Here is a 144,179-nt window from a genome sequence, read left to right as displayed (position 1 = left end):
CTTCAGCACTACTGATATCCATGCTTTCATTCCGTAATCCAAAAGCAACTCGCAAATTCCACATCACTTCAAAATAAGAAAATTATCCCATGCAATTAAACAAGAAAACCATTTTCTTTGCTGTTGTTTTCTAGCCAAAACAGACTGAGAGATCAGGAATTTTAAATAATAGCAATTTAGGTGCTTTGTTGCTGCTAAGACCAACTGGATGCTTTTAATGTAAAAATAATCTCAGAGGACATTTTCCATCAAAATGGATCAATGAATAAATTTCTCAGTACAGTCCACAGTATCACCTAACTTTCATGTCTTTTGAATAGCTACTTGAACAATTCTCCCAAGGGCAGACATTTGAAATCAGAATAAAGCCTTGGCTTGGTAGAGCATTCTATTGTTTAAATGAAAAGTGATTTGATGATGGGATCAAGATGTATAGCATATTAACTTGGGTTCAGTATAAGGTTATAATATAACTCAATATTTCAATCTTTTTTCATGAATTTTGTTTATGAAACATAACATAACATATATAACAAACTATGTTAAAGAAAGAATCTGTCACCAAGTGTAAAACTGATGTTAGATGTAATAATGGAAGAAGTTAATTAATATATCAAATCTATGTCTTCATTTCAGGCTAAAAATTCATCTATGGAGATTCACCCTACCTTTAACAGAACTTGTACAAAATTATGCATTTTTGAGTGCATTCTTAAGTACTTACTAATTCTTTCAATAATGTTTATTGGTTATTCAGAATGGTACAAAATGTTGTTATGATATTGAACAAAGTAGATATGACTGTCAAGGAGCTTATGTTTTTATAGATGAAATAAATGTTAAAGACATTCATTCATATAAATAAATATATCATTCTGATCTAAGATAAATTTAGTTAAGGTCAAGAACATCACAGAGTACCTTACAAATATATACAGTTTCATATGTACTTAAAAAATTAATGGACAGATATTTGGCACAGATTAAATTGCTGCTTGAGACACCTGCATCCCATATAGGAATGACTGGTCTATTTCTGAGCTATCTGCCTGTTAATACACATGCCTGGAAGCAGAAAATGATGGCTTAAGATCTTGGGTTCCAGACACCTATGTGGGGGATCTGAATGAGTTCTTTGCTCCAGATTTCCTTCTGGCTGATCCTTACTGCTGAGGATATTTGGAGAGTAAATTGGGGAATGACAGATCTCACACTCTTTTTTCCCTTTGTCTATTTGTTTTCTTAAATGCAGTGAAAAAAAAAACAAAAATAAAAATAAATTTTAAAAAATTCAGAAACCTTTTAAATAAATAAAGCATGTTTTGTAAAATATGCATATTACAAAGGAGCCCGAGATAGATAGACTGGGTAGAAGTCTGGAGAAGGGAAAGTTTATGAACAAAAATGTTATTTGTGGTGAAACAACATTGGTAGGCCTTACCTGGGTAAGGGACAAGGGTATAAGAGTATTTTATGTAAAGGAAGCAACATGTATAATCAAACATGGCAGGAAAGAATGCTATGTTAATGGTTCTGACCTCAGGCTGCAGTAATGGGAGTGTGTTGTGTGAGGGGAACTGTGCTCAAGAAAGGCTCGGGAAAGGGCCACACCAGACAGCACCCTGTGGGTCATACAAAATTAAAATTTTGATCTTGTCTAATGGAGATGAGCCACTGATGACATTTTTTTTTGCAAGATTTATTTATTTATTTATTTATTTTTAGAAAGGCAGACATACAGAGAGGAGGAGAGGGAGAAAGGAAGATCCTCTGTCCGCGGACTCACTCCCCAAGTGGCCACAAAAGTTGGAGCTGAGCCCATCCTAAAACGGGAGCCAGGAAGTTCTTCTGGGTCTCCCATGCAGGTGCTGGATGAGAAATGGGACAGCCGGGATTAGAACCAGTGCCCATATGGGATCCCAGCGGATGTGAGGCGAGGACTTTAACTGCTAGGCTACTGCGCCGGGCCTTACTGATGACTTTCAAACATATTGTTGGTATGTTCAGGCTTGTATTTTGTAGTAACAAAAACAGCTAGAAGGATTCACAGTAGAAACAAAGAGATCAGTTAGAAGATTATTTAGGTTGACCAAGGGAAAAATAAAGTTAGGTTAGCTCAGAGCCTGAGAGTAGATGAAAGATCGATTCAAAATATTCAGGAAGCTACAATGTGCAAACTTGGAAATGAATCGGAAATGTGTGGCAAAAAAAGAATATTTGGAGTGACACTAAGCCTTTTGACTAGGACAGCAAAATGCCAATAATATGGACATTCTGAAGACTTCTGGATAAAACACTTCCATTAAGAAAGCATCAAGGTTGATTTGGAAATACTTACAATCTGTAAATCCACTCTATGTTATAACTAAAACATGAGTTATAAATTCCATGCATTGCAATTTGAATTGCATTCTTTTAGGTTCAAATGGTTCACTATTACTGAATTATTCATTCATAAATCATATCAATTACTTCATATGAAACAACCTTTATATCTGACTACCTGCCTGCCTGCCTGCCTGCCTTGTCTCTCTCCATTCTCTGTTTCTCTGGTTTTCCCTTTGTCTCCCCTCTCTCTGTATGTACAATCTTTGCTATATTTTCTCTATTCATTCATATCTCTTTGTATATTTATAATGAACATGTTCTCTATTATGACAATAAGACTTTTCATAATCCCTTTATTAGAGACAATGTATTATGCTAGACACAAGGGATAAAATATTCACAAGAATACATTTACTATACTCAAGGAGTTAAAAATCTAACAGGACACACTTGAAAGCAAACACTAAGAAATATTTCAATACATCTGTGATAAACAGTGTAAAGAAAATGCATAGGGTTCTAAGAGAGCTATGATGAGCATATTTGGCTTGATGAGTAAATACAGTGAATAGCGGTACATGGTGAAGTAGCCATAGTTGTCTGAATTTTGTTATCTGGAGATGGAACAAGATTTAATACCATCTTTGAAACAGGCCTTGAAATGAAAAAATATATATTATCATATCTTCCTTTTTTCAAGAATGATTAATTACAAATGTGGACAAAAGCTAGGAGGTTTAAACTATGTTTGGCAATTGCTGAGATCTATCATATTTAGCTGTCATAAATCCCTGAACAGTCACATAATTCAAGTGCTTGCATTTAGTGGAATTTGGAGATTTGCACTTTGAGTGTATTGTATTGTGCATGTAGACATTTAAAATCATAACATTGCTCAATTGAATAAACTAAAACCTTTTAGATTTCTTTAAAATCTACTTTATCCATTCCTTCACATATAATTGTTTTGTGTCATTTGCTAGCTTACATAGAGTTTCTGTAAGGATGCTTTGCTTTTGATGTAAGTGGGAAGACAGTAACTAAGAAACAGGAAATCAGAAAAGCTGTTCAATATGTCTCTAAACTTATCAGCACTTGCCCCTTAATGTCACATCTGTGTTGTGTGGTTTGCAAGCACTCAATAAAGCCATCTCTAGTGTTCTCCCAAGCTGAAGCCATTGCAAACTAGTCTCCACACGTCAGTCACATCTGAACTCAGAAAGGATCTTTTGTCTCAACTGGGGAGGATAAAAGACACACAAATCCACAGGCAACTACTACAATACCCTTGATGACCCTATTATAGACTCCGACTTAAACCCCAAGGGGTTGGAGGCAAGAGACAGGAATGCTTGAATATCTGTGGATCACAGAGGAATTAAAGTACGAGAAATGGGGATTGTTGAGTTAAATCAAGTAAGAAGGCAGGGACAAGCTCAGAAGCGTTATGCAGAACCATCTTGCCCTAATACGTTTGTTCCAGGAATGTATAAATGATGTATGGTGCAAAAGTCAGTATCTCAGGGCCTGGTGCAATTGCCTGGTGGTTAAATCCTCCTCCTTTGGGCCCGGCATGGCCTAGCAGCTGGGGTCCTCGCCCTGAACGCGCCAGGGTCCCATATGGGCTCCAATTCTAATCCCGGCAGCTCCACTTCCCATCCAGCTCTCTGCTTGTGGCCTGGGAAGGCAGTCAAGGAAGGCCCAAGGCTTTGGGACCCTGCACCCGTGTGGGAGTCCTCGAGGATGTTCCTGGTTCCTGGCTTCGGATCAGCACAGCACCAGCCATTGCGCTCACTTGGGGAGTGAATCATCGGACGGAAGATCTTCCTCTCTGTCTCTCCTCTTCTCTGTATATCTCACTTTGCAATAAAAATAAATAAATAATTAAAAAAATAAATCCTTCTCCTTTAACACCCAGGATCCCATATGGACACCAGTTTTAATCCCGGCTACTCTACATTCTTTCCAGCTTCCTGCTTGTGGCCTGGGAAAACAGTTGAGGATTGCCCAAAGTCTTGTGACCCTGAACCCACGAGGGAGACCCAAAAGAAGCTCCTGGCTCCTGGTTTTAGATAAATTCAGCCCTGGCTGTCATGGCTACTTGGGGAGTGAATCAGTAGATGGAAGATTTTTCTTTTTGTCTCTCCTTCACTCTGTAAATCTGCCCTTCCAATTAAAAAAAAAGGAATGAATCATTCTTTTTAAAGAATGCATATGCTTTTTTTCAAGTCACTACCTTAATCTAGCCTCTGTTACTATGTTTGAATAGCACAGACTGAAAAATACATACAAATAGACTTGAATGATGTCATGGCGCTGGAGGCTGGGTCGCCCAGGGTGGAGTGGCCAGGACTACATCTAGCGAGTGTCTTCTTGTTGGACGGGACTCTGTGCAAAATCCAAATGCACCACCTGATAAAAGATGTATATTTCAGAGACAGAACCAAATTAGTTTTTATAGCAGATTCAATTTTGAAACAACATGCTGGTTCATTAATTCGCTAACCACTTAATGGATTATTATATTAATGAGGTAGAATCCTCATGACATAATCATCTCCTAAATATTCCACCTGGTTTTGTTTCTCGGTATTGCACCAACAAGCTGAATTTCACCATGAGTTTTGACGGAGACAAACTGCATCCAAACTATAGGAGTAGCCAATGAGGGGCCCAAATTACCATCTTAGCCCCAGTTCTGACTGCTGCAGACACATTCTCTAGTTGTGCCTGCTTTTTAAATGTTGGCTCTGTGGGCCTCATTGCAGTTTATTTATTTATTTTTTTTTTTAGTGTCCTTGGAGTACAAATTAGTGCCAACGTTTTTCTTAATTACAGCACCTACTGGCCTGAGCCATTTCTTTGTCCATTGATCCTATAGCTCCATTGCCCACTTTGCCTCCACAGTCCTGAACCACCTGTTCAGTTTGGGCTTGCTTGCAAATCGCAATTGGCTACAGATCCACAGATCCGGCACTGGACACTCCAAGGGAGGAAAGAAACGTACACATATTTCGGAAGTCAAGGGGAAAGAAAAAAGACAAAGAATTAAATTTTTTATTCCAATTTTGATTACTGTGCTGCTGTTTCCTTGAATGCAATCTGCTGTGGAACTAAAACTTGCAGCCAGAGCCAGCCGTAGGTCTTTGTGTGTAACAGACTTAATTTCCCAGGCAGAGATGGAATAACACTGTCTTAGGGAAGGAATCTTGTTCATTTTATGCTATGTACTTGTCTCACAGCCCTGAAACATTCCCTGCTCTGTTAATAATTCTCCTTGCAGTCATTTGAAGAGAATAAGATGATACCAGGCAAATATCTTGAATTATATGTGGAGTACTTCCTTCTCTGTTGCTAATCTGCTCTTTTTTCCCCACAGTTGTTTGTAAAGTTGTGAATAGATAACTGACTGAATTTCTGGCATAGCCTTTGAATTTCATTATAGATTTAAAAAAAAAACTTGTTGAACTTTACATGTATGAACATAAAATCCCTTAAATGACAATTCTTTTTCCATAGACAGCAGTGATTTTTCAGAGAAGCTACCCAATTCTAAGATATTAAAAACTTTGTTAACATTCCATGAAAATACTCAGTTCTTCAAATTGCACTACAGCATTTGACTATACAAATACAAATGCCAAGGACAAGGACAGTTGAGATGAAGCAAGAATGAAAAGAACCACAGTGCTTCTCTAGACAGCCTGGTATCAGATATCGTTAATACAGATGCTTTGTAATGCATTGTCATGAGGTTCAAAAGCACCAGTATTCCAAATTTTTCATTCACATTTTTTTTCAAGAAGGGAGGGATTTTAAGATTTTGCTTTATCTTATAATCTTTACTTTCATTTCTGCATTTGTGCAGTAACCTCTGAGACATGTGCTGTGCCTTAACGCTCACAGTGGCTCTGCCGGTCAACACTGCGCTCCATCCTATCACAAAGCTCTTTGTCCAGAGCAGCTCCTTTGCTCCTACATTCGTTTCAGCTCTAAGGCCTGCTGCAAGCCACAATTGAAATCTCTGCTCTAGCTCACGCAGGCACCATACACTAATATTTACCTTTAAAATTCAGCTCAGTGTAGAATTACTACTAGAGAGTTTATATTCTGCCAAATAACATTTTAATGTTACCGACTTAATCAGAAAATCCCAGTTCAATCAGACTTTTCCAGAGCAGAGCTACAAAATGTCCTCCTATTCCGATTTTTAATACCCACCTTGAGAGGAATATGCAGAAAGACTCTATAGGTAGCAGTTAATCTGACAGTAATTTCTTCACATCAAAATTGAGTTTCTAAAAATTATTTCTAAATTAAAAAATATTTACCTCAAAGATTAAAACACAGTAGATTTTGAAGACAGGCTTTAGCATTAAAAAAAGAATTTTCAGATCACATGTTGCTTTTAGAAAGAAGAAAAGAAAGAAGGAAGGAAACTGGCATGTACCAAGCTGTTACTGTACAACAACAAATATACAGGATGTTTTTACTCAAACAAAACTTGTATCATTTTGATTTTCATAGAAATCCTTTGGGGTTATCATGCCCCACTTTTATATGGAAATACACAGACTTTGCTAAGAACAGTATCCTCCCAAGGTCACACAGGTTGTAAGACACATAATTGTCTTTTTCTTCTGTCTGTGATTACAGAGCCTGTACTCTTTCCGCTGCAAAGCATCGTTGCCTTAGTTCTTGAGCATGCTATTTTCCGGTTTCTCATTAACTCTATAGTTTCTCAGCTTTCAAGACATTCTTTGTTTCTCTCTCGGATCGTTGCTAAGATTGTTGTTTAGTTTCGATCTACTTTTAGTAGTGCAATGCAGGTAGGTTAAAGTCAGGTACACCAACGTCAACGGATCACTTGTGATTCATTGTAGTTCATCTTTTTGTTAGCACAGCAAGCAACTCTAAAGAAGGTTGGTTATCAGGAAAAATCCTTCTCTGCTCCTCAGCTTCACAAGAAGTTGGGAAAGAATTGTCAGTAGAAGAGATTCAACCAAACTACAGCAGATCCATTCCTATCAAATCTCTCCTTAAATAGCTCGGACAGGAATAGCTAAGCAGAGAAGCACAGAGACACACTTTCTTGAAACTGGAAGCATTTCAGCGCTCACTTCCAATGAAGAGAAACAACTTCCAACTTGATGCATTGACTCTGTGGCTGTGGAAGTGACATCCTGGTTGGCTGTAGGATTGGGAGGCAGTTTTCTTTTTCTTTCTCTCTCTCCCTCTCTTCCTTCCTTCCTTATATTTTCTTTTCTTTTTTTTTTTTTTTGTGAGGTTCACAAAATGCAAAAATGGGCCTTCAATGGTTGAGAATCTACTGCAAGCACATTGTCTCCCAGTACACCATTTCTCAATGTATTTAAATCCATTTCAATTTTAGCATACATGAATTGAGACCTTGTGAGCGGAACTGGCTTATTAAAGACTCCATAGATCCTTGGTATCTGTGTCAGAACTAGACCCCAGGCCCCGTGGTTCACAGCCTCATGCACTTTCTACTTTACTGACCTGTCTCCAGTCAAACTCACTCCTATTTAGACTGAAAATGCAAGTCTATTAGCTTATTTATCATTTTGAAGAAGTTTACTGCCAAAAATCCCTGGCCCCGATTCCTCCACGAGCAGAGGAATAGGTGGGGTTTTTTTTGACCACACCAGAGAAGTCCATATTCTTGTAAAAATACATTTATTTTTCAGCTTAAGATACAATGTCTCCTTCAGGAGATGGATTCAGTGTGAACGCATTCATACCATAGCATCTCTCAGGATGATCTGTCATGTCATCTCTCTGCCTCTAATCTCAGTGCCTTTTTTTAAAAATCAATATAGAAAAATTAAAAGGACTTTATTTTAGGCACTTTGATATGAAATGTTGGCATTCCAAGTGGGAATTTAATTGCTGTGCTAAATGCCCACCTATCCTCAGTTTTTTAGAGATTTATTTATTTTTACTGCAAAGTCGGATATACAGAGAGGAGGAGATACAGAGAGGGAGATCTTTTGTCCTATGATTCACTCCCCAAGTGACTAAAATGGCCAGAGCTGAGCTGATCCAAAGCCAGGAGCCAGGAGCCTTCTCCAAGTCGCCCATGCAGGTGCAGGGTCTCAAGGCTTTGGTCCATCCTCGACTGCTTTCCCAGGCCACAGGCAGGGAACTGGATGGGAAGTGGGGCTGCCAGGATTAGAATCTATGCTCATATGGGATCCTGCTGAGTTCAAGGAGAGGACTTTTAGCCACTAGGCTACTGCACTGGACCCTCCATTTTTATTTTGGAGTTCTCTCCCTCTCTCTTTACAACTGTGTTAGTCAAAAATCCAAGGCAGGTGTCCATGGGGCTGAAATCGACAATAGCGCACCCTATGTTCCTTTCAGGAGGATTTAAGTTTCTGTTTTCTTAAGAATCTGTTTTCTTCCCACTTTACACCTTCTTGAATTTCTCAAACTACTTCGCCCACAACTCGCTTTTATATTTTAAGGCAACAATGACAAGTGTAGATGTCTGATAACATTTCTTTGATTCTCTTTTGTCTGTTGTACTCTCATTTAAGAGCCCTGTTTCCACCAGGTAAGCTTTTGATCCTTAATCATACTACAAAGCTGTTTTTTTTTATTTAAAAAAAGATTTATTTAATTTTATTGGAAATCAGAGCTGCCTACCTTCAGAACAGAGACAGTCTCCCCAAGAAACTGTTGAATTTATCTGGACAATAAGATGCTGGACTCTATGCTTGGTATATGCTTCCAATGAAAGAATCTCAACTGAATTTGAACTGTGGTAAAGCAACAAGGTGGAGGAATCCACCATGGGGGGAGGGTTGTGGGAGTGGTGGGGCAGAATCCCAGTGCCTATAAAACTGTGTCACATAATACAAGGTAATCAATTAAAAAAAGTAAAAAAAAATAAAATAAACAGAAGCCCCCCCCAAAAAAAAGAAAAGAAAAGAAAAGAAAAGAAATCAGAGCTGCAGAGAGAAGGAGAAAAAGAGAGAAAGAACTTCCATCCACTGGTGGCTGCAAAGGCTGGAGCTGAGCCCATCCGAAGGCAGGAGCCATGTAGGTACAGGATTCCCAGGCTTTGGGCAGTCCACTTCTGCTTTCCCAGGCCACAACAGGGAGCTGGAAGGACAGTAAAGGAACTGAAATATAAACCGGCACCCATATGGAATCTCAACGCTTGTAAGGTGAGAGGACATTAGCCACTAGGCTACTGTGCCAGGCCTTACATTTACTCTAAGAATTAAAACATAGAGATCTTTGCACAAGTACGATTCTTTATACCACAGTCATCAGATAAATATTAGAATAAGGTGCCTGTGAAGACAAGCAGCAGTTTCTCTGACTTTGGAGAAAATGTGGTTAAGCACAAATAAATTGCAAATAGACACAAAGTTTGAAGAAACCCACCTACGTATTCACATGAAGACAGGCTTAATTGACTGCACATTTAATTATTTTCAGTGAAAGGAATTTTTTTCAACTGAAACATATGTATCGTTTCTCTTAACTTTAGCACTAAGTAATATCATTCAAAGCTTGGCAAAAAAAATACTTTTCAATGACATTGGATAAATTACTTCCTACCAGCTTGCTTTAGGCATGTCATTGTGCCAATGAACACATTAAATGTGATTAATCTCATTGGAGATGGAAATTGGAATTTCTTATCAGGACAGCCTGAATGAAAGAAATATTGATCAAAACATTACTCTATTAATTGATTTTATCACAGAGAGTAATTGCATTTAACCTTATCTGTAAATGCTTTGCAATCTGGCTTTATTTCATTAAATTACTATGTGTTTTGGTGCCCAAAATACATTATAATAAATAATTTATAAATTTATCTTATAATGTATTTTATGAAATCTAATGCCTCCATAAGGCAATCATCTTATTCTAGAACTTACAGGTAAGCTTGTGAATCACACTTTTACCACAATGACTATACCAAAATAAACATAGTCAATGAGTACAGATAACTTGCTTGCCTGATTAAGTCACTTATTCAGTATTGCTGTTGTGAGGAATTTCCATAAGAAAAGATGAGGATGACCACTGCTCTTATGTGAAAAATCAAGATTTATTAAACATAAAGATGAAAACCTTCTGCACTCATCAGAAGGGGGTTTCAAGAGAGAAAAACCAAAGAAAATGGTGCCTTTCTAACACATTTTTGAGACAGAAGAAGGTAGAACACTAGTTAATAATCACAGTGTAGAACTCTAGCCCTGTCAGCTGCTCAGAACAAGAATGCTGTTAGAAGGGCGTGACTGCCAGCTGCCTTCCCAATCTTGTAGCAAGCTGAAGGCTCAGGCACCTTTTGTCCAAGGGCTTTGGGGTAGGTCCTCTGCAGTCCCGCAAAGGGATTTTTTGACTTAGAATTCATGAAGGTGGAATTCACATTTCCATAAGGCTCCGCCTCACAAGGAGCCAGGAAGGACATGCCTTTCCAAAAGGATGAAATGGAGCAGAAGCAAGGTGTTGCATTTTCCAGGAAAATTCCACCAGGAAGCAGACCCTAGCTGTCCTTGGACATCTACTGGCTATGAAGTAACTGTCAACAGTATCAAATGGAGAATAAAAGAGATCAATGACACAATTCTTGTTTAATATTTTTGAGACTTGCAATCTTTCAAGCAGTACATTATTGTAATTTTATTGGTAATGTTTCTAATTGTCAAAATGTCCTGAGATCAGGCAGGGCATTTTGGCCCATCCATTGATTGTCCATTCAAAAACGAGTCACATTGCTCATGGTACTTTTCATGTGGTTAGCCCATTTTTGAAATGAAACTGTATTTGGCTGCAAATATGACAAATCTATCCTATCTATTTTATCTTGGGGAGTGATTGCTTTAATTTTTACTGCAAGAGAAATAATTTCAAGGATACCTTTAATATGTTGATAAGCCAAATCAAAGATATTAAGGGAGAAAGCTAGTGCTGCTAGCCACTTAAATATGGTTATAGAGCTCTTCCAGATTGTCTTCCTTATTAGAGGTTAATTTCAGAAGTAAAATGCCTTCTGATTCTTGAGTGAGGAAAGCTGAAGCCTTGATCTTATTCAGGCAAGGTTATTTTAGGTTCTCTTTTTTCCACAGCAAGTTTCTTTGACATTTTTCAGTCACTAATTCTGAAAAAAAAAAAAAAAGAAAGAAAAACCCACAGGCTTCCTTGTCAGTTTCATCCTCTTTTAGTTCATCAACCTGTGTCTGTTTGAGTGTTATCTTCCGGCCGGTAGTTTCAGAGGCAGAGCATCCCACTGATAGGCACTGATTTATCAGTCCTACTGATTGTTTTCAAAAAAACCATAAATGACTTGAATAGGAAAATTAAGAGGTTTGTGGTTAGATCCCTCTGGAAAGAAAATTATCTTATCAAAAAAGCTATAATTTTACCAGTTTTATGGGATTAATCAATGACATAATTGTATGATATATATTTTCAATGCTTTTGACACTTAATTTAAAAAGTATTAAAAGTTTCTATAAAACAGGTGCATATTGTATACCTACTCTTTGCTGGACACAGTACAATAATAATTCCCCAGGAATGTTAGCTGAGACTTTGTTCTTAATATCTCAGTTTATATTTGTATAGGTACATGTAAACAATTTTTAATGTTTTACCAGTTCCAAACCTTGCAAGCAGTAGACACACAAAAAACACAGACGTTTTAAATGCTCCAGAGTCAGCCTAATGAGCTTTTGGTTTAGTTTTGGATGCAAAGTCCCAAGGTGAAATGCAAACTAAGGTCATTCAGTTTATACAAGAACATGAAGCTGCCAGGTGATGAATCAGAATGTGCGTGGCCTCTGTGATGTCAGCAGTTGCTATTGGCTCCAAGAGATTTTTTTTTTTCATTTCAGGACTGTAGACTTGTGTTACTAGATACTGGGGGAGACGAAGATAACTCGAGAAGCGGCCACAATAGCCGGAAGTAAGCCGATCCGAAGTCAGGAGCCAGAAGCCTCCTCTGGGTCTCCCACATGTGTCCAGAGTCCCAAGGTCATCCTCGACTGCTTTCCCAGGCCACAAGCAGACAGCTGGATGGGAAGCGGGGCCACCAGTATTAGAACTATGCCTATATGGGATCCTGGCGTGTGCAATGTGAGGACTTCAGTCACTAGGCTACCGTGCTGGGTACAGTGAAGTTCATCTTAAAAGGTTTATTTGGTTCATGATTTTGGAGTTTTTCAACTAGTATTACATGATCCATATGGTTTGGGTGCCAGTGGTGTAGTATGATGCGCAAGCAAGGAAAGATCAAAATTTGATCCAGGAAGCAAAAAGGGAAAGGTAGAGTCCTGTTCAGACTTTATAATTAACCCTTTCGTAAGAACAAGCTTCTGAGGGCATGGCCTGAATAGCCTAACAACCTTTTATTGGCCTACTTTCTAAACACTGTGCTTAGATTATTATAAATTATTACCATCAACTTATTAGTTTGGCTTCTGCTTTCTGCAGAAGCTCAGAAACCAAATCATGCTCCAATATAGAAGGTTGTAAAACTTAACTATGGCTTGAAGAGTTCAGCACATGGCTTGAAGAGTTAAAGCTTGCAACCTTATAGTCTAGGCTTATGAAAGAATGATTTGTCTACTTGTTATGCAGGAGATGTTTGCAGGCTGTGTGATTTATTTATATTTTTAAAGATTTATTAATTGTATATTTATTTCTCTATTTGAATGTCAGAATTATAGAAAGAGGGAGAGATAGAGAGTTAGATGTTTCTTCCATCTGTTGGCTCCAGTTTCCAAGTGGCTGCAATGGCCAGTAGGGTCTTATTGTAGCGACTATAGCTTCTCATAAACAAACAGCCTTTAACATATGTTTTGCTTTTGGTAATGCATCTGTTAAGCTAGGAACAAAGAGCTTCATCCAGGTCTCTGGCAATGGCCTAACTCATTGTATAACATTCTCCTGCCTTCCCAAGTGCATTAGTAAGGAGCTGGTTTGGAAGTGCAGCATCCAGGAAGTGAACTTGTGTGTCTATATGGGGATGCGGAAATTGCAGGCAAGGGCTCAATCCACTATGCCACAATGCCACACCATATTGTGTGATTAAAACTCTTGAACAAAGAAGTTTAAACCAGGAAGGTTGGTGTACTCAAATTAGAAGAAAATAAAAGGAATAGTGAACTATAGTGATATCAGATATTTATTATGACTTCACAACTGCGTGAAGGTGTGGAGAAGCGTGCCTTACTACTGACATTATCACTGAGAAGATGTCTAGCCAAATAGAGTTACAGTTCCTGAGAAGTCATGCACAATCATAATTTAACAGTGTCGATAGGCAGCAAGAAAATGAATGCCATTTATTAAACTAACCTCATGATCCAAACAGACATCCTTTGCTTTTCCCAAATTCCTGTGTCTAAGATTCTGGATTTCATTTTATTAAGAAGAAGCAGCAGAAGAAGGAGAAGAGGAAGAAGAAGTTTTAACTGGGTTGTGTATCAGCCTAATCCTCCATTTGACAGACATCCCATATGTGAGTGTGTTTGAGGCCTGGTGTTCCTGGGAAAACAGCAGAAGACGGCTCAAGTGCTTGGGTCCCTGTACCCACGTGGGAGACCTGGAAGAAGCTCCTCGCTCTTGACTTCTGATCAACTCAGCTCTTGCCTTTGTGGGCACCTGGGAGTGAATTAGGGGATGGAAGTGCTTAGGACAGTATCTGGCACATGATAAAGGCTTGACAAATGTTGGCTTTAATTACGTCATTACTGATAAACATGAAGAAAGTATTCAAGGTTATAGAATTGGGCTGAAGCAAGATGAGGTGACCTTGAGAACTTTAAGACAGAAGTTATCAGCATGGTAGCAATGCTGGCATGGCACAGTGAAAGGTTAGATGAGAGTCACTGCAGCTACAACAAAGTCAAGGAAAGAGGATGATGCCTCTGATTTCAAGAGTGTGACTCTACTGAATTGCTACGGGATATATGAGGAGTGGGTACAAGCAATGTTAGCAGATCACAGTGAATTGATGAAACATTTACTTCAGAGGGACAATATCTACGACCTTCAGCTCAGCTTGTTCTCCTCACACCTGACTGTTACCTGCTTGTGCTTTCACAAACAGGCAACATATTTGACATGTGCCGTTGTTCTGAGTAGGGTCTTATTGTAGGGACTACAGCTTCCCGTAAACAGACTTTAACATATGTTTTGCTTTTGTTACTGCATCTGTTAAGTTAGTTTAAAACAGTTAAAATTTCAGAGCTCTAATATAACTTTGGAAGCTGTATATGAAATCTGAGACTTTTATTGCCAATTCGTTTGCTTAATTTCCGAATAGAGTTGTAAGATAAAAAATATATTTTATTCAACTGCAGAATGATTGAAGCTTGATTACAAAAGTACATATGGTTATCTTTACATTCAGGGAATGTATCCCTAGTTTATAAAATGGGATTTAGAATGTTTCATGGACTTGGGAAAAAAGTCACACATCTGGATGGATGATATATAGCTGTGGCAAAATTGCTCTTCTCTTTAATCCCTGAAGCAAATAATACGATTTGTTCCAGCAGGGCTTTATGTGAGGCTTCATCTCACTTTACTTATATTTAAAGTAACTGCGTACTGATTTATAAGCATCTTGGCACATTATAGATAGAAGATTTCGTAATAGCTATATCTTAAATTAACTGGTAATGTTTTCTATTCTAATGTTTTCTATTCTAATTTATTCCACTGGCTTTCCAATGAAGGGTTCTTATACTTTTAGCCAGATGTATCAGTGACTTATGAAAACAGAATTTCTTCTTTGGTGACCTCATTTATTTTTCTAAAACATTGTTTTATTTATTTGAATGACAGAATTAGAGAGAAAGAGAAAAAGAAGGAGGATGAGGAGGAGGAATGGAGGGAGGGAGAGAGGGAGAGGGAGAAAGAAATAGGTCTTTAGTTCATTTCCAAAATGGATAAAAAAACATATTAAAATATAATTTAAAAACATGCAATTCAAATATTTGTAATGAGCAATTACTGTTTTAGTCTTTTGATAGATACAAGCAACCAACACAACAGTCCATTTTAAAACATTTCTATGACCACATAAAGGGACATCTTACCCTTAATCATACTATGACACCATCTACCACCCTTAGCATCAAGCAGCTATTAAACTACTTTTTATTGATTTTTCCATTCTGGACTTTTCAAGTGGCTGTGTTCTTGTGATTGGGGGAGGGGTGGCAACAGTAAGCTGCTTACATGCTAAGCCGGGGAGAAGTCAATTCCAGCTCAGCACAATGCACTGCTCCCACCAGGAGAATCATACTCACTCGGCATCGCAAGGGATCTGTCTTAAATGGGTCTAGGTTGCCCCTAGATCTAACTGTCAGCAGGTTTTGGCAAGAAGAGGAAAGAAAAAAATCGTATTGCGGGTACTGCTTACAGCCACGTGATCTAATTTAAAGTCACAGCTGGTGTCTCTCTAATCTCAGGTACTGCTGGAAGCATGAGGGAGAAAGGCCGAACAGACAATGGTATCGCTTATCAAAGAGGGCAGAGAGTGGTAACCCAGGAGCCCCAGCTGCGGAGGTCATTGCAGAAGCACAGCATGGAAGCCCACAACTGAAACTTGTTGGAGGGAGTGGCGCGAGTGACAAAAAGAATTTGAAACTGAATGTGATTAGTAAAGCTGATTTATGAACCTGTGGATGACACAGCTTAAAAATAAACCCTGGGGCCCAGCGTGGTAGCCCAGAAGCTAAAGTTCTCTCATTGAACGCTCTGGAATCCCATAAGGGAATCTAATCCTGGCTGCCCAGCTACTCATTCAGCTCCCTGTCTATGACCTGGGAAAGCAGTAGAGGACAGCCCTAAGCCTTGGGACCCTGCATCTCTGTGGGAGACCTGGAAGAGGCTCCAGGCTCTTGGGTTCAGATTGGCTCAGCTCCAGCCAACGGATGGAAGATCTTCCTCTCTGTCTCCCCTCCTGTCTATATATCTGACTTTGCAATAAAAATAAATAAATAGATCTTTTAAAAGTCCTGAGAAGAAGAATCTACTAATTTGAGTTGCAGTGGCAAGGGCGGAAGAAGAGGCACAGACACAATGAATGAGGAGTAAGACACTATTTCAACCTCAGTATTTTCCTCTGTCACTTTGGCTTTCAAATAAATAGATAAATAATTTGAAAAGTCTCTTTAGAGTCATTGCCGATGTTAATTGTCATTTATATTTTAATTAAGTTCTTAGTGTATTTTATACACTTAGTGCAGCCTGAATACAAATATCGTATCAAACATGTGATGTGAAAAAAAATTCTCTACTTATGTGTGGTTTTGTGTTGTGCTACCACAACCAGATTTAATTAGGTTTTACAAAAACTGTATGAGGAATTATTCACAACCTTTCCCTCATTTTTTTAGACTAAGAAAATTGATTCAGAGTTTGGAGAGGACTTACTCCAACTCACAATGAAGAATGCTTCTAGAAATTGAGCTCCAGCTTCCATTGGTGAGCATATTAAATTTCTCCATCTTCTGCTTAGATGTAAGCATTTGATGAAAGAACGTGAACTGGGAGGATGGGTGGCCCTGCCTGGATTTCTCTGCTAGACATTCCAGTGGTTAAACATTACAAATCAAAACATTGTGGCAAAGACTCCTCAAATTGATCCTCTGGGGACAGTGCTGATTCCCTGTGGGGCGCACAGCCACAAGGTGCCTGAGGTATGTTGAATTTAATGTTCTCAGTCAGATTTTTTAAGTGTCGGAAATCGTTCTCTTAAAAGACAATGACAAACAGAGACCTTTTTATGTGAGCCAGATGCAGCAATAATTTTGATTAAATGTTTGCTAGCAACCATACTTAGGTGAAAACATCTGCCCTGTGATGAGCTCCCTGGAGTTTTAGCAGGTGAATTTATGTAGGAAATACAACCCCGAGTGCTTCTTTCTAAGGAGAAAAAATAGGGGAAGAATGCTCACTTAATGTTTTCATACATTTTACTTTCCTATTTGTTATTCTGGAGGCTTAAATAAATATATTATTTCATTAAGATACTACCGCTTCTCGTTGGCGTCCCTGTTGCCCAGTTTGGGCTTTGCAAACTTCCAGTTAGTATTGTTCTCTATGTATGCAACTTGTTTGACCATTTGAAAATAGTGTACATGTTCATACGCCTTTAATGGAAACTCACTGTTGAACTTTTTATACACACTCCCAAGTCACATACCTTTCTCCTTACAAATCTGTCTTCTTCGATGTTCATCTTTTTTTTTTTTTTTTTGGAAGCGTGAATCATCATGCAGATATTTGCAGAAAATGTTTCAGTTGGCCCTTCTAGATTTTTTTCTGGGCTCTTGGTCAGTCTCAGTTGAGTGGCCTGATAGCAGGGGTGGGCTGTGATCACAAGGCAAACTATCATAGTGCTACAAAGCTCAGAAGAGGCCATTCCTTCCCAAACGGCAGCAACGTCCAGGTGTGAGCCATGCAGAAGCCAGGAGCCAGGAACTCCATATTTTTCTTTCAAATGGGTGGCAGGTCCCGGGTACTTGGGCCGTTTTCCACTGCTTTCTCAAACGCATTAACAAAAAGCTGATTCAGAAGTGAAGAAGTACTCTGATTTGGGGTGCTGGCACTGAAAGCAGCGTCACCTGCTGCACCTCTATGCTGTAGTCACTGTTTTGTTTCTGATGAATGCCCTGAGCTGTAGTTTAAGCTGGTTGCTGTCTTCCTAGAATGTTAGGATTGCTTCCATCCTATCTTACCACTTTTACTGAAGTCACCATCCTACAGGTTATATATCGTTCTTGGATTTTTACACACCCCTTTTTATGCCCATAACAAGGCAGAACCCAATTGTCTTCATGAGCACCTTTCTCTGCCCTCCAAAATTCTTAGCCTAGAATTAGCAAACTCCTTTATAGCTGATATTTTTTAGCATTGGAATAGCTGAAATGAACTGTCCAGAAAACATCATTTCCTCTGTAGCCCTGTCATTCAACTCTAGCATTCCTCATATTGTCCTCTAATTACGGATGAAGACAGTGGAAGTCGTGCTCTTCACTCACTGTCACTTTAAAATCGCTTTTTTTTCCTTCCTCAAAACCCAGAGCTCTTTTGAAGTCCATGCTGCTGGGAATACAACAGCTGCTCTTTTAGTTATCTCTGCTATATTGGCCTTTTTGTTACCCTCATTCACTAAACTTTTCTCCGGAGTCAGATATAGAGAAGTGGAGAGACAGAGAGGAAGATCTTCCATCCATTGATGAACTCCCCAAGTGGCCACAAGGGCTAGAGCTGAGCCAATCCAAACTCAGGAGCCAGGAGCCTCTTCCAGGTCTCCCACACAGGTCTCATATGGGATTCCAGTTCATGCAAGATGAGAACTTTAGCTACTAGGCTACTGAGCTAGTTAAGCAATTCATTTTAATGCTCATGTTCCAGACATTGTTATTTTCTTTTTTTAAAATATATTTTTATTTTGAATTTTGAATTGTGAGGTACAATTTTGTGTAGGCTGGGATTCCCCACCCCCCCCAAACTCCCACCCCTGTCAGATTTTCCCATTTTGTTACAATAGTGTAGTCCTTCATAAGGAATTATAACCCTATCAGTCTCCTATTTAAGTGTACCCCAACATTTTTGGTACAGACCATGTCAGACAGTCCAGCATCCCACTGTCTATACATGCGCAACAGTTTCTTTGGGATTCCATCTTTCATCTGGATGTAGGGATGCATGTTCCGTTATGCCCTGCATCTGTATATGATAGACCCCAATACTCCATCACTATACATTACTATAAGTGAGAAGCCATGAAACAAGGTCAACAACTGGTATGAGTTAGAACAGCCACAACAACAACAACATCAAGAACAAATTACAGTATCATGAAAAACAAACAACAACAAAAAACGTGCCACTCAATAACCAACACATGAGTGACAAAAAGGGAACACGGAAGTTTCTTGGGAAAAATGATGCCATCATATAATTCATGAGCCCATGATGAATTTGACTAGAGAAAAGAGATTATTTGGAATGAACCAAACTAAAACTAAAAAAAAAAAAAAAAAAAAAAAACAACTATATTCATTTGGTATCTTGATTTAAAACACAGTTTTCCTTGGCTAGCTCTAGCTCTTACCCAAACACAGCCCATCAAACACTTACAGATGAATGCACTTCAAGTGTAATATTTTTTCAATTTTGAGACTTAACTTCCCTAGGTTTCACCATGAATAACTTCTTTTGTCCCATCTTCTCATTTCTTGGGGGTTGAGCATTCATCGTCTATCATCAATAGCAATCACTTTGTCTTACTTTTATTTTTCTGTTCACTTTCCCACCCTAGTACTTTCTTGGGAAAAAACTTTGACTGTTGTCTATTTTGTTCATGCAAAAAAGTATAAATTAAGAAGTTTGAACTGATCTATCTCACTTTAAATTCTTGGCAACATAACGCAAACGAGAAATAGTTTTATATTGGGTGCCCCTTTCTGCTTTTACAATTTTTAAGCTGGTTAATGCTTATGGTCTGGTAACCTACTTGGGCAATGGTTTGAATTCCAGTTGTTCCATTTCTAACTCAGCTTTCTGCTGATTTGCCTGGAGAAACAGAAAAGAATGGCCCAAATGCTTGGGGCCCTGTACACAAAAGGAAGATCCTAAAGAAACTCCTTGCTTCAATCTTAAACTAGCCTGGCTCTAGATGTTGCAGCCTGTTAGTGAGTGAACCAGAAGATGAGGATTCTCTCTTTCTCTGTCTCTCTTCCTCTCTCTCTCTCCTTCTGTGTGTATGTGTCTCTCTCTCCTGTGTGTGTGTGTGTGCTCTCTATAACTCTGCCTTTCAATAAATAAATAAATATTTTAAAAGGCATCTTATCCTCTCCTCAGTTATTCAAAACCTCACCTATTTCCTATAGTTTAATGGCTTAATCTTCCTCATCATTGAGAAAGTTAGAACAAATTGTCCTTAAATCTCTCTATCAAACTCACCATGTCATCTGCTCTGCAACCACATCTTTTTCTCTTTATTTACTGTTCTAAGATATAAACATGACATGTTCTAAGGTAAAGAGCAATCCTACATTTATTATGCATTCATTAAATTTCTCTGATTACCCCTCTTATTTTCATAATACTTAATTTTCTGCTGTTATCTTATTTTATAATAATCAGTTTCATTGATACATTCATGTCAGCAAATGGATGTGCTCTAAAACTACATTCTTAAGAACAAAATTTTTGACACCAAATTCTCCTTCAGCTATTGTTCCAGGTTTCTCCTCCTCTTAGGAGCCAACCCCTTCACAAGAAATTTATTGGGAACAGAATTGTGGTACAGTGGGTTAAGCAACAACATCACTTATCAGAGTACTGGGTTAAGAATCAGTTACTTTCACTTCCAATCCAGCTCCTTGCTAACGCACTTGGGATGGAAGAGCAGTGGAGGTTATCCCAGAGCTTTGGCTCCTGTCACTGACCAAGAAGGGTTTTCTGACTCTTGACTTCATCCTGACCCTTGTTGGGCTGTTGTGGCTCTTTGGAGAATGAATCAGTAGATGGGGATAGAAGACCCACTCTCTTTGCCTTTCAAATAAAAATGTCTTAGAAAAAAAATTGTCTACCCATCCCACTGGTTCATCTCAGATTTTCTCTATACATACAAATTATTTAGGTTTTAAAATGAATTATTTTAATTCTCCTAGTTCCATATATTCAGAATTATTAATTGTTCATAGACTACTGTGTTTAATATTGCTTTTTAATGTTCCTATATATTTTGAAATGCCTTTTGTGATGCTCCATTCAACTGTTTCCTTTTTGTTTTTTTTTTTTTTTGAAAGGGCGAGTAACTTAGAGAGGGTGAAAGGAGGAAAAAAAGGAAGCAGAAGAATCTTTCATCTGCTGCTTCACTCCTCAAATGTGTGCAGCAGCCAGAACTGGACCAGTCAGAAGCCAGAGGCTTAGAATTACATCCAAATCAACCACATGAGTGACAGGGGCCCACATATTTATCATTCACTAACTTGCAAGGCAGCATTTTCAGGAAACTGGATTGGAAGCAGAGCAACCGAGACTTAAATTGGCATTGCAAGCCAAGGATTAACTTGTGGTGCCACAACATTGGTCGTCTCTCTGTTCTCAATTCTTCACATACCTATGGGGAAAGATAATTATTGAATAATGTGGGACTACGTTTAACTTGTAGGGAAACTACCAAACTTTTTCCAGAGGGCTGTGCCACTTAAAATTTTCTCCAGTATTGTATGAGGGTTCCAATTTTATATTTCCTTTTTCTTAAAAAAAAAATTTCATTTAAGAGCGAAAGAGGAGGAGGAGAGAAAAACAGACATATAGGAGGAAGGGGAGGGAGGGAAAGGAGAGCACGAGAGGGAAGTGGAGAGGAAGAAAAAGCGATAGGATAGAGAAGAGAGGAGAGGAAAGGAGGGGAGAGAAGAAAAGAGAGAAGAAGAGAGGAGAGGAGAGGAGAGGAGCAGAGCGGAGTGGAGAGGAAAAGAGGGGAATAGAGGAGAGGAAAGGAGGGGAATGGAGGGGAGGGGAAGAGAGAAGAAGAGAAAGAGAATCTTCTATTTGCTGGTTCATGTCCCCACATACCTGCAATTGTCAGAACTGTGCCAGGCCAAAATCAAGAAACTGGAATTCAGTCTGCGTGTTCCATCTGGACGATGGGGAGCCAAGTATTTGAGTCGTTATCTTCTCTTTGCCAGGTTGTTCACAAACAAAAAGCAAGAATTAAAAGCAAAGCTGGGACTTAAGCAGAGGCACACTGGTATGGGATGTATTTCCAAATACCTGAATCATGCATAACTGAGATACAAAATGTCAAATTAATTCATTTCATGGAAATATTTGTGATCATTTACTGGATATCCAGTCTTACTCTAAACCCTGGGCACAAAATGATGCAGAGAACTGCATGGTGCATAGCCTGGCAGCGTGGCCTAGTGGCTAAGGTCCTTGCCCTGAACGCGCCAGGGTCCCATATGGGCTCCAATTCTAATCCCGGCAGCTCCACTTCCCATCCAGCTCCCTGCTTGTGGCCTGGGAAGGTAGTCGAGGACGGCTCAACGCTTTTGGACACTGCACCTGCGTGGGAGACCTGGAAGGAAGTTCCTGGCTCCTCGCTTCGGATTGGCGCAGCACCAGCCATTGCGCTCACTTGGGGAGTGAATCATCGGACAGAAGATCTTCCTGTCTCCCCTCCTCCTCGCTGTATATTTGACTGTGTAAAAAACAAAAAAATAAATAAATCTTAAAAAAAAAAACCCAAAAAACAGAACTGCATGGTGCAGATTGCCAACTGATTTCAAATGTTAAAACTCTTATTCTGGGCAGATTCTGATTTGAAAACCCAGAGGCTCCCTTTTTGAAGACTAAAATGAAGTTCAAACCACTAAAGATTCAGCTTGTATATGAAAGCATTTACCCCAACTTCATCATCTACTTACAAAGCCAGGTGAATACCCTTTCTCTGTTCCCACAACTCCTTCTTGGCCCTGCTTGGGAGCCTTTCCTTTTTTCTTTCTCTTGTTTTAGGTGTCATCAGTTTTGATATCCAAGATAAATTTTGGAATTAGAGTTTATTATGTCTCTGTGGAGTAATCACAGTTAACCCCGTGTGGACTGTCCCTGCTACCAGGAATTTCGTTTTCTTTGCTTTAGCTTTCTATCAGGCACTATTGCCTGTAGGTGAGAGTGCAGTTCAAACACTGCCTGCCGGATAGATTGTACTTTAAATTTTGTTGGTTTTTGGTGTAGAGGTGAAGTCCTACCAAGCCTCTACTGAAGAAATAATCGACAGGTGTTTTGAGAAATAAGAATCTATTTTCAGAAACAGATGCCTAGTGACAAAAGCCCCTTCTTAAAGCAGCCCTGGATCTTGATTCCCAGTTTAGCCCTGTAGTGAATAACTATTTCCTTTTAACAACTGGTCATGTCTCAAAGAGTTGTTGGTCTCCTTTACAGAAAGCTCAGGAGAAAGACAGATAGTTTGCCAAATTACAAGCCCACTGGGAGATTGCTCATGTGGAGGCAGAGTAGTTGGTATATTGCCAAGGTTACTGAGAAACCAGAGAATTCTAACTGAACTTCAGAGAAATCAAAGACAAACAAAAAACAACAAAGCCCAAGCATCAAAGGGAAAAAAATAAGAGAGACCTTCTCTACTAATCAAAGAACAATAAAGATGACATAATCAGACTACTCTATCTGTGTGCTTCTTCTTTTCCATCAGTATCCAACCCAACACTGCTGCCTTGTTTTAACCTGACACTAAAAATTCTCTCACTCCTTACCCATTGTCTCAAGGTCCACAATTCCCACTAATTCCATATTGCTTTCCCTAACGAACGGCTTTCTCTGTGACTTTGTTTCCTTTTAAGGAAGACAGTCAAGAGGTAAAGTCATCCCTTAAGTTGAGTTTAAACAATTGGAGTGGGAAAAAATTGACAGTATTACTTTGTTATCAAGGGTAGGTTTTTTCTTAAGACCCCGAGTAATCTCACTAAAGATTCTGTGAGCTTGAGTTATCTTTCTCATTTCAGCAGGGATGTTTTCTTGTTCAGAGATCACATATTACATCAAAAAGGAACCTGCATATTGATTATTACAATATAAGCGCAAGACTTTTGAAAGGAGTTTGAATTACTTTGTGGTGTCCATACCAATATTATGAACACTAATGACTCCATCTGATAAATACTTCAAAGTCATATCAAAGTGTTTGGTGAATTTATTTTATTCAGTGCCCAATTCAACCTTTCAGTTCCAGTGTCAATTGGAAACTTACAAGAAGGCATGACAGACTTTTTTGCCTGAATATTCATTCAATGAGATGCATTTTTATTTTCAGTATCTCACATATATTTTGCCAGCAAGATATTAAATGTATCTATTCTTTTCCAGATTCTGGGGTAGACACCACGTTGGTGACCATTCCTTCTAAAGAGTCACATGACACAACTATTCAAGACATAAAATATTTGCAAGAGAACTCATAAGTAGAGAATTATTCATTATCTCTACCCCTTGGAAAATGCCTCACTGCTAGTTAAATTTTGAAAATTATTTCATCAGAAAAGGACTTCACAACTCCTGATAGTGTCAATAAACATTTTTAGCTTTTTATCATTTATATTATTAGAATTAACCCAATATCTTTTAGGTATATTTATGGGGGAAATGTTGCTCTTATACAGATTTTATTTAAGTTCATTCATTTTTTTTTACTTGAGAAATGCCCTCCTTGAATGGGCTCCCTGAAATGAAAGTAGCAAAAAGATGCTGGGATTCATGTATGCCAGGTCTTGCTAGGATATCTCCCCAATAAGACTCTCCTACTGTAGAAGCTTTAGTTAGCTCCTTTCACACTTTCTGAAGTCACTAGACCATTTATGATCACCATTATTTGCTTATGAACTTCTGATATTAGGAAGTGGCCTACTTGGAATTGTTAGTGTGACAATCCGTGGCAACAAACTTGGTTGGCCTGTAAATTAAAGCTCTCTTAGGCCACAAACTTATGACTTTGTATGTCCAGTTAGATGCTATTCCTGGCTAGTGGGGCAGTACCCTAAAAACTCAGAATGGTTACTAAATACAACTTATTACAGGATGGAGCCAAACCGGAGTCCTCTGTTTATCCTACCTGAAATATATGCTTGTTTTTCCTGTCTTCAGTCCCTTGTACATGCCATCTCTCTCTGAAACTGCTGCAATAACTGGGGAGACTCTTAATGTCAACAGAGTGAATACTAAAGGCTTGTATTCACTTTTACCGATGTTATTACCACCATCATATTTAATGAGACTTTAATTAGAGACACCCCTTTTGAGTTATTATTACTCTTATTATTATTTATTATTACTTTAGATGATGTTTACATAGTTGTTCATGGTGGGAAGGATCTAGGGTTAGGGAGAAGTGTATGTGATAATTGTTTTCAAGCTTTCTATTTTTTATTCCCTTTTCTGGGAGTAGGGGAGAGATAGAGAGATAGAGAGATAGGCCATATCTAGCCTCCTAACCATCCCAGTATATAAGGATGAGGAAAGGCCACCTGATATCAACCCAGTGACACAACATGGCACATGCTCTGAAGATTCTCTTCAAATGGGTACGATAGTTCCGAAACCTTCTTGATCTCACCGATCTATGGATGAGGAATCCCTTCCAATGTCCACTGGCTGACACACTCAATCTTAGAGTCTCCATTCACTCAGATATTTGCTTTCATTCCAAAGTCAGTACTTGAATTATGAAAGGAATTTACACTCTTTGGGTATATTTTTTGCACTCATCTTAGCAATAATCAATAATTATCCTCATCTTCAAGATGGTCTTAACAATGGTCTGTCCAAATGATCTCACAATTGGAAGGTATTCCCATTTAGGATATTCAAAATCATCTTGGATTCTCTTGCTCACAGAAAGTCATTGTAAACAAAGGTCATGCTTTTCTGTGCATATACTATAGCTGCAACACATAGTCTTATAAAAGAATTCCTTTTTGGGGCCTGGTGCAATAGTGGCTCAGGTCTTCAGGCTGGACATGCCAGGATCCCATATGGACATTGGTTCTAATCCTGGCTGTCTAGCTTCCCATCCAGCTCTCTGCTTGTGGCCTGGGAGAGCAGTCAAGGGTGGCCAAAATCCCCAGGATCTTGCACCCATGTGGGAGACTGGGAAGAAGCTCCAGGCTCCTGACTTCAGATTGGCTTAGCTTTGGCCATTGCAGCTGCTTGGGGAATGAACCATTGGACAAAAGATCTTCCTCTCTGTCTCTCCTCCTCTCTGTATATCTAGTTTTCCAATAAAAATAAATAAATCTTTAAAAAATCCATTTGTGTGGAGTTACGGGCTTTGAAATTACATACAATATTGATAATGACAAAGGTATTCATTTCACGTATAGAAGCAGACAATGCTTGACTCTTGGACAAGGCAATGGAATTTTCCCCAAGTCCCAAGCTTCAGACCTCATAGAGTGCTAGAATAGCTTGCTTAAACCAGTTCAAAATAAACAGATCATGGTGAGCTTCAGTGATTAGTCAAGTGTAAGGCACAAATTGTAATGAAATCTCCTTCTTTCTGATGGTTGGATCATTATATATGTGATAATTCCTTTCGTATTCTCTTGGTACATGTGTAACCTCCTCAGTCTCAGCATTCAAATCATGCTTGACATGTGGGAAATGTATATCTAATGTCTTCATCACAAGTTCATATATATATATAAATATCATACTAACATGGTTATCTAAAAATGCTTACAAACATTGGATCTCTTTCTTGTGGTGCAAAACTTTAAACTCATGCATGCAAGTGGGTTTTCAAAACTTTGTGGAAAAGACATATTATAAAAAAAAATGTGGATTTCACCAATGCTGTGTGCAAACAAGGTTATTTTTCTAGTTGGTTTTCCATGATCTTTTTGAAATACCTTCAAGTGTGCCTGAGAGAGAGAGAGAGAATTAATACAAGTATGGCATTTTGGAAAGATATTAATATTTCAGAAAACAAATGTCTTCTGAAATTCCCAGCATATGTCAGACATTTTTCTACACTCGGGGATAATAACCAAGAACATAAAATCTAAACTTATTTGCATTCACATTGGTGAAAAAGGGATAGGAGGTTAGTGTGAGGATAGCACTTTTTGCTAGGGTATGTATGGAAACATTTTCTGAGCAATTGATGTTTTAATGAAGACCTGAACAATGAGATAGAGTCATCTGGATGAAGAATTTAAGGGAATTTTGAGTATTTTAAAATGCTTTGTGTTTATTTAAGCTGTACACACACACACACATTTCCCATTCACTGTATTCAGTCATTAAATGTCTGCAATATTTGGCCCTCAAGCCATGCATCTATGTTGGCAGCATGGATCTAATTATCGGAGCAACAGTCTACTGTGTTAGCAGGAAGCTATAATCTGGAGCAGAATGAGCATTTCTGCCCATATACTCCAATATGGGATTGGGGAGTCTCAACTAGCATTTCAATCACTACCCAAATATCCATGCGGAGAAAGAACATTTTAGATAGAAAGAATTGTGATTTACAATGTGATGAAATATGACAGTCCATCCAAAGGTGCATGGGAAAGTTGACTTAAGACATAGGTCTGTATTGCCACACTATTTTTTTTCAAATCCAGGTGTAGTTTTTCATGTCATCCAACTCCATGAGTTAAAATATTATTGTGTTAGTAATAATTTTCTATATATAAGGGCAACTGTAATATTTCAATACATGTATACATGCATGCTGATCTAATCAGGGTGACCAAATTTTTCATTTCTTTGACATTACTCTGTGATTTGAGGTTTAGAGCTCCTTTCATCTACTTTTTTTTCACATAGTAAACATTGGCTGATTGTGTATTCCAGTCTATTCACTAGGTTCTGCAATACCTGACACTTACTTATTTGATCTATTTCATTTGGTACACATTATCCAATATCCTTATATCCCTTCTATCTCTTTCAGATTCTTAGTAATTATTATTCTGCATTCAGATTGTATTTTTTAGGTTTGTATTCTTTAGGAAGAACTTCAGCATTTGTAATTCTGTGGCTTGCTTCTTTCTTTTAACTTAATGTCTTATGGTTCCATATATTTTCCTGCAGATAATGGTATTTCATGTTTTGAGGGCTGCAGACTATTTACTGTGTTTATATACAGCATTTTCTTTATCTTGAGAGATCCCTTATAGGAACAAAACTAATATATTGAGGAACAGTGAGAGAAGCTAGCAAAATGAGTGAAGTGAGAAAGAGTAGAACAAAGATAGACAATGGATGTTGGAGAAACTGCCAGATGAAGAGGTTTAGGAATTTGCATAGGACTGACCTTGTATTTATTTTATGAGTATTACAATCCTTTTGTTGTAGTGCATGATAGTGATGTGGCTTTACTGAAGCTTTAAAAATATCTGTAAAGGGCAAATGTTGTGGTATAGCACGTAAAGCCACTACCTGTGATGCCGACATCCTGTTTGACTTTGTGCCCAGGTTGCTCCACTTTTGATTCATCTCCCTGCTACTGCACTGGGCAAAGAAGCAGAGAACGGCCCAAGTGTTTGGAATCCTGCATCCATGTGGGAGATCTGGATGAAGCTCCTGGCTCCTAATTTAAGCCTAGGTTTGCTTCAGTTGTAGTAACCACCTGGGGTGTGAATCTGAGGATGGAAGATGTCTCAGATTGCCTCTTCCTTTCTCTGTAACCCTGCCTCTCCAATACATAAATATATGTATGCGATAAAGGAAACAAGACTATTATGCATTTTATCCACATAGCACTACATACAAAACAGGTGGCAGGCTGCTGCAACCAGGCAGATGTGACATAATAATGGCTAAGACTAGGCTTACTGCAGTGAAATATAATTTAGTGCCCATCATACTAGTATAATAGTTTGGAGCAAAGGCTTTGAAATTCCATTTCAACTTAAAGAGTCACTCCTGAAAATTATTTTATCTTGAGCAACTTAATTTCTGCAAGGCTTAACTTCCTTCTTTGTAATATGATAGCAATGATGGCATGGATTTACACTCTACCCACAATCTAGAATTGGGTAATTAATGCAAACTATCTGGAAATACACTGAAGAGTTAATAGACATTTGGCCAAATAACTACCATAATTGTCATTGATAATATCAATATGTAGCTAAAACAAGTTTCTTCTTTCTTTTTGCAAGATCTGGCATGGATGTGGCTTAGTATCTGTGCTTTTTGTAAGGATCTACATATCTTGGATAATTGTGTTCAACAGCCAGTCATTCTGTTACCCTCAGATAGTTCATAAGACTTGTAATTGGCTGTATGGAGCTTATGATTAATTTATAAGTGAAATGGTGATAGTGGCTTATTTCTAACTTGCTGTATTTCAACATAATTAATCATCACTTGAACACCTCTTGTCTCTTCTTCAATTTGCTTCTATCAGAGCCTACATGATCAGCAACTCAGATGTCTAAGCTAACCGCAAACATGACCTGCTGAGCTTAATCTGATTGTTTTGGCAATTACTTCCTTTCATTAAATGAAACATTGATTGATTCTACTTTTAAAAAATTCATTTACATATTTCAAAGCTGATTCTCATCTTATTTCTTTCTCATCTTCCGAATCCCTTGATGTTTTCATTTTGTTTTTGATTTCTGCAGTATGTGTTCACCTTTCCACATTATCACCATTTAGAACTGTAATGAGCTCAGTGTTTACTCTTTCTTCTACATACTTCATGAACAAGTCAAATATGGCTAGATGTCATTCCTTCTTATTTGACAGAAATTCCTCCCTTATTTGGTGAGTGATGAAAGCCTACCCGTGCTTCAAAGTTAAGGTCAACTGTTCTCCTCTTCAGAGTTTCCCAAACCAGCAATCCTAGTGGAGTTGGTTACTTCCATAGCCCTATTCGTCATGTTTTATTCGAATTGTGCAGTTACATATCTGTCTTTCTCAACACAGTGCACAAAAATAGAATGTTTCATTCATCTTTGTAATCTTAAACACCACAACCACCTCCACAAGTCTAATACAACATCATGGTGGCTGCTCAATGCCTGGTATGCATGAAAAAAAGTTTGTACAATGCATTATACACCATAATTAGATAATTTTCTTAACTTGCTATGCAATGCTTTATTTAGGAATTCTTAGAATTTTATACCATTACACACCTTTATCCAAAGTATAAGGAAGGACATTTTAGAAAATATCTCAAACCATGAATATCGCAAACACTCACCTCTATGCAGTTTAGACCTCTGAGTTTCCATACATGGTTATGCACATTTTCACTTAAAAACATTTGTTTGTAATTTGATATGAATAGAATTGTTTAAGGTGGAGAAATCCTTTTATTCTGTAGGAAAAACATATTTTAACCCATTATCTAGTGTATCTCTTTCCTTATAGCCACTTTTATTCATGCAACAATGTAATTTATAAATACATGAATACAAGTCTATAGGGGTAATATTTTACTCTTTAGTGTATCATGTGTCTTGATTTACTCATTTTGAAACACTGCATTAAAAAAACTTTTCACTTCATCTGGTATAGAATGAATGCACTTTTTAAACATTGTCATAGAAAATGTGGTGGTTTGGATGAAAGCTTACTAAAAACTCACTTATTGAGGAATTCAAACTGCAGGTTTTCTTTTTTTTACTATTATAAGCAACATGACAAGCTTTTTTGAGCTGTCAGTACACATAATATATATTCATCTCCTCAGGCTTCTATAACACAATACCATAGAATGCACAGCTTAAACAGCACAACTTTCTTGTCATAGAGAACTAGAAGCTAGAGGTTCTATTTCAAGGTGCCAGTGGGTGAATTCTGGTGATGCTGTCCTTCTAGACTGCAAACAGGGTCTTTTCTGCTGTGGACACACATGAAAGAGAGAACAAAAATTCTCTGATGTCTCTTGTAAGGATATAAATTGTATCAGAAATGCATCCTCCTATCCCTCAATGCTTGGCAATGTCATTTAAACTTAATTACTTCCTTAGAGGCTCTATCTCCAAGGCTCCATCTCCAAATACAAAGATAATGGTGAGAGTTTCAGCGTATGACTTTTCCGAAGACATAAACATGCATACACACATATGTATAGATAGATACATATACATATGTGTATAGATAAATACATAAAATAAAGGTAAAAACAGAAACAATCTAATAAAGAATAAGCAAAAGTTATCAAATGGAACTCAAAGAAAGTATACAAATAGTGAATATTAGAAGGTTAGTCGTATTTGTATTCTGAGTAATGCAAATATTCTCTTATTTATGTTATCTATCGCATACATTTTGTTTATGCAAAAAATATAAATGGTAAATGACTTTCCCGGCTTGTTTACTCCTTAATTTCAAATGATTTTACCTGAATTATTTCATGTTATTTTGAAACAGCATTGTGCAATATTTATCATTATCACTAAACTTCAGAGAGGAAACCTGAAACCCAGGAACCTGAGGTGAATTGCAGGTCATATGGGTTACAAAGGCTAAATCGAAGCCAGAATTTCTACCTAGCTTGCTCATTTCTGTGGCCTCAATAGTTCCAGTCACAATGTACACTGTTATCAGATAGCAGACACTGTTCTAAGCACTTGACACGAATTAATACACTTAATGTATGACCTTGGAAAATAGTTATTTTGTGACTGTTAGCTCTATTCTGCAAATTAGAACATTGAGTACAAATATCTACTATTGGAGGCAAAATTTAAATGTTGGAAGATTGACTCTGAAAACTCACAGCTCCAAGCTATACTGTAATGCTAAAAAGTGAATTTCCATTGCTTGCAAAGACTTAAAGTTTGAAATAAAGCCTGACCTTTGGCTCTGGCAGCATCATAGTTGTGCATGTTACCCGGAATTTCACACAATGAAAGGTGTTATCTCTGGGGTGAAAGAATGTTTCTCACTGACATGATTAAAAAGAAACTACCCCACTGTTAGGAAATACAAGAAACTGTTAATAAAGAGAATAATTTGTTTAGGTTATGAATCAAAGATAAGTGGAAATTCACCATTTTCATTGCAACTAAACTGTATCCTTCATGACGTCCCTGCTACTTTCTGAATTAGTTCAGCGGTAGTAAACAGTGTCCTAGCTCCTGCCCCCAATTCATAAAGTGTTCTAATCAAAGCAGCACAGCTTCCTCACCAATGTATGGCACAAATTGGATACATTTATTTAAACCTCCTAATATTTACGCTTGGTAATCAGTTGTGAATGAAGTAAATTTGGGACCTTCTGGAATGAGAAGCCAGATTTTTGCCAAATAGCCATCACAACAAGCACCACGCTTCTGCCACTGTCAGAGAAGTTAAAAATCCCATCAGGTTCCAGTTTTTCAGCAGTTGATAAAGGTTAGTAAAACAAGGTTTTTAGGAAAGTGGCATTTCTATAATTTTTTATGCTTTTTAAGGATCCTCTTGCTTGTTCCTCGTGGCTGAGCCCCCGCACTCTTCTCACAACCCAACTATAGCCGCCCTACTTTTGCTTTGCTTTGACCAATATGCAAGATAGCAGTCTCAGTTCTGATGGTTGATGAGAGAGGCTGCCCTTTAAAAATTCTGAGCTGGTGACAGTAAATATCAAGAGGATTTGCACTGATGTCTCATGAGAAGAGAGCATCTGCTTCAAGGAATTTTAAGTATTATATTGGAATGGGCTTTAGATTACCTGCTAGAACTCCTGAGGCCATTGGGTGATGATTTTGTTAATTTTTTTTATGGACTTCTACAAATGGCAGGGGATTTCTTTAGGTTGAGGCAATCATATCTGCTCCTTCCTCCTGCAATATATTTCATGCAAATATACTTCCAGTTTAGTGTTTAAATGTAGACAGCACAGCTATTTCAAGAAATATTATTTTCGAATTATTTTAGAGTATGCAGATTTGGAGATATTATTGCTTTAATAGTATAAATGTAACCATAGCTTATATACCATGGAAACTGTGATTTTGCAATAATGTCATTTCAGAGTAATCATGGTTTGTTCTTAATTTTTATGAATTTTGAGGTTTTTTTTAATTGAAAATTTGAATACATGGTTATCTTTCAGGTTTTAGGGAACATCAATGGAAATATTTCATGTAAAATGCCTAAGATAATGCAAAGCACATAATAGGAATTGAATACCTATAAATATTATGAGAAATCTTTTACCATTACTAGATCTTTCAATAGCCTTTTAGATGAGATTTATGCAGCAAACAAAATACATATGGATTTTAGCATAATACTTAAAACAGACTTCTAGCATGATGTTTGTAAAGCACATAAAGAAATAGAGTCATGCTTGGATTTCTAAATGGTTGGATACCTGATTTTACTGTAGCATCCCTGAAAAGGGATTTTTAAATTATAGGCCCCAGGACTCTAGCCCAAACCCTTTGGTAGTTATCAATTGTTACTAGTGACTTAGATAACACACTTAGATATTTGCTCACCAAATTTGTGGGTAGTGGGAAGTTGTAAAGGAGAATATGTCATTCCTACAAATGAATCAAAGCCTCAAAATGTATTGACAGGCTGAGGTAGGGGACAGAGTATTTCAAAATGAGATTTAATGGAAACTGATGTAGATTTACATCCTTGGGATCAAACCTCAATGCACACATCCATAGTGAGAGGCAGCAGTTGGAAGCAGCGCTTGTAGTATAAGACATCTGGTTTAAATGCCAATGGCAAACTCAGGATGAGTCACAGTATAATTTATGTCATCTCTCAAAAAAAATTCCTATTTTTGGCTGCACAGATAAGAGTATGATGCTAAAATGAGAGAGACACTGTCCTGTTTTTGCTTGATGGTAATTAACAATCTACTCAGTACTGAAAGGTAAACACTTCTAAAAAGAATTTAGAACCCTGAAGATTATTCAGAGTGGAATGATTGTTTGAAATAATGGGAGAAATTGAGGCTGCCTGCTTGGAGAGAAAGAACTGAGAATGGATGAAGCACTTGTCTGCAGAAGCTCAAGGGCATGAGATTTAATACTAAGCAATGATAGTCAGCCTTTCTGTTAACTTTCATGCAGAAGGAAAAAAAATTAAAATGACAATTAAAAAATCTCTAGAAATGAGTGCTACAAGGACCAAAGAGAATGGTACAGGTTAAATGTGTTCATACTTTATTTTAGGTGGTCAGAGGAGACTTGAGATGGTAACTTTGACTTAACAAATGTAAAATGATGGAGAAGGTGGATGGATAGCTATTTCAGGAAGCAAGAACTATGATAAGAAAAACAATTTTAATGACGTGTTCAAGAAATAAAATGTAGCACAATAGGAGTGATGTTTACGAAGAGGGTTTTATATGTATACAGTTGACCCTGCAAAGCTATGGGTTCTGCATCCATGGACTCAACCAATCTGGGATTAGAAATATTCAGGCAAGGGGTAAGTGGCATATCATAACAAGCTAATCCTGGCATCCCATATAGGCACTACTTGGTGTCCCAGTTTTTCCACAACCCAATCCAGCTCCTTGCTTATGGACTGGAAAAGCAACATAGGATGGCCCAAGTCCTGGTGCCCCTACATTTATGTGGGAGACGTAGAAGTAGCTCAGTTCTGGCCATTGTAGCCATTTGGAGAGTGAACCAGTGGATGAAAGATCTCAGTCTGTGTCACTGTCTGCCTGTCTGTCTCTCTCTAACTCTGACTTTCTGAGTAAAATAATTAACTTTCAAAAAGAAATGCTTTGAAAAAAAAATCATCCATAATGAACATATACAGACTTTTTCCTTATTATTGTCTTATAAACATACAATGTTACACTGTTTACATAACATTCACATAACATTTAACATGTTAGGTATATACGTAATCTAGAGTAATTTAAAATATACTGGAAGGGGGCTGGCACAATGGTGCAGCAGACACTGGCATCCCATAAGGAGACCAGTTCTGACACCAGTGGCTCCATTTCATCCGGCTCCTAGCTTGTGGTCTGGGAAAGCATGTACGTTAGCCCAAGACCTTGGGTCCTTTCACCCATGTGAGAAACCCAGAAACAGTTCCTGGTTCCCATCTTCATACAAGCTCAATAATAAAGACATGTTAATCATCAGATTAGTCTAGGCATGTGAACATGTCTATAGTTTTGTGAAGTTTTTACAGTATTCCTTGTTCTGATTCCATTTCAAAACCATGCTAGACTTTAAATGTAGTGTAGCATTGTCATTTCTGTTGCTGAGATTTCATGGGTAGACCCATGAACTATCCCAAGGAGATTTTTGGGACAGGGAAATGCTAGTTTTAGAATCAGGACAGCCCCACTAAACTGGAACTAGTTGGTCACACTATATTAAGGCTAGCTTTCAGTTTTGTTAATCTCATCATAAATATTTTCCTTTATATCCTACAATTTCTGGAAATACCAACTACTTCTGAAAATTTTCTTGATACATGAATATTCATAAAGCATTATTTAAAATTTTAACCATGTATGATCATATCACTATATCATATATTAGGTTTCACTTCTCAAGGCCAGCTGCATAAGAATATTTTTTAAAAAATATTTGAAAGACATAATGAGACACAGAGAGAGAGAGAAAGAAAATGAAAATCTACATGCTGGTTCATCCCTCAAATGGGTACAATGGTCAGAATTAAGTCAGGTCAACCCAGAAACCAGGTGCTCCATCCAGGTCTCCCACATGGGTGCAAGAGTCTAAGCCCTTGGGTCATCCTCCACTGCCTTCTCAGGTATACTAGCAGGGAGTTGGATCAGAATGGGAGCAGCTAGGAGTTGAACAGGTTGCCCACACTGGGTGCTAGGGTTGCAGGTGGTAGCTGAACCCGTTATACCACAACACCAGGCCCATGCATGAAAATCTTGAACAGCCACAAACCGAATCCATTTCGCAGAGCTCATTAGAATAAATGTCCATTGTTCCTATACTCTTCCTCTATAAAAGTAAGTAAGTATAGATATGCTGCTAAAATAGAACAAATTATTTTTATCAGGGTCATGTAATTATTTTTGTCATATTGAATACACAGCAACTTTGAAAGCTCTGAACTTTTACTCACTTTAATGATTTGTACAACTTTTAGTTATTCTCCTACATGACTGGGAGACACTCCAGTGGAAGCATGATAGACTTGGGAAAATTCACTATGGATTCACATTATGAACCTAGAGGGGAGAACAGAAGGGAGAGGAGGGAACTTGGGGGAGGGGAGAGCCCACAGCCAACTAAATTGTACCAAAAATAATTAAAAAATAAACAAGCTGTTTTAAAACATAGGACCACTTCATCATCTTCATTAATCAATGCTGCTATCTTTACTTAAAGACTTGGCCCATTAACTTGAGCTCATTATGATTAATCTTGAGTCTACTGAAAAGAAACTACGTTTTGGAATGTTAAAAATTAACCTTCCCTGCATTTTGACTAACACACATTTGAATGAGCCTTGCTATTACATATAGACATCTGAATTATCCATTTTTGAAAGAGTGATTTTATATTTTTTACTTGGAAATTATGAATACAGTGCACAGAAATAAAAAGTAATAGACTAAGTCTTATATAACACATATATTACTTTTTCAGTTTTCTATATATTTTATATGTTCACTTGTACCCTGTCCTTGATGTGAATGCTACCATTTGAAAACTTCAAGCTTCTTGAAGGTAGACAATCTCTTAGTGGTGCATGGGAAAGGATGACAAGATGTGTTACCATAAATGAAGAAAATGGACATGAGAATGAGTTCTCAAGAATTTCTTAATTTTGTACCTAAATTTGTTTCTTCTCTTAAGCACATTACATATTTTTGTCTTCTGAGCTCCACTTTTATCACTTTAAATGTAAAATTGGTAAATAAGTGCAAATATTCCAAAGTAAGCACCCTGTCTAGATGTTTAAAGACAATTAATAGTCCCCATCAAATCTTCATGCAGTCTTATTTTAACTTAAATTCCATAAACACAGGCATCATGTCTGCCTTGTTCTTAGCGATGAGTTAAAGGTACAGGTACTGGTTCATAGACATTTTCAGTAAATGTTTATTCTGGGCTTACATTTCTATAATCTCCTCCCCATTTTTATTGTAAAACATTTATATCAAAAGAACACATTTTATATATTCCTTCTACACAGTTTTAAGAATTTCCGCCCTATGCTCTTTCTCACTCTCATTCTCACTTTCTTTACCACAGAGCCATAAAATATTGAGAACATATAATTACATACCTTCTTATTTAAAATAATGTTTAACATATTTCAGCTTATAAATACTTTAAATGTTTATTTTATTACTTCTTACCTAAAAAAGTGACAGAGAGACAGATGGGCAGAAATCTTCTGTCTGCAGAGTCATGCCCTAAATTCCTGCAAGATCAAGGGTTGGTCAGGTCTAAGCTAGAAGCTAGGGATTCACCACAGCTTGCAGAGATTGGTGGCAGGAATCTGAGTGCTTGCTGCATCATCTGGTGTCTCCTGGGGTTTTCATTAGCATGAAGCTGCAATCAGCAGTGGAAATGGAACGTGACCCTTTGCTTGCTTTTTTGTAAAAATATTTAATGGGAATTCTCAGAAATCTTGCTGGAATCTGAGTGCCTAATAACCGAAGAAACTGAAATTCCAGATCACACAGGATGACCACTACAATATAGTTAATGATGACTAAATGTGAATGGCTCTGAGTTCGCTGTCCTGAAACTGTGCTGAGCTTTCCTTTAATTGTGGTGTTCTGCGTTCTATTCCACACACCTCCACCACCACCATGCCCTAGCCATCAGGCAACCAGACTTTTTTATGCCTCACACATATGGTATAATTTCTCATTCCCTGGACATTTTTCTGCCTCTTTGTTTTTGTTTGCTGAAGGCAGCATATTTTTTTTCTCCTGATAAATGCTTACTCATTCATCAAGACTCCAATTCAAATGTCACACCCTTTGGGACATCCCTCAGAAATTATCCTTAATTTCAAAGTGAGTTAATCCTCCTCCCAAAGATTCAAACACAACCACAAATGCAATATATATTACTTAGTGCTCTAAGATGTCTGTCTCCCTGAAAATCACCTACAAGAGTCAAATTGGATTATATGTGTGTACATGCGTTTACAGACTAAACAACTTCTTTAGTTTTAATGCTGGACCTTATTCCATCATGGATTTAGACCAATCAAAAGGCTATGTAATAAAATAGCAATAAATTACTGAAATAAGAGTGGAAATCATGTAATACAGAACCCAAAATAGAATTATGGAAGAGACAGATAACATCTAGGATGAGGCTTTAAGCAAATTCACATTATGTAATCCAGTAACTTAAATACCATTTGTATCAGCAACATGCATAATTTATGTGAACATGTTCATTTAATTATTTAATGATTATTATTTCCCTTCAACTCAGAAAGCATGTCATTAACGTTGTAAAAAAATCTACCATTTATAGACCTACCCTTCTGCCACCCACACCATGATATAAATTATGAAGCATAGAAATTCATCATTTCATTTCTTTGAAGAGTTGTCTCCAGTTATGGATGTGGAATCTATGGCCTAGAAAAATTGTTATTATCAAAATCACACCACTCAAACATTGGTAAAATCACCTCTCAGGACCTTATCTGCAAAATGACAAAAATGAAAGGAAAGTCAGCATAAATTTAGCCCACTAATTCACAATACATGATAGTAATACAATTTTAAATGCAGTATGTTAAAGTCATGTCTCATTTTCGGCATTTTAATTCCATGATGTTCTTTTTTCATTTTGGTTTCCTCATAACTGATCCACTTTCTCTTAAATTTCATAAATTATTAAATTATTTGATTTGTCTTGCCTCTAATAATGAGGAACATTGTGTCTTGAAGTTGCTTACTTGCAAAAATTAAGTAGTGCCTTCTCATGTGGACTTATCTCTGAAATAAATGAGTCAAACAAATCCAGTGGCTGAATGTGGAGTGTCTACATTGCATAGTCCCTTATTGTACTTCAGAGCATGGTCATCTGATCTACACCAGAAAACTGGCCATTTTTCCCAATATTCATGTAATTTTTATATATGTGAGAAAATAGGTAGTGTCTAGAATGAAGTGCAAGAAGAACTAACACAAACTGTGGTGATGGTAGAAGGGCCACAGAGAAATTGCTTAGAAGAAAACAGGCACAAATTTGGACACAATAGTAAAATCACAGCTATCAAAAGCTCAACTGAAAAGTTACATGGACACCAGCCTCCAAGTGCTCTGTAACACATTGATTAGGATTTGAAAACGTAAGGGAAGGCATATGGAGATTAATTCCTACATGACATTGACCAATTTTGTTACCCATAACCCGTTCGCCCAAATTAATGAAGATTAGATTCTGAGTGCTTGGATAAAAACAGTATGCTTATCAGAGGAAATAATTCAGCATTTCCACAATTTCCACATTTTCTTTTCATAGAAGAGTTGGTCCTCAAAATGTTCCAGAGAGTTGTGTTTGAATAACTTACATGCAGATGAAAACTCTTTTTTAACCATTCTTACCGTGAAATCTTATAAATTGACATCTCCCTTACTCAGTACAGTTATAATGCTAGGTTGGATTATCATTTTGCTACTCCTTAATCAAAATCACTAGTATCTGTAGCATAATTGATAGTTAAAATGAAGGAAAAACATTAGATTAAGTGAAATTTGTCAGTCACAGAAAACAAATGCTGCGCTATTCTGTCCATATGAATAATCTGAAATAGTTGAAATAATAGGAACAGATGATAGGATGGTGATTGTTAGGGGCTTAGTGAATCAGTGAGGAACATGGAAAACAAAGAGTGGGTAAAGCATAAATGGTTTATACAAAAAAAAAAAAAAAGAAGGGGCTAGCACTGTAGTGCAGCAGATTTCTGTGACACCAGCATCTCACAAAGGGTACTGGTTCCAGTCTTGGCCACTCCATTTCTGACCCAGGCTAATGTGCCTGGGAGAGTCATGGAAGATGGCTTACATGCTTGAACTCATACCATCCTGTGGAGCTCAAACCTGCTTTTTGTGGTCATTTGGGGAATGTACCAGTGGGTGGAAAGATATGTCTCTCTCTCTCTCTTTGTCTCTGTCTCTCTCTCTCTTTCTCCCTCTGTAACTCTTTGAAATTAATAACCAAATAAGTCTCACCTTTTTTGGGCTCTTTTCCATTTTGTTTTAAACAAGAAAGTAGAGAAGTTAAAGGAAAAACTAAAGCAAAACAAAAAGCTCCTGGTAGCAGGAGAGAGGTCCCTGAAGGAGAGAGCCCTTTGAAGGCTGAGTGTGTAGGGTTTTAAGAGGCTGTAAACAGGGGAAATTCTCATGATTGCTCTAGGAAAATGGTGTTGATTAGTAATTTGGAGTCAGTTGGGTGCATGTTACAATCGAAATTCTACATAAAACAGATAGAACTTTCCTCTAAGCCTCAAAGAATGTTTGCTATGTAAACAGCTACAATATCACAGAAAAACTTTGATTACAAGGACTAGCACATGACAGCAACACCCTTCACAGAAACTAATTACTTGACTTTTCTCAATCCTTTGAGTCTCATCATCAGATGATCTAGAGGGGCATGCTGGTAGCTGTCTACCCAGACAAAATTCAATGGAAACCTATGTAATATGTAAATGCTATGGTTTAGATATTAGCTTGAGTATCTCAAAGCTCCATGTGTTAAAAGCATGGTCTCTAAAGTCTTATATTGATGGTTAAGGGGCTAATTTTAATTTTTGATAAATTAAGAGTGAAAAAAATAACCCACTACTGTTCTAAAGGTAAGACCTGCAGGAAGCAAACCAATTGGTACAGGTAGTTTGTAAAAACCCCCATAAAAGTAATGCTAGCTTTATGAGAGACAGCATGAATATGCATGGATGAGCATGCTCTGTCATCAGTATGACTTTCAAATATATTAATAACATTTCTCAAAAATTCTACAGGGGGTTTTTGCATCCCAAATTGTAGTATGCGCTTTAAGTCTTGACACTCTGATCCAGCAGCTTATTCATGTACATCCTCTGAGACATAGGTGATGACTCAAGTTACCAATTCCTTACTATCCATAGAAGAGCCACAGTTCTGGGCTCCTGGCTTCAGCATAGTTCAATTCTGACTGTTGTTGCATTTGGGAAATCTCTAATTCTCTTTCTCTCCTTATATCTCTTTATATTCTCCTTATGTCTCCTTATGTCTCTCCCTCCCTCTCTGCATCTCTCCCTCTATGCCTTTTAAATAAAGTAGACACAAATAATTTTTTTTTAAATTTCTCGTAGTTTACCTGAAGATTTTTAATGCTCCCAAATGATTTATTACAGTTTGATCATGTAAATCCAAATTTGGATTCACTTTAGGCATTCCATGTATGTTTGAAAGTTTTCAACAGTACCTTAGGAACCATTAGTAACTACTATATATAAATATGTATTAAGAAAATTTAAGAATTTTTCTTGCAATTGAATCTTGCATATGTGATCTAATGAGGCTCAGTGCATAAACAAGGTTAAGAGCAGTTACCTAAAACAGTAATTTTGCTGTGATAAAATCACAGTATTATAAAGCCTCAGGAAGATTCTTATGATCAAATCCTTAATTTACACTGCTAGTATAATGATTCCATATTAATTAAATCTGCTTCTAGACTCAGTTTACTTGAGTAAATATGCAGTGTATTGTAGTTTTTACATGTTGTAATGTGATTTTTTGGTAAGATTAAATAGAGAGCCAATGAGAAGAAATAAAATGCATGGGAGGTTCCTTGGACTAGTTTGATACCATCAGTTTTCTATTATCAGTAACTTTGTGTTACTCATCAGTTAGGGATTTTGTCAGATAAAGTACAGGGCAGAATTAGCCACATCCTCTGTTCTTAAGGAGAATGGCCTCAAAAGTAGACTAGTCTAGATAATAATAACCTATAACATGTCCGTAATTGCATCTAGCCAGGAAAATGTAAGCATAATAAATATTACCAGACAACTGAACAGATCTACTTCATAACAGGGGCCATGATACTGTTCAAAGAAGTCAAAGAAGTGAGAACTTCCTTCTTACACAAAGAGACTGTGATTTGATTATTGCTTTAGTATAATATTGGAGCAACAAGCTTAAAATCTTAATGTGATTGTTCATTAAAAATAATTATCTGAATTAGAACTTCAATATGTAAACTGTTATGCTGACTGTCATCCTAAAATAATCTCATTCATTGCTGTAAAAACAAATGTTTAAGGGTCTGACAGAAATCATGGAAAACTGAAGACAAAGGTAGAAAATATGATGGCAGCATATTAAAATTATGTTTTGCCAGGGTTTGCATTGTGGTGTGACACTGGCAGCATCTATGCGTGCCTGTTCAGGTATTGGTTGCTCCGTTTCCTATTCAGATTTCTGTTAAAGTGTCTGGAAAGCGAGTGCCTGGCTCAAGTTTTTGGATTTCTGCCGCCCATGTGGGAGACCTGGATGGGGTTTCAGGCTCCTGGATTCAATCTGACTTGGCCTTTGTGGCCATTAGTAACGTTAGTAAACTGTCAGGTTGTTGTCTGTCTGTCTCTCTCTGTCTCTCTCTTTCTCAACCCCTTGCTCACCCACATTCTCTTTCTGTCTTGCTTGCTCCCTCTGTGTGTAACTGCCTTTCGACAAATAAATAAATACATACATAAATACATAATTTTATGATAGTGCTCTTTTCCTACCTGAATCAAAGTAGTGAGAACCTGAAAGAATGCTGTTTAAGATTATGATAATTTGTCTATCACTGAACTAAAAGGCTAGGATATCACCTCAAGTATTTCCATTTCTATTAAGAACCTGACATTGTTAATTGTCCATAGGGTTAGTGATGCATGTTTTTGATCTCTATCACCTGTTTAAAAATGAAGTTTGATAAGATGACAATTTTCTTTTTTCTGTATTCCCATCTTCAAGGATAATTTATGGGAAACACTGTTCATAACATATGAGTATATTAGGGATACTTCACGCATTATGCTGTTTCCTAAACAGCTGAGAAGTCCTGTATAATTTTTGTGTAGGTTATGATATACATCCATTCATTTCTTTCATTCCAATTTGTAAACTACTTACTTTATATCATATAGTGGGTTCATTCTAGGTTTATACTGATTAGCAAATTGCATGTGATATGTCAGTGAAGGTGTTTGTTGAAACACTGCTTGTTCTTCCAATTTAACAACTTTCTAATACCCACACTGGGAAGCAGTAGACAATGGCTCAAGTACTTGGGTCCCTGATACTTACATAAATCATACTGAAACATAGTACAACGATTGAGGGTTAGAAGAAACAGGGTAAGTTTTTTATACTGATGGGCAGTTAAGGGCTCCTAGAAGAGGTAGCACTGAAGCCAGTATCAGAAAGGTGAGAAGGAACTGACCATTCAAAACTCAGTGGTGAGAGTATTCTAGGCAACGAAAACTATGTGTGAATATGTCCCAAGGGAAAAAGAGATCAGTATGTATTAGGAATCAAAAAGGTCAAAATTAAAAAAAAAAATGTAAGTTGTTTGAAATGAGGCCGGGAGTAGGAACATAACAGAACTCATGCAAGTACATTGGGTTTGGGATGTTAAGGTTGAATTATATTGAAAGTTTTTATACAGCAGTATGTTATGATATGGTTTCACTCTTAATATTATTTGGAATAGTATAAAAGAACTGAGAGAGGAAGGCACTGGAAAAGGAAGACTTTTTATAAAAAAAATTATACTTCATTTACTTAGGCAAGGAATGGGTAAGTAGTATAGAGTAGTGGCTGCAGAAATAAAATTTATTTGTTTTTACTTTTAACAATGATGTTCTGCCTTCTTCCATGAGGCAGACTCTATACCCTCCCTTTTGGTCTATATATTCTCACTCCCTGCTGGGCATAGTTGATCAAAGTTACCTGGTGCATGTGAGGCACTCATTAAGTCTTCAAGTTTACTCTCTGTTATTTAGAGTAGAATATTTCTTGTTCTGTCCTGTTCATACTTCAAAGAATGTTGCCCATATTGATTTACCACAATGTGGTATGTATAGCCACATCATATTCTGCTATCTCCCTCCAAGATTTTACAAACATAAGTGACATACTTTTAGCTATATTTTGATCCTTTTCTCTTATAGGAATCTTCCTTTTCACTGATCACTTCTGTAGCTTCCCTCTGGTTTTACTTTAGCTCTTTCATATTTTGTTGGCGACACAATAACATTCTACTCCTGGTGTGAACACGCAGTAATCCTATATGTTGTTTGAATGTTGCATTCTGTTTTTTTTTTTTTTTTTTTGTTTTTTTTTACAATACATTTCCTAATAAAACATAATGTGTGTAAGATATTTTCTGGTCCTAATGAGCAGACCCCAAAGGTCCACATCTTCCGAAATGTGGTAACTCATAGCTTGAAAGAAAGTAGTATGAATTATGCTCCTTATCCTTCTTCATGGTGAAACTTGTCTATAATTTTCTTCCCTTTTTTGTAGCTTCATGTAATTTTCTCACATTTTGTCCCTAGCAATTTGGCATCTTACTGGCTCTGGAGAAGCTTAGTGCCAATTACATTCTTTCTTTCAAATCAGTTATAAAAATTGTCAGATTACACTGACCTTTGGGAAATTTCTCCATTTATAGCTTGTGTCCACAGCAATTTTTCTCTGTGCTTTCTGTACTTCACTTCATGTCTCTAAGGAAATTCTTCATTCATGACCAAAAAAAAAATCTGCTTAGATTCATGATAACTTTAAAGATCCTGTAAGGATGTTTGGAAAATGAGAACAACGTACCTGCTATTCTACTATTCCTATATTGCTCATGGTGTTAGTTATATAAGATTTCAAACTGATTAGCTGAACATGATTGCCATTTCAGAACCATGTCCCCTTGTGATGAATATGCTATGTTGTTGTGATTGTGAAGAATGCAGTTACACTGCACATCTATTTCCCACTGATATGCAGACAGAATTGGTGAGTCTTTGCCTTTACAATCCCAGTGAAATTTCTTCAATGGAAATCAATTGTCAAGCATTTTGAATGACTATTTATACATTTAGCTAATAGCTCCATAATTTCCTTCCTACTTTTAAAAGTAAAATTTGGTTGTATTTACATTAATTCATCAAAAAATTCTACAATGCCCCATAGTTTTAGTATAAGGTGCAATTCTTTTGTGATAATGAGATATATTTTAAACATTTTGAGGCTTTTCACAATTCACTAGATTACCATTTATCTAATAGCTATTCGATGCCAAATATTGGAAACACAAAAGTAAATAAAGTAGGTGAAAACGCTGTGTTTTCATGAAGTTTATGATTTTTCAGTGCTGACAATAAGTAAGTAAATAAGTAAATATATGTTAGATAGATAGATGGATGAAAATTTGGATCATATCAAATTCCAAACAAAACAAAACCTAAAGACGTTTAAGGGGATAGGCAATTGTAGATGCTATATTATTATAAAATAATTAGAAAAGACCTTTTTGAAAATGATATTGGGGGACTGAATGAATATTAGCTAGACAAAGGCAATTCCAGGTAGAAGGGACACTAAGCGCATAAGTTCTGTGACTGGCATGCCTTTGACTAAGGAATGAATAACAAGAACAGTGTTCCAGGAACAAAGTGAGTGAGGAGGAAACAGGTTGCAGATGAGGATTATGTGTTTAGCAAAGGTTTGCATTATGAGGAATGTTCTGATCAGAATGAGGACTTCGAATTTCATTCCTTTTAAGATAGAAGTCATGATGCAAAGAGCCCCTTAGGTCACAGTGAGCATTAATAATGTCTTTTATGTTTTAACAGATCTACAATGACTCCGGTAGTGTGCTCTAGTTTCTAGGAGTCTAGGAAATCTGAAAAATGTGTTTTGGGGTTTGGACATTGCCTGCAAAAACACTCTTTATATGCTCAAAATGACATATGGGCTAACAATTCAGACACTATATCCAACGTTTAAAAGGCTGACAATTGTTGGAACAATTATAATTTTTTTTTTTTTATCTTGAGGGGTATGAGCAGGATTATCAGGATTGCAAAAATTACCTCCCAGGAATTTGTGTGATTGGTTTTGAGGTGGACTGTGCAAATCATTCTCACATCATGGATTACAGAGTTGAGCTTAATTTTTTAATAACTGATGAAGCATTATCCAATGTGCCTATCTTGGATAGTGACATTGACAGGAGAGATGAAATTAGTGAATAACAGTTCCGTGAGATATTTTGGTTTTATAAGCAAATCACCCTGAACTAGCTCAACGGCCAGCACATGGCAGTACTCATGTGTAGTATGTTCAAGAGGCAAGGCTACTGCTAGGGTTTCTGCTGGCTCTCCCAGTATACTGAGCGATGTTTTGCACCATGGAAATAATAGTATTTTACTTCTCTGTACTCTTCCTGTTCACAGCTTCCCCCTGAACCTGTGTAACGAAGAAAGCTCTCCAACAATGGCTGGGGTAAGAAGCCATGAGTCTCTGTCAGCTCTGCCATAGCCCAGTAGTGACAGGTGCTCTTCTCCAAACTGTCCGGAAGCAGCGCTACCCCACCCGCTGGTACAGGACAGCAACCCGCGGAGGAAAGCTATGCGCCTGAAAGAAAAGCAGGTCTCATCACTGCAGTTCATTTCAAAAGAAATTGTTGTTATTGTAATCGGTCTTCCCCCTAACTTTCTTAGTTCCAGATTTTCTTGGTCTAGAGTTGTCTACTTTTTTTTTTTTTTTTTTTTTTTTTTTTGTTAACTACCGAATGGCATTCAGATATTTTATACAATAACGTGCCGGTACAATGAGAGGCCAGAGCTCAGCCATAGGGCCTTGCTCCTGCTGAGAGGCAGGCTGGTGAGAGACTCTCTCCAGAGTTCCTGTCTCTGTAACTGCCTTGCAGTAGGAGGTATCACCTCGTCCACGGAGGGTAGGAAAGGGCAGAAGCCTGGCCTCGCTGTCCCAGCAGGCTTCCACTGCGGTGAGCTAGGGTCAGCCCTCAGCGCCGCATGTATGGACAGTGTGCACTGTGGAGGTGCTCAGTTGTCGTTGCTATTTTTACTTCTAAGGTTACAAAATTTCAGCCAGTTTTTGCTTTTAGACCGCTGTGAAATTTCATTTCTCTGTGCAGCAACTTCTTCATTTACAGTTGTAAAGTGACTTTTGCCTCACGACAGAGTTGAGAGCATGTTACATGGGCAGGCTGTCTCAGCTTCTTTTGCACAGATTCTCTGGAATATCTTTTCTGAATAGGAGAACAGTTAATAGCCTATGAGTTCTTCTTTCTGTGAGTTGAGGACTTAAAACATCGGGCTTTGTAGTACATGCTTGATTCCAGGAAGGATGTATTCAGCAGGCCTTGAAATTTCCTCTTGAAGAGTTTAGTCCCTTTCCTGGACAATTCATGAGCTGTGTTGCTTACATGGTTTCTTATTATTGATTATTATTTTTGGTGTTTTTTAAAAAGCAGTATCTGTAGCTTTTTTTTGCTTGCTTATTTGCTCGGAATAAAACTGCTGGCTATTTTTTTTTCCTTCCAGAAATTAGTGGCGGAAAACACTGACACAGGTCTCCATGTGGCTGCTCCATCGCAGGCAGTGTAGAAAAGCAGTAGCATACTCCAGGCAGAAGGGGTTCCGAGTCTCTCAGTTTTCCTGACCTTAGTCTGTGTTCTCTTGTCATGTAAGGGAAGAGAGAGCAGATTGCAGGGAGGGTGCCTGAATTCACTGAATTCACTTTTCTTTTAATTAAAAGACTGAAATAGCTTTTGATGGTGATTTTTTTTTTTTTTTTTTTTTTTTTTTTGTAAATCATGGAACTGAATTCCATGGTTTCCTTCTTGTGAGAAGGTAGGGGGAAAAGTGGATAGTACATCTTAGCGGTGAGAATGTTGGGTTGGATTGGATTTCTTCCTCTTTGTCGTCACTCCTGGCCTGTAGGGAAAGTCTGCTGTCATTGCCAGATGCCTAGTGCTGAGGCTTGATGAAGCACAAGCCTCAGAAGGGCATGTATGTCATTTATTCACAGGTGTTAGGGGGATTATCACTCAAGTGTTTGGAAAGGGGTTAAAGCCTAAATGGGCCAGTGTAGCTAAAGGAGAATGAATTAGCTGCTGGTGTGCTTTTCATTTCCTTTCATTAAAGGCTACCTATACTTCTCAATTCAAAGAGCTGAGAAGTACAATTACTTCAGAGTTGGTTTTCTTGCTTTTGTTTTTCTGATTTTCTCCTAACCACTTTGTGGCAAGCTAGAAAACTATGGGTCTCTCATAGGTCAGCTTTTTGTGAAAGTAGTCTATCTTAGCCACCAGAGAAAGTGCAAATCACAAAATGAGGTATGTTTTCAATCTTTTTATTGCTCCAAAATAAGTTTGATACACATTCCATTATTTAGGAGAGAATTGTGGTCTATAATTTCACTTTGTGATGAAAGCTGCCAATAGGCAGATGACACTTAGCTCTCCTCTACTCTTAATGTATGAATAAGAAGAAAAGGTGGCTCTGGGATGAATATCATATACTCCACTTTTTGAAGGTGTCCAAAAAAGTCCTAGCAACATTTTTAGAAAGAGTGACTGGTGAAGAAAGAGGACAGTTAAAAGAAGTGTTACCCAAAAGAAAACTGATGGAATGATTTCTGGGAAAAGAAGGTCATCAGTTATATCAACTAATTTTGACAGTTAAATATGATGAAAAATGAAACTTGAGCACTGGATTTGACAGGAACAAGATTTTGATCACCTTGAGGTCTGTGTATGTGGAATGATGGTAACCGCGCTCTGATTGAAATGGACTCAAATGATACAGGCAGCAAATGCAGATGGCATTTTTTTCCCTAAAGGAAGATAGGCTTATTGTTATGTTCTTAGAATTATATCTATGAAATATATGAAATGTTATCTTTACATGAACAGACACAAACAATCTTTAAAAAATAGTTTGGATGGGGTTGTTGAGTTTAAAAAATTGTGCCTGTATATTTGAAGTTGAATACTCAAGAAAGGAATAATGAGCAAAGAGTGAAGAGAATTAACGAATTGCTTGTTTCAGCATGGTTGGAGAATTGGTTGTGAAGTGTTTCTTTCACTGCCACAGGTAGTTGATATTCACCATATCCACCACATCCACAATATCACTTAGGGTAGATGTACAATGCTGTCATTTGAGTTGGAGAAATCAAAACAGATACTGGATTGTAGAGACATTTTCTAAGACATGAATGCTGAGGTCAGTAAAAATTCTAACCAGGATACAAATTTATAGGGCCATATTTTTCAGTAAATGGTGGGGAAAAGTGAATAAATTTTTATGAATAAGACAAAGATTCCAATATGATTGTGTATCATATCAAGTAAAATATACATCAAGAGAAGGTAATATATGACATGTATGTACCGTGCCCAACATATAAAAATACATATGATGTATCATATATATGTATATATATGCATATATATGTGTGCGTATTTATATGTGTGTGTATTTTCAAGAGGGACTCTCTGTATATACAGAAAAAGAGAAAAAGGAAGTACATCTCTTATCCACTCACATCTTTTATCTCTCCAAATGCCTATAATAGCGAAGGCTGAATCCAGTGGCTGGGAACCCAAACCATGTCTTCTACATGGGTGCCAGGAACGCTTCTTTCCTGGATGACATGATTATTGGGCTGATTGCAATAGACAAATAGTTTATAAATGCCACTAAGGAATAGGGCAACTTTCATAATCTGTGAGCTCACTAATATCAGCAGTGTCAAGGTGAATACAATTTTCACTTACAGAGGAAAGAGAAATAAGGACTCGTCCAAATCTGACTTACACTGTATAGGTAATATTCAAAGAGCAGAATACAGTAGATATTGTTCATGAACAGTGAATTCCAGGTATATAGTGAACATATATGAGGATTTAGAGTAGTGTTGCTATGAAGGTTGATTTGATACCCTTGAGTTGTGCTGAAAACTTCAAAATATATTTTAATCAATGGTTATCTACTTCATAAAATTTGCTTTTAAATTAGTTTATGTTAGATTTGGTAGTCTTAGAATAAGAAAAACACAATAAGGCAGTGAAATAAGTTTGAAATGGTTTATATCAAATGTCAGTAAGATATGACCTATTGGCAAAACTTAGCCTAGGGAGTGGTTTTATAAGTATGTTTTTATTGTAATACAGCCAAAATTATTAATAAATTTGAACTAGGGTTGCTTTACATTATAGTAGCAGATGAAGAGTTTAACCAAATTGCTTTTGCTTATAAGCCTGGTAATATATATTGTCTGTTCCTTTGTAGAAATTTTTGTAAAAAGTAACTCTGGAAATTTTTCTTTTTAAAACTCTTATTTAAGAACCTTAGCACATAAATAAAAATTGTCGATAGTTATGGGGTATTATGTCATATTTTGTTGTATTTGTATGCATGGTGTCATGTTCAAGCAACTTAAGTATATCCTTTAAGGTATTTAAGATTTGGACAAACTCAAGTTGTAGTCACATGAGAAAAACAAACTTTCCTGTTTTCTCCTTTGCCCACAGTTACATTAGCAATCCTACCAGCTGTACTTTTCTCAAAACATGGAAGTCCTCATGATAATACTTCCTCTACCTAGTTACGTTTATTTCAAATTCATGCTTATAGATTCTCATTTAGCTAACTATTAGAACTTTCTAAACTATTATAATCATTATGGTTTTAGAGACACAAGATAATGATTCATATCTGCTTCTTAAAATAACCAACCTGGATGAGATTTAGGCAGAATCATTTCGGTACTAAGCTTAGCAGTTAATCCACAAATAGTGAAATTGCACAATACTAGGCCAAATTTAAGAAACCTAGGTTATACAGTAAATTACTTGAAGCATTTATACTCAAGACAAGCAGCTTATTTTCTTTTATAAAACACTGAGTGTTTAGCACTCTCTGAATTATTTTCTTGATTTCCAACAGCTCATGTTTCCTTTAGTCTTCATTTAGGTTACATTAAAATAATTTAATTACAAAAAAAAAAAGAAAATTTTGCTAGTTTCCAGTCTAGGTCACTATCTATTAAATTTCTGAAAGGGGATATTCTCCTTAAAATATGTAGATTTCATGAATACACCTCTACCAGAGATTTTTTTTTTTTTTAGTCAGTATGGGGTCCATTCTAGGGATTTATGTACTTCACAAATGCTTACTTAGTCTCATGCAGTCTGTTCATGGGCCAAAATTAGAAGTATGCTGATACTGATCAGGCTTGTACAAATTTCCTTGTTGTTAGGAATATTTTGAAGTTATTGATAAGTAGTTGGTTTTATAGACCCCCTCATCAAGATCGTGATTTAGTCATCTGTGTTTCTGGCGTTGTGTATGTTTAGTAAATAATTTTAGATGATGCTTCAGAAAGATTAGGAAATCTGGACTGGTTAACTAGTCTGACCTATAACTATACTTGTAATTCACGTGTCTGGTACTTCCATTAGCCAGATTTTCATAAAATTAACTAAAAATACTCAACAAGAACTCCTTAGGAAAGAAAAAAAAATATTTCAGCTTGTAGTTTTGAAAGTCAGCAGTCTGAGATCAGGTTGTTCCAATTAGTTTAACACCTTATAGAGTGTGACAATGACAGAGCTTTTTCACAGGGAGGATAAAACAATGAGAGAGGAGAGAGAGAGAGAACATGGTATGATTCTACAGTCAATATTCTCAGCAGAACTGCATTTCAAGGACATGCTCCAATGACCCAAAAACCTATCACACTTCTCCCCCACCTTACGGTTGCCATTATTAGAAAAATTTTAGATGATTTTTAGATACATTTCCATTTGTGTCTAATAATCCTATATGGGCAATGTATTTGTTATCATTCTACTGATAATGAAACCAAGACCCAGAGAAAACACGTAGCCCAAAGTCAAAACCCTCCTAGCACAATCTGTTTCTATTTCTGATAACAAGGACAAGGTAGCTGGCTCACTTTCCTGGTTTGCTTACCCTGGATTCTCTCCTCTGGTCTCTGGGAGCCTGCTTATTTGCTGTTCAACAAGGCTTCTGTAATTTCCATTTGCCTTCTCCGGCTGTTCCTGCTGTTTGAGAGCAGCAACGTCAAAACTCAGCTTGAATCCTGCCACTTTAGCTACAGAAATCTTTATCATTCTAACTACTCTACTTGTAGTTTTAACTATGCTGAAGTCCAATTCCTTTTCTGTGAAGGAAGTGCCCAAGCCGGAAGGAACCCCAGGTGGCTCAGAAGGTTTAACTGAAAATAGCTCACACTCCTGATAGATGTGACCACTGTGTCCTAGTGAGAGAACCTTCCTGGCCAACTGCTATGTGCTGCATCACTGCTTCTTAATCACACCTCCCCTGCCTTGCCATCAGTAGCTATGGTTGCTGCAAGAATTCCTTTGCAAATGTATTTTTTTACATATAATTTAAAAAGCTAAATATTTCTGCCAGAATTTTTTAATGTAGGCTATCAGTCAAGATGTTTTCTTTTTGATAATCTTTTTAAAATTTTATTTATTTATTTATTTAAAACTCAATGAGAGACACATATACACAGACAAGATCTTGCATGGCTCATTGACTCCCCAGATGCCCACAGTAGCAAGTGGTAGGCCAGACTGAACCAGCAGTCAGGAGCTTCTTTGTCTCCCGCATGGGTGACAATCTTCTGTTGCTTTTCCTAGGCCATTAGTAAAGAGCTGCATCATAAGTGGAACAGACAAAACATGAAGTGGGGCCCATGGGGCCCATATAGGATGCCAACATTGCAGACTTTACTTGATATGCCACTATACTGGCACCAATGATCATCTTTAAAAGAACAATGTAATTTAATTTTCAAACAAACAGATTAAGGTTTGCTTTATAATGTGCTTATCCATGTACTACAAAGAACAGAACACTCCCTAGTGGTTCTAATCTGGCCTTACTCCAGAATTCATTTTTATCCTTAAATCTATCCTTTGTCATTTATGCTTCAATATTTTTTCTGGTTGTCAAGCTGGAAGCAAAAGCAACTGTTATTACCCAGGTGAACTTTGTGAAAACTGAATTTTAAAAAAACTCAAATGTAAGGTTTTATTTCCATAGCTACACACATTTCTGCTCTTTTCGTTTATGTGATTTCAATATAAGAGGAAATGCCTTCCTTGAACATTGGACTTCAAAGTTCAGTACTCATTCACCATTTTATTCTACCTATTAACTTCTGCACATAAATAACTAAAATAACATTGCAGAATAATCCACAGACTATGTTATTGAACTCTCAAACATGGGTCTGCTTTCCCAAAGTACAGAAAGCCAATCACTGCTAATGAGGTTATAGACGAATGTAGGTCGTCCTAGCCAAATACAGAGTAAGATGCTGGGCAGCCTTGCTTCATCTTCGAGTTCCTGAAGAGACAGGGGTGAAGGTTCTTGTGAAGTAAACTTTTGGATGAACTACTTGATCAATTCTGTCCAACCTCCTGGTTGGTCAGGTGTTGTGTCGTTCTTGTGATTGGCGATACCATGTTTTTTATGGATTTTTTTTTGTGACCAAATGGGCTTAAATAGATTTGGAGTGTGGGAGGGCTACTCATTGGTGCTACTTACATTCTGCCCCCAGGTTTTAGATTTTCCTGTATGGATTTGCACTTTCCCTAAACAAATCACTCCAGGAAATACTGGCTAGTAAAGTTTCTAGATTTTGGAGAAAGAAATGACTCCTAGACACTGGCAAACAGAATCCTGTAGGGTCAGCTGTGCCACTCTCTCAGTTCAGCGGTTTCCTTTAAGGAAGAACAAGGCAACCTTGAGCTCAGAGTGGGAGGCTAGTTTCCAGTGATATCTTGTCTATGCTTTTAGGAACAGCTGAACAGGGGTGTTGTAGACAGTAGGTAATGGCTGAAGTGCCTGGGCTCCTGGCACCTGCAAAGAAAAAAAAAAAAAAGCTGAATTGAGTTTCTGACTATTGGCTTCATTCTGGCTTAGCTCCATGTCTCACCACGTTCAGGCATTTGTATCTCTCTTCCCCAATTCCAACTTTGCTGTGAAGTAATAAAATTTGAAAATTACAAGTTTCTGACAGATAATGATTATACAATAAATGTGAGCTATACTTTCATTTCAGTGTATGATTTTATTAGATAGAGTCAAGCTTCTGGACCTCCCAGGGCTACAATTAAAACTGGATTGTGTGCCCAGAATGCCTAGCACTGGGCTTGGTGTAGGCATTCAGTGAAGAGTTGCGCCATTCACCGCCAAATCCCATTTCCTCCATTCCAGGCTTCCTCACCTATTTGAACAACACTTCATCCTTCTATATTTCTGCATGTATGTATTTTATATCTCAAATTATATCTACAAATATATGATTATATGTATATAACGTTAACTATTATACCATGATTTTAGAACTAAATTTAATGCTGTAACTTTGAATGAATTCTAATAAAATTCAGGAAATGTAGAGAGAAATTTTCAAATACCAGCTGTGCTCTCAGGCAAAAAACATCATTGAGGGACCTGTTCTTCAAGAAGTTTTTTTTTTTTTAATTCTGCAGTGAAATGGACAGAGTAATTGTGCTTCCCTCCTGGCCATTAGACACCTGAGAACTGCCAGAGAAACTGAAACACTCGCTATTCTGTTCAAAGTCATTCTTCCTTAATTGTGTGAGGTCAAGTGTAAAGTGTAATTGCTTCTCTTATGTTTTCAAGTGGTGCCACTTTTTGTTCCCTCTTTTTCATAGTCTCATAGACTTCCAGGCCTGTGACAGGTCAGAAAATGTCATCTCCCTGAGCTGGAGTTCTAGCATTTGAACTTGTAGGTCATTCACACCAAGTAGTCATCTAGGCTCAATTGATGCCTTCCTGGAGCAGAAGCCCACAATCCCTAGAGAGCTGTCTAGGCCAGCTTAGAGAAACACAAGTCTGTAAGAAAATGTTCCTTTTAGTGAATGAACATCTGGATCCATTTCTTGTTTCCTAATGTCCTGACTTTGCACCTTGAGGCCTCATTTTTCTTTCTTGGGCAATAACATCCAATCTGCTGCAAAAACATGTTTTCACACCACTCAGAGGTAAAATTACCAACCTAGGTAAAGTTCTAATTTACTATAGGAAAGATGAGTTGAATTGTTGGGTAAAGTAAACCCCATGATGCATTAGGTTGTTTGCTTATTGTGCCCTTAAGATAATTCCAGAATTATATCCTGTTGGATGATACCCGGTTTCACTTCATTTGAAGTTGGTACTTGTGTTAGTCTGTTCACACTGCTAGACAAAATATTAGGAATTATGGGACTTAAAAGCTACTGATATTTACTTATGTCAGAAGTTGGAAAATCTAGGAAAAATGCTAGTAAGTTAGCTGTGTGCTGGATGAAGTGGCAAGGCAGTTTTGGGAGGCCTCTATAAGGGCACCAAACTCACTTTAATGGCCCCTTCTCCCAACATGTCCCACGTTGGTGATCATGTTTTCACATTTGGATTTTGGGAGAATAAACTCATACAGATCAGAAGCATGGGCAGTAGAGATAGGCATTTATTCCTTCAATTATTCACCCATTCATTTCTTCTAACTAGTAAAATTTGACATAATTTATGTCATTAAATGAGATTTTTGCAATACAACCAACTAAATACAACAACAATCTACTTTGAGGAAAATGTCATTGCTAAGAGGACATTTAAAAGACAGAAATGATACATTTAGCATTATAATGATTATACTTTGTTCTTTAAACTAGTTTCCTTGTACCATTGTGCTTTCTCTTGTCTTCCCTGAGCTCATAGCTTTCAACAATTTTCATATGCATGAGACAGCTTGATCGTTGGTTCATTTCCTCATAAAATATGCCCATTGGATTATTGGATTACACCTTGGCTTAAATATTCACATTGGTGCTACCAAAAAGTTGAAAAATCATTTCAAAAAAATTTTAAATATTGTTCCAAATAACTTCCCATATTCCTTAGATGAGGAGGTACAATCTCTGACTCAGGAGAGTCCTAACAGTGCTTTGTTAGGACTCTCCTGATTTTATTTTTATTGGAAAGGCAGATTTACAGAGAGGGAGAGACAGAGAGAAGGCAGATTTAGAGAATGAGAGACAGAGAGAAAGCTCTTCCATTCACTGGTTTACTCCCCAAGTGGCTGTAATGGTCAGAGCTGAGCTGATTCAAAGCCAGGAGCCAGGAGATTCTTACAGGTCTCCCACATGGGTGCAGGGTCCCATGGCTTTGGGCTGTCCTTGACTGTTTTCCCAGGCCACAAGCAGGGAACTGGATGGGAAGTGGAGCATCCGGAATTTGAATGGGTGCTCTGAAAGCAATTAGACATCAAAGATTGTGCCCATATGGGATCCAGGCACATGCAAGGCAAAACTAGCCACTAGGCTATCATGCCAGACTCAAAATTATATATATATATATATATATATATATATACACACATACACACATACATACATATGTGTGTGTGTAAGGTTTGTTTTATTGATTTGGAAAAGCTGAGTGACAGAAAGAAAGAGATCTTCCATCAGCTGATTCACTCTCCATATGGCTATGACCATCAGGATTGGGCTGGACTGAATGCAGAAGCCAGGAATTCCATCCAGGTTTCTCATATGGGTTGCAAGGGCACAAATGCTTGCGGTTTATTCTGCTGTCTTCCTAAGCACAATAGAATGGAACTGGATAAGAAGCAGAGCAACCCGGGCTTGAATGTGTGCTCCAAAGGGGATTAGACATCAAACTATATATTTTTTAATCTGGAGAAGCTAAAATAACCTTTATTTTTTAAGAGTTATTTTATTTTTATTGCAAAGTCAGATATACAGAGAGGAGGAGAGACAGAGAGGAAGATCTTCTGTCCAGTGGTTCACTCCCTAAGAGGCCACAATGGCTGCAGCTGAGCCGATCCTAAGCCAGGAGCCAGGAGCTTCTTCTGGGTCTCCCATGAGGGTGCGGGGTCCCAAAGCATTGGGCTATCCTTGACTGCTTTCCCAGGCCAGAAGCAGGGAGCTAGATAAGAAGAGGAGCTGCTGGGATTAAAACTGGTGCCCATATGGAATTCCGGGTGTGCAAGGTGAGGACTTTAACCACTACACTATCATGCTGGTCCCAATCCTTATGTTTCAAGCAGGAATGTAAAAGTATTCATTCAATGGAATGCCCTGTGTAAATACCATCAATGCTCTATTGTTAAGGACCAGAAACTTACTTGTAGTTCATTTACTTGGATTTATTACTCATTGCACTAGGTAGAGGGGATTGACACCATGAAGCATTGCAGAAAGATGTTAGATAAAAATTTTATTTTTTATTTTTTTTAGAATTCATGCTTGTGTGGTGAGTTTATTCATTCTCATGGGAGTGAGTTTAAGGAAGTAGAACAGAGATTAAACATATTTCTGTTATGATTCAATATTTTGAATAATCTTATAGTGGAAGAGAGAAAACTAGAAGGAGGAGAAAGCTGTAATTTTTTGAACAAATAGTGATCATCTACACCATCCATGATGGGAGGTGCTTGGTAATTTCTGTGATTTGAACAGTTTTTACATTTTTTCTATATTCTGATGTGATTATGGAATGGTCTGTCTATCCTGATCCATCGTGTTTACAAAATGGTATGGCTTGAGGTTGATGTACTATGAAATTGTCCATGTTATGTAGAAGTACAAGAAGCTCTACTGTGTGTACCAGACAAGCTGCTGGCAACATCCAGGCTAAGCTGACAAGGTCAGGTCTGCTCTCCAAAGAGCAAAGCAGAAGGCAGCGTAACTACTCTTACTGGAAGAGGGAAATGGAACAAAACCTCAAGTTCAGCAAGTAAATGTAATAAATGGGATGAAAACAGATAATTTGGAATTGTTATGGGGACAAAAATTGTATTTCCAAAGAGTGTAGTCAGTTCAGGCTTCAATGGGGAGGTAACACATTTGAATATAACCTTACCATAGAGGGGGAAAAAGTAAATAGGTGGGTCAACTTCCAAAGGAATCATTGTAAATGTAAGCATGTGTTATTGACAACCATTTGACACACTCCAACATGCAACTGAGCTCAACTTGTGCTTTTTGTTTGGTTCTCCATTTTTCCTGTGATCTCTCCCAGGCTTTCCTGCCTTTTTCCATGGAGTAAGGCAGAAGGCATGGCCAAGTTGGGCTATAATGTTATGATGCACTTTCCCTCAGTGTTGCTGCCTTACAACTTGAAGGCAGGGAGTATCCACTGCCTCCAAGTACATCTACAAAGGCATTAAAGTCATTAGTCTGCCCTCAGTGGAAGGCAGTGACTACTCCTATTTTGAGACTACTCTCACGGCCTATCAGGGTGGCTCAATAGGCTAGTCCTATGCCTTGGAGTGTTGGCATAACTTATGGGTACTGGTTTTAGTTCTGGCTGCTCCACTTCCTTTCAAGCTCATTGCTTATGGCCTGGGAAGGCAGTGGAGGATGATTCAAGTCCTTGGGACCCTGCACTCATGTTGGAGACTTGGACCAGATTCCTGGCTCCTGGCTTTGGATTTGCTCAGTTCTAGCTGCTGTGGTCATTTGGATCACAGTGGACAAAAAACCGGTCTTTCTGTCTCTGGTTCTCTGTAAATCTGCTTTAAAAGTAGAAATAACTAAATCTTTAAAAATAACAACAACAACAACAACAAAAAAACCCACACGAAAACAAAAAACTACTTAGTCCATTTTCATTTTAGCCAAGGTTCAAAATTCCTTTTCCTGATGAAAACTCAGTACTCTAACTTCTATTTGTTCCATTAATATTAAAAGGATTCTGAGCTGGACAAATCAGTCTTCTATGGGACATATTTATAACTATATATAGTATTTTCTATAGTAGTACCCCTGAGTTATATGTAGTATGCATTGATATCAATATCCACCTGAAAATTCAAATACAGACTGATAATTTGTCTGCTTTTAGGTAAAGATCACAAGTTATTAAGTGAAACTAGATTTGATAATTTCTTTACATGGTATAATTTCTAGGCTGCAGTACCTTCTAACTCGGCACCTATGATAAACTAACAAGATAGTACAAAAAGTTAAAAGGTGAAATAGTTTGACACTGAAAGACATAGTATATCATCATTCTGTGATTCAATTTAATTAAACTTAGCATAAATATAAAATGTAGATAATGAAGTCGAGTTCCTTAATGATAAACAGGTATGAGGAAAAGTATATGCCATGAATTTCTGGTTTGTAACATTGAAGTCATGACCGAAAGCATCCAAAAATCTTAAACATCATTACTAATATTTTTGATTTGCTATATTTCATTATATGAGTGTGGGACCCATTTTTATTATTTAACAACAGCAAGGATAATTAATACATGTATTTACATGGGGAATCAAGTCATAGTTTTATTTCTGTTTTCTAATTTGAACCTCAGAACCTCTCTGCAGCATAGATAATATATTGAGTTATTATCACCATTTCCTGTGGAAAAAGAGGGCTCAAAGAAATGAAGTGAGCTGCAAAATTAATAAAAGTGGAGCTTATGAATGATATACAATGCTCTTGAATAGAAATATATTTCAAATAAAGGTCCATAACATGTCGTTTCAGTTTTCTATTTTTTGCTTACAAACATGTGATCTTGGGCCAGTCATTTAATGTTTCTGAGTTTCTTGTTTCTATGGCTAATGATAATTCCTATGTCATGAATGACATGATGATGAAATTACAGTTATATTAATCCTAGTGTGATTCTTAATGTCATGCCCAACTGCTAGATAAATGATAGCCACTATTATTGTTGTTGCTATGGTTATTGGTATTATGAAAAATAGCAGCATTTATTGTCCATGTATAAAATAGAAAGACCAGAACTTACAGGCTTGTCATTGGTAAATTAAATGAGAAGCTAAAAGCAAAGTATGTGTTTCTTTGAATATTTGCTTGAGTTGAATGGCAGAATTACAAAGAGAAAGGAATAGAGAGAGATAAGGATCTTTCATGTGCGCTCTTTCACTCTCCAAATGATCATATCAGCTGGGGCTGGGTCAAGTCAAATGGAGGAGCTTGTGACTCCATCCTGGTTTCCCACATGGGTCGCAGGGTCCCAGGCACTTGCACTATTACCCTACCAGATACATCAGCAAGGAGTTGGATCAGAAGTGGAACAGCCAGAACTAGAACCAGAGTTGGTATGGGATGCCAGTGTCAGAGGCGGTGATATAATCAGCTGTGCGCAGCTCCACAGCAATGGCCCCCAAACCGAATTTGTCAAAACGCATGTTGCAAATGTGGAAGTTGTTTTTAATTGCCATACATAAGGAATTTCTTTTCTGAAAATATCTGGAATGTTAACTCAAATAACTGAAAAATTGAAAGATATGTCACACTTCTGGTGCACTTAGACAAAAGTTCTGAAAATATTTCTTCCCAATACTCCGTAGTATTTGGCCCTATTCTTCTGTTTATCAGATTGTGGTAGGTTAATGTCCATCAGTTCTCACAGTATTGTTCTCAAAGTTTCTGTTTAGTGGGTATCAAAGCATCCTCTGTTTAATGTTCCGTGATTCATTTGTTTGTTTCAGCTTATGTTATATTCTCTCTCTGTATCAGTCACTCTGGCTAGAGGATTTGTAGGTTGACTTAGTCCCAAATGAAGTGCAAATGTTTAGTATACCATTACTAATCTGTATATGTAAATGTGCTCTCAAAAAGGTTTATTCTTGTTATCTATGTAGTGAGATTATTCCATCATAATGATTAGCCTCAGTTCACATTCAGCCACACAGTATCTCCTCTTTCTGCTTGATAATGTAATGGAGTAGAATTTAACACAAATGGATCAAAGAAAGTTGTTACCATACCAACTAGATCACGTTATTCATTGTAATTAAACATTTATGTAATAAATTCCTACATCAATGCCCTTGTTTTCAGCAGCATCCAATAATCTTTGGCTACCAGAGGACATAGCTCTTTCTAACATATGGATAAACTTATCCCCAAGAGGGCTTAACACTAATGGAGCAAAACTAAACAGAGGCAAAATCTATAGCTGGTGATAGACATCAGGTAAGAAGGTGACACCACATTCAGTTTAAGATATTAGCTCTATAATTTCCCAAAGTAGATGTGGCTGTATGTTGAAGACATGAGGGGGGGGGCGGGATTAGAGCAAATAATTTGCCAGATTATGAATATATACTTTTCTTATTCTGAATACTCTATGATGTTCTTTTTCATGCCTGCTAATTCCACCATATAAATGAAAACCCATCACATTTCTAAGCTCCTTCGTACCGGTATTATAACATGGCGAATTAAGCCAATTCCTGTGATGCTGGCATCACATATTAGCATCAGTTGAAGTCCCAGTTATCCTAATTTGATCCAGTTACCTACTAATGCTCCCAGAAATCAATAGAAGATCACCCAAGTACTTGGCCACTACCATCCATGTACCTGGATATAGTTTTGGCTTACTCCTCACTGTTGCAGTGATTTGAGGAATGGAACAACAGGAGGAACATAATCTGTGTGAGAGAGAGAGAGAGTGTGTGTGTGTGTGTGTGTGTTTATAACTCTATCAAATGATAGAAAAATATTAAAAAAAATAATTCCACGCAGGATCACATCTGTCAGAATCTAATTGTATGATTAAAGTGGGATAAGCAACAACATTCAGTCTATCAGTTAATGAGCTGCAAGTATTTGTATTTTGTGTACCAAGCAAATCAGGAAATTTAAAACAAAATGACTAACTTTCCTTTTGCCCTAAACTTAAGGTGTGTTTTAGCTGGTTGGGGGAGATAGGTTAACAGTTTATAATTACAACTTGAGGCATGTGGAAAGTATTTGAAAGTACAACTAGTTGCCTATGCAAGATGCAGATGAATAGATGATCAAGAAGGTTTACACTGTGGAAATGACCCATCTGGGACCCTAAGTAAGGGAGGATATTTCTGTAATAAAGATACCAGAGGGACTGGCACGATAACATAGTGGTTAAAGTCCTCATCTTGCAAGTGCCAGGATCCTGTATGGTCACTGGTTCTAATCCCAGTGGCCCTGCTTCCCATCCAGCTCACTGCTTGTGGCCTGGGAAAACAGTCCAAGACAGCCCAAAGCATTGGGACCCTGTACCCACTTGAGAGACCCAGAAGAGCTCCTGGCTCCTGGCTTCAGATCAGCTCAGCTCCAGCTGTTGCGGTCACTTGTGCAGTGAAACATCGGACAAAAGATCTTCCTCTGTGTCTCTCCTCCTCTCTGTATATGACTTTGCAATAAAAATAAATAAATCTTTTAAAAAAGTTACCAGAGAAGTAGTAGGCAGCAACTTGTTATGCCTGGTGTGTTGATAGCTTCAAGGGAGAAAGTTAAAATAGATTAAGCCAGAATGGTGTGCTGGCACCAAGCCAGGAATGGTCTTAGAGGTTTGGAATTCTCTCATAGGTTATGGTGGTCCAGGTGACCAAGTGTGAAGAGTCAAAAGCATGGAGGGGATATAATCGGGCCTTTCACATAATTGTTGAACATAATTATCAAGCAAATTTTAAGTTGGAGAATGGGAAACAATTTGTAACAGTTTGTAGCCTTGATTTAGCAAAACCCAATGAACTGGAATCCAAACCAAAATTAAATGCACAAGTAAGTAATGTGTCCCTCTATGTAGAGATGGTTGGTTGCAATGGCAAAATCTTCTGGTAAAATATAGTATGCAATTCTAGAATACTTCATGGTAACCTTTTTCAGAGATGTTTCTATTGTCTGAGATAAAGACGACTTATTTCTGACTGAGTGTACAAATTTGATGCCAGGTGCATAGCTGAGATCCATTGTTTGATTTATGTAATTTTGAAGATGGCACAGGAGACAATGAAGCTACGTTTCACAATACACCAGAGTCTACCTTTGACAGGGACCATGGAATTCTTGCTGCAAAATTAGACAGGTGAAAGAAAACAGTAACCAACAGACCTTGCAATGCTTGAATAATTAAATCATCTTAGGTTAAACTCAAGAGTCTCTCTTATTCTGAATTCTATGTCATAACCAAATATTAACAAACATCAGATTTATATTCAAATTACGACCTTCTACGTTTTATTTAGAAAGTTTACAGAAATCAGTGTTCCAAAAACAATCTTGGGACTTGAATTTCTAGTACTATTGCAAAGACTAACAGAATGCTGTATAAATCTTTTAGGTTCTGTTAAAAATTATTTTATTAACTTTACAGTTATAACTCTTAAATGTTTACTCCAAACACAGTCACAATTCTCTTCCTTTTTAGCTCTTATAGCTGAGGGCAAAAACTCTGTTAATCACAAATTGAATTCTGCAAAAATGTTCAAAGGCAAAGGTACATGGCGACTTTCAAAAATAACATCTGAAGCAAAACACGGGTATATTTTCATGTGTTTGGATATAAACACCAAATTAGGGCATAAAATTAAAACCGCTTACCATTTTTCTTGCCATTCATATATTAAATGTGTTTGTACATTAAGATTCTTACTTTCATATCAGCCTAGAGAAAAAACAAACTGTTACAAAATTGGGGATGGTGAACTCAATTCATCCTTCTCAGGTTGTGTAAAAACAGGCTAACTGAATTCAATTATTCTCTCCAAAGCAGAAGGAAGTCCATGAACGTACTTCCCTTCTACTTTATACAGCACAGAAATGATTTCTGCTCCTTCAGTGATGGTATAAAATATATTTTTGGTCTCTGTTAGTTGACATGCAAATGTTCCCACTGTATCACAAGTGAAAACTCATTAAAGTCTCTGGAATGCAATTGTGTTATCTCCCAGGAACACAGAAAATACATTAGTCATCACTCCATTGCATTTGCATTTGCTCACACAGTGAAATCATTGCCCTACCTCCATTCCCTCCAGGTTTCCACGGAAAATTTTCATATTTTATTCTAGTTCCATCAGACAAAAGTTCTCAGTATCTATTTATCATGAAGATTTTTAATTTAAATTGCAACATGCTGCCACATAATCTTATATACAACCATGGAAACTTTTGTTTCTGAATCTGTCAGGTAAGACAACTTCACAGATATTGTTAAAAATACTCCAGAAAGAATGGATAAATCAGACAAAAAGGCAAAGACAAAAATACAACTGAGGTGAAATATCATCTGAAAATATATCATTTCCTGCAATATTTTTCTTATGTTGGTAAAGTAGTTCCTTCTTCAAAGGAAAAATCTTGGTTTTGCTCGTATTTTTTTAATGTGTGTGTGATCATATACTTTTGGGCATATCTTGTTTCAATTTTCCTTAAAGAATTTTCCTAATTCTATTTATTATCACCACCAAATCTTGAAGCTAGGAGAAATCTAGTGTTGTTTCTACCAATTTGGCATTTTTTAAAATAGGAACACACATGTTTTTGTAGAAAAGATTGTTGGTACTTTAAGGATATTAACATTTTGCTGTTGGTTTGACAGCTATACTTCCATTTAGTTATCTTGCCATGCTGTGATCTGTTTTCTTTCTTGTAATGACTATGTATATTTAACTCTACTCTTTCACTCTCCATGCTGAGCAGTGATTTTTCTGCCTGGAGATCATTAATAACTAAGTTATTCATTTTTATCTCTACTTAATGTTCATTTTAAAGTTTTAAATGAATGCATTTGGTGCATTTTGTATTTATTGGAGTGAATTAGAAATTATCTTTTATTCTCATCGACATGAGAATTTAGTGACTATAACTTAATCGAATAATTGCTTTTTTCTCTCTGTTTTCCAGGTTTTGTTAATTTATTTGAAAAGCTGGTTTTTATCTTCTGGTGGCTTTCCAAATACACCCAACAATCTGATATGGGCCAGACCGAATCCATGGGCCAGAGCTGCATCCAAATTTCCCATGTGGGTGGTAGAGATAATATTTGAGGCATCATCTTCTGTTTCTCAGGCTATGCGTTAGCAGGAATCTGGAATTTGAAACACAGTTGGTAGATAAATTCAAGCACTCTGATATGGCTAGTGGGTGACACTAGCGACAGCCACATGCCAAATGTCCAACCCTTTTTGTTCGAGTGTCTTTCTTATTAGAGGTGTCTTAGATATTATCTGTTATTGTTCTGGATTATCTATGAATCATTAGGTCATGTTATTTAAATTGAAATAAATTGAAACTTATACATGACACTCAGAGGAAATTTGAATTTTAACTTATTTCTAAATGTATCTTGTTTTCCATGACAAATGTGTTTTCTTTACTATACTAAACCTTTAATTAGTTCAACAAATAGAAAGTGAATTTTCTTAGATTTGAGGGGGATTATATAAAACACAATCTACAATTAATATGCTATATATATGTATACATTAGTGTTCCATGTCTGTGTGCATTTATTTGTTAGTTTATTATGTCATTTATTGGAGGCAGAATTTATGTATTTGATTATGGCCTCACTACTTCCCTGCTGTGTTATCTTACACCTTTTTCTCCTAACTTTCTCTGGAAATTGAGACACAATTACAGATCCCATAGGGTGATTTGCCCTTCAAATGAGATCATTCATGTACAGTGCTTAGAATAAAGCCTGTCATAGATAAGCAGCATAAGGGCTGCTTTGTTGCTGTCATCATCATCCCGTTTTATTGGTTATAACTTCCAAAGTAAAGATAGATAGCAGTGGTTCAAAAGTTATTATATTTCTCTGTATCTTAGGAATATATCCTTTAGAGATATTTTCTATATTAACTTCATCTATATATATGTATTCAGAAAATTTTTCTCTGTAAAGATTATTATATATAAATTTATAGTTTATTAAATAATAGATATAATAGAAACATACATTATATACATAAGTACATATTTTTAAATATTTTATATTCTAAAGAATATGTATATATATATTTCTAAAGATTATTTATTCATTGGGGAATCATAGTTAAAGAGAAGGAGAGTTAGCAGGCAGCTGGATAAGTCACAGAGCAACCTGGATATAAACTGGCATCCATGTGCGTGCTGGCTCACACGCAGCACTTTCACCTGTTGTACCACAATTACAATTACAGCCCCAATCTGTATTTTTATATTACTAAATGTTTTAAAGAAAATCTTAAGCATTTTGAAATTTGTACTTTAAATGTGTATACATCTGCAAAAGTATATTTTTCTATATCATACAATATTATTAGAACAACTGACAGAAATAATAATTCCTTACTGTCTTCTAAATCTTCTAACCTCCTATTCATATTTAAATTTGGATGAAATGTCTCTTTTTTCTGGCTGATATGTGAAAGCATATGTCTCATCAAGGACCAGACATTTAATTTAATTGTAATGTTTCTCTAGATTCAATCTAGAATCATTTCCATTTCTTCTTTTAATGATATTTGAAAATAATGACCCATCTTGAGATTTTGTGTGATTATTTATTTGTGGTGTAATTTTACCTTATTCTGATACCCTTGCATTTTTCTGTAAGTGGTAATTGAAGCTAAATGCTTTATTGGATAAACATTTTTAGGAACAACACTTTAAGGAACATTTTAATTTACTGCCTTTTGTCTTATTTGTGGTCCTCTATGAAGCATATAATATGAAGCAGAAGTAGAAGGGTAAAAAATTATTGAGCCATGCAGATTTTGTTATAAGTGATATAGTGTCATCCTATAAAGTCACTGGTTCAATTCCCAACTGCTCAAGTTCTGTTCCAGCTCCCTATTAATGGCCTGATAATGTGATGGAAAATGCCCAAGTGTTAGAAAATGGCCATTGCACCCATGTAAGAGACCTGGATCCTGGTTTCAGCTTGGCCCAGCCCTGACCACTGTGGTGCTTTGAGGAGTGAACCTATACAAGGAATCTCTTTCTGTGGGTCCCCCTGTATCTTTGTAACTCTTCCTTTCAAATGAAGAAATTAAAAAAATCTTAAAAAAAATCTATTGGGTCGAATTTAAGTAGAGAGTAGAGGGGAGATGAGGCTAGAGAGGCCAAAGTTACTCCAAGATCTGACTTTTTTAAAGAGAGAGAAAGGAGGACTGAATAGCAAGACCTTTAGACTGCAGCGTAATGTGGAGAACAGATCGGCTAAGCCAGGTCGATATTTACCGGAAGGAGCCTAGGCAGATATGGATTCAGTTTGATGTTGTGTTGGATGCTTGAAATAATGACTGGAGGCTGTGGCCCCCTCCAGTCCTCTCAGCAGGATCTCTCTGGAAGGGCCAATCTGAGCAGCACTCACTGACTACTACATATCGTATCAGAAGGTGTATGCTACTTTCAACTGTTAGAAACACTCAGGCTATTTCCCTCAAATAGTCACAACTGCTGGGGTCGAACTGATCTGAAGCCAAGACCTTCCTCTGGGTCTCCCACATGGGTGCAGGGGCCCAAATACTTGAGTCATCTTCCACTTCTTTTCCAGGCCCTAAGCAGGGAGCTGAATCAGAAGTGGAGCAGCTGGGACATAAATCAGCACCCATAAGTCTTATTATATGAGATAATAAAGAAATATGAATATGTAACAACTACAACAAAAAAGAAATATTCAGGTTAAAGATGTCCTGATATGATAATGCATTTTACTTTGGATTAAAAAATAATATAAAGTATATGTGGGCAGCATAGCAAAACCCAGTCCTCTATCAACTTTTCATTTTAAGGTTTTGGTATGTATTAATGGTTGCTGCCTGAAATGGGGGTTGTAAGATGATAATTTTCTACACCCACTCATTCCTCTCTCATTTTCCCAGATTACCTGTGCTATAGACATTGATTTTATTTTCTGACAGAAATTTATGTGAAATGTTAATATATTTTGAAATACTCAGACTGTTTTTTGGATATTTCTGTTCCATACAATCTCACAAATGTTTTGAATTCAATATGTCCAAAATAAATACATCTTTTTTAAAATCTAACTTTGTTCTGCATTTCTAACCTCAGGGAATAGCAGGCCCATCCATGCAATTATCAAGCCTAGACCCAGGGCATTATCCATCATTCCTTGTTTCCCCTCATTCCCATATCCAATCAGCCACCAAGTTACATCAATGCAACATCTTGATGTTTCTCAAATACAATCCACACTCTGTATCCTTATTGACACTGGCACAGTCATGATTCTGGCTTCATGGTTTCACTTCTGAGACTACAGCATGTCTCTAAAGTGGTACCTTATGAATGTTCTTGTTTTCCTCCTATCAAAACACCAGAGCAAACCCAGGAAAATTTGTCAATTTTGCCAGCCTGATCCTGTTATTTTTCTGTATGAATTCTTTCACTGAGTTTTCATGATTTTTGAGCACTTCCAGAACCTTTAATAATAATGTAATTTCCTCGGGGCCTGGCACGATGGCACAGTAGCTAAATATTCATCCTGCATGCGCTGATGGGATCCCATATAGGCACTGGATTGTGTCCTGGCTGCTCCTCTTCCCATTCAGCTTTCTGTTTGTGGAAAGCGGTAGAGGATGGTCTAAAACCTTGGGATGCCGCACATATGTGGGAGACCTGCAAGAAGCCCATGACTCTTAGCTTCAGATTGGCTGAACTCCAGCTGTTGGGGACCCTTGGAGTGTGAACCAGTAGTCAGAAGATCTTTCTGTCTTTCCTTCTCTCTGTAAATATAGTTTTCAAATAAAAATAATTAAGTATGTATATATGTACGTATGTGTATGTAGGTATGTATATATGTATGTAATTTACTTATCGGTGACACTGTTCTCCCACTTATAACTTCTCTGGGTACTTTATCACCATAGATTCCTGTTATTTAATATGTTCAAATTCATTAAAATGGATGACTGTGCTGTATTCTTTGCAACTTCCACTATTTGCAGCTGCTTTTGGTCTCCGGTATATGCTTTGGTTCTTGGTGAATTTGAACTCCTAGCTACACTAAGAAGAAATATTCATTACCATCTCCTATCAAAAATACTCTTTGACTTAACTGATGACTGGTTGAACCCTTTCTTCTCTATATTTTTGTAGATTTTCATGTGCATGCCTACAACATTGCTTATTCTGTGGCTGACCACAAGTTATTTGTGTAACTGTTTCTCCCACTTAACAGTGCCTCTCTCTGTACCCTCACACAACTTCCGCTCATGGTTAGGAGGGCAGCCAACGCGCAAACTTTATAAATAAGTTGAATATGTATTTCAGGATTGTAATAAAATATGATGGAGGGAAAAAGACAGACAGTGAGAGCTTAGGGAACGCTGAGGATATGCTGCCGTAGCTAGGGAGTTCAGGAAAGACTTCACTGTAAAGAAGTGTGGGGATATTGGGGCAGCAGGGCATGGGAATATTTGGGGAAAAAGTGATCTATAGGTTTTGCGTGACACATTTTTAAGAGATCACTCTGGAATCTGTATAAAATAAGCTGTGTACATACATACATATATATGCATAGATGTGTCAGCACATATATATATTTATTGTGGGTCTATTTCAATAATATAGGCTATTAAATGATTATTTGGGACAAAGATAAAAGTGAAAAGTAGGCAACTTATTAAATATTTTCAAGTAGCACTCACAAGAATTGCTGATGGATTGGATTCGAAGCAAAATAAAAAGGAAAGGAATTAGTTAGATTAGTGACTGATAAAGACGGTAGCTAACATGTTTTGGATTCAGTGTATATCCAACATTGTTAGAGATTTCATGAGTTATCAGCTCATTTGATTCTCAGAAAAAATGAGGAAATGGTTACTGAAACATATGTGCACTTCATATTTGGTAATTAAGGCCCAGAGAGAAGTGACATGCTTGTGAAAACTAAGTAGGGGACCCAGGATTTAAGCAAAGTCTTTCTATAGAACATTAAAGACATATGATATGGCAGTTGCATGATTTGATTATACCACTGTGAGTCAAGTTCCATGAGAAAGAAGAGGGTAGTGTTTGTGTGAGATTAGCAGTTAAAGTTGCCTGTGGCTACTGAGAGAGCAGCAGTGATGTACAAAGATGTCTTCTCTACTTCAGCCCATTTAATCTTTCCCCTCTGCAGGAGATAGGAAACCTCCAAACTGTACTGATGTTCCATATAGAAAGATTCAGCAGACAGAATTAGACATAGGGATAAAGATAACCACTGTAGTTCACCCATCCTTAGACACATGCCTTATCTTTTTAAAAAGATACTATAATTTGTCAAACCAAATGAATTGAAGTGAGGAAATTTCGTTGTTTATTGGACTATAACATTATGAAAATATTGTATACCTCATATGAGCAGACAGATTAATTGGCAAACTTGGAGTGATCAGAGATGGTCATCTTTGAAGCTTTTTTAAGATTTATTTATTTGTAATTGGAAAGCAGATATACAGAGAGGAGGAGAGACAGAGAGGAAGATCTTCTGTCCGGTGATGCACTCCACAAAGGGCAACAACAGCCGGAACTGAGCCATTCCGAAGCCAGAAGTCAGGAGCCTCCTCCAGGTCGCCCACACGGGAGCAGGATGCCAAGGCTTTGGTCCGGCCTCGACTGCTTTCCTAGGCCATAAACAGGGAGCTGGTTGGGAAGCAGGGCTGTCTGGATTAGAATTGACACCTATATGGGATCCTGGCATGTGCGAAGTGAGGACTTTAGCCACTAGGCTACCACCCCAGACCCAGAGGCTCTTTGCATCTGTCACATGGCCAAGTACTCAGAAAAGCTACAATAATGCTTCAGTCTCCTCTCAACTCCTTTCCTGAGCTGTAATCGTTGCTGAATGGGAACACAGCATCACTCACCTCTGGATACGTTGGCGATTTACTGCCCAGGGTCGGAAGGGCCAAAAGCCTAGAATTTCCATATTGGGCTCTCCCTCACATCCCTGTTGTCTTGTGTCTGTGATTCTCAGCTTGATGGCACATTCTCACAGCATCCAGAGAGGCAGCTGTTAAGGTGTGGAGACATTTGGATACTTATAAGTGGGGAGTTTGGGCTTCTGACATTAGTGAGTGAGAACTCGGTACAGCTGAATATGTTACAGTGCACACAGGTGCCCAACAAGTATTGGTCCTCAGCTATTACTATATTTTGAGGTTGCAACCTTTATGGGCATGGCTCGGGCTGGGCAAAGGGATAGACTGTGTCTCTTAAGAAACTAAAGAACTAAAGAACCTGAGTGTGAATAGTCGACCCTACTCTTCTGCTGTTTTGATGAAGGAGTCAGCAGAATCAATTACATATTTTTGCCAGGGAAAATGAAGTTGACAAAAGTAGTCTCCTTTTCCAACAGTGAGCAATGGCACATGGTTGCTAAGGAGGAAATGATCATAATATATTATAATGGGAACAGTATTTTTGAAAGGATACTCAGACCTGTAGCCGCTATTTTTAGCTTCTAACTCTCTGAAATAAATAAGCATATGCCCGAAAGTTTTTCTTTCTCATTTCTCTGTGGCTCTTCCCCTGTTTGCTTCCCATCCCCCCTCCACACCCCCACAAAAAAGTGAGTTGGTGTTATCTATGCTAGGCGTCCATGTTGAAGTCTTTCATCATTTATACAAGGTCTTGGTTTACAGAGGTCAAAAGATCAACCGTGTCCCTATGGTGGTGGGTAAGGGGGATGGCGGGATACAACAGACTGCAGGGTTCCGACGAACCCAGGAACATAGACCGTGGACAGTCTGCTCGCAAGTCTGCCTACTAAGCCCATGAACTGATCTGGAAAGGGAATTCCATCAACACAACCCAAAAAGTAAATTTACTAAATCACTTAATAAATACAATGCTAATTCATCTTGTTCATAGAATGACTATAGATCGATGGAGAAGTCCAAGTCTTCCATAATGTACACCATGTTTTAAATAATGCATGATTCCCTAACAGGGGGGTAGTTAGTCCTGTATCAAATGATGGCCCAGAAATAATTCTATTTTGGGGATAAGCGAAGTCATTCCTTGGAAAGGTTAATGCACTGCATTCTTTTAGTCATCCATGCATCTACCTATGACTGGCTTTATCAGAACAAGTCTGAAAGACATATTGGATATTTTGTATGTCACTTAAGGCAAGTTTCAATTAAATTGATTTAAGAACTGCTGGTAAGGAGAGATATGACCTAGTGGTCTACAGGTTCCACTAAGGTGATTTCTTATGAGAGGAAAGTTGAATTGGAGGAACAGTGAGGGCTCTGTATTTTGGTGAATCAGGTGGTAAAAATGTAGACAGCTTGGTATAAAGTGTGCATGCTGGTTTTGCCAGCAGGAGTAGGGTAGAATGATCAAGATGATCATAAAGATAACTTAGATAATCACCCCCTCCAAAAAATATGCCTGAGTAAAAGAAGCAATATTGTAGAATTGAGATCATCTCTATTTCTCTCTCACAAAAATAAGCAAAATGACCACTTAAGAGACAATGATACAACTGTCCATTCTTTTAATACAAAAATTGCAGCTTTACTTTTATTGTGGAAACAAATTAATTTATTAGTCAAAAAGCTTATCCAGCAAGTAATACAGAATACACAAAACAAGATCATTTGTAGGCCAACATGTTAAGCCCTTTGTCACTCAGATAATTCCAAACAATTGATTTTGGCATGTTTCCCACATTATAGCAATTATGCTTTTTGCTACTAAGGACACATTAGTTCAAGAACAGCATGATGATAGGCACAGTGAGCAGTGCAGTACAAATTTAAAAAGCTATAGATTTGGGCCCGGTGAGATAGCGTGGCGGGTAAAGTACTCGACTTGAATGCACAGGGATTCCATATGGGCTCCGGAAGGAAGATCTTCCTCTCTGCTTCTCTCCCTCTCTGTATATTGGCCTTTCCAATAAAAATAAATAAATCTTTTAAAAAAAGCTACAGATTTACAAATTGGTGAGAATACCAACTTAAATGCGGTTTACATCACATTCACACAGATTTACTGCAGTACCAGTCGATGGGAAAGGCAGAATATGTCTAAAAGGTGAAAATAAGTGGCCAGGCACCCTGATGCTTTTTTGTTTCTCACAAAAACCTAAAGTGTGATGTTCTTGTCAATTTGTAAACAGTATATGCTGCCAAGACCACCGCGACATCTAGAGTTGTGCACTGCCTGTCATTCTGAATAAGATTTGGACCTTGCAGCAGGGCAAAGAGTCACTTCAACACTCCCAAGCGGCGGATAGTGTAAGATCTCACCACACAGGGAAATCCTTTGGAGACTTCTGTTTCTTTTTTTCCCTGTTCCACAGGTCTACTCAATGGTTTAGTGCACTTGTCCCTTTCTGATTTAATTAGTGAAGGAAGACCATTCACACGACCTACTGAAAAATTCAATGAGAGCATTTCTTCAACATTTGCTATGACCCAGGCACTGGCATGAGCACATTAAAGCATCAAAATCAGAATTCTCTGAGACAGTTCTCTGTCAGTAAATGTCTCCTGAGGCTAATTTATAGCATTTAATAAGGTGATCTTTTTCCAGGAAAAAATATGTTAAAGCATTGTATTCCGACAGTAACCCAAATACATCTCTCATAATTTAAGGGACTGGCTTTTGTCTGAAAATCTGTCAGCAATGGGATCATAGTTAATAATTCTCCCTGCACAGCATGAAATCATCTGCCATCCAGAGCAGTGTATTGAAATGAAACAACCATAAAGTTAAGGTGAAGCTCTAAACAGAGGCACCATTGGTGGGGCAGCTGCATCCTACACGGCGTTCTGCATTCTTCCGTTAGAAGGCATTCTTGCAAGGGCTCAGTCTACAGGCTGTGAGCTAACTTCCGAAGGAGAGCAGTGTTTTCTTAAGAGAAGCACAATACATGTTTGTTGAATATCGGAAAAGACAGTGCACATGTAATTGCCTTTGGTTATCTGGAACACTTTCTCTGATAATACTTAATTGACAATTCTTTTATTCAGTATTTAGAGAAAATGGATGCTATCACTAGCCACTTAACTGCTATGATGCTTTCAGTTGCCTAACTTTAGAAATCTTTCCTTTAAAGAAATAGTTATCAATTTAAAAAGGCGATATTGCCCCTAGTCAAGGGCATTTGGGAATATCTGGAGATATTTCTGTTTTCCACAACTGATATGCAGATGTATTGAAGAAAGGCAAGGGATGCTACTAAAATTGTTTCGATGCATCGATTAACTCACCACAATGAAGAGTGGACAAACTCTAAATATCATTAGTATAACAACTGAGAAACATTCCTGCGGTCTGGGAGATACTACTTCACCAAGGAGATTCCTTTGTCTCACCTGTGCATCTCAGTTCCATAGGTCAGAGCGATTCTGAAGCTAGAGATTCCTATGCCATGGGAAACACTGCTCATGAGTAGTTTTCATTTTGTGTCCAGTTAGAATATAGTAAGGTTACCTAGAGAATTCTGAGAAAAATGAAAATCATCCCTCTGTTTTATTGCATATCATGTAACTTACTCAAAAGAGATGCAATCTCCCACACTTACAAACCTATCAGTGCAATACATGGAATCTTGCAGACTTTGCTGTCTTAAGATAATGAATATGGCTAGCTGGTGTCGATGATAGATTACTTCCAAGTTTCAGACAGGAAAATATCAGTTTATCGTTTGGAGACCGTATGTCAAATAGAGATTTTCAGGTACCATGACAAAGCTGAAAGCATTTTTTATTCATTCAGCATTAAGAAAGATGAGTTCTAGTAGGTATTTTTTTATGAAATGGGATGCTATTGCCATCAGTTTGTGCCCCACTCACTTACCTTTTCCAGACCAAACTGAAAAATGAATGCATTTAGTTTCCACTAAATGTAAGCATCTAAAGAAACCCAAACTGCCACCTTAGTAATAATGGCTACATAATTGATAAGTATGTTGCCAATACAGGTAAAACAAGCAACACGTAAGAAGGGCCTCCAGCAATCATTGTTTTGTTACTGCTCAGTGATTCCTGCGCTGACTGCACTCTGATTCCAAACCAGATGCTACTGACTGCTCACCAAAAATAAGCAAAACAGAACTATTCATTGGCACAACTAAAAATAAGCACTGTTGTATAAATAACACAGGCTTTGAAATAACACAGTACTGGATTCTTTATTATCTCAGCCATCTCAGGAAGAAAGCTTTACAAAATCTTGGCTTTTTAACCCGTATGGTGGGAATAATAAAATTCGTTTCATAGGACTACTACAAAGTTAAACAATGAGAAAATGCACATAAAATGCTTAGTGTATAACAGATGAATACAAATTGTAGCTGCTAACTAAAACGTATTTATTTATTCTTTTTTTCCCCACTAGTTAATCTTTAGGCTCTAATTTATAAATTAAAAGTAAATTTCCACGGAATGCTGTTATCTTTAAGACTTTATGATTTACTTATTAGTTCTGGTATTATTATTCTGCAATTCTACCCGTACTATTTTAACTTATTGAAGTATAGTGATTTAGAGAATAGATGACTAAAAATATCATAATTTTTATATTTTTAAAAGAGTGTTTATAGCAGGAGCTAGTCACTTACCAAAGGCAAGAAGTATAAATGGTCAGTTTTCAACCTATCCACACTACCATCCTAGTCCATTTTTGCTGCTATGGTACAATAAGAATGGACATTTACTTTTCACAGTTTTTGAGTGTGAGACGTTCAAGGACAACATTCTGGATTCTTTTATGTCCTCCAGTTATGGAACGTGAAAAGACAGAAGGGACCAAACTCACTGTGTCAAAATCTATTACAAGGGTACCTAGCCTCATTGAGAAGGCAGAAGTCTTCATGAGCTATCTGTTGAAGAGCCCAGCTTCTCATTCTACATGCTACATATTCTAACGTGCATATTCTCATGTACATATTCTAATTCTAATGCTGCATATTTGTAGCATTTGAATTTGGGAGTGGACACATCCAAACCATAGCAAATAATGGAACAAGTAGAAACCTGTCCCTAATTGGTAGAGCAAAAGAAAGCAAAACAAAGTACATGATGCACGATTCTGTTTGTGTAAATTGCAAAAACAAATAAAAATAAAATGAACTGTTGGAATCAAGAAAATGTCCCCGGATGTGTGTGTTTGTATGACTATGCATGTGCATGCCAGAGTGTGTTGGAGAGTGAAAGAGATCTCAAGGGTTCTGTTGCATATAATTATGAACAAAAAATTCAATTAATTATATCACACATGCAAACGCACACACACACACACACACACACACACACACACACACATTAATTATAATCTTAAAAGTTACAAAAAAGAGGGCTCTGTGCATTAGCTCAGCGGCTAAGTTCCTCGCCTTGCTTGCACCAAGAATCCATGTGGGCACTGGTTCTAGTCCAGGCGGCGGCCCTGCTTCCCATCCAGCTCCCACTTGTGGCCTGAGAAAGCAGAGAGGATGGCCCACAGCCTTGGGATCCTGCACCCACGTGGGAGACCTGGAGGAGGTTCCTGGCTCCTGGCTTTGGATCGGCTCAGCTCCAGCTGTTGCGGTCACTTAGAGAAAGAATCATCAGATGGAAGATCTTCCTTTCTGTCTCTCATCCTCTCTGTATATCTGACTTTGCAGTAAAAATAAAAATAAATCTTTAAAAAAGTTATAAAGTTATAAAAATTTTATTTAATATAGAAATGAAACTTGTCATTTAAGATATAAAACAATGTGTAAAATAGAGCTGTTATAATATATTAATCTTATTAATCAATATATGTGAGAGAGAAAGAGGCCAATAGAGAGGCAGAGAAAAAGAGATGTCTTTTGTCTTCTGGTTTACTACCCAAACACTGCCAAATGCTGTGGTTGGGCTAGGTGGAAGCGAGGAACAGACGTTCAAATTGAATCTAGCATGTGGGTAGACAGAACCCAGTCATAACCTACTATTCCCTGTGGTGTTTGTTAGTGGGAAACTGGACTGTGGAATGTAGCCAAGATTTAAACTCCGGCACTCAGATCTGGGAAATTGGTATCCTGCAAGATATCTCAGGTGCTACATGAATTACCCATTGTACTGACTCATTTCTTTTTTTTTTAAGATTTATTTATTTATTTATTTATTGTTAATCACATTGTATTATGTCTCATTTCTTAATGAGATTTTGTATTTTAGTTTTTGGTTGCTGGGTTTTTAAAAAAATTTTTATTTATTTTGAATATCAATACTTTCTCAGATGAAGACCTCACGTTTTTCCCATTCCTTCAGTTCTATACAATCTGTTGATAGAGTTTTTGACTGATTAGAGATAACCTAATCTTTCTAGGCTTATTCTACTGTAGGAATGTAGGAAAACTTTTTTTATTATGGAAAAGTATTTTTCATTATTTTTAATCAGTATTATGTTTTTAATCTCTTATACTAAGTGTATGCCTCAATTTAAAAGCACACATTGCATGCTAAATAAAATACATCTTAAATATCACTGAAACAATAATGTGATTCTTTTTGTTATTTTTAATACAGTGACATCTTCTTCACTTCATATGCATAATTGAATTTTCTCATCTTAAACGGACCTGATTCCTGGCTTTTTATTTCTGTAGTGATTTGAGGAAAGTTCTCACAAAGCTTTTCTGTCGCAATTCTGACTCCTTGCCATGGCATGTGTGATGTAGAAGTGTTGTAACATGGTTATTATTTTTCCAGGAGAAGCTTAACTTTTCTGCGGAAGAATGTCCTTGAGTGTGTTTTATAATCTGAGAACATAACTGAAATTGCTAAGGATTAGTTGCATCAAAGAACATTTACAGGAACAGCTATGAGTGTTTCTGCTTCTAGTGATATCATATTGAAGTCAGACTGCTGGGGATATTGAAAATTATGGAAATCTGAAAACGCTTCAAATGCTGACTTAATTTATGGTTTTATAGATACTCTAGATGTAAGATTGGAGAAGTGTTAACAATGAGGGTTAAACTTAAAGGAATATTGTAACAGTACATATTAAATTGTGGGTAATATAAAAACTTGAGGAAATAATCTTCTAATATTTGAAAACTGTTAGTGTCCAAGTGAGGAAGTCATTTCCTTCATGATGAACTGCTGAAGTGTCAGCATTTGTCTTCATTATTTAACTTCACCTTATTTGTTATTATAAATAAAAGTATTAATGAACATTTGTGTTGGAATGAAACGCATTCATCAACTTAACCAAAAATTTGACTGTGGATACAAAATTTTTGTAAATATCAAGAAAAACATTTTAAAAAGAGTCAGCTCATTATGTAGAATCCATTAAAATAATGTGCAAATTTTGTGCTAGTAATCCTTCTACCAATTCAGTTTATAATAAATATGACCATGTGTGGGTATATGTGTGGATATATACCTTCTTCTGTAGAAGCAGCTGACAGCATTTGCCAGACACATCTGAAGTAGGACGTGTGGGACATTGCATTCTGAATTTTCATTCCAGCGAGACAGAAAGGCTTTGATTGGATCGTAACGAAGACAATAATGTGATTTAACTTACAATTTAGTAGGATTTAACAGTGTGGCTGAAGATGATACACTGAGACTATGGGGGATGATAGTCGGACTAGACAAACTGTTGGATTGTTGGCTGAAAAGTAAAAGCAGAATTGAGGAATACGCCATGGTAGTTGTCCAGAGCAATAAGATAAGTGGCGTTTCCTCCCACTGAGACAGGGAAAGCCACAGAAATAACGATTGAGAAAATTGTCTGGAGCTCAATTTTGGATGCATTGATTTTTAGATGCTTGTTAAAATTTCACTTAGTGGTTTTTCATTAGACAGAATTGATTAACTATGAAACCCAAATAAGATTAAGACAAAAATACCAACTCTACCTAGCAATATGAGTGCCATTTGGTAACCAAAATCTTGTTTGAGTAGTTGAAGAGAAAAATGAGAAATGATAAATTTCTGACAAAAAATGCAGACAGCTATTTCATATAGTTCTGCTCTAAAATGAAGAAAGTCTGGTAGAATTTTTAACTTTGAGAGCAGTATTGAAATGTTCGTATGCCTAAGGCAGTGATCCAGAAAAGAGGGTGGAACTTGATGACACATGCGGGGTGTCGTTGAAGACAATAGGGCTGTAATCTGCACAGGTCCTAGAGGGCTTGTGCTTAATCAGGAGTACGGAAAGCCATCTGCAGTATTAAGAAACAAGAGAATGCATGGCCACAGACACAGGGAAAGGTGTACACGAGAAAGAGGGAACTGGGGGCAATTAAGAATTTTTCTGTATTTTGCAAAGTGTGAAAATGGGAAATAAAGAATTAGAAGTTGGATGACAGAAAGTTAAGCAGGATGTGGTCTCTTAAGAATGTACTAGACAGATAAGTATGGTTAAATTTCTGTCAAATGACTTCAGTCAGTACGCCGCGATTTAAAAATCAACTTTTCTGGACCCGGTGGCGTGGCCTAGTGGCTAAAAGTCCTCACCTTGAACGCACCAGGATCCCATATGGGCGCCGGTTCTAATCCCGGCAGCTCCACTTCCCATCCAGCTCCCTGCTTGTGGCCTGGGAAAGCAGTTGAGGATGGCCCAAAGCCTTGGGACCCTGCACCCGTGTGGGAGACCCGGAAGAGCTCCTGGATCCTGGCTTTGGATTGGCGCAGCTCTGACTGTGCAGCCACTTGGGGAGTGATCCAGCAGGTAAAAGCTCTTTTCTGTCTCTCCAATTAAAAAAAAAATTTAAATAAAAAAGACAGTTAGATCTTGGTGTCCCCCTTCAAAAAAAAAAAAGTACAACCCCCCTCCAAAAAACCAGTTAGTGTATGTCCAAAGCTGTAGACTTTAACTTCACAGAGACCATTATAGGACTTTATCAGCACTTTCAATTTTAATCAACGTGAGCTATATACTTTAAATTCCAATATTTCTGCAAACAAACGGAGAGTTTGAGAGGACATGTGTTGACAGGTTAATGGTCCCCTGTCTGCAGATGCCTATGATCCAAGAACTCCCTCTGTGAATATGTTCCATTTCATGGTAAAAACTATTAAGGTTACGGAGAGGATTAAGATTCCTAATAAGCAGATAGGAGGCAATCTGGGTGTGTCCAAAATTGTCAAAGAAGCCTCTGAAAGAAAAAACAAGAAAGAGGAAGAGACAACTGGGTAGATAGCAGTATTTGCCTTGTATTGCTGACAGAAGGAAGGTATGAGTTAAGAAATGTGGTTAATGGGTCCGGTGTGGTGGCCTAGTGGCTAAAGTTCTCAACTTGAATGCTCCAGGATCCCATGTGGGCACCAGATCTAGTACCAGCAACTCCACTTCCCATCCAGCTCCCTACTTCTGGCCTGGGAAAGCAGTAGAGGATGACCCAAGGCCTTGGGACCTTGCAGCTGCGTGAGAGATTTGGAGGAGGTTCCTGGCTCCTGGCTTAGGGTCCGTGCAGCACCGGCCATTGCAGTCACTTGGGGAGTGAATCATTGGACAGATCTTCCTCTCTGTCTCTCCTCCTCTCTGTATATCTGTCTTTGCAATAAAAATGAATAAATCTTTTACAAAAATGTAGTTGATTCCTGGAATGTAGAACAATAAAGAAACAGATTCTACCTTACAGCTTTTCAAAGGACCGTATCAAAATATATCTTGAATTTCTCTCAATGGAAAGCACTTAAAATATGTGAACTCCAGAGCTATAATATATTTCTGCACATTTAAGCCATTATATTTATGGTATTTTGTTACAGCAATGAGCAGAAACTGATCTAGTTACCATGACATTTTTCTCCCAAGTCTACTATCTCTATCCATCTGTTGCAAGACATCATGTGGATTTTCCCTTTCTAATATCTGTTGGATTATCACTCCTCCCACAGCCATGTCATTCTAGAAATAATTTAAGATTCCATTCTCACTGTGAGTATATTTATTCAATGATTCATCATATTTTGTAGGCTATTTTGTATTTATTTTGCCATCTGACTCTTCCCTGGATATGTACAGTATTAGCTTGCCTTTGGGTCATGTATACTTTATGCATTGTCCACGGTTGTACAAAGTGATCTATCACCCTAATCTGCATGCAGTTACCTGCAAGTGTATTTAGGATTAGAGGCAATATTCTTGGTGAAAATCGTGAGAATGCAGCAAAAATTAATTTCTTCTTTTCATGTGATACTTACTGTTTTACCACAGCACATTGCGGTGTCAGAGACAGACAACTTTTGACAATCCCAGTGAAGGAACAATACTCAACAACCAAATGAAACAGGTACCCAAAACTCTGACATAAATCCAGGTGATATATATTTATTCATTTATCTCTTTTTGCTTTCATTTTAACTGACACACAAGCATGAGCGTATTTCTGGAGGCATATTATGATATTTGAATACATGCATAGGTGTAATGTTCGAATCTTGGTAAACCTATGTCCTCAAATATTCATAATTTCTTTTTGGTGTATAAAGTTAAATTTTTCTTCCAGTTTTAAGAAAAATATACAATACAGTAATGTTATGTCTGGTCATCTTTTCATATAATAGAACATCAGAACTTATTGTTCCCAACGGTAATTTATTATCACTAACCAACTTGTTCCTATCCCTCTTGCACACCTACCCTCCTTAGACTCTGTTAACCACCACTCTATTCTCAATGTTATTGACCATAACTTATTTTGCTTCCACATGTAAGTTATATCATGTGGGCTTGGTGTGATAGTGTGGTGTTTATAGTCCTTGCCTTGAACTCGCTGGGATCCCAATATGGGTGCCAGTTCTAATCCTGGCGGCCCCGTTTCCGAACCAGCTCCCTGCTTGTGGCCTGGGAATGCAGTCTGGGATGGCCCAAAGCCTTGGGAGTCTGTACCCAAGTGGGAGACCCAGAAGAGCTCCCAGATCCTGGCTTCAGATCAGCTCAGCTCAAGCCATTGCAGCCGCTTGGGGAGTGAACCATTGGATGGAAGATATTCCTCTCTGTCTCCTCCTCTCTGTATATCTGCCTTTCCAATAAAAAGAAATAAATCTTTTAAAAAATTTAAAAATAAATTAGACCATGTGATACTTTCCTTTCTGTGAGTATTGCTGTGATTACATAAGCTAGTTTTTTTTTTAAATTTTCTATCCACCTTTTTTGTAAATGACAGCACTTCATCATTGTAGAAGCTAAATAGTATGCCATCTCTTATGTGTACTATATTTTGTTTATCCATTCATCCATTTACAAGCTCTTACATTATTTCCATTATTCAGTGATTATAATTCATAGCTAAAATTTTCCCTTGGAAATGAAGATTGCTTTTAGTGTAATAGTTTCTACCCTTAATTCTCATTCTGTGTCCTCAAAGGAACCTATTATACATGTTAGACTTCAGCTACATTATGTGTAATAAAGAAGATACAAAGGACATCTACTTAGTGCTGGTTTACATACATACTTCTGTGTTCTCATCCAATGCCCAACAAACAGCTAATAGAGGATCTGGCTACAGGTCTGTACTTTTGGTTTTGTACCTAAAAGCTAAAACATCTTTTCAATACTTTCTAGGCTCATATATGGTCTCTGCATAACTCTGGATCTTAGAATTCTTGGAAGCAATATTCATTTTCCCCAGAGGACATCAGGAAACCCAGCTTGCAGTGGTGTATTTGCTGTTAATAATCTGTATGATTTGGAAGCCATGTGCTTCCGCTAAGGGCTCAGTTTTCCCCTTCCTTAAGAATATTGTGAGAGAATCAAGATGGCTGAATAGGGTAAAGACACATTTAAATAGATGGAAAAACATTTAATCAGGATGAAGCAGAGAGGACATATTTCAGGAAATAGGAAAGGACAGAACAACAGCAGAGGGGTACCTGGAGACTGACAGACACAGGAAAGCAGCGGGAACAGCAGTGTGGTGTTGCAGTGACTGATACTCCAGCACAGCAATCTGAACTCCACCAGCAGCCGGAACCCCACCAGCAACCAGGTGGGAAGGGACTTTCACTGGGAGCTTGGGAGGTGAACCCAGACAAAGAACTGTCTGTCCTGCTGGTCCTTTCAATTTGACCAGGAACAGAGACAGAGAAGCAAATTTCCGACGGGCAGTGCGAGAACAGAGTGGATTTCATAGTCCAGTCAGCCCCCTAGAGCTGAATTGGGCGCCATTTTGCCTAAGGAGAAAGGGCTGGGGAAAGGACTGAGCATGCTCTGAGCTGGGAGTGAACTCATTTCTGACTCAGTGAACTGCAACATCATGGCATTCTACATGTTCCACCAGGGGCAGGTCTGGGTAGCACTCGGATCTGACGGCCAGCAGATCAAGAACTGTATTGGTGGTACGTCAGGCACCAATTTGTGCACTGTGGCAATAGCTTTGGGACTGCAGGGGACAACAGTGAACTGCACATGTGCTGAGCTCATGAGAATTCACTGAGGTCCTTGGATTGCACTGGTCCCACAGGAAAATAATACCGATTTTGGGATCGTACTGGTCAAAATAGGTTCGTGTGGCTCTCAGACATAATGTCCATCAGGTTCCTACAAGATCAGCGCCACCAACAACCTAACTAGATAGGACACCTGGTGTCTCTCTAATCCTGGGACCTGCTGCAACCGGAAGTGCGAGAAAGGTTGCAGAGACAACAGTGCAACCTCAGCACGGTATCACAGGAGGTGGAGAGTGGTGAGCCAGGAGCTGGGGCTGTGGAGACCATGGTGGAAATCTGACAAAAGAACCCAGACCTGGAACTCACTGAAGGTTGTGGCACAAGTGGCTGCAAGCAAGAAGTTGTGTACCAACTGCAATAAGTAAAATCGCATTGTAGACCTGTGGGTGACACAGCTTAGAAACCTGCCCCAAGGAGAAATATGCTATGTCCTGAATTTGACTCGTGAGAGTTAGCTTGGTGATCCCTGATCTATGCAGTAGTAAATGATTTTGTTTCAACTCAGTACTCTTTAACAACAATTATTTTTGTATGTGTCTAGCATAAAGATTTTTCTCTATTAATTCAGTTTACTTATGTGCTTCAGCTTATTATTTAAAAAAAAGCTGGATTGAGCAAGATGACTCAATTGGCTAATCCTTCCCTACAAGCACCAGGATCCCATATGGGTGCCAGTTCTAATCTTAGCAGCCCCACTTCCCATCCAGCTCCCTGCTTGTGGCCTGGGAACGCAGTCCAGGATGGCCCAAAGCCTTGGGACCCTGAACCCATGTGGGAGACCTGGAAGAAGCTCCTGGATCCTGGGTTTGAGTCTGGATTGGCTCTGCTCCAGCTGTTACAGCGATTTGAGGAATTAACCAATGGATGGATGATCTTTCTCTCTTCCTCTCTTCTCTGTAAAACAGCCTTATTGAATTCTTATTGGAAGTAAGAATGAATAAATTTTTTTTTAATCCAGTTTGAAGTGTCAGCATCATGGCTTACTCTGAGATATCAACATTCCATATGGTCCATGCCTTAAGTCCTGGATATTCTACTTCTGAACCAGCTTACTTCTAATGACTTTGAAAAAAGGAGCATTAAATAACCAAATGTTCAGGTTGCTATCACCAATATAGGAACACAGGTGAAGCTCTTGGATCCTGACTTTTGCCTAGTCCAGCACTGGCCGTTGCTGCTATCCGGGGAGTGAACCAGTGGATTTGGAAGATCTCTCTATCTCTTTTTGTACTTCTCCCTCTCTCTGTAACTCTGAATTTCAAATACACACATAGATCTTAAACTTAAAAAAAAAAAACTTCAAGACTGGATTAATACTTTGAAGATATGATTGAACTAGGTTTTGTCTTCATCATTTTAAACTTGCACTGGCTCTTTAAGTATACTAGCTATGCATAAATGACATTCAAAGAAAGTTACTTAATAGTTACAAGATAGTATATATATATATATATATATATTATCATTGTATAGCATATGTATTGCAATTTTAATTCAAGTTTCACGTATCCATAATCCCATCCAATCCATCTATAATCCCAGCACTTGTCCTGCATCAGTTAAATTTTAAGATAAGAAAAATAACTTTCAGTAAATGCACAAAAATCTTCAGTTTGATTACTTAACTGTGAAAAATACTTTATAGGGACAGCAAACAGGCAGGAATTAAGCGTTCTCATTTATTTCTGCAGATGGTGAATTGGCAGATGGCCTTTTAGAGATATTTGATTAGGTTCCCAAAAGAGTTTAAAGAAAATCATGTTTAGCATCAGCATTTTAACTAAGAATTAACTTAGGGTCTTGTGCTGTAAGTCTTCCTCATCTGTAACCTAGCCTTTTCTACCAACTGCGACACGGCTGTACTAATTCTTTTTGGCTGCTGTTTAATTTTTTGACAGCTCTCAGTGATGAAGATGATTCTAGTGTCAGTGTATTGCCAAAGTTTCCATCATCATCATCATCATAAGTTCCCTTAAAAGCAAAAGGAAGCTTTGGGCACATTGTCAAATTGCCCTCAAAGCAAGATTGCAGTCCGGGCTTCTAAATCAGCAAATGTCTCAGATGTTTGTGTTCTTATTTTATAATCTTGTTCTTTTTTTCTATTTAGTTCTGCCTGCCACTTCACCTGCTCAGTGAGCCGTCATGGAAAATAGAGGGTGTAGGCAGATGATGAACTCACCAGGCACAATGACATTCTCTTTATGTATTGCTCCATCTAGAATTATACAGAAGCAATCCCAGCTTGAATTTAAGTGTATTTTTCCTTGAATAAAGAAACAACAAAATGATTATAAATCTGAGAGGCCATCCATTTGATTTGTGAAATCTTTCTAATAAGATTCTAGCTGGACTCTCAATTTTTCACTTATCATAGTTATCATTTTTTTTTTCAGATCTGTATATCATTTTTGTCATTTTTGTTCTCTCATGACACTTTCGAGTTTAGTTTTATCTAATTATCGTTGCATCAATAACATAAATACGTATTTGTTATGTGAGCATATAAATTATTGCATTTGTAGTAGTATGATTCATTTTTGTAATTTTGCAATTTGAAATGAAAGTTAATGTATTACACAACATATTATATAGAGCTGCTGCATACATGTGTCTATAGCTGTATTTGTGTATAATCCTACACCTCACAAAAAGATCTTGGTTAATCCCAATGAGGTGCAATACGCTCATTGCAATACATAAGGTAATGCTGGAGATGATTTTGGTTGTCATGACCTGGGTTGCAGTAGAATTGGGGAGGTTCCAGTAGCTTGCACTGGGTAGAGAACACCCTTGCTATGAACAAGTTTATACTGTATAGGTTATTCCCTCCTCAATAAGCAAAAACAGATTTCCAATCAAAATTCTTAAGTTCTGCTGAAGTTGGGAAATTTTAGTCTAGTTTGAAAGCATATTAAAATGTTCACATGAAAATTGAGCAATTGTATATGAAATTCAAGATCCTTAGAATAGCACAATCCTTTTTATATATACAAAGCTTGATGAGAAAGTGCAAGAACCTTTTTGTAAAATGGCACAGAGAATCAGTTTGTCTATTAAGAACACTGTAAATTAGAGAACATTGTACCTTTCCAGGTTAATCAATATTTCCTTGGAAATGACTGGGAAATTTTAGTTAAATTATGTATTAATATTTTTGAAGATTCTTGTTTTTAAATTTGGAAGGCAGAGTTATTGAGAGTGGGGGCAGTGAGAAGAGTCTTCCACCCAGTGATTTACTTTGCAGATGGCTACAAAGGCCAGGGCTGTGCCAGGCTGCAGCCAGAGAACAGGAGGTTTTTTTTTGGGGGGGGGTGGGTGGTTTCCCAAGTGGGTGCAGGGACTTTAACACTTGGACCACCCTCAACTGCCTTACCAGGGCACAGGAAGCTGGATTAGAAGTGAAACAGCCAGGACTTGAATGAGGACACAAAGAGGGTACCAGTGTGAGAGGTGGTGGCATACAACATACATATTTATCTTAAAATTTATCTTTATAGTCTTGTCTGTCCAGGCCTATTTACTGTCCTCTCTCTACCCTATCCTCACTCTCTTTTCTTGTGTTTCTGGATAATAAGCAACTGCTGTATTTATACATTTTGACTCTGGTTCCTGGGGATTCAGAAGAAGATACTGGGAATTAGAGTGATGTATCTGTTCCTTTTTCTGCAGTTGCTAAATTTATGCGTCAGAGATTTCTGAGGTTTTACTTTTAGTTACATTAATTGAAGGAGCACTGAAAACCTGAAGTGAGACAGAGATGAAGAGACAGAAGGAAGGTGTTTGCTGTTTTTCCATGCCCTATGCAAGCCCTATGACACTTTTCAACAGTAAAATTCAAAAAAGGAAAAATTTAATTTTTACTGTTTCAATTGATTGATATTTTATTGAATAAGATGCTCTATGTTCTAACTTAATGGGAAAAAGGTCAAGTTGTTTTAGTCATATAATTACATCCATGTGCACACACTCCCATGCATTTAGAAAATTAAAGTCACAACATATGTTATCTAACATCTGATTTTTTTCACTCATCAATACGTTGTCAGTTACTTTTCTCATCACAACCGCATATTCCTTGTAGTAGGTTTTACCATGCTTTTACTAAAGCATACATTTCTTGATTGGCATTTAGATCATTTGTTAACAGAATAACCTTGATTCAAAACAATGTATCAGTGAGCACTCAGACATTCACTTTTCTGCATTTTGCTATCATCTCTGGAAATATTCCATGCAGATTGCTTAGCCAGGGAAAATTTAATTAAATATTTTGAGGGGAAATGCTAATTGTACTTCTAAAAATGTTGGAACATGTTACATTGCCACAGCACATAGCTTTGCCCACTATGAAAATAGTCATGCTTTTTTACATTTTTAAATATATTTTCTTATCAGTAGTAAGGCTGAAAATATCTCACTTCAATCTAATGAAGGTGAAGATCATTTCAGTTTTAATGATCAATTTTAATATTTTTAATTGGCCTTTCATGATCTTTGCCCATTTTAAATAATATTACTCATGTTTTTAATTTTGATTTATATAAGCTTTCCAAAAATTAAGGAAATTAGCCTGTCAAATGCATTACGAATACTTCTTTTAAGAATACCTGTTAAGTTTCATTATGGTATTGCCAGCTAAAAAGAATTTTACATTTTTATGCCATCATATTTGTTACTTTTATAGCTTCTTGTTATACATGGGAAGCTTAAAAAGGGATGACCTATAGCAAGATCATAAAGGCATTCATTAATAACTCCTTAGACTATAATTTAAACTTCTAAATATTTAATCCATTGGGGATTTATTTGAAGGTTTGTGTGTAAGGAAAGAATCAAGCTCACCAGCTAATGCTTAGGATGGATAACAAGAAAGACTTTTATTTAAGGTCTGATCCCTACCGATTAATACACTCAGTGACCTTGAGAAAGTCACCACCCCTAAACCCGTTTCTTGATCTGTGGAAAGGGTAATTATACTCTAATTCCTAGGTTTGGGATGAAAAGGAAAGAATGTATTCAGGGAATTCCAAGGGAACCTTAGCAAGTATAAAATTAGTATTAGCTGTACTTGGCTTTATTCCAGTTACTGCCCCAAGTAGACATCTAGTTTGCGCCAGATGAGTTATTGATCAATCCACCTGTTCAGCATTGTTATACACTAAAATAATATAGTACATGTTTAGATAATTGTTTATCTCCTCTATGTTGTTATATTGTTCTATGTAAATGTTCCCATGAAATCACTTCAATGACCACAATGTTGGATTAGCTTTTGATAGCTGGCGCATCAGGTCCTCTGCCATCAGGTCATTTGATCAGGTTTTCCTCTGGCTATGCTTCCATATTTTCCTTCCAAATGATATCTGCAATCTTTGTGTCAAAGTTTACATGCAAACAAGCAATCGTACCCAATATTTTCAACTTAGTTTTGTTTGTGTGAAAGAAATTAACAATATGCATATTAAGGTTGCAATCAGTTCCCTTCATTTGTGATACATAAAAAGTAAAAACTATATTATGCTATATTTTCCAAAAAACGTAACATAGTATTCTCAAATGAATTTTAAATAGTAATAAGCACCTTTCTCTTGTTCCTGAAATTAACTTCAAAGATCAAGAAAAAATGTATTTTATTATTATGTGGACCTTTAAGTCATATATTTAATTTGTTAAGAAAGGCTAATGCCCATCCAGGAATTTGGACCAGATTGCATTTGAAGTGCTCTGGATGAAAATACCTACATCCCACACTTTTCTCACAGCCCTATCCTCATGGTCTTTCCTTTCTACTATTACTTTTCTTTGTTAATAACATGAATGTTTAAACATATATCATTTGAAGCTGTTTAATAAATGTGCAGAAAATTGATATATTTAGATATTTCCATTGTTTTGCTCCTCTACATTTCCCTTCAGGTTATTTTCTAGTAATCTTTGAGCAGTTTTATATTAGGGTTCTATTCTTTTATTACTTATTTATTGCTCTTGAGATTTAGTATCCTGAGTTGGATGTCTACACATACCTGATGTGGTAGGTAGCTCTGTTCACCTACAGTTTTTGCTCTTAGACCTCTAGACCCATCACAGCACTGTCCTTATTGCCCCCTTGTGATTGAGTGAGGTGATGTTACTGTTTTCTAGTCAATAAGTGAAGTTTGAAGGTGACATATGGCTTTCTTAGCCCATGTTGCTTAATTTTTTTTCTCGGAGACACCCAGAAGTTCCATTTCAATCAGTCATGGCAATCTACAATTTTCCACAAAATGATTGTTGTATATTTCTGAGTCCTGGGATAAAGATGATGTATCAGCTCCTCAATTATTATAGACACGGGTAAGATGAAACTGCAGTATAAGGCTTCTGAGATTATTTTATCAACCATATTTTTAATCACAGCACCACTTGGACCATCCCAACATTTCAATAAACAGTGCATAATGTGCTTTATATTTTCTAAATATCTAGGTAAATTCTAGCTAATCTTTTTATGAATTTCTACTATTTGCATTTTCTCATGCAGTATTATTTTCTAAAGCTTATTCATGTGACGTATGTGCCTTAAATTTGTTTTATTTATTTGAAAAGCAAATTTCAGAAAGAGGGAAGAAGATATAGAGAGATCTTTTATAATCTGCTGATTCATTCCCTAAATGGCTTCAACAGCAAAAGCTGGACCAGACTGAAGTCAGTATCTAGGAGCTTCTTCTGGGTCTCCCACAATAATGCAGGGGTCTGAACACTTAGGCCATCTTTTGCTGCTTTCCCATGGGCATTAAAAGATTGCTGGATAAGAAGTGGGGCAGGCAGGACTGGAACCAGCATTCATATGGGATTCTGGCATCACAGGAAGCAACTTAGTTAATGTCACAATGTCAGCTATGCCTCAGTTCATTTTTCTTGAATGTAGTTTGCTATTCTACATAATAGACAAGGATACACTTCATTATTTTTCTATAAGTGGAAATTTATGTGTTTTGACAATTACCTTATTTATTTGAGAGTGAGATCAAAAGCGAGAGTGAGAGAGAAAGAGAAATGGGAATCTCTTACTTTAGTTTTCAAATTCCTCTATGTCTGGAACTGGGGCAAGCTGAAGCCAAGTATCAGGAACTCAGTCTTCTTTCTTGTGGGTGGCAGGGATCCATTTACTTCACTCATCATCCACTGCCACACTGCCACCTAGTGTTAGGGGGGGAATCAGCATAACAGTTGGAAGCAAAAAGGGATTTTCATGCGGACGATTTCAATGAGAAAAACGATTTATGAAAGATTTCTGAAAGATTGAAACCTCCTACTACAGCATTAGAACCGGAGAAAACGGTGGAAGTGATGTCTTTCAAGCACAATTCTGATGAACAGAGCAACAGCTAAGGTTCAACCAGAAGATGGGGCACAACTCAAAGCACTGAAATTCTAATCCTGTCTCAAAACGGGAGCCTGGCTCAAAAACAAAAAGTCATCAGTAGAGTGTGACTGCCCAGTTCTTTCTGTTGTCATGATAAAGTTAAACTACCTTCCTGCCATTCTCATGATAAGGAGACTCAGGAGTGATATGGGTATGCTGCCACTCTAAAGGCAGTTTTCACAGCAGGAGAAAGCATCTTGTACACTTTTGTAGAGACTTCACCTTAGTTGCAGGAAACTGGAGTCAGGACCTGGAGCCAGCGAACAAATCCAGCACCTGTGATATGGGACACATACACCCTAACCAGTGTTTTTAATCACTAGATGAAATGCATATCATTGTTTTATCTTTGATTTTACACTGTTGAGAACAATACTACCTCGTATTTTATTGAATACTGTCAATATTTTAAGAGTGAAATTATTATAACAGGAAACATACATTTTTAAATTATTTGGTCTTATAAAAATCCTCCTTTATGAATATGGAAACAAAGTTCTGCTGGTAGTGTGTGAGAATTCTTTCATTTTATATTGTCTAACATTGTTATTTTTGTCACTCTTAGAATATCAATTTCATTTTCTGGATTTGCAGTACAATTGAACACTATTTCATGTGAATAGTTTCCATTTTAGCTATCACTCATTTGCATATATTTTTATTCCTTTTATGGAGTCATTTATGTCTTTCTGGTTATGCACCTACAAAATATTTTCTCTGCATTTTGGATTTGTCAGTTTGCTTGATTTATTTTATGTTTTGTCTCATGCAACTGAGAAGACCATCCAAGCCTGCTGAAATTTTAGCCACACCATCCAGTGGTGGCACAAGCATTGCCCACCCATTTTTTAACCGGTTAAGAGACCACCAATGGGGAACCTTTACCTATAGATTTCCACCCAATAAGGAGGGTTCAGGGAACCCTTAAAGCCCAAGACCCTTCCTCCTGAAAACTTTGGTGTCCTTTTCTCTTCAAGAGGCATCCCATCTCCTGACTCTCTCTAGGAGGTGCTTTCTCCTTCCTTCTTCTTCCTCCACTTATGTGGTCCCTTCACAAATAAAACTTCTCTGTCTGCAATTGGTTCCCAGCTTTTTATTTGGATATTAAGCTGAGGAAAGAACCCACCCAGTATTTGGAGAGAAAGAACATTCTATCCCAATATCCAGAGTTCTGACTTGAGTAATGAGAACAATGTTGAAATTCACTGTACAGAATGAGAAACCAAATATAGGAGGAAACATAAACTCATGCTGAAAAGTCAAATTCAAAGTGTGAGATTATCTAGTGGGTGTCTGCTAGGCAACTCAGGATAAGAACAGGACATAAAGAGAATGATCCAGGTCCTCACCTTGAACACCCCGGGATCCCTTATGACCACTGGTTCTAATCCTGGCAACCCCACTTCTCATCCAGCTCCCTGTCTTTGGCCTGGGAAAGCAGTCAAAGATGGCTCAAACCCTAGGAACTCTGCACCTGCGTGGGAGACCCAGAAGAGACTCCTGGCTTCAGATTGGTTCAGCTCTGGCCATTGCAGTCACTTGGAGAGTGAAATATTGGATGGGAGATCTTCCTCTCTATCTCTCCTCCTGTCTGTATGTCTGACTTTCCAATAAAAAATAAAATAAATATTTAAAAAAATAAAGACAACTAAATTTGTGTGGTGATAGAGATTTGAGCATTACCTTGGAGAATATTTAGATTTTCATGCACTGTAAACTCAAAATTCTTGCAATGATTTCTTCCTCTTTCTTTTCTAGATATTTGATATTCAAGTGCTTTTAGTTTTGATTTTTAATCTTCTGTGCTAAACAATGTTTGCTCTCTGAAATATGTATTTTTAAACACTTTCTTCACCATTATGAAAGTATAGATATTCTGATATTTGAAGGAGTCTTACTGAAAAATTACTTAATCGAGGGTGATTAGATTCAGAGACATGGCTGAGTTTGCTTAGAACACAATGGGAAGTAGCCATAGATCAGAAACTTTTAAAATGTGAGAAAATGTTAATGATGCATTTATGAGAGTAGTTCCAAAGAACTGATAGAATCAGAATCCCAATTGCAGTGAGCAGTTGCCTGTGGAGTAATTTTCACCAAAGACAGAGGATAGATTTGGGATTTTAGCTGATAGCAGAGGTTAATATGGAAAATATGTGAATATTTTTATGCAAATGTGACAAATCAGTGACATAATTACATACAAAAATCTGAATATTTAAGAAGTTAACTTCCTAAGAAGATGGAAGATGGAAGACAGTCATTGCATACTTAAAATAAGCAGTCTTTCTATTATAACAAAAAAACAGGGAAAGAATAGTTACTCCTGCACAAATTTACCCTTGCTCCTCTGCACTCATCATAGATCTTTTTATGTTTTTAAGGTTTTTTGTTTATAGAAAAGGAATGAACATTATGTATATTACATACACGGTTTGAACAACACAAAGATATCTCCTACACTGCCCTTCTCTCTCCCCCCCCCTCACATTCACTCCTATTTTTCTTTTAATTTTTATTATCACATAACTTCTCATTTTCTTTATAACTACAAACTTAAACCTCTACTAAACACAGAACACATGTATATGTTAAACCTGGGAGATATTGGCCCTTCTGTATTAAGTCGGATTATTAGCTGTTTGCTCATTTGTCAAGTGTGTGTGTGTGTGTGTAAGAGAGAGTGTGCATACCTCATAAGGACTAACTTCTGTATGGATAGACATACAATTTTCTCTACACAATGACTTCTGACTTGGAGTTAGTAATATGAGTGAGAAACGCAGCTGCTGCTGCTGCATGTAGTCGTGTAGTTGCTCCTCTATTCCTAGGTCCTCTGCAGAAAGCTGACATGAGTAAAATGAGAGTAAGTTGTGTGAGCTATTTCTTATGATTTGCTCTTGCCTTCAGTGCCCAGAGCCCCAAACTGAGAGCTGGCCATGGAAATGTTAAGGATTTCTTCTACTTTACGTGCTGCATAAAATTATTGCATGGCACTCAAAACCTGAAAGCGGCTCCATTGTTATGCAAAGTTTTATTTATCTGACGTCTGAATATGCGGCTCTCCTCGGATCTGGATCTGTGGCATGTTATTTGCCTTGTTTGTTTGGGTGGCTGTCAGGCGTGTGATATTGTCGATGCATCATTTATACCACTGGCTTTCTCAGAAATTCTATACAAGACTTTGAAATTCTGATTAGAATTTATTAGATCTCTGCTAAACAGTATATCTTTCAGCACCAGGATTCAGCTAGATATAAAAAGTATAGAATTGTACATACCATGTTTTTGGAAACATAAGAAAATCCAATTAAATAGACATCCTTTCGAGATTGCATGCTGCTATGCCCTCTTAGCTGTGCCTCCATGGCAACTTGGCAGGTTTCTGTGACATAGTCTCTGCTCATCAGTGAGCTCAGAGGAGCTTATATATTTTGTGTTGATCAGCTGACCCAGAAGACCTGATGCATTTCTGTTTGTCACTGGGCCCAGCAATTGATGCACTGATTTTGGGGTTGAAGGCCACGATTATGTAGACCCTGGATAAAAAGAGCCAGTTCTTGGGAGCTGCTGCCTTTGTGTTATGATCATATGTGTTATTGTTGTCACTACTGGCTGAATTAACAATGTGTCATCTATTCGCAGCTCCTTGAGTTTTTTTTAGGTTCTGGCTGTATGCGACCAAGCTCAGATCTGAAAATCATCAGGCACAGTTGTCAGGATTCGAGGGTGTCAATGGCCCCAGTGACCCACCAGAGAACAACTGGCCTCCGACTGAGGCGGGGTTCCCCTGGTGGAGTTGGCGATGTTTTGGGCTGCTCCAGAGGTGTAAGAAACAGTAGATGGAAGTCCCCGAACCCTAGAAAAAACTTTGCATGTTTTTGGAAGATACGGCATTGGAGGAGGACTATCTGGCTGGGGCTGGCCAAACATGAGGAATATTCTTTTTTTTTAAGATTTATTTTTTAATTGGAAAGTCTGATATACAGAAAGGAGGAGAGACAGAGAGGAAGATTTTCCATCCGATGATTCACTCCCCAGGTGGCCACAATGGCTGGAGCTGCACCCATCCAAAACCAGGAGCCAGGAATTGCTTCCAGGTCTTTCATGCAGGTGCAAGGACCCAAGACTTTGGGCCATCCTCCACTGCTTTCCCATGCCACAAGCATGGAGCTGGATGAGAAATGGGGCCCCTGGGATTAAAATCAGAGCCATATGGGGTGCCAGCATAGGCAAGGTGAGGACTTTAGCCACCAGGCTACAGCACTGGGTCCAATGAATAATCTTCACAGTTGTAAAATGAGCACATGAAGACGTCCTTGCCAGTGACATCCAGGTATGAGAGCATTGTCAGGTAGAGGAACAGCTGGATGCCAGACAATGGGCAAATACTCTGGTGCTTTAAGTAAGGTTCATTCAGACCTGTACTGAATTCAGGAGTGGATAACCCCATGAACGTTGTGCTTTGTGGCTATGGGTTCCTGGGCTTACGGAGCCCAAACCCTAAATGGCTGGAGTAGATGACTCTCCCACAAGTGTAAAAAAGACATTGCCATGGACAAATAACCAGGGACCTGGCTAATTGGGAAGAGCATCCTCTCCCACTATTGTCTTGCTTCATTATATTGTGATGAAATACTGAATTCTAAGTCTCTTGTAGATTCAGAAACTGGAGCTGACATTATCAGAGCGTGCCTGAAGTTGTGTAGATGGGTGATTGATGTCAGTAAGTGTAAGGATATGGATTATTTATCAAGTTCCTGAGATTTGTTCTGTCTGGTAAGACTGAAGTCATATGAAGGAGCTGAGAGCACTGATGTACAAGGGAGCTAGTCACAGGTCAGGAACACTTGGGTTTGTGACTGACCTTGGAATACCAAGCAGCAGACTGAAATCCCCGGTGCTGTCTCTGTTTTGTGCTTCCCTCTGGTTACAAATAACAGAAGAGGGTGTCTTTGGCCTCAAGAGTATACTTTCCTCTTTCCATTCATGGGTAACTAGTTACAAATAAGAGCATATCAAGATTCTGTGTTAACCTCTTCTCCCTTTATTATTGTTTTTTCTTCATTTTGCTAGCATAAGAAAAAAACTATTCTAAGAATTGCTAGCTTCACTTTAGGTAAGAATTAATGAAAACTTTGTATGACACCTGGGTTCTTTTGGGATCTAAAGGGTTGTGTATTCTTGAACAAAAGTGTATCATCCTTAAAGTGTGGATGATGCCTGCAACACAGATTAATAAAATAATTTTTCTGTTAACCATCTTCTCATTGTTCAGTTAATCCTGACAGTCATACCTGCAGCTGTGATTGATAGGACACAAGTTTTTCCATGACCCTTTAACAATTGTAAGCTTTTGTAGGATTGCTGAGATATTGGCAAGTGGACATTCCCCATTACACATAGATGCCTTGCCCACTATATCTTCCGTCCTGTAAGGGAGCAATGTGAGATTGGAAACCTGAGACTCAACAGGCCTTCCTAGCTCTCAAGCATGTAATCATGCAAGCAGAGCATTTATGCTCAAATAGAAATGTGGTATTCTGATGTTTTTATTTTTTTATTTGTGGAATATTATGATTAGTGGCAAATCATGCCTGTGAATAAAGTGGACCAGAATTATGGCCCTACCAACATTATTGAGAAGAAGGAAGGTGGGGAGGGCAATTGAGGGGAAAGGCAGGGGAGTGAAGGAAGTGTGACTATCTTTTTGAACTGTACCTTTGAAATGCATATGATCTGTTCTTTATATTAATACAAATAAAATGTAAATAAATATGTGAGCAGCCAGGGGAAATGGTTTGAGGCAATATTCATGTAAGCACAGAAGATGAATTTCTGCATCTATCAAGTGGCCCAAATGTTCTTGTTTTATCACCAGTCTTCTTTTTTTGGTAGAAAGAGAGGAGGCTAAATGGTAGTTACCTTGGCTTATCATGACAAGTCTTACGCTTTTGATATTGATAGTCTTGCTTATACCTTGAGAAGCAGGAATGGAGTTTCAGCTATGAGTGACACCGAAGGTACTTGCATGTTCAACTCTAGTAAAAGTGCAAGCCCCAAGTCAGTATGTGCTGCGCACATGGCCCCCTTCCTGCTGTCTCAATGTTACTGGCTAGACATGAGGGAAGCGAAGAAGGAGTCCGGGTGTGGTGCCACTGGCCAGGGCATCCTTCTACACTGCTACCATGTTATCAAGAGATTAAATTTTTGTATACTTTCTAAAGAACGCAATTTTCCTAATGGTTTCTGTGTTACTTTTGTCCCAACTGGTTTAGGCTAAAAGCTCAGTGTTGTAGATTCCTCCTTGTGTCTAGGTGCATAGCATAGCACACTGCTGGGTGTGACTGAGTTCCCTGAAGGAGCAGCAGGATGATTTCCATGGTGCTTCCACCCAACTGCTAAAGAAAATTCAAACAGGCTGGTTCTTCAGAACCCCTCCATCCCAAAATGGGATGCCATGCAGCAAGCAATTGAAAATCTGTTATGATGGGATATAAACATCTGCCACTCATTTGTTGGATATGCCATATAGAATGGTTGCTTGGGGGATGTCAGAACTTATCTACACCTGCATAGAGCAGCAATGTCCCATTGAGAATGTATCACAGATGAGACATGTCAAAATATTACCAGGATTGGAAACTCGACCATTGGTAATATGGAGAGGAGCATATTGCTACTAAGCCTGTGGATAAGCTCCCTCTCAGACGCCATTGGGTTTGTGGATAGTACTGCTGGTTGTAACCCCCAGTTAACTGGACTGGCAGATTTATAGACAACCTTGTATCCCACCATTGGGATAAGGTATACCACAAGGTATGTCCAAGGATTTACTGTACCATTTTTCATTTAGAATGCTGTGCCATTATGCATGAAAATTGCAATAATGTCACACAGGTACTCTCTGAGGTGGATACTGAGGTGCAAGCTGTGCTGCCTTTATTCTAAACCCGTTAAGTAGTGATCAAACAGTATATTCTCCATCTTGAGATGAATTTTAATTACTCTGTCCTGATAACTTGTACACTAATGATTTGTTTTTGTTCCCTATATTGCTGTTTGGACCTATGGAGTTTCCATATGGGCCCAAATAAATCAACCATTTTAAGGGGAAGAATGTTGGAACTTAAGGGAAATCTAGGCAAATAGGCTGCAACTGCCTGCTGCTATAACCTTTTATCTGCCTCTGAGGTAACTGGGCATGTCCCAGTGATAAGAACATCTTCTGATGCCCTGCAGGCCCAGAAGACCTGATATATTTTCTACAGACCAATGAGCCCAGCAATTGATATGGTGCCTTCTTGGCTGAAGGTCACTATTATGTAGATGCTGTATGAAAAGAGCCAGCTCTTTGAGATGCTGGTGCCATGTTAGGGTCACCTATGCCATTCTTCTGTAGCTTAATAAAAACTGTTTCACCCACCTAAAATTCCCTAAGTATTCTTTCAGTTACTGGCCTTGCATGGTCAAGCTTGGATCCAGTCTATGGATCTAACACAAGTCCACAAGTCGACTCATTTAAGTAAATTACTACTTGGAGTCGAGGTCTCACATATGAATTGGGAAGCTAGATCACTTAGAATCCCAATTAGTTATTGTTGTGTATAAGAGCAATCTTTATCAGACACTGAAAAAATCATTCATAAACTATCCCATATTTGTATTAATTTAATATTAATAATTATTTGTGAAGCATCTAATATGTTCTTCTCCCAATAGTTAAATGAATTATAAGAATGATAGAGCAGTATAAATCAGACTTGATCCAGTCTTACTAGTTCATGTATCAATTACCTTAATTCTTTCATAAACTTTGAGGACATTTCTGTTATTGTCTTTTTTTACAGGCAAAGAGACTGAGGTAGGTAACTCATCCAGGGTTATAGTCAATGATCCCAGTTTGAATCCCAGCCTCATGCCTTAGTACTCACGAGTTTAGCCATTACAGCAACATAGCAACCTGTGCATTAGCCATAGTAACAGTGTAAGCAGGGTTGATTATCAAGTTTTTCCAAATGTAAAAATTAATGTTTAGGAACGTAAGGTAGTTGTCTAAAATAGCATTTGGCATGCAAACTGATAAAGGTGGGAATAAAACTCAAGTCTTGAGAGAAGCTCATGAATTTTTGTGTTTAATCACACTCTGTCCATATCCTGACTTGTCATTTATCTACAGACTGGCACCCTGTTCCCTTAGTGGGAAAATTGCAGATACATAGTGTTAGTACTTCCTGCATAGATTGTTTGTGCATCTTAAGTTAAATAATGATTTTAAATGTCTCCAATAACCTTTATTCCGAGCTAATATTCCATAAATAGAGCAAAGTTGCATGAACCTTCTTATACCGATCATGTATCTTTTCTCTTGGTCTTTTATTCTACTTTCTTTCATGTCAGAGCAACTAACATCTGTGTCAACCTTCAGATATTTGGGCTGCTCCCTCAATCAGAGCTGTGTTCCTTAGCTTTTCTCTTTTGCTGACTGCTGGATTCAGTCTCTTCCATGAAATCTGTCAGGCTGTGAAGAATAAAACCTGGGATAAAACACTAAAAGAGAGACAAAGCTTGAGAGCCTAGAGGAAATAGCGTACTAATGACAGGAAGAATGAGGAATACTTATAATAGTGAGCCAAATTCACAGCCAAGGCAAATGCTAGGCATCATTTATATGATAAATGATGCAGTAAGAACAAAAGCATCATCTTCTCCAAATTAACACATTCTACCAAAAATCCACACAGCAATATCACAATTCCACTTTCCATGTTTATGCCTAAAGCTTGGGTAGGGCCTAGAGTGGTTAAATTTATGTGTTTATATGACTGCATTCTAAGGTATTTAGTTAAAAATTACCCTGAACACTTGAAGGTATTTTAGGACAAGTTTAATATTTGAATAGGTGTACTAAATAAAGGGCTTTTCAATTATTTTCTGGCCTTTTTTTTTCTGGAAGTGTGAGAACTTTGGTAGTGTAACTATGAGAAACAATTATTCTATAGCTAACATGGATATTTGATAAGGTAAAGTCTTGGTGTTTCTACAATGGATACATAAGCAGCTACAATTAATGAGCGGACAGACAGATTAGTGCATAAATGGATGATGTGCTATTATGTACATAAGCTTCAATGCTTAAAAAGCACCAAAGACTAGATGAGACTAAGGGTATAACTTATAAGGAGTCAGGGAAATGAAGTCACTTGTTGTTTTTTCCAGCCAGTGTTCATAAAATCTGTTCTAGTTATCTGAAAGTATCTTCATTTTTATTTATATAATAAAATACATAATAAAAACTAATAATCTCTCATGTTTATCACCACATCCTTTTCAGAAATATTGTTGAAGTGATTTTAAAGAAATACAACTTTCACAAGACCCAAGGATGAAGAAATTGGAAAAAAATCATGTTTAAACATTCATTTGTTTTACATTACGTGTCTTGTGTATATGCTGTATGTCAGACACTGCCATCAAAACAGAGGGTAAATCAGTGGGCAGAACAGAAAAAGCTCTCACCATCATGTAGCTAATGTTCTAGGGGAGTGTGTTTCTAAAATAAATCAAAGTCATAGAAGAGGGAAAGTGTATTCAGCAAAGGAGAGAAAGCTATAACAAATACCATCATGGAATAGACATACATGGAAGCATAGGAATGTGCCACACAGAAACTGCAAAAATTCTTTCTTTGAAAACTCCCCTCTTGGTATTGTAAGGTATTCTGAATGCAGGAATGAGAAGCTGGAATGATAACAGAAGGCAGTTTTGAAGATCTGTGTTTAGACCTTGTGGATACATAGTTCTCTACTTCCTCCTTCCATAGACAATACCAACCACCTGTTCCCCCCAAATAAGAGATGAAATAGTTTCTTTCTGAAAACTCAGCCTCAAAACCCAGGATATGTGACAGCTGAGACAGTGAAGTTCAGTGACAGAGTCCTGAGTGGGCAGCAAAAGCAGAGTGAAAAAGTACATATTGAGACACTGAGTCCTATTTTCCTTTCTCTCTGAATACCAAGTTATGTCTCTCCAATATAGTCAATCAATCACTTTTGAGAAACTGATAATTTTCTTCAGATACTGATAGTCAGTGGTTTCTTTAGGGGAGAACTTATGTTTAAATGTAAATAGGCAATCCAAGGAGCAATAAACCCACAAGGAATTGAGACAAAGAAATATTCAACAAGTAGAGAAAAAAAATGTAACACAAATTGTAGAAGAGATAATAGTCTAGAAACAATGAAGATAGAGTTGTGCTTTATGCCAAGTTTCCAAAACACTTAAATGTTTTTTGTATAAATTTGAGTCTTTTAATGTAGAAAAACTTTCAGTTTCCAAAAAAAAAAAATGCCCTTGTCTCATGGAGATTTCATTGTGAAATATCAAAACCACAAAGCATTACTAAATCCTATTACAATTAATCGGCAATATGGGAGAGATGAACTTCTAGATATATCTACTGAGAGTTACTTACATAAATTTCTGAAGCAAATGAACCCCTTTGGGACTCCCACATGGATGCAGCATCCCAAGAGTTTGGGCAAACTTCTGCTGCTTTCCCAGGCAACAGCAGGGAGCTGGATAGGAAACAGAGTAGCTGGAACATGACATGAACTGGCACCCGTATGAGATGCCAGCAGTTGCAGAGAATTAGTTAATTAAGTATAGTCTAAGAGAGATCACAATTAAAGAATAGAAAAATAATTGTTTCCCGTATATGGATACAAGTCTCTGATTTATTTTTATTTTCATTTTTTCTTTTGAGCAAATTATTTAACTTTAACTCAGTTCCCCTATCTATAAAATGGAAATGATAACAACCTATACTTCATTAATTTGCATGTGTGTGGAATGAAAAAAATCAAATAACATATTAAACATCCTGTAATATTATATGGTATAAGTATATTTTTAATTTATTCTGTCTCATTGCCAAGCATCCCCAAACCCTACAATTGTTTGAGACTGTATGAAAACATGAATTGTTTTGTGAGGTTTTACTCCTTTCATAAATGATTGACTTCAAATAAATTTACATGAGAACTAATACGATTTTCTTGAAATTCAAAATAATACATTTACTAAACAATTTAGAATGATGACATACAGTGGCCTTGGATTTTGTTTTGAAGAGATTTAGCATATATTATCAATAATACCATTTTATTTAAAAAAGTTATTAAGCTTTATCCTGAGATATATTCATTTAGGAGTAGCAGATGTATGAAAACCTTTACACTCTGATGAATGGGATTATACATTTTTTTCCCAGCTCACATAACTCGGATTTCCAGGATGACTTCTTCCAAATTTTTCTTTTTCTGATTAATGGTGTGAAAAGCACGGCTGTGGGCAGCATTCTCTTATCTAACCATGCCACCGACTCACTTTCAGTTGACCTTCAGAGTTTTAAACTTTCTTTAGTCACGAATATTGGAAAAGGAATTCTGATGTGTGGGTCTTAAACACTTACATACTCACGTGAGAACTCTGGATTACCACCACACACATACTGATTTTCTTTTATTTATTTATTTTTTTGATTGGCATCACTTTTCTTGTAGCAAAACATCATTAACTACAAAAATAAACTAACTGGCATAGTTCTCATTAAAAATAAATGTGAGTTCTGAAGACCATATGGAGAAATCATTCCCTGCCTCATTCAGATTGAGAGAAGCATTTAGACTCAGGAGGAAACAGTGAGAAATGCGTGTATTATTGAGTTATATGGTTTAATAACTTCACCTTATTCTATAAAGCCGGTAACCCCATTGGAATCATAAAAGGTTAATATTGAGATGAACTCTAAGAGCATAAATTAAGCATTGCCATTACCTTTCCCCAGATGAGCCTTAAGCTGTGTAATACTTGATCAGCAGACATTTCCTTTTTTATGAAATAAATGAAGATACACTGTGTTGAGTGATATCATTGAGAATGCCTACATTTTCTCATTATCTTACAAGTGCTTGAAATTGCTATTATAGATTTCTGTAGGCCAAATCACAGTTCCCAGTAGAATCATAAAGAAGAGTACGGAGTATTAGCAAGGAATAATATGATTCGAATCCCCACAAAAACATATTTACATTGTAATGATTGGGGCTCTTTCAGGAGAAAATGAAGTGTTTAATTTTCACTCTATCTATAAGGAAGTGTCAATTTGAAATGGCGTTTTATATAGATATATGAATATACATATATATTCTTATGAATATACATATGAACATTAACTGGTTTATTTTGTTACACAAGGATACAAATGCCATTCCATGTATATATATATATATATATATATATATATACATATATATGCGTTTTCCTAGAATAATGATGTTTACCAAATGCAAAACTTATTTTAAAGGTGTATTTTTTAAAAAAAAATATTTGCTTTCATTTTAAAAGCAGATTTACAGGTATCCTTTTAAAAAGATGCGACCAGCAGTATAACCTTTAATTTAATCATCATTTCCATATCTTGAAATGATTATCTATGATTCTAATATTTCAAACTTACCACCAGACTATTGGAAGGACTACAGACAATGATTTAACTATGAAAGAATATATTTTGTCAAAATAAATATACTGAAATGAAAATATTACTATTTTTGAAAACTAAATTCTAGTTTGTAAATTAATTTCACATCGTTACCAATTTAATCTTATTAAACTGATTATAAGCAGAGACTCAAGAATTCCTGACACAAAATGAGTAAGATAATTCTTATTACATAGTATGACTATGTGGATGAATGATATAATAGATTTTTGTACATATAACTTTATCTGATATAGAAACTGGCAAACCACAGAAGCTAAACAAAATTTTTGGGAATGGGTTTCTCTTGTTTACCATGTGAAGATAATACAATTAAAAATAAAATAACAATAAAATAATAATAGTCTTCCAGTTAGAAGTCTCACTGATTCAACTGAATTATTTTTAAAGATGAAGACTGTTTCAATAGTGTAACTTGAAGTTATTAACTTACATTCAGAAAATAGCATAGGTAATGTAATCCAGAGAATAAATAGATTAGAGCACATTTTGCTATAAATTTGTCATGGAATGTCTTTAAATAACAAAATTCTATCACCGAGCACTCTAACATGAAGAGAGTAGAAATAACATGTTTGAAATAGCTATAAATGGTAACCAAGAGGTGGCAATGATCCAGTCAAAGCAAAAACACACCATCAAGAGTAAAATCATGAAACTTTTTGTGATTTTCAAGGCATTTTTAAACATGCATTTATTTTTATTTGGCATATTTACAGAGAGGACAGACCAAGAGACATCCTCTATCCACTGGTTCACTCCTTAAATGGCCGTAATTGCGAGAGTTGAGGTGATCTGAAGTCAGCAGCCAGGAGCATCTTCTGAGTCTCCCACATAGGTGCAGGGTCCCAAGGCTTTGGGTTATCCCTCCATTGCTTTCCCAGGCAACAAGCAGGGAGCTGGATTGGAAGTGGAGCAGCCAGGATATGAACTGGTGTTCATATGGGATCCTGCCAGTAACAGATGGAGGATTACCTTGTTGAGCCATAGTGCCAGCTCTTCAAGGCATTTTTCTAGTTGACATTCAGAAGGGCTAAAGACTGATGGTTTAGGTTATCAGACGATTATTCTGAATCTTAGTCAAAACTGTAGTAAAAGATATTTCAATATTCTCTCCATAGAGTCCTTTCACAAGGACAACATTCCTTTTCATGCCTTTCACTAGAAAAGGGCAATTGTTTTTAAAGATTTATTTATTTTATTGGAAAGGCATATATACAGTTAGGAGAGATGGAGAGGAAGATCTTCTGTCTGATGGCTCACTCCCCAGGCTGCCGCAACTGTCTTGGAGTTGAGCCAATCCGAAGCCAGGAGCCAGGAGCCAGGAGCTCTTTCGGGTCTCTCAGGAGGGTGCAGGGTCCCAAGGCTGTGGGCCATCCTCGCCACAAACAGGGAGCTGGATGGGAAGTGAGGCCACAGGGTTTAGAACCGGCGCCCATATGAGATCCCGGCGAGTTAATCACTACACTATCCTGCTGGGCGAAAAGGGCAATTTTATGTGAAAATTGTTGTTGGCAGTCATTAGACATTCACATAACTGTCTTGATTTGGTCCCTTTTGAGTTTTTAGTAGAATTTAATTTTCATTCATTCAATCACTCATTTGCTCTCTCATTTATTTACATCTAATGATGCACACCTCAAATGACCACATGGACTGATTGTGGGGGCAAACTGAAGACAGGAACCCAGAACTCCATCTGGGTCTCTTGGGTCATGACAGGTGTCCAGGGTTCTGATGACATCCCTGACATTATCAGGGAACCAAACTGGGAGCGATGTTTCTGAGACTCTAACTTCCAATATGAGTTGACAACAAGGTAGGTGTTTACATAACCCACTGTGCCATAATATCAACCCCCAATTTGTGATATTTTTTTCTCGTTGTTACAAATTCTTTAAAGGACACCCAGCTTTGTTCAGGTAATATTTTAATAGAGATGGTATTAGCATGTTTTAATTCTCAGAACTCTCAGTTCTTTGTAGTTGGATTGAATGATGGATATCGACTTTTAGAAGCATATCTGTTTTTTATATCTTAATAATTTGAATATGCAGTGTCATAATATCTTATTCATATATTTTTGGTGAACAGGTTAACAAAAATATATGCTATACTAGCAAGAGCATTAAACTGGGAACTGGTAATATGGGGTGATGTCTGTGAAACAGAACGAGAGAATAAGAGAATAAGAGAAACGAACACTAGTTCATTTCCCATGCATCTTCCCACCCCTATATGCCAGCAGTCAAGAATACTCTAAGATATGGCCTGGTTGCCTGGACTCAATCCAGTTTTCCCACAAAGTTTGCAGGTACCCAACTCCTTGAATTATCACTATTGCCTCCCAAAAGTTGTATTATCAGAAAGCTAGAATAAGGACAAGATTCAGTACTTGCGTTCAGGTATTTCAATGTTGGGTATGGTTTAACTGCTACCTCCGAAACATGTTTATTTGAACTTTTTTAGTGGAATAAATGCCTGGAGAGTGTTGGTTTTAGCTCTAAATCTTCAGCTTATTAGGAAACCCCTTGCCCTGGATTATAAAATGTCCTTTATCCAAAAGGTTAGTTAAAAAGCATTCTAGAAGACACTTAGTGGAATGATTTTTCAGTTGCTAAGTGGATAACGCATAGATTATCTGTGTCCCATGCTTGTCATTGCTTCTCTTTTCTTCCTTGATTGTTGATTCTGCACTCATGAGCTATGGCCACCTATTGATGCCTCATTGTGAATGGTGCAAATAAATGTATGCTATAGTTATGAATGGCAGCAGTCCCTATTTCGTTTTGCCGGCAGATGAACTATTGTATTTTATACCAAGTTAGCATTAGTTTACATTTAAACATTATGAATAATATGTTATGTTTTCCAACAGTTCGCACGAGGACAAAGATATGACTACGGTTGAAGTGCATTATTTATTTGTACGTGATTAAAAAGAAAGTTAATCTACTATATAATTTTAACACAGACAGGAAGACTCCAACAAGATCCAGGAGATAATAACCAAAATAATGAGTACAGTGCAGTATGAAGTTAATTTGTTGTCAGGTGTGGTGGAAAATAGATTAGAAAAGCACTGACATTGAATGTCCATGTAGTTCTCGAGCAAGACAAATGAAAACAGATTTTTCTCCACCCATAATTCTAATATTCAATAAAAACAAAATGAACAGCAAAAAAAGCCACTGAATTGGCCTTGGCTCAGTCCATGAAGGAGCACTCATTACCATATTGCATTCCTTTTATCCCTCTGATTATAGTTACTTTTACAGGTTAAGTAGTTGCAACTAAAACATCTTATGAATGAATGAAGAAAGAGATTTGTTAGTAGACTTAATTCCTCACAGTGGAGAGTAAATTCTATTAGTTTGTACCAGTAAGCACTCTATCAACAATATATCAATTTCTGCCTTCAATCATAATCCCAAGTCATCAATTGCTTTTAGGTACATTGAATTGTAATATGGAGTTTCTGCCTTGGAGTTGATATAAATTGTCAACTGGTTATTTATGTGCATATCTGATATACAAGCTACATTTGAGCAAACTCCTTTCATTTTGTATGCTCTTGACCTAACAAAGTCAAAAGAACTTATTTAGTAAAAGTTCTGTAGAGTTGTCCACGATACTCTTCAAAAGATGGCATTTAGTATTTCATAAGATTCTGTTATTTTCAAATTGCAGAAGTACTTGAGTTATTTGTACTTTATAGAAGTGGAATGAAATAGCTTCCTTAGACCTTGGCCTACAAGATGATTCTCATAAATACTGGCTATAAAAACATGTTAAAATATTGGTTTAATAAAATCATATTTTAGAAGTTTATAATTTTTGAGGTAACATTTTTAATATGCATTATAATCATATGCTTAACAGCTTTGTAAATTAATGCAAAACAAAAAATCCAAACACTTCTCCAGCATGAAAATAGACAAGAATTATTACAATAATCAAATAAAATGATGTTCAGATGAAAATTTTTTTCTTGCATTTACCAATCACAGCTTTTGTTATTTGCTGCTGAGGAGGAACCCAGGTGGCTTAGCCTTTGTCCCTCTGTGAACTTCCCTCACAATAGAAACCTTCAAAAGGATGCCCAGATACCTCAGAACCTGTAGATGACAAAATTCAAGAGATGTCTACAAGTGCTGATGATGAAAGAAAATAAATATATCTACAATGCTGTAGGATAGGTAAGACACAATGGAAGGACCACATTTCCAGGGATTTAGAGAGAGAAATTTCTATTGAATAAATGAAAAAAAGAGAAGATTCCCTGAATCAAAAGGAGTTAAGACAGACACTACTGCAGTCACGCATGTGGAGCAGCCAGCTGCTAGCAGTGAGATGCCATCATGCCATGACAAGAGAGGATGTAAAACAGTGATCACACCAATGGGATGAGATCATAGCTTCCCACCTGCTGACAATGGAGAGCAACCACTGCCAAAGTGGCTGTCACTCTGGACCTTGTACCACACTTGAGCAATGAATAGAACTGCCTGACCCGACCCAGCACACACTTCTGTATATTAAATGAAGTAGCAGACACTCCAGTACAATCACATAGTCATATTTCATATTTCAGACAAAAGCCATTAGAAGAAAAAAACTAGCAAATGGTTCCACACACATGCCCATAAAACAAATGTAGATACCTGAACCAAATGATCAGGAGAGGCAATGTGACTCCTTCAAAGGGACACAAGATTTCAACTGAAGAATTCCTGAAAATAAATTCAAACAATGATCACAAGATTACTCAAAAACAAAGAGAAACAAATGCATGGATAAAATAATTTCTCACAATATTGGATATTAAAAATTAAAAATTCATATACTAAATAAGAAATTGAGTGTAAAGCTTTAACAACAGACTTGGTAAGGCTAAAGAAAGAAATCTTGAAGCCAGAAGACAAATCTTTAAGAATATCTCATCTGACAAAAAAAAAAAGTATAAAAGAAAAGGAAAAAAGAAGAAAGGAAGCCTGTGGTTGAGGAAGATGGACAAGAGGGAAGCTTGAGTGGGGATTCTCATTATGCTTCTAAATCTATTTAAATAGAAACCAAAAGTAATGTTCAACTTCACTCATATAAAGTGCATTTTATTTTATTTAGTTTAGTTGGAAAGTCAGACTTGCAGAGAGGAGAGACAGACAGATTCACTCCGCAGGTGGCTACAATGGCTAAAGCTTAAGCCGATTTGAAGCCAGGAGCCAGGAACTTCTTCCAGGTCTCCCACGCAGGTGCAGGTGCAGGTGCAGGGTCCCAAGGCTTTGGGCCCTTCTCTACTGCTTTCCCAGCCCACAAGCAGGAAATTGGATAGGAAATGGAGCAGCTGGGACATGAACTGGCACTGATATGGGATCCTGGCTCATGTAAGGCAAGGAGTTTAGTTAGTAGGCTACCAGGCCAGGTCCATGCAGTGCATTTTAAAAGTCACAAAATCTTAATGTTATGTGTAATTCCTATTGTTTTATTTGACAAAATTTTATAAGAAAATTTAATGTAACACTATCTATAGTAAAACTAATATACAAAATATTCTTTCCTCCTTTTTTATTTTGTTTTAAAATCAGCACTCATATATAAAGAGAACACATAGGAGTTGTCTTTCTGTGTCTAGATTTTTTCCCTTATATTTCTGGAATGTTTTGTAAGAGAAAATGTTCTTCCCTAGCTTCAACTGCATAAAGGTTAAACATAGAGAAAAATGAGATAATACTGGCAGGTATTTATCCTAGTGTGTCAGTTAACATGTCTGTACCCTCCCTCCCCAAATATGAATGCAATAGTTTGATACCAAGGTCCAGATCATGAGTTTAGCTTCCCTGTTAATGTGCTCCCGAGGAGATGGCAAGTGCTGTCTCAAGTAATTGGTGTCCTACTCTCCATACAGCAGATTTAGATAGTTACAGGTTCTCAGGTGCATACTTCACCATTGAAGCATTTGAGGATTGAATCAGAAGCTGAGAGTTGTGTCAGCCTCTTTCTCTCTCAAAAGAGAGGAAAAGCTACTAAAGTACGTATGTATTATGCTTTCTTATAATAGTTCAGTGATGTGATAAATCATGCATTGAAGAATGTACTGATAAATCTGCATAGATTTAAACAAAAGTAGACTCAATTTTTGAAAATAAGATCATTGAAAATGCAAAATATGGTCAACAACAACAAAGCTGGCAGAGCCTCTTCAATTTATGTACAAAAACTGTGCACTACTTTGAATTAATTTCAGTTGCATGAGTTTTAATTACTTCTGTGTTTTTGCTCATTATTTCCCTGAGAAAGTGATATTTGAGTTATGACAAATTACCATGTTCATTGAAGTGCTTAAAAATATGGATATTTTATATCTGGATAACAAATACGATAAGTTTATGCATATTGGTACTGTGATTGACTAATAGATGATTTGCCAAAATAAGCTTGTGCATATAGACTAGATAAATATACATATTTTGGAAATACCTACTGTGTAAATGTGTATCACAAAAACTTGTGCATATATTTCCAAATGCACTTGCCAAAGTAAACTTGTTTTTAAATTTTGTACTCATAAATTTTCTGAGGTTCTGTTGCATGTGATAAACTTAGTAATTTATGCTTAAAAATCTGAAAAAGTGCTCAATATTATGTATTTTTGCCTCAAACATTTTTTAGGAGATTTTTATCAGTATGGTATGGGCTTGGTAACATGAGATTTGCAAGTCAAAATAATAATATGTTTAGCTTTACTCAGTTTACAACTATTTAAAGAGGGAGACCCTGACATTGTAAGCAAGTTGGAAACACAGTATTGCAAATGACAACACAAAGATTAAGGGCATCCTGCTACTGAGGGAGAAACGCCATTATTGTTTTTAACAATTACAGATACTATTTACTTATTTTTCTAATATTTATTTACTTAAAAAAAAACTTCTTCAAATGTGCTGCCACAAATCATGATAGGTAATGAGGTTATATTTACTATCACACACCGTATATATATCACAAAAATTTATATTATGCCCGTAAATGGATACACTCATTATGTTAAGGGAAACATGAATAAAAACAATAAAGGTAAAGAAATAAGCATAAGCTATACATGGTAACATAGCATACAAAAATTAAGTATCCAATAGTGTAAAATAATTAACATAAATTTCCAGGTTAAATAAGTATATATTTACTTTTTCTATGCCTGCAATTTTAATTCCCATACATGACCACTAATTGACACAACTTAAGTAGTCCAATTATTTTTGCTTATTTATAAATCTTTTCTGTTTTATTTTTGATGATTTTTTACATAGTTCATTAGGGTGATAAGGGTCAAAGAATATAGGAAAGTGTCCACCCTAGAGTTTCCATTTGCCCAGATATTCACTACCAATACTTGGTTGATGTAGTTGATCCATTTGCTCTGTCCTCCATCTTCTGTTGTAGTGTCAGGTGTTCTCTGTAGACTCCCATGTACTGCCATGTCCTCCATGTGCACCTGGATATGCTGTTCACTGCTCCATCTGAGCCACTGAGGAGGCCCAGCTCTGTCACATGCACTCCACGATCAGACCGTGGAACTTGCAATTCTCTCCATGGTTGGGGTTCTGAGTCCAGTGACTCAGTTGGGGGATCCCCAAAGAAACTTCATCTGAAGTGATCTCAGACCTGATTCTTATGTGTACCTGGCAATACAGGGTCTGCTAGTCTGTTGCCCCAATCAGCTTTTGCACATGCTGGTGCTTGAAATTGCTGTGTCAGTTCTGCCTCCAGGCCTGTATTCTACACAAAACAATGGGTGCTGCAGCCTAGCCCAATCCCGCCCACTACACACCTGGTCTTCACGTACGCCAGTGGAAGTGACTGCTTTGTCGGAGTGACCCACGACAACTCCCACCAGGCCTACCCCCTGCACTGATTCCTGTAGTGCTTGCCAGTATGTAGAACAGTCTGGTCTAGTCTGTCCCACATCCCATTCAGTTCTCACACATGTCAGTGGACAATGAAGCCTAATTTAAGCCAACCATCCCCACTATCCAGCTCACACAAGTGCCAGTGGTTGTTACTCTGCCCAGACTACTCTTGGTCCCTTTACTCATAAGTGTGACAGGTTCCTTGGGCTCACCTAGCTCAACCCATCACCACCCCCAATTCTTGATCTAACCAGCAGGACTTGCATTTCCACAGGGTTTTGCCCACATATCCCCCACAGAATCTACCCCCCCAGACTTGGTTCTCTCCTGTGCTGGTTGGTGACACGATCCTGCCTATAGTGATTCATCCCCTATTCCAACATTCAGCCCGTTACCGGGATCTAGCCCTGCTAGACAGGCCCCCAGCCTCAGCCATAGCATGGACTGGTGTGTGGTGGTCAGCAATATTTCTGCTAACAAGTCATACTCAGGACTCCCAGGTGGGCTGGTGTGTCAGTCTGAGACCTATAAATTTCTGGTCTCTCCTCCAGATCACCAGGTGTCAGTCCTCTCGCTTACCTACAAGTATAGTGAACCTGTCATTCGGAGTCCCTCAGGATTCATCCCTGATGTATACATATAATGGCCTTATCCATCGATGTCCCTAGGCAATAATTCCACCCCCTCAAGAGCCTAGAACTAGCTGCTGGGTGGCCATTAGGTGAATCCTGGTGCCAGTTGGTGCTAGGGTCAACCATAAACCCTGAATTCTCTCACTGTTTGGCCGCAGTGGCTGGGGCTAGGGTCCCAAGCATTGAATCCAGCCTGATTCATTTGCCGCTAGCAGACACCATGCTGCTGGGGGTGGGGAGTCCATCCATCCAAGCCCCTCTTTATAAAAATTAATTTGGAAAACAAATTAATGGCTAAAAGGGGTTTTTTCAACTTCTGATTTAGTTCCCAAATGACCACCGTACCTCAGGTGTGGTCAAGGCTGGAGTGGAAATGCAGAAACCAAGACTAGAACCAATTACTACAGCAAGAGATTTGGCCATACCAAGCAGTGTCCCAACAGGTCTGCTAAATACCCGGCCCAAAAATTTAGTTTTTAGTATAAGTGTTAACATTCATGTACCATAAGTAAATATCATGGAATTAGATGTAATTCCTAAAAACATAGCTTTAATATTTTATGTTAGAGTAATAACATGCAGAAGTACAATTGGTTATTATGGCCTGTATTCTGTCCGTGCGCGTTGTTTTGTTATGTTTATGTCTCATATTTGTTCTCTAAAATGAAAAGCTGGAGGTTTTGTGTGCCATTCAGCTCTCCAGTCTCCAGAGGACTCTGGGAAGACAAGCAGCTGCACTGGATAAGGTACTGAGTTCATGAATTGCTGACTGTGAAGACACTCTGTCCTATTTATCACAAATGATTTTGACATTGATCAGAGGGACTTCTAAAGAAGAAAAGTAACTTTATATTTCTAAAGAGTTTTAGCATTCTGACATGATTACTTCCTGTCTTGTAGACATACTTTAGTTTCGTTGACAGAAGACAGGAATTGTAATCCTTAACAGGAGGCACATTAGGGAGCTACAGAGATGCATTACAGCAAAATGTTCAAGGTTGCCCTCACTAGGAACTGGTAAGTCCATTCCCCCAGAGAGAAATATTCCTCCTGGACAATTTCTAGATAACATAGCTAAAATTTCAGTGATATTTTAATAAACCCAATAAGTGAAAAACATCCCATTATGGACATTGTTTTTAGGTGACATAGAAAGCTATTATAAACAAGATTTTACTTGCATCTAATTGTTGTGTTAACATAATATTCTAAGATAGTGTAGTAATGCCATGGAGGTTCAGTATGGTAGTAAGACTGTAGAAAAGGTTTGAAGGCAAGGTGAGGGAAAGAGGCACACAACAGAACACTGCTCATGATGAAAATGAACTCAAACTATAAGCTATTAGATGACAACCGTTATTTTTCCTCATGCTCCTCCCCCTTCACTTCTTCTTCTCTTTAGGATTTATTTATTTTCTTTGGAAAGACAGATACACAGAGAGGAGGAGAGACAAAAAGGAGGATATTCCATCTGTTGATTCACTCCCCAAGTGGCCACAATGGCTGGAGCTGCACCCAAAGTCAGGAGCCAGGAGCCTCCTCTAGGTCTCCCACACTATGCAGAGTCCCAAGGATTTGGGCCATCCTCAACTGCTTTCCCAGGCCACAAGCAGGGAGCTGGATGGAAAGTGGGGCTGCCGGGATTAGAATTGGAATTCCACTGTGTGCAAGGCTAGAACTTTAGCCACTAGACTATCACTGTGGACTCTTCTTTTTCAGATTTGTTTATTTTTATTGGAAAAAGAGATTTACAGAGAACAGAAGCGGCAAATAGAAAGATTTGTCCACTGGTTCACTTCCCAAGTGGCTGCAATTGCTGAAGCTGAGCTGATCCAATGCCAGGAGCCAGGAGCCAGGAGCTTCTTCTCAATCTCCCACGCAGGTGCAGGGTCCCAAGGCTTTGTGCCCACCTCTACTGCCTTACCAGGTTACAAGCAGAATGCTGGATGGGCAGTGGAGCAGCCAGGGCACAAACCAGCATCCGAATGGGATCCTGGCATGTGCAAGTGAGGATTTAACCACTGAGCAATCATGCTGGGCCTAACAGAGGTTCCAATACACTGGTTGTCCCTTATTGATGAAACACAATGCAGTTTATCCAGTTAAGTTTTCTCTGTATTATCAAGTGTTGCAGAGTGGAAAGTTAAATATCAATACATAATAATTGAAAACAATAGTTAACTCATCCAACAGCAATGCTCTTTCTGAGGTTCATGCAAGCTGCCAAATATTTTCTAGTGATTGTTAGCCATTAATGTCATCCAACTGAAAAACTAAAATCCTGAAGTGCTTTCATAAAGAAATGTATATAACGAAGATTATTTGAAATCACAGCATTAAAAATTGTAAGTTGAAATAAGCCACTTCTTAGTTTTTATTTTAAAATTTGATTTATCTTTTTACTATAATCATGAATTCTTAATTACTAGTAGAGAAAAGACAGAAAGAAAATCAGAATTGATGCCCTAGGATCGAGAATTCAGCCAAAGCCAGCAATCTGCTGAGAGTCAGATCATTCAACCGCAGTAGGAGTGAATCTTTAGAATCCATTTTCTTCAGACACTTGAAATAACCAGTAAAAGTTAAAAGTGGTCTTTGGAATCATACACTTTGCATTTTGAGACAGAGGATAAAACAGTGCAGATTAAATATGTATATATATATATCTGTATAAAAAGGATATATATATATATATATATCCTCTATTTTATTTTGAGGAATTAGAAACCATATAAAACTAGTTAAAATATGTACCAAAATTTTTCAATTAATTTCAAACCCTCTAAGTGCATTCATTTTAAAAAGCATGCTTGTCTTCAACATGTACTACTTTGAACCAAAATATCCCTTCAGGGTTTTTTTTTTTTTTTGACAGTTTGCTTTCAAGCATCTTTTCCCAGTAGGCCACACAACCAAATGGCTGTAGTTCATGATGTTTATATGTTAAGATTTCTTGCATGGGCCTGGCATGAATATATGGTAGAATCACATTTTTTTTTTTAGTGTTTTCACCTACAGATTGATAAGATAAGCAAATCTACCAAAAAGAAATAATGTATATTTGCTGATATAATTTAACCTTCATTCAAAATTCAAGACCAAAAGATATATGGGTAAACATGTATACTCAGATATTCTCATTGAAGGACTGTATAATGGAGACCAACGTACCAAGATGTGAGGATACATTGTAGTAAGCATCTCTACTCCGGAATAAGAAAAGGACTCCCAAGGAAACCGTTAAACATACCTTAACAATAGGATATTAGACTTTATGCCGTTGTGTATACCATAATGGCATGATATACTTAAACAGCAGAATAATGGACTTGTGACTGTTGTTGAAGGCTGATACTATTGTAATAATTTAGGGGAAAATAGTGCGGGGAAGATAGAATGAGGAGCGTGGAAGGGGAAATCACTGAATCTATGGAACTGTATCATGAAAAAATAAAAAAAAATTAAAAACTGGAAAAATACAAAAAAATTGAATGTATAAGCAAATAATTGTTTCTTGGTAGTCACTAATGTGTTAGCATGGTGTGAAGACACCCAGATGATCTTGCTCCACAAAAGTAGTTTATAACACATGAGGTAGGTGTTCCTGAAATGCATCTGGAACTTGCAAAGTAGGTTCAAGCAACCCCTTGGTGATGCAGAACAATACCCATATTTTACAACAAATTTTCCTGGGGTCATGCATGGGAGTTAGTTATGTGTCTCCCAGTGTAGCTCTCCCCCGCCCCCAGCTATAGCAACTCTAAAAGTTTCTGAGTGTGGTCTAGTTTGTTTGCGAGTTGTTTTCTTCTCTCCTTTGTTGAATAAAATATGTCTGCCTTGTTTATGAGCAGATATTGCTAGGAGTTAGTAGGCACTTGTATAGGGTTGGCTGCAATGAAAAGAGATAGCAGACAGAATGTTAACTGGCAGGAAAGAATTACCCATACCAACAGAGGCATTTTAAGTACTCCGTTCGTGTGTTGACTGATTTGCAGATGTGCTGAAAAACATTCTGTGCTTTCATTTTTAGTGTCTGAATCAAGAAACCATTCTAATCATTTTAACAGCTTTACATTTTATGTATATAAAAACTTGTAGAGGAAGCTGTGTGTTGTTAACGAGTATGGGATGTGGATATTCCCAGCAAATTTTTGAATGGTTACTATGAAATTCTCATAGAAATCTGAACCATGTTGTACACTGACTCTCACAGGGGTGATACAAATGTAAATCATTTTAGGTAGGTCCCAGGTTATGAAGGACGATTTATGAAAATGTGGAATGAAAAACTCACTCGGCTTGGTATATTTTATGCCTCACGACCAATTTCATGTTTAAGAAAATTCAGCAAGAATTATAATGTAAATCCTAAAACAGAATCCTGCATCCCTGTTTTAGTTTTGCTTTAAGATTAGACTATATTATTCTGGGATTCAATTTTCTCATTTGTAAAATTCTGTCATTAAAAAGATTGTCCATGTGCTTGCTTTGACAAGACATATACTAAAAATACAGTTCAGGATACAAATCTCTGAGAAACAATTAAAACGTGATCTAATTTGATTCTAAATCATTATTCCCAAGCCACGGCTCCACGTCTATATATCCCAGAAATCTGCGGTTCTGAGACCGATTTTGTTAGATGTATTCTCTAGATGCATCTGATAGACCGTTGTTCTTAAATCCCCACATTTAGGAACAATTGTTTGAAGCTCCTCAATGTTTCTAAGACATAGATTGCTCAGATTTTGAAAACGCGTAGATTTGTCTTTTCATGTGGCTGACTGGACCATTATTTTAGTTGTTTTTTTAAAAAAATATATGAATGTAATTGTGATTCATTATGAAAAAGGATTCTCAGCCTTGTCTCCAACTTTCATATTTTCAGGTTTGATTTATTTTCTAGATATGAAATTACCGGGTTAAAATCTTTGAACTTTGCCAGGTGGAGCAGGATGTAAAAGCTCTACACACCTTGGGCATGGATTCAAACAATATTCAAGTGCACTATATTTGCAAATTGTAAAATTATTGTGAAAAGTCATGAAAAATACAGTAGCATTTCAAATAGAGAATCTAATTTCTCCCCTTTGCCAGAGGCTCCGGAATGTCTTAACCAGGCCCTGCTGCCTGAATTCTTTGAGTATTCCATCTCTGAAGACATTTGAAATTTGAAAGTTCAAAAACAGTATCTTAACTTAAATGTTATGATTTGCCTCAAATACATTTTGCATTATATAAATCTCTAATGTCACAATGAAATGAAGTTACTTCTTCATTATATGTAATTATACCTAGTATGAAAAAAAATACTCTGAATTACAAGCAGATAAAAAAGAAGATGCTTTTTAGTTTGTAAATATTTCTGATTTCACTTCACCTTGCTCAATACTGTGGTATTTGATCCATATCAGTTCATGATTTTTTTTCTAAATGTATTTTTTCTTTTACAGTATAAAAACTCTTCTTGTTAACAGTTTTCCATTTTCAATCCAATTTTTCTGAGTGCTAAAGCTGTTTTTATCTCTTCTGTTAGTAATTTCTTATATATTTAATCTGTTATTCTTTTAAAAATCTTTAAGAATTTTTATGAATTTTTAAGGTTTATTTATTTCAATTGGAAAGTCAGATAAGCAGAGAGGAGGAGAGACAGCAAGGAAGAGCTTCCATCTTCTGGTTCACTCCCCAAGTGGCCACAATGGCAAGAGTTGAGCTGATCTGAAGCCAGGAACTTCTTCCTGGTCTCCATTTATTCAAATAAATAAATGAATAAATTGATAAATAAATACATAAATAAATATTTTTAATGACATCACTGAGTGCATGAAGCTACAATTTAGCTAGCATTTGGGGACTTCAAAATGTTCATCGACATAGCTGTTTATAACAGTCTTTGTTTAGAAATTTGAGATTTCTAAAACTACCGATGTTTTGTCTGCTTATGGATACATTGTAGAGCTAAACTTTGAGTTATTGTGCAAGATTTGCAATATTTTCATTGGAATCCTTAGGATGAAAATGTTGGTTACAAATTGTTTCACTTGAAAGTCTGGTATTCCTCATACACTCAAATTTGTGAGCTTTATATCCATTTCAGGTACAATGTTCTTATTGGAATTCATGCTTATATTTTCTCGTAAAATGTTTTTGAATTAATAAAATATTAAAATAACTACGTAATGTCCCATGTAAATCTTCACAAACGGGGCCAGCAGTATGGTGTAGTTGGCTAAGCTTTTACCTATGGCATCAGCATCCAAAATGGAAAAGAGTGTATGTTTCAATCCAGCTCCCTGCTTACGGCCTGGAAATGCAACAGAGATGGCTCAAATCTTTGGATCTCTGCATGCACATGGGAGACCTGGTAAAAGCTCCAAGTTCTGGGCTTTGGATCATCTCAGCTCTGACTGCTCTGGTCGTTTGGGGAGTAACCAGCAGATAGGTATAAAAGCTCAAGGTATACAGCCCTGGGCTTTTATACATCTTAGGCCCAGGGGATGGGAGAAGACAATAACTCCTCAGGTTGAGAAGCAACCTGTTGCACACGGTCTGAGGTGAGATGGGCTAAGACAAGGCCCGGGTGGTTCCTCTAAGGCATTCCAAATATCCTGAGGAGTTAAGGCCAGGATGATCCATCGTGAGTTCACTCGTACTCTGCCACAGGCCAGCATCCCCTCCACCAAGCCTACCCAAATATGAATAGATATTAACTTTGTGAATATTATGCCTGAATTCCTTAATTTTTTGGCAAGTCATTTTTGCTGTAAATCAGTGTGCTACATTAACATACTGTGGTTAGCATATCAAGGACATCTGTTGAAAAATTTGTTGCACTAGTGTGTTGCACTAGGAAATGTAACTAATAAAGAGCTGTGTAAAACACAAAATTTATTATCCAAAAGCTGGTCAGAAAATTCAGAAGCCTTCCAATGGGATTGTTACAGATGATTCACGTTTTAAGAATTGCTCATGGCTTCGTATGGTAGATGCCTCAGAGGTCTTTTCTTCCATGGCAGTTGTTGAAGTGAAGAGATAGTTAAATTAAAATTAATTTCTGTAAATATGCTCTTTCATAATCTGGCTGCTTGGCTTCATTAAAATAAAATTAACATATTTTGCCTAATTTCTATTAATTACCTCATAAACTCGAATTGCTTAAGGGCAAAAACAAAAAGAAAGTTAATATTCTCTATCACTTCCTCCATCAAAGTTTATACAGAAAATAACTATAAATAGTTCATGAAGCCGAAGACCAATTATACAATAACAAACAGGGCATGTGTGTTTTTGAAGTTGACAAACAATAATCCAATGGAATGTTGATTTTTTTTTATTGTTGTTGCCCTATAAGTGGCATTTGGACCATATAAAGCTTTTCCTGTCTTCTGATCAAATTTTTTCAATTTCAGTTACTAATTACGCCTCAGTAATATTTGTGCTTTTTGATTAGTCATTTCCTTGATCAAAAAAATCATAAAAGCTGCATACAACATGGATGCAAACAAGCTGTGAGCTAATTACCTTATTGTATGCAATATTGTAACAATAAAACAAAATTCTAGGATGATTTACAAAAAAAAAAAAAGAAATCAAATAAGCCAAGGAAAAGTAATTTGCAAATAATGACCTGAGTCCTGCTCAAATGAATCCTTCTCAGATTTTTATTTTATGGAAATCTAAGAACCTGTGTATCCCAACCCCTGGAGACTCCTGATCCTCACCAAGGACTATCAGTATGAGCACAAAGGGCTATATTCCAACTGTCACGGAGATCACTGGGAACTGGAGGGCCCTCATATGCCGATAATTCCGAGGTCAACCATTCCCTATCATATCTCCCACACAGGATGTAAGAAGCCTAGATCCTTCCTCACAGTATCTAATGTCATCGGAACTGCAGCCAGGAGCCCTGAGCAGTCCTCAGAAACGGAAGAACAGTAAACTTCCTTCGGGACTCCGATATACCTTACTAGGTAGGACACAAAGTTACTCCTAACTAAGGAATTGAAGATTTCTCTGCACACCCCACCTAAAACTGTTCTGCTTCTCAATTGTTAACATGTGGCTTTTTAGGGTTATAAGCCTGTTTGGACTGTCCTAAAATCCACGTAGTTCAGTAGAAATCATGCTTGAAGTCTAAGTTGCTAAATATAAAAATGAAAATAGACACGAGACAGCTGCATAATACCGTATAACTATTTTAAGGTGTATAGTGGCTGGTTGTATATAAAACTAAAATTGAAATGTCAATGAAGTAGCTACAGGATGTGGTTAAAAACTTGCATTTTCTAACATATTGGTCACTCAATACCATGTCAATAACTTCATGATGGTGTAAATTGTTCTTGAAGTTGTATAGTGGCTTTTCATTGGAGGGGATGATATTCTGCCATCTCTATCTTCAGATCAAGAATGGACTCGCAATGAAATTGTTGAATTTATCTAGACAATAAGATACTGGACTCTCTGCATGGTTCATGCACCCAATGAGGGAATCCTTACTGTTTATGACCTGTGCTAGTGTAACAATATGGAGGAATTCAATGTAAGGGGAGGGTTTAGGGAAGGGTAGAGGGAAGCCCAGAGCCTATGAAACTGTGTCATAAAATGAAATTTAAAAATTGGGATAAAAATAAATGAAAGGTATTTCCAGTTTAGAGTGTAAATTTTAAAATATTTATAAATAACTTATCTCTTACAAAGATAATTTAGGTGGTTAATCACAAAATCATCAACTCAAGAAATGCAAATTACATTTCATTAATAAACAAGGAGAAAATGATTTTTCAGTGTTTACATAGAACTGTTGATGAAGCTGAAAAACAAAGCCTAAGTTTTTAAAAAGATTTATTTATTTATTTTTATTGTAAAATCAGATATACAGACAGGAGGAGATACAGAGAGGAGGATCTTCCATCCACTGATTCACTCCCCAAGTGTCCACAACAACTAGAGTTGAGCCAATCCAAAGCCAGGAGTCTGGAGTCTCCCCCAGGCCTCCGACGCAGGTGCAGGGTCCCAAGGCTTTGATCTGTCCTTGAATTCTTCCCCAGGCTATAAACAGGAAGCTCGATAGGAAGCTGGACCACTGGGATTAGAACTGGTGCCCATATTACATCCCGGTGTGTGCAAGACTGGGACTTTAGCCGCTAGTTACCCTACAGGATCCAAAAATCCTATTTTTTTTCATTTTCTAAATTATTATTATCGTTTAATGATACAGTTCCATAGACCCTGAGATTTCCCTTACCCCCTCCGCCAGTTCACCCCCCCCCATACACACTAAATTCTCTCATATCATTCATTCTTCCATACCATTACAATAGCAGAGTTCATCATAAACAGTCGTAAGTCCTTCATTGCAGGGATGGACAATGTCAGAAAGTGCAACATTCCATTGCCAAGACACACCCAGAAGTTTAAGTGGGAGTCCATCCTCAATCCAGGAGTAGAGGTGCACACTGCACCGTACCCTCCCATCTGGACATTTCAGTCTCCACTACACAGTCTCCATTACATACTACACACTAGTGTAAATCCCCCAAGTGAGAAGCCACAACAAAATCAACAACGGAAAGTAAAACAAATTTACAACACTATGAAGTTAAACAATATGCCACAGGCTATGATAGTCTCCATTACACACTTACTATACATCCCCTTAAATAAAAAGCCACAAAACAAAATCAACATCAGGGAGAAAAATAGAAATTTACAACCCATGAAGTAAAACAACATGCTACTGAATGAGTAATGTGTCATTGAAGAAATGAAAAAGATAATCAAAAGCATTCTGGAAGAAAATAATACTACTGCATGACCTATGAGTCAGTGAAAAATGTAATTAGAAAAAAAAGCTGCTTTGAAGAAATAAAATTAAAAACAAAAACATCAAAATTCATGAGATGCAGTTTCTGCTGATCCTTTTGTTGAAATGTGTCTCCTATATGCAACAGATAGATGAGCTTTGTTTTTTAATCCAGTCTACTAATCTATGACACTTGATTGATGGGTTTAAGCCATTTACATTCAGGGTTAATATGGATAGGTGGTAATTTGGTACTGTCACTTCAGTAATGGGTTGTTCATTGTTTGATTCAGGAGAGGCCAGAACTCCCAACAGGGTTGACCAAAAGAGTTCTTCACTGTAACACATTATAAATGATTGGCATATAGAGGAATGACAATCAGACTCATAGCTGACCTCTCACAGGAAACTACAGGCCAGAATAGAATGGAATGCCATATTCCAGAATCTAAAAGCAAAAAATTGTGAGCCCAGAATAATGCACCCAGGAAAGTTTTCCTTTGTCTTTGAAACGGGGAAAAAAAAAAAATTCTTCCACAATAAAGAAAAGCTCAATGAATATGTCTCTTCCAAATCTGCCCTACAAATGATACTTAAAGGTATTCCCTTGACAGAGAAAAGTAATAGCACTCACTATAACCAAAGGCAAATGTGAGTTTGTTTTGGTTTAGAAAATACAACAGTGGCCTTGTTTCAATTGTCTGCATGTAGAAATCCAATTTTCTTCACATCATTTATTGGGTTCAGTTTGCATATTTTTAGATTTTATTTATTTTTGTTGTAAAGGCAGATTTACAGAGAGAAGGGGAGACAAAAAGATATTCCATCTACTGGTTCACTCCCCAAACAGCTACAATGGCCACAGCTGAGCTGATAGTACGTTAGCATCAGGTGCTTCATCCAGGTCTTCCATGTGGGTGCAATGTCCCAGGGCTTTGGGCTGTCCTCCGTTGCTTTCCTAGGCCACAAGCAGGGATCTGTACAGGATGTGGAGCAGCCAGGACATGAGGGGGTAGCCATATGGGATCCTGGCATATGCAAAGTGAGGATTTAAGCACAGAAGCATCATACTGGAGCCTGGTTTGTAAATATTTTTTTTCAAGCTAACTTGCATTTATGTTTACCCAGAATATATTAGTCTGTATTTCTGCTGTTCATTTTATCCTTTTCTGCTTTTTGGATTGAAGGCAATTTAAATTTCATTGAATGAGTTTGGAATAATTCTTTCTTTCCTTCCTTCTTTCTTTTTTAAATAATAAATCCATTTTATTCTTGATGATGTTTATTACATCGCTCAGGGGTATGTACTCCCGTGTGGACCACTGATTGAGGTGGTCATGGTTGAGGAGTGGGGGAAACTGGATGACTCTACTGCCCTTAATCTCCTTTTTAATTCCTATATTTGGGGAAAGTAGAGACAGAAGGGGAGAGGGCTGCTCCTAGCAGTCCAACCACATCAGTATTCAGGAATGTGGAATAGCCACCCTATGTCATTAGAAGGGTCCCTCATGTGGAGCATGTTCCAAGAATACTGCTCAAGTGGTTTTGATAATTTTGAGGTACTGTTGATTTCTTTGCTCCAAGGGTGAGAAAATTCTTCCATTGTCCATGTTCTGACATAGTCTACCTTAGAGTCTCAATTTGCCCAGATCCTTTCTGTCAAAGTTTGACCAAATTATTCTGTTCAAATTGTTCTGCCCTTCCATGGTACTAGACATCCTCTGCAGGCCTCATTGAACTGATTTTCACATTCCCCTATGAGCATCTGGATATGCCATCCACTGCACAGTCCTCAGCAACCATGGAGACCCAGTTCTGACATGTGTATTCCATGGTCAGACCACTGATCCTGTGATTTTCCCTATGGTTAGAATTCTGAGTCCAGTGATCCGATATAGGGTCCCAAAAGAAATCTCACCATAGTTGACCCCAACCTGACTCCTGTGTGTGTCATCTATTGTGGAATCTGGCTCAGTCAGTCACCCACATCAACCCACACGTGCTGAGGGTTACAGTCACCTGGTCAGTTGTGTCCCCAGCCCCATCTCATACAGAAACCAATGAAAGCTGTGGCACAGCCTAACCCTGCCCAACACACTCTCAGCCCTCACACACACTAGTAGGAACTGCAACCCAGTTGGAGCTAACCCAAGTAACTACCACCAGGCCCACTGTATGATCTTGTGTTCTTACTTAACAATGTCTTTGGAACACTAATTTCTTTACAAAAGGAAAAATGAAAATAACTCTTTCTGGGTCTCTGATTTGCTGCAATGATGAAGTGCAAAATTAATTTAATTATATTTATTATTATGTTTTATTATGTTTATAGTTAGCAAATAAACATTAATATAGAACATTTCCTCACTTAGAGATTTTTATACACATTCCTTATGAAGTTCTCCTTTTTCACTCTTTTTAAAAATATCAGTCCAGGAGTTCCAACTTAAGTTTTCTAAGATGAGGCACTGATATAAACATCACATTCTGATTTGTAAATCCTTTCTGTTTCACTTTAACTGTTAATGTGAATATGAAAGGTCAGAAGGCTGAATTTTTGATGGACAAATGAATCAATTTGTGCACACTGATCAGATTCTAGTAGCTGATACTATTTTGCCGACAGGAATTGGCCACAATGACTTTCCTTAGACCCTTTGGTTTTAAACGTATTCCTACCATTAATACCCAGATCTGAATTTGAAAAAGTGGCATTCTTTGATATGTTGAAGTTAATATAGAGTACAAAGCAAGGTATAGCAATGAAATGAACATCTTCTGATATGGTTTTTGTTTTAGCCCTTCACTATGCTCTTGTGCAATTGGGCCTTCCTGTTTTGGTTTATGGAGGATTAATTCTGTGAGTGTAGAGTGGACTAAAATTAAGTCTTAGGTAAAGTTAGTGAAAAGAAAGGCTGATAGGAGTGGTATCAGGATAGGGAGAACTGGAAGGCTGGAAAGGAGGTATAGCTGCTTTTCCAGAACTATAACTAGAAAATACATGAAATTTGTTTTCTTTATATCAACAAAAATAAAGTAAGAAAAGGCCCCATTTCTAATTCAACAATCTATATGGATCATCATGAAAGCATCATAATTTTTGAAACATGTCACAGAATTGCTAGCTTAGTGATTTGTTTCTGATTTTATTATATTGTGGATATTCTATTTTTCTTTAATAAAATGAAAAAAATGCTCAAATAATCAATGGAGAAAGCAGTGGAAGTAGCCAAAACATTTGGAGCATATTCAATGTAAGCAATTAAAGAGAAATTAAGTGTGAATAAATGAGATATATTTCTATCATTGAATTGGCAAATCTTTTAGAGAAAAGTAACTGTTAAATAGAAAACCTGTTGCAATATTTGAATTTGTGAATACAGTATGATAGAGTGATCAAAGCATGAAGAAATAATCATAAAATGCATAAGAAATGTCAGAAACATAGGTCTGCAATGAAATTCAGTGTAAAGTTAATAGCTGTTATTTTGGAATGAAGGTATAATTTTTTAAATTTTTTAAAAATAGCTTTCTAAACGTTCTCCAACAATTATTCCTGCTACTATCAGTAAAAATAGGAAACCATGTTTAGATGCACTTGTGTACAAGGATACATATTCAGATTGGTTTGTGCCGAGTCCAATCAACCTGGAGTAACAGTAACATTCTCTATTGAGCTCTTGTTAGAAGCATGACCCCATCACAACCCCTTTTTTCTGTTGTAAACCTATGCTTATTTTTGAACTTCTGTATTGAAGATATTTGGTGTTATAGATGCAGATGTCATAGATGTTTTGAACATTAGATGCCTTAAGTGACATAGTTTCAGTTTTTGTGGCTATATATTAGTTGAATATTGATTACATTAATTTGGAACATAAACTTAAATAGGATAAAGGTTGCTGATTTTGCTATTTAAATGTACAGAGCTTTCCTTTTTTTGTGGCAACAACCGAAACAGATTCAAACTGATATTTACTCTGTGGAGCCAAGAGAGCATAATTTTATTATTTTTAGTGGATAATATCAAACAAGCTTGTATTTCATGACCACCTGCTGTGTTACAATGACTTTCAAGTATATATCTCAAGTTTATGAATTTTAATGAAGTTTTTATTTTGGAATCAAAACTATCTCATCTCATAATGTCTTTGATACATAACACACTAAGAGTTGATTTAAAGTGCCCAGAACTGAATAATTTTCTTTTTTGATGATACGATGTATATGCATAATGATGTGAGGGACTGAGGGCAGGGTTCATAGGCGGTAAGATTATGAGCTGGTAAAGGCTGTTGGGTCTCAGTGTCCTCATCCTTGAAATGCGTTAACAGCTCTTGTCTTATTTACTTTTAGAGTTGTTTAGAGACTCACAAAATGATAATACAAGGAAGTTCAATAGCATCTTGTATGCTCAGCTTGACCACACACTCAGCTCTTCGGTAATTAACTCAATTAAAGTGAACCAAAAAGGGACACATTTCTGATTTAATTTTTGCTAAAGTAATTATCTTCACACTGTGCCACAGCTCAATTTATTCTAGGTACCCTGTAAATATGTATGTCTATTGAAAGGATTAACTGAGGGTTAGGGGTAGTGGAATGCTAATCCATTTTAATTGCAGTAAAATAATCCCTACGCGCATCCTATTCATGCTTGTGAGGCAAGAGACAAATAGCATGTTTATAAGGTTGAACACGTAGGCAGAATTTAAAAACATATAAAATAATACTTTTTTTCCTGAAAGCTTTCCTATCCTTTTGGCATTTTACTCTCTAACATTCAGTTTAGCTTCCACTCTACCTGTTTTGTTGCAAAGTCAACAAGGGCCCTGTATATGTCCATTTTGCTTATTACTGAGTCTATTCTGCCTATTACATTTCTTGACATACAGCAGAGGTTCAATAATCATAATGGTGATTGTATATATGCACATAGATACAAGCACATGAATGCATCTTCAAGTTTCATAACAAGGTACACTATGAAAAACACTCATAATATCTGAAACTCTTTGCACCAAAGACTCATTTAGTTCCATATTTCCATGAAAATTTTGAAACACCTTTGTGGGATGTGTGTGTTTCTCTGTGTGTGCTCGTGTGTGAAACATTTGAGTATAAAAATTATTGAGTGACAGACTCATTAAGTTCCACTACTCACTTTTCCATTCTAAGCAGAGTGACACAATCATTCATTGGACAATAAATAGTGACTATATACTCTTCTTATTAGATAATATGGGTAGCATGAACACAGTTAGCTGCAACTTCATGGTAAATCGGAGCATTCATCTTCATATAACACTAAGACTTCCACAGTATTTCATCTATTTAGGCTACTCTCCTCAGTGGTTAGGAAATGCATGTACCTACATCATTTTTCAAAGATTGAAAACTATCAATCCAAAGATGAATTCAAAGACAATGATTAAAGTTTTGGAGTAACTAAGTTTGGTGTAGGACTGGAAGTTCATTTAAATTCTCCAGTTATCCTAGTTTAGAACTTCAGCCTTGTAACTTTTCCTGAGGCTTCCGATTACTTTTCCTAATGGATACCCCAGTCTTGTTTCCCAAACATGTTTTCAATATTAAGTGGAAAACATTGAAGTTGCATTATTCTAGAAGTTGTCTGGAGTTACTTTCTATTACAGATTACTAGGTTCAGATAATAAATTTCCTAGGATTATGGTATGCTTACATCTGATTTATAATGTATTTAACAGTTTTAATTGAAAACAGAAAAAAAATTCTCCCACTTTAGTAAGAGAGCATCAGCTTTGCTTTAATTTAGTGAGCTTTATATAAAAATCATCTGCATATGTGCATAAATACAAGTTTAGAAAATTATATTTACATATATGAGTTCATTCTCATATATAAGGTTTTTATCCATACCTTCTAAAGTAGAGTTAGCCATATAGTATATTTCATCTCTTGTTTCACTCTATGTAAAGGTTCCCATTTTACTGACATAAAAAGTGACATTCAAATTCTCAGTACCTAAAAAGGTTACAGTTTTAAATAACTTCAAGGATATGTACTCATAAGTTTATCTAAAATGTTAGGCAATTGACATTTCATTTCCTAATCTCTTTCAGACCAGAAAATCTGGATTGCAAACTAGAAGCCGATGTCTGAATCTGTTCTGGATTTTATACACCTCAGAATGTCCCCCAGTGTGTGTCTGTATGTGGCAGAGACAGAGAGAAATTTTCCAATGTAGATTTTCCTCTTCACTCAGTGAACCTCATAAAGGGAAAAAGTACATTTTCAAAGAATACTTTTTTTCTTCTTGCTAGTCTCTTCATAGTATTTTTTCAACCTGTTATTTGGAACGCAATCAAACACACCTATTAGCATAATTCCTGGTGAACATAATGTTTAATATCTAAACATGACAAAGTTTTAAGCAACCAGCAAAGTAACCCTGAGCGTCAGAATAGTTTTCTGCTACTTTGGGGAAAAGTAGTATGTTTGAAGGGCTTTGCCAGCACCATGCTGCTAAATGTTTAGCTGTGTGGCAGTTAAATGGGCCTCAGGTGAATTAACTTTTGCTGCCTCCAGAGATAGGACAATTGTAGGAATTTTCACTGCAGGCTTCACAATTTGCCCAGTAATACTTCAACGCAGTGCAACTGTCACTCTGGAACGGGCTTGAAGAACAGTCAAATGAAAGTTAAATCGCTTTACCTCGGATATGCTCTTATAGCTTTGGAGAATGTTCCCATAGTTATGTTTAGAATCCTGTCTGCAGCACTCGGATCTGAAGGAAGCCATGCCCTGCATGTTTTTGCTGAGGGCATGCTGACTTCATAACAGCATGTCTCTCAATAATACCCCCCACACATGGGACTGAGTGGAAAAATTTCAAGTTCAATGTGAACTTTTAACCAAAGAAAAATTCCCTAAAGAATTTTACCTCTGATAGCTATTTTCACTTATTATTCACTACTCATTCATTCATTAATTTCCTCCAACACACATTTTCTAATTATAGTCTACAGTCTAAGCAAGATGCTTAAGATACTACAAAATACAAAATCATTTCTGCATTTAGTGACCTCAAAATCTAGTTAAGGCAATGAAGCATCAATCACTTCAACATAAAGTTATTATTAAAACATTGTATAAAAAGCAACCTTACACAAGAACTATCCCCAGCAAAACCAAGGTCTTCCAGAGATAAATAAACCAAAGCTAAGAGTGATTTAAATTGTCAATTGGAGATGTTATAGAACGTTGAAAAAGGAAGTAGTCGACTCTACCTTGTATGTTTAAACTAGACCTTCAGTGAGTAAAAGAAATCACGCAAATGGAAAAGTGACATGCTTAGTGCAGAGAAGGAGTATATAGAAGTTTGAAGATGAGATTTATTTTGACATTGACTTATGTTAGAAGCATGACATGAATCCTTCTTCGCTTGGTAAGCATAAGCAATAAAATATCACATTGTTTTCTTCTTAAGATCAATGGACTGCTCTCCAGTGTGATTGTCATCCGCCTTTGCTAAATAGTTATTGCCACCCAGATGTGGGGCAAATGAGGCCATGCCATTAGGTTATATTATATGGTTTCATTCTGATCTGTGATCAGAAGTAGCAGAAACACTGGCTTCCCAGAAGACTCTTGGAATTATCCCCCAGTTCCATAAACAAAAAGAACTTTCTGATCCCTTGCTCAATAAAATGGATTCTCTAAATCATGTGCAAGGTGTTAGTCCAGTGGGATATTTGTTTACATTAGTAATTCACATTTATTCCTAGGCTGTAACACAGCGCAGTGCTGTAGAACATGGGTGAATATATTTACCTCTACAATTCTTCAATGAGAAGGTAGCAGTCATTTAGTTCATCAGGACATTATTGTATAAAGCCTTTTCTGTTGTGATTATGGTTTGGTCATCTACATAAATGCACATAGTATACGCTTGCTTCTTCTCAGATGTTCATGCCAGAATACAATAAATTAATTGATCTTTTTCCTGTCATCTTCAAGTGTCATTGTTTCTTGATTCTGGATATTTTAATCAAGAAAGTATTTCAGCACGATGATTTTTCTAAGTGCGCGCTGATAACATCTACCACTGGTGTCCTATTACGTTGTAGCCTCAGAAGTCACAGGCCAATCGACCAGCTCAGGCTGTAAGAATAGGGCCCAGAGACCTGCATGCTTAGCACAGTGTCTGGATGATCTTGTGTAAATCAAAATTTGAGAAGTACACTTGCAATGTAAAAGGGGAAGTGACTTGTGCAGATTATAAAACAAATTTCCCACAAAACTCAGACTTGCCTGGCTCTCGGATCTTAGTTCCGAGTTCTTTCTAGCACTGCAGAGGGTTTTCCCTTATCATATGGCTACTGTTTTACAAAATGTTCATGAAGAATTTTAGTCATCAATTTTCAGTACACAAACACTTTTTAAAGATTTATTTATTTTTTTTATTAGAAAAGCAGATATAAATAGAGAGGAAGATCTTCCCTCCGATGATTCACTCCCCAGGTGACTGCAATGGCTGGTGCTGTGCTGATCCAAAGCCAGGAGCCAGGAGCTTCTTGTGGGTCTCTCATGTGGGTGCAGGGTCCCAAGGCTGTCCTCGACTGCTTTCCCAGGTCACAAGCAGGGAGCTGGATGGGAAACGGGGCCACTGGGATACAAACCAGTGCCCATATGGGATCCTGGTATGTTCAAGATGAGGACTTTAGCCTCTAAGCTACCATGCCGGGCCCAGTACAGAAACACACTTTAACATACAAATCAAACATTTCAGTGATTGCTTAAAATATACTTGCAGTATGGTTCCATGTAAATTTAAATTTATTTGAGAATGTGGTGTCGATGTAGAGACTTTGTGTACAGAAAACATTAGGCAAGGATAACTGACACCGTTTCCAATGTGGTTTCAATATCTGTGAGTGCTTCAAAAACTTCCTAGGATATGTATATTTTGGAACAACACTGTACATGGGTTTCAAATTTTCTTTTCACTACAAGAAACGTGTTTTTCAATTCCATTTTTCCATGACCTATTTGAAAAACCCTCCAAAGATTTTAGACATGTGCCAAAACAAGTAGAACAAGATTGCAGGATACGATGCCAAGGACCAAATGCTTTAGATTCATCAAGCTTGAGACATGAAGCTGGAGACGCCTGGCCACAATTTCTGCTTCTGTCTGCATGATTCTTGTTCATTGCTGTGGGGTTACTGAGCCTGATGATAACGCTCCTTGACTATAACCATAAGAATGGCTCCAAAAAGTTGGTGTTTAATTACTTTGAAAATCAGCTGAAACAACTTATGGAGTGTCATGGCTTCAGTGAAAGTTATCAGTTGAAGTGTTACGTTGCTTTTGAATGCTCAGAAGACAAACAGACATTTTCATAGGTGCTGTCTACAAAGACAGCAAATCATACATGTTGAAAATTCATATGTTGTTTTACCTCTGATCAAGGATTTTGATTAGTGAAAATTCTTTTCTGAAATACAGTGCAATTTTCTAGAACAAAAAAATATCTCATGGGTATATTGTTTAATTTAAAAAACTGTCTCCATAGAATCATAATATTTAGTCAGCTTACTTAAGCTTTATTCAAGGTCTATTTTTTTTTTTTGTTAGAATGACTAGGGTTTTCAATGTCAGAACACTTTGATTTCATTGTTACTGCCGGTTCTTGTAGTTCTGTCCATGTATTCTGCATCTTATTGGAGCTAGTAAAACACAACTCAGAGCCAAAAGATTTCATATGGATTTTGGAAGTCTTGCTTGTTAACTGCAAATTAAAATCTTATATTTTGAGTTTTTGGACCACACTTCTGGCACAGGTATTAGGATAGAATATAACACTTCATCTCAATGAGAATATTTCGCACATGGGCTGATTATCTTAGATGACACTTATGAAAGGGTTTCAGTAACAAGTGTAATTCCTGACTAATGATGTCAGCTACTTTGTAGAGGACTTTCAAATCAACACTTTTGTTTTTTGGAGAATACCCAGCCCATCATTTTTGATGTCCAGCTCTGTATTTTTTTTTTTTCAGCATCTCCTCATTTTTGACGAATCTTTCTCATGTCCTAATTTTGTAATCTAAAATGTCAGATAATCTCCAAGTTTGTATGGCTTCATCGTGACTCTTTGTTTCACTTTCCTTTTTGAAATGAGGTGATGATTTACCTCCAGGCTCAAACATAGTAATCAGCATTCTTCATTTCTTTAAAAAACGATTATGTAAGAATCAATTATTTATAAGTTCTCTTCCCATACTGTGTTTAGACCTCGGGCACATTTACTCTATCTTATCTATTTTCTAATAAGAGAGATAGCTAACATCTTGCTTTGGAAAAAGAGCTGTTCTCTCACATTCTCAACTAAGAAGATGGTTGGTTTTAAGCTATAATATGTTGCAACAAGGAAGGTTATTGTAAAAGTCTCTTTCTACAACAGACAATACTAAGTGTGAAGCACTAAGTGGTATGTTGTGTCTTTGTTTTAAATATCCGTATATGGACAGGCTTAAAAAAACCAAATATTTCTTAGTTGCAACTTTGTTTTTAATATCATTTTATTTTTAGGAAAGAAGTTGGAAATACACATAAAAACTAAACCACATACTGGTACTATGGTCATCATCTATTTAATGGAAGCATTTGAAGAATATTTATCCTTGACCTTTTCAAATGAAGTTGAGCTAATTTTGCACAGGGAAAACCAAATAGATGCGTTCATCCTGACTTGAATAAATGGCTCTAGCTTTGTTAAATAGTCTGAAAACTGGATATTCTACTACAGAAACTAAAATCCAATTTTACCATCATTTTTTTTCTAAGTGTAGGACTTCAGACCTAACCATGAAATTCATCATAAAAAAATTAACATCAAGACATCAGTATATTTTGTAAAAAGCAATAATAAATAAAGAAGCTGGACAATGAATGCTGACCCTTGTTTGGAGTTTTAATTTACCAGATAATATTAGAATCACTTATGTCTTTCATAGCAGTTTCTTAATTAACAAATCGCATCAGAGATTTTTTAAGAAGTTTATTTGTTCTTCAGGGCTCTGAATTGTTATATAGATCGGTTGAGGATAATTTAATTTTCTACTTTGTTATTAAACTATGTCCTTTGGGATTTTCTAGTCTACTGGTGTGTAACAGTGCTGACCCAAGATGGTAATAAATTGATTGTCTTGCAGCTTGCCTTGCATCTAACACAGAGGTGCCCTGTGAGCAGAGAGAAGGGATTGGGGCATTTATTGGAATCATAATCTTGCAAGCAAGATGGTTGTCAACAGAGATACCGCTCGTCTCATTTTTATGAGATTTGTTTTTCTCAGTAGTATTACAATATCTCCTTGAATTGAAATCTGGGTTGTAGTCTTTGTCGTATTATCAGTTAGAAAGTTATAGAAAATAATGACACACAAATCTACAAAAAGTCTAAATGTGCATTCTTGAATTTGTTATATCAAAGTCCAAAGTCAATATGGCAAATGATCACATGGAATTGATGATTCATTGAAGGAAATTAATTTTAAAAATGGATGTCATAATGATGCTGTTAACACGGTAAGAAATCAAGGAATAATTGTAATCAGAAACCAACACCAGACAGAAGGTAAAGTTAAAGTGTTTAGAGATATTACCTACTAGCAGGTCCCCAATGCTTGACATTTTTGAAGGGTTATTTATCTTTTTAATTTTTTTCAGATTGGACATCCAACCCTCAACTTTACTGTTGCATGTTTTAGAGCGATTGGCTCAGCCAAAGATGTTAACCTATCTTAGCAACAAGAATGTACTTCTACAAAATTGTTATCCACGTCTTCAATTCAGAGCCTTGATGGAGGGAAGAGAATAGTGGTCAGCAAAACCACTAGTTCCACATAGCTAGCTTGTTGTGATATTCACTAACTTTCGGTTTCAGCCTTTCAGTCGTCGAGTTTTCATTATTATGTGGTGAAAGAATTGTTACCTGGAAATAAAGGGCACTTGAGGAACCACAAAACATTTAGTGAAAATCACTGTTGTCAGATTCAGATCCCCATTTTGAAAAAAACGCAAAAAAATAATTAATTTGATACATCATATATAATAGAAAAAAAGAGGCTCTAAAATAAACATAGAAAAAAGGAGAAGTCAACTAGAATCTGAATCTGACTAAGGTGGGAAAGAATTCATTTTGTCTTAACGTTAGGAAGATAGCTACTCCTAAAGAGATAGCATTAGAAATTCAGCTATTCAGTGAGTGGAGTTTAATTGGCGAGGTTTGGCTGAGTAAAATACCTTTCTCCAAAAACATTGTGGAAAGTTGTAGCTAAAAGATAACTTTATTTTGGAGCAGTAATGTTTAAATCCATGTGTACTATTTTTCATTTAAAAAGATTTATTTATGTATTTGAAATGAAGAATTACAGAGAGAAGGAGACACACACAAATAACACACACAGACACACACATGGGAAGGGATATATGGAGTTAAGACATTCCATCCTCTTATTCATTGCAAAAACAGCCACAATGGCTGAGATTTGAACAGACGGGAGCCTGGAACCAGATGCTCCATTAAGGTCTCCTACATAGATTCAAAGACCCAAGCACTTGGCCGAACTTCTGCTGCTTTTCTAACATTAAGCAACCTATAGGTTGCTTTATGGCACGTATAGATGATAGCAGTGTCACTGGTGGTGTATTTATGCCCTATGCATTGTGCCAATTCCTAGGGTTTTTTCTTTTTTTTAAATTATTAATAACATTGTATTATGTGATACAGTTTTATAGGTGCTTGGATTTCCCCCACTCCTCCCACAACCCTCCCCCCATGGGGCATAACCACAGTTCAAGTTCAGTTGAGATTCCTTCAATGCAAGCACATACCCAGCATTGCGTCCAGCATCTATTTGTCCTGATAACATTTTTTCTATAATAAATATTCTTCATTGAAAATTTTTTATTGTTGGAAGCCAAAAAGCAGCAGAGACTCTTAATCTAATGGTAATCTTCAATCCTTGCATTCTTATAGCTAATTTTTATGTTTTCTATTTTTTTTTTAAAGATTTGTTCTTATTAGAAAGACTTGTTTACAGAGTGAAGACAGAAAGTTCTTCCACCCAGTGGTTCACTCCTCCACTGGTATCAACAGGAGGAGCTCAATTTATCTGAAGTCAGGAGCCAGAAGATTCTTCCAAGTCTCCAATGTTGGTACAGGGTCCCAAGTCTTTGGGCCATACTCTACTGTTCTCCAAGACCACAAGTAGAAAGCTGTAAGGAAGTTGAGCAGCTGGGACAAAAACAGGCACCCGTATGGTATCCTGGCACTTGCAGGGGGAAAATTAGCTGACTGAACCATTGTGCCAGGCCCGTGTATATATTTCTTCTAAAATGAATATGGTCTCTTGGTTGAATATATCTTTGTATTTTACTTAACTAAAATTTTGACATAACAGAGATGAAAATATAGAATTGGTTTATTGAGGTAGATAAGGTAAGTTTTACTCCATTGGTAATATACCACAACTAGTCCTGATTTCCTTTACTTATTCAGTTTCTCTTTTTGGTTCTCTGGTTTTTCCTCTGGTTTTATCCACATTCTTAATTTTACCATGATATCTGTATCCCTGACCCATACATTATTTTGGACTCAGAGTAATTTGCCTTAAGTTTAGACTTTGCTTCTTGAGACCTATTCTGCATATTACTAAATAAAGTTACTCACCAATGTTTCTTCATCCAACTGATAATCCGAGCTCTAGATATGCACCTTTCCATCCCACATTCACATCTATTAACTTTTATTGAGTTCAAATGATTTTAAATAAATAATATCTTTAAATATGTGACAAATCACAGTATTTTGTGAATAACAAATAAGCAGTACAGACATCCAAATGTCTAATTGATATCATATGGTAGCTTCATAGTCATTGAATTGTAGAGCTTTTGGAAGTTCAACCATTGTCGATGCCCGTTAGCGTACAATGGTCATTCAAAGCAACATGACTGTGTTACTATATTATCGAGTTGATAACTTACATCTCTAATTTTGCTTATTGCTTCTTAACTTCATTTTTTTTTTCTCTACATGGCTGAACATATGGCTGTTAACATTTTCTAAGTTCTGCAAGACTATACTCAAGAGACTGACTTGATTATTTCGTTTCAAAGTCCAGATTGCACAAAGACTCTCAGATTGGCTCAGCTACCCATCCAAGACCAATCCTTTATGGCTATGGATATTGGGATTTTTAGGCTTTTGTTATATAAAGTCACTACTGTCTCACTCTTCAGGGTTCAGATGTAAGAAAGGCCTCAGAAAAGTGGCTATTGATTAGGATGCTGTATATACAAAAATATTTCTAGCAATGAAGTATCTGTTACATTGTGAAGTAGTGGAGTAGTATCTATTTCCTTAGAGATATTGCTGTTAGAACTTTTGTTTTTCTTATATCTTAATTGATTTTGAATCTTTATTGTCTATACGGTTAAAAGAATGTCAAAATTAGGTGAAAGCATAATATTGATATTGAGGCTTCATTAAATCCCATTCTAACTAGTGTAAAGGTGGAACAGAGTGAAGCTGCATCACCTCTTTTACAGACCATGAAAATTATGCCTTAATATTTCTTTTGCTATTAAACAAGTATTCTTGACATGCCTGGGATAAGAAATAGTGACATAAGTTGTTAAATTGAAATTAATGATGAAACATACTTTATTTATTTATTTTTATTGGAAGGGCAGATATACATAGAGGAGAAACAGAGAGGAAGATCTTCCATCTGATTGTTCACTCTCCAAGTGAGCACAATGGCTGGAGCTGAGCCAATCTGAAGCCAGGAGCCAGGAGCTTTTTGTGGATCTCCCACGCGGGTGCAGGGTCTCAAGGCTTTGGGCCATCCTCAGCTGCTGTCCCAGGCCACAAGCAGGGAGCTGGATCGGAAGCAGGGCTGCCAGGATTAGAACCGGGGACCATTTGGGATCCTGGCATGTGCAAGGCGAGGACTTAAACCACCAAGCTATAATGCTGGGCCCCAAACATATTTTATTTAAACATTAAGTTAATGAGAATAAGTAAGCTATGAGGATCAAGATAAAATTTAGAAGAGTTTCATGTCTAAATAATTTAGAATAGTTTTCTTTTAAATAAACACCTGTAACAGATAATTATTCTCCAATATGTAATCAAAATGACTAAGACATATAGCTCACAAATATGTTAAATCTGCTTGTTCATACAAGATTATTTTGGATGGAATTCGCTTTCATCTTCATTCCTACTTTATTTTTCTGATTGCTTAAATGTAGTTTTAATTTTAAACCACTGGAGAATAGTGTACCAACTATTTATTAAAATATTCTTAAACTTATTTTTATTATAGAAATCTGAAAATTGCATTAAGTATCTAATAACCTCTGCAATTGAGCAACATAGATCATCTATCATACTTGGAACAGATAAATTAGGCTTAAGTATACTAACACTTATATAGAATCCAAAGTTTTACTTGTCACAGAGATAAAATCTAGCTTATAAATTTGTAAATGATTTAATTTTTGTTGGAATTTTCAGATTTCAGTTTAAGCTAGATGAATTCAATAATTAGAAAGGTTAGAGCATTTTTGTAATGTTATTTCATTTTTAAAAGATTCATATTTATTTGAAACAGTAACAGAGGGACAATCATACAGAAAAAGATTGAGCAAAAGAAGACTCCTTTTGCTGGTTTCTCCAATGTTTGCAGTGGCTGGATTTGAGCTCAGATGAAGGCAGAGCCAAGAACAATCCAGGTGCCTCATGCAGCTGGCAGAAACCCAATTATCTGAAAAATCTCTGCCTCCTCCTAGGCTCTGGAACTGGAGAAAGCATCAAACCAAGGTGTTTCAGCATGTAACTTAGGTATCTAAATAAAGGGTCTTATTTTAAAATTCCAGATCAATTATTTTCTATTGTTGGTTAGTTTTCTTGCATTTTCTTCATTTTTCTACATAGTATTTTAGGTTCCTCACTGTTTTGGCATCTGATGAGCGCAATGGAAGGCTATGGCAGAGAACACATGCAAGAAGTATTATTTGACAATCCCTGGAAGACAGAAAATGCATGGATTTGTTAGTTTGTATAATAACCCTCTCCAAATAGCCACCTTCTCAAAGTGAGGATGCTGGGTCCCCAGTAACTTCAAGACTTTATACTGGGTTCACATCTTAATGGCCATAGTTGCGTTATATTTCTATCCTGCTGCTTCCATTAATTTATGAGTTTGAGACTAATCTGCCTTCATGATTTGGAGTGCAATATGTAATTGAAGCATAGTAGTATGAGTTTTCATTTCTTTTCATGAAATCTGAGTAAAGGCAAGTTTGTTTCTGTTATGGAATTTAAATGGAGTATAATTCCATTTACCTGATAGTTCATTTTCATGACTGATACCAGTTTTCTTGTTTGGTCAAACTTCAATGATTCATTTTTATTGGAAAGTCAGTTGACACTAATCTTCACAAGACCATATCAGAGAAAGTACCTGAGACTTACGAGTCTGTGTGCATTGGCTGTTTTCATTGCTTAAATGTTCTTGAGAGTGAAATTATAAATGATAACAAATGATCAGTTTTCTCAACTAAATTTGTGTTTTATATTAATTGTTTATTAATTAATGAATCATTGATGGTGAGTATAAACTGCTTAGAAACAGAATGATTCACCTGAGACACAGATTGTCACCTATTTTCTATTTATATGCATACAGAAGTTTGGTTAGTTTCTTCTTCCTCTTTTTTTTTAAATAAAATTGGTTTATTCCAATGTATACTTTTTCTCATTTCGTTTTTCTCCTACAGAAATGAATATCATAAGCCAACTGATTTTTTAAAGAAATATCTAAAGATTATTTGAACCATAAATATGAATCTAAATGGCACTATAAATATGTAGAACAGAAAGTGTGAATTGCTCTAAAGGAAAGAAATCTGCAAGTCCCTGTAGTTACTGCTTCTGTGCAATTGCCCATTTTATGATACTACCCTATACTTATTACTGAGGCATATCACATTTTTACAAGTCTGACAAGCCAAAGAATCACCTTATAAAATATAGTTGTCTTTCTGGTGCACAGCACTTGATTTTTAAGCCAATGCAAATCTAATTCAGTTATATAAAGCATGTCTTATTCTCAATTTTTCAAATAAGATGTTGCTGAACACCCTTTGATTAATTTGATATGGGCTAGCAATTGTGAATAGACTCATTCTAGGTATTCACAAAGTAGTTTGCATCTAATTTAAACCACATAGAAAATAACTTGCATGATGGTAAAGAATTCCTATTACTATTATTCTTATAAATACATGCGCTGATCTACTTAACAAGCTAAAATAAGTAAAGTAACTGCTTTGGCTGGTGGTACAGCAGGCAGGATTTTGAAATGTACCCTCAAGATCTCTGACCCTTGGCATAGAGATTCTTTCTCCTCGTATGAAACCTATTGCCGAGTTAAATGTTGTTAATAAAAGTGTTTGTTTTTCAAAGTTAATTAAAATTGCTAATCATTTTTGCTAAATAATTAAATTCTAGCTGCTCTTGCCACAATGAAAGAGAAAAATGGGATGCTGTGTAATATGATTAATATATAATTCATTAAATTATAGTAATCATCGCATAATCATATTATGTAAACATATTCTATAACATAGTAACATAGCATGTAACACGATTTTACACAATTAAAATAACCAATAAAATAATTCAGTTGACCTTAAAATACAGAGAACATTTGTGTGAGCTTACTCTAATCCGGTGGGACTTTATATCTTCCAATCACGATTCAATTCAATGACTAACTCTTACAAAAGAGGTGATCTAATGCAATTTTTGTAAATTCATCCTGCTTTTGTTTCTGAGGTGGATCCTAGACCTCTCATGAGTTTTCATGTTCTTCAGTGTACTATTTTTGTGTGAACATTTGATATTGCTTACAAGGAGGAGATATCATTGTAGCACTTATAAAATTTTACACATTGATGATGATTTGACTTGGCACAGATGAATAGATTAAGAAATTAGTGAATCCAGAAAGTTGATCTTTAACATTATAATACAGCAACTTCAGCTTCCCTCATTTTTTCCATAGGCTGCTTCTTTGATTATTTTCTTTCTTATCCTCCCTGCATTTTCATCCTCAAATTATTTTCTGGCTAACCCCAAATTGTCCACTAATTTTGTATGATTTGTAGACATCATGAACCTTAAAACATAAAAATACATTGCATGAGAAACTATGATAATCTTGTTTTATTGTTTTAACTGCTTCCTGGGAAAATTATTCAATCATTGGAGAGAGTTTAATTCTCATTCAATATTATTGTTTAATTTTGAAATAACTATAAAAATGCTTGTTTATTCTTTAAGCATAGCATTTTGTGTTTGTATTCATATAATGTAAATATTTTAAACAACCTATTAATTTTCTTATTCCCTAAAGTCTAAATAATACAAAATATAAGTCAAAGTCCTTGGTAACTAAACAAACAAGAGAATACTGATATAGTTTGAAGAGAATCTGTTATCTGAGATGGTTGTATCGGGCACAATGTGGCTAGAATTATGAAAGCAAATGGAAGTACATGAAGTTGAATAATATTATAAGAAATTTATCAGGGCAGTTGTTATTGTAAAGCTAACAATAATAAGAGGAATGCTTATGTTGACCAGGATTATAATGAATGGTTTCTAATTCAAATAATGGTGATGAATGTTGCTTAGAGTGGTGTGGTAAACCCACGGAACTCTGCATAGATCAGCGCCTGTTTCTAGCACTAAATCAGGGATCTCAATGATTTAATGATGGTGTTTCATTAACTGTACTGAAGTACCTCCTTTTTAAAAAATTAAAATCTTACCTATATAAATTGCTTGTATTGATAACTTGTGCACATAAAGACTTGTTTCTCTGAACAAAATCAGGCTCCTTACATTGTTCTACTTCACTCGTGGAGGGTCCTCTGCTCCTGTCACCACCACTGCCCATAGTCAAATTCCCTTTCTTTTTGATTCCTGAATATCTCTGTAAAGATGATGAAGATGAAGGAGGATGAGAAAAGGAGAAGAGGAGGAAGAGGGCAAGAAAAGGAAAATAAGGATAAAGAGGATAAGAATGAAAGAAGAGAAATAAAAAGAACAAACATATGAGTTATTCAGAATTGTGCAAATTAAATGTGTGTCAGAAGGTGAGTATTGCTGTGTAAACGTGTACAGAAGTGCACATATTTATTTGAAACCTCTCAATCATAGGAGCAAAGATACATGAAACAGTTTCAAATATCTGAGGGTCTGAAATTACAAAAGACTTTTTGGCCTAAATTATAATAAGGATGCGATTTGCCTATCCCAGAGTGTAAATATTCACATACAGTATTATAGAAGTCTCTTATTTTACAGAAAAGTCAGTGGTGACCCTTGGGTTCCTTTCTTCATCATTGTGGCATTTTCTGCATTTTTATGATATAATCAGATACATTATTTGGTAATTAAAAAATACTTATTGTGTGCCCTGTACCACACAAAGATACATTAGTGAGAAAAACATACACAACCTCGTATCCTTATGGAGCTCCTGTCCTTGCCAAAGGAGACAAGCAATAAATCAGAGAAATATATCATGTGTCAAGTAATGACAAGCGTTATGAGGAGAAATGGAGTTATGAGGAGAAACTGTGAATTGAGCCAGGGCACAGGTAGTAGAAGAGATGACACGGAGTCAATGCTTTGGTCGAAGATAGCTTCAACAATGAGACAAATCTGAAGGACAAAATAGAGAACATCAACCCCATGCAAGTGATTGGAGGTTTGTGCAGACCCATAGGCAAAGAAACTTCTACAGCTAAGTTTCTATGATAGATTTACAATGGCAAGACTAGTTGATATAGATATTTCATTATAGACTGCAACTTTCCTGTCAGTTTAGAAATCAGAAGGAACATATTCAATCTGAATATCAGGTATGCCATTGACATATCAGGATTATTTACAAAACTAATTTCAATATCGGGAGCCTATTGTCAGTAGACCACCACTGAGAACTAGTATATATTATACAATTGTGATCTGGAATTTGGGACACAGCAATGTAGTCATGGGTTCCTTGGGCTTTATTTGCCCTATTAGTCTTGTTTTATTCTGGTGTAGCTGGGAAAAAATCTGCTTTCTCAGTAACCAAAATTATTTTTTAAGAGGACAGGCTTATCCTGTGTAATTTTCAAACAAACCCTACTTTCCTTCAGCAGTCATATTCCTACATTTTCTGCAAGAGGGAAAACATTTTAAGACAGATTATTTTCTATGCTATCTGAAAATAGCTGACTGTAAAGCCAGAAGAAAGCTTAGATTCACAATTCAGTCTAAAATGTCACTGCTACACTTATGTTGCTATTCTGTGTTTTAAAAGCACTTTAGGTGGGGCAAGCCTTATGGCATGGCAGATTGGGAATCACTTGTGATAGCACATTGGATTTTGATGGCTAGTTTGAATCCCAGCTACTCCATTTTCCACCCAGCTTTCCACTAATGCATCCTGGGAGGTCGTGGATGATAATTCAAGTGCTTAGGCACCTGGCATTACATGGGAGATACAGGTGAAATTCCTAACTTTTGACTTTAGCCTAGTGCAGTCCTGGCTATTATGGAATATTTGGGAGTAACCTATGGTTGGAAAATATTTCTGCTTTTCTATATATCTCCATCTCGCTTCTGTTTAAGTAGGAGAAAATAAAAGACTAAAAATTTTTTTAAAAAAGACCAGCTTAGCTTTTAATAGCAATCAGCTTAGCTACCAATCAATTTAGTTTCTCATTTGTTATGATTTTGTAGTGTCTTGATTTTTATCAGTGTTAAAAGAAACATCTGCAGAATGAAAACAGCCTCATTAGGTTTGATATATTCCCCTTCAAATATACGAGAAGTTGTTCATGTTGTCTAGTAATTCCATTTTCTGGCTTTCTAAGAAAAGTAGAAAGAAAATTATTTTGTGCTACTATGCATTAATATATAAAATTTCAGGAAGTGAACATTTTAATTTATGTTGAGGCCCGGCGCGATGACGCAGTGGTTAAGGTCCTCGCCTTGCACGCCCGGGATCCCATATGGGCACCGGTTCTAATCCCGGTGGCCCCGCTTCCCTTCCAGCTCCCTGCCTGTGGCCTGGGAAAGCAGTCGAGGACGGCCCAAAGCTTTGGGATCCTGCACCAGCGTGGGAGATCCAGAAGAGGCTCCTGGCTTCTGACTGGCATAGCATCGGCCGTTGTGCTCACTTGGGGGTGAATCATCGGATGGAAGATCTTCCTCTCTGTCTCTCCTCCTCTGTATAACCACCTTTCCAATAAAAATAAAATAAATCTTTAAAAAAAATCCAATGACAGATTCATCTGGTTAGGGCACATAATTTAAAAAAAATAATAATAATTTATGTTGAAATTCAATCATCTTCTACTTGGTTTCCATTTTCTGTTCCATATTTTCATCTTCTGTACCAGCTATTCTGCCTTTTCACAGCTTGATAAGCAAATGGAAAAAAAACCACTAATTATTTGCATTTTGTTCAATTTTCCTAGACTTTTGAGAGGCTGTTTATAGAACAAGAGAGATATAAGTACTGTATTATAGAAGCTGTGATAATTATCTTCTATACATTTCCAAATTCTTGATCAAGATATTTCCTTCCTTATGATATCGCTATGAGACCATCCAAGCCGGCTGAAATCTTAGCCACAGCTTCAAGTGAGTGGCATAAGCACGGCCTAGCCATTTCCTAACTGGTTAAGAGAACACCAATGGGGAACCTTTCACCAGATTCCCGCCCAACAAGGCGGGGTCAGGGGACTTAAATCCCAAGACCCTTCCTCATATGGTTGGTTTCTCTCCCTCTCCCTTTCAAGAGGCAACCATCTCCTGGCTTTCCCTCAGGAGGTGCTTTCCAAGTTCACCTGGTTCCTTCACAAATAAAACTTCTCTGAAACTGGCTCTGGCTTTTTATTTCCATATTAAGCTAAGGAAAGAACTCACCTAGCTAAATGTATACCTTTAGCCTTCATGGCATGAAAGATACCTCCAGAAATGTCACTGAGTTCTCATTTCAGCGTGTTTTGGTACTAATATTTAGCAGGTGGTTCTGAGGGTAACATATTTCATCAAAGCAAAGATGAGAGAATGAGTGGTTTCATTTCAGTGAAGTTGAAAATGATTTCTGTATAATATGTTGTCTTCATAGTGAAATTCCACATCAAGTTGGTCTGCAATGATTTAACATTGGTTTATGAATCATGTCATTTGCTGTTGCAAAACGACATTTTCTAATTCTATTATTTGCGCCATACTTATTAAACATTGTTCTGTGAAAAATGAGTTACCCTTATCAATTAGGATGATCTAGTTACTGTGAAATATAGGCTAAATGTAGCTAGTATGGAATATAAGATAAATTGTGAGCTTTTTTCTTTTTTAATTGACAAATTCTGGAATTAGAAGCTGATGTGTAAGTGGGATCCGTTGATGTTCATTGAGGTTTTTTTTTTCATGAAATATGATCAGTGCTTAAATAAAGTAACAAGTAATACACAATCTAGCTGGATTTTTTTTCTAGAAAAGGAATACTGTTGACAAATTCTGTAAAGGAGAGTAACTGAACATACACTCAATGAGAGATAAAGTGTTTCATCTAAAATATTCTGCTTTTTTTAAAGAAAACCTTGTAAATGTACCGTGTGCCCAGGGTCCTCAGGCTCATGTTCATGCATTTACACATACTGAGAAGACAGATTCAGCAT

Source organism: Ochotona curzoniae, unplaced genomic scaffold (assembly GCF_017591425.1).
Source record: "Ochotona curzoniae isolate NIBS_2020 unplaced genomic scaffold, NIBS_Ocur_1.0 scaffold_1852, whole genome shotgun sequence".
Classification (NCBI taxonomy): domain Eukaryota; kingdom Metazoa; phylum Chordata; class Mammalia; order Lagomorpha; family Ochotonidae; genus Ochotona; species Ochotona curzoniae.
This window is presented reverse-complemented; position numbering follows the sequence as displayed.